The sequence below is a fragment of the Toxotes jaculatrix genome, chromosome 2 (genome assembly GCF_017976425.1).
Source record: "Toxotes jaculatrix isolate fToxJac2 chromosome 2, fToxJac2.pri, whole genome shotgun sequence".
NCBI classification, from domain to species: Eukaryota; Metazoa; Chordata; class Actinopteri; family Toxotidae; genus Toxotes; species Toxotes jaculatrix.
This window is the reverse complement of record NC_054395.1, coordinates 400,447-543,456: the sequence shown is the minus strand read 5'-3', so window position 1 is coordinate 543,456 and position 143,010 is coordinate 400,447. Positions and strand designations below refer to the sequence as shown.

At 43.3% G+C, this 143,010-nt stretch overlaps 7 protein-coding genes and 1 pseudogene across 8 annotated transcripts; 3 read left to right on the top strand and 5 right to left on the bottom strand.

Moving 5' to 3' along the window:
* The first annotated feature begins 4,200 nt into the window (after positions 1–4,200).
* Positions 4,201–5,430, top strand: LOC121193685 (doublesex- and mab-3-related transcription factor B1-like). Its single transcript, XM_041056122.1, has 5 exons — positions 4,201–4,236; positions 4,774–4,821; positions 5,003–5,029; positions 5,107–5,238; positions 5,351–5,430. Exons 1-5 carry the CDS (start codon positions 4,216–4,218, stop codon positions 5,381–5,383), a joined length of 261 nt encoding a protein of 86 aa, XP_040912056.1. The 5' UTR covers positions 4,201–4,215; the 3' UTR covers positions 5,384–5,430.
* A 2,051-nt stretch (positions 5,431–7,481) lies between these two features.
* LOC121187771 (poly(A) polymerase alpha-like) lies at positions 7,482–14,023 on the bottom strand. Its single transcript, XM_041047185.1, has 14 exons — positions 13,970–14,023; positions 13,538–13,619; positions 13,307–13,402; positions 13,075–13,193; positions 12,845–12,935; positions 12,579–12,717; positions 12,273–12,345; positions 12,023–12,147; positions 10,526–10,642; positions 10,281–10,396; positions 10,008–10,147; positions 9,303–9,548; positions 9,065–9,156; positions 7,482–7,587 (listed from the first exon to the last, which is right to left on the bottom strand). Exons 1-14 carry the CDS (start codon positions 14,021–14,023, stop codon positions 7,482–7,484), a joined length of 1,596 nt encoding a protein of 531 aa, XP_040903119.1.
* Positions 14,024–44,959: 30,936 nt separating this feature from the next.
* On the bottom strand, positions 44,960–51,501 carry LOC121187762 (poly(A) polymerase alpha-like). The gene is made up of 14 exons (XM_041047172.1): positions 51,448–51,501; positions 51,016–51,097; positions 50,785–50,880; positions 50,553–50,671; positions 50,323–50,413; positions 50,057–50,195; positions 49,751–49,823; positions 49,501–49,625; positions 48,004–48,120; positions 47,759–47,874; positions 47,486–47,625; positions 46,781–47,026; positions 46,543–46,634; positions 44,960–45,065 (listed from the first exon to the last, which is right to left on the bottom strand). The coding sequence occupies exons 1-14, from the start codon at positions 51,499–51,501 to the stop codon at positions 44,960–44,962; spliced, it is 1,596 nt and encodes a 531-aa protein (XP_040903106.1).
* A 32,078-nt stretch (positions 51,502–83,579) lies between these two features.
* Positions 83,580–90,121, top strand: LOC121187754 (poly(A) polymerase alpha-like). The gene is made up of 14 exons (XM_041047160.1): positions 83,580–83,633; positions 83,984–84,065; positions 84,201–84,296; positions 84,410–84,528; positions 84,668–84,758; positions 84,886–85,024; positions 85,258–85,330; positions 85,456–85,580; positions 86,961–87,077; positions 87,207–87,322; positions 87,456–87,595; positions 88,055–88,300; positions 88,447–88,538; positions 90,016–90,121. The coding sequence occupies exons 1-14, from the start codon at positions 83,580–83,582 to the stop codon at positions 90,119–90,121; spliced, it is 1,596 nt and encodes a 531-aa protein (XP_040903094.1).
* A 2,051-nt stretch (positions 90,122–92,172) lies between these two features.
* LOC121193676 (doublesex- and mab-3-related transcription factor B1-like) lies at positions 92,173–93,402 on the bottom strand. The gene is made up of 5 exons (XM_041056109.1): positions 93,367–93,402; positions 92,782–92,829; positions 92,574–92,600; positions 92,365–92,496; positions 92,173–92,252 (listed from the first exon to the last, which is right to left on the bottom strand). The coding sequence occupies exons 1-5, from the start codon at positions 93,385–93,387 to the stop codon at positions 92,220–92,222; spliced, it is 261 nt and encodes an 86-aa protein (XP_040912043.1). The 5' UTR covers positions 93,388–93,402; the 3' UTR covers positions 92,173–92,219.
* A 3,678-nt stretch (positions 93,403–97,080) lies between these two features.
* On the bottom strand, positions 97,081–100,340 carry LOC121193645 (retrovirus-related Pol polyprotein). Of its 2 annotated transcripts, none has more exons than XM_041056053.1 (2): positions 99,806–100,340; positions 97,081–97,531 (listed from the first exon to the last, which is right to left on the bottom strand). In XM_041056053.1, the coding sequence occupies exons 1-2, from the start codon at positions 99,999–100,001 to the stop codon at positions 97,290–97,292; spliced, it is 438 nt and encodes a 145-aa protein (XP_040911987.1). In that variant the 5' UTR covers positions 100,002–100,340; the 3' UTR covers positions 97,081–97,289. The 2 variants fall into 2 exon arrangements, with proteins under 2 accessions (XP_040911987.1, XP_040911996.1); XM_041056062.1 differs by having other exon boundaries at positions 97,081–97,517.
* Positions 100,341–104,077: 3,737 nt separating this feature from the next.
* On the bottom strand, positions 104,078–105,343 carry LOC121193610 (gap junction gamma-1 protein-like). The gene has a single exon (XM_041056007.1). The coding sequence runs from the start codon at positions 105,341–105,343 to the stop codon at positions 104,078–104,080; it is 1,266 nt and encodes a 421-aa protein (XP_040911941.1).
* A 4,731-nt stretch (positions 105,344–110,074) lies between these two features.
* Positions 110,075–110,582, top strand: LOC121193637 (annotated as a pseudogene).
* The last annotated feature ends 32,428 nt before the right edge of the window (positions 110,583–143,010 follow it).

The window sequence follows — 143,010 nt, the reverse complement described above, 5'->3', positions numbered from 1 at the left end:
ATGCTATGTTGAGATACTGTGCCAACTTGTCTACAACCTTGTCAGCATTGCATTCACAGGTGAAGAGTGCCCTGCCATCTGCAGCCACAGCAGTCCTCCACAACTTACAGCCTGGAGATTGGGTTCTCATCAAAGATCACAGACGCCGTCACTGGAAACAAAGGCCATTCCAGGGCCCGTTCCAGGTTCTGCTGACCACTGAGACAGCTGTAAAGGTTGTGGAGAAGGCCGCATGGGTACACGCCAGCCACTGTAAACGGGTTCCTGAGCCAACAGCCGACATCTAGACTCCAGAGGAGTAAAGCTAAGGAGGTGACACAAATTCACCTCTAGACCCAGAATAATGGTCTAAGAATAAAAATTGACTCATCCAGACGTTGAGGAAGACAACTGGGGTGCACGCCGTGCGCTGCCCCTAACCTGCAGCTGCGTTGGAACCATCTGCAATATAAGAGTGAGGGGTGAAAGAGCGCCTTCCTCCACCAGTAGCATGCCAAGCTCCAACGAAGTGACTACAGAGTAAAGCTCTGTGTCACCAACAAGAGCAACAGTGTAAGGTCTATTGATAGGTCAGTCACACACCAGATGGCCTCTCTGACTGGGCCTCGTGATGATGATGATATTGATGTTGATGTTTTGAGTGTTTGTATTTTCCCCAGCTTGCTATCAACCTAAGGACGTCTGTGTCCTACTAAAACAGCTAAATGCATATTTTAACATTTATCAGCTAATGATGTGTCTACTTAAACCCAAAGGAATGTAGTCACTGATGATATGATAAATTTGTATATACTTTAGTGTGGCCATTTTATGGCCAAAGGGGGAATTGTAATGTCAATTTATCATATAACCATAAACTCTTTTATCAAGCATTCGTATATTCTCATAAACTCGTATATTCAATTCTGGGTGAAGTACATACAACTTGACCTGAAGTGACCTAATGTGCTGAGTATGCTGTTCATTGTGTTTTGTGAAGACACCTGTTATGTCTCCGGTGCCTCCGAGCACAACTTACACCTTATCTGTATTTTTTGACCTTCAGATTATTTTGTCTCCCTGCCATCCTGGTATGTGAGAAACAGGCATAAGTACTCTGGCAACTTGTAACTTGGGGTCAGACCTCTGTAGCATGGCATGCTGTGTGGGCTCTGTCCTTTCTGCAGTCCTCCTCACAACAAACACAGGGTGGGCCCCCATCTCCACAGGCCACACGGGAAGCTCTACTCCCCTCACCATCTCCCTCGCTTCCACCACCACACAGGTCGACCACAGGCAAGAGAGCAGGCACAGCGTCTACAAAGTGGGACAGTGTACAACTCTGTTACAACTCCAGCTCACACAGTCCCTCTCACTCACACCCAACCTCCTCCTCCTCCAGAGAGCACCGGCCTGAGAGGAAGGACAAGGAATCATCAGGTTAGTCAGTGTGTAGCTTTGTTCTTTACAGACTGATGTATGTTCAGAGTCTGACTCTGGAAAGCTCTTTTAACCCTAACCCTAACGGGGAAGAGAGTTTGTCTGTGCTCAGCTAAATTCACTCTTTACCTGTTGTTTACATGAGATTTCTGACATCACTTCTAGTTTTGGAGCCTTACACAAGAGTGATGTGGAGCTTTCTTTGCTTTCCCTCCTCCCTTTGCTTCGTGCTGTGTCTACAGGGGGTTCCTCTCGCATCGGCGGGAAGCGTCCACACCATGACTCCACTGACACCAGCCGACATCCACCCTCCTCTAAGGCAGCTCACAGCTACAAACGTGGAAAGTCCAACATCACAACTGTCAAGTGCGGGATGAAGACTGGAACTAAGACAGCAAGTAACAAGGCGGCTGACACAGTGGCTGTTTTTCTCTTTAGTTGTGTAAAGTTTGTCACAGAATTCCACTGTTTTGGACCAAGCTCAGCCACAGCTAACTATGTCTACACACTTCTTTCAGCCTAAAACTAACCAAAGACTAATGCTGTTGCTTTGTAGTCTGCCAGGCCTCCTCCAGCCAAGAAGAAGAAGAAAACAGCCACTCCAGCCTCTCTGGGCTCGTCTGTTTCAGATGGTCTGCTTTATCTGACAGGCATTCCAAACCACGCCTCAGAGCAGGAAGTTACTGACTTGGTCGGGTCCTTTGGCAAGATCAACAACATGATCCTCATGCTGTGCTCAGAAGAAGAGAGTGAGAAGAGCCAAGGACAGAAGGTACGTCTAAGAGTATCTACATGTTCATGTGTTTTACAAGAAATTTCACTTTGAGATTTGATGTTCCAGAGCAGTTTCAAACAGATGATAGGAAAAAAAGAAAACAGAGGATGCTTATTTTCTGTTTTGTTGTATTAAAATGTGCAGAGCTAACATTTTCTCTAAGTGTGTTTTACAAGAAAGAATAGAACTGGCCTGTTCATCTGTCACTCTTCAGTCAACAAAACAGTGGCTGTGGATATTTTAGCCTGTGCAGGTTTCCTGCTTTGCACAACGTCCTCATGGTTTCTCTCTGTCCCACGTCATCACTTTGTCTCCCTCCCTTGCTGCAGGCATCTGTATGCATGGTGAAGGCTGAAGACGCTCAGGCACTGGCTAACTCCACAAATCTCTCCATCAGAGACCAGAAAATCATTGCTTCAACAGCCAAGGTACCATGTGGAAAACACACACACGTGGCACTGAAGGCATGTTCACTTTAAACCCTTTCAGTCATAGAAAACATAAAGCTTCCACAAAAATGCTGAGTGGAGTTTGTTTTCCGTCTAAATGTAGTTGTTGATTCAGAAACCATCTCATACATATAAATAAGTTTATAATAAAATTAGTTTCAATTCCTTTTTTTTATTATTATTTTGTGTTGTTTGAAGTCTCATTTCTGTTTGATTTCCTTGAGAAACCTGAAGGAGTGCAGTCTCCTGATGCCAACAACAGGTCTGCCACAGTTATCATCACCGTTCTTCCCCTTTAACCCCATATGTTGTTCACTCAACCTGCCCATTTCAAACCTGCACTCAGATATGATTATTTCTGACTTCACAGCAAACCTGCTTCAGGACAGGAGAAGGGTCCTGCCGGGGAAGACTCAGGTAGGACAATAAAAAACCGCCACTGCTAGTCTGCAGGCAGTCAGTGCTAATATATCCACATCTATGACTGTCAAGAAATACTCAGTATATCTAGTTAAAATCACAGTCTGTTAACTATACCTGATCACATGGAATAAAGTGTAGCTTAGTCACATGTAGTCTGGTTTGCGATGTCTTGCTTTTGCTGGCTTGTAGTTGTGATGTGTATGAAAACATACTGAGTGTAGCATCTTCCCTTCCTACTCCCCACTGCAGGAGCTGAGGCTGAACACAAGACGTCTGATGAGGTACAGTTTCCTTCACTTCCATCACATTTTCTTGTGTTTCAGCCTGATACTAAAATCCTTTCAGGTCATTTCCCCCCTCATCAGTCTGAAAACAGAATTTTATGTTTGGAAATGTATTAAAAAGGAACACCTACTGTAAGTTCAGCTAAATGTCTGTTAAATTCACTTGTTCTGTAATGTCTCCTACAGAAAGGCATGGTGTTGATCACAGGACTTCCTGAGAGCAGCTGCTCAGAGAGTGACATCATCAAGCTGATCCAGCCCTTTGACACGCCCTCGGACCTCATCCTGGCAAAACAAATGGGAAAGGTTGGTGTGATCACACCAGGAGGAGAGGAGAAAACACCTGGACACCAGTAATACATGTACCCATGCAAGCTGCTTCTGTCATAGCTTAAACTACTATCACAGGCTCAGTGGGACTGCTTTGTGGACAGTCTACACACTCAATCTGTCCATAGATACTAGTTTCTGGATTGTTGGCCTGTTACAAAGTTCACCTTCCTACATCATCCTTATTGTATGTTAGGTACTTGTGTCAGTGGCAGACACGGAGATTGCTCAACAGATAGTGAAAGTCCACTCCTTCATCCCCACCAAGATTAAAGACTGTGAGCTGAAGAACAGCGTATTGTTCTCAGCACACCGATAAGGCCTCTCTTCATTCACCCACATCCTTTACAGGATACTCATCATCTTTTTCTCCTCCTCTGCTCTAATCTTCCATATTAAATATCTTCCTTTTGTGTGCTTGCTTCTTTCATCTTGTGCTTAGTGCAGCATTTCTACTTGTTTGTGAACCTTGAGCAGTAACTGCTGATTAACACTAAAAAACCTCTTTACACAGGTGGCTCTCTACAATCTGCTGATGGGATCAGTGGAGCCATTAGTGAGTATTTCTACCATTAGATGTTTCTGTGCACTTCATCTTATTTATTGCTTGATGTAACAAGGACAGTGCACGTTAATAAACTTTGCTGTAAATACACCAGGGACAAGTGTAGATGATCCAAATGTACATTTACACTAAGCTCTTACACTAGTTTTTCTTAGAAAAAGTACATTAAAGTATGAAAACTGTATTTTTCATGGGTATAGTAATATTGCAGAAACCCTCATTTACTGATAATGAATATGTCTTCTGTATATCTTCTGCTTTAGTCTTCTGTGAACCTTGATCTACTAATTATCTGATCCATGGACCATGTCTGTTATTCAGTGTCTGCTGAAATGACTCCACAGGTTGGATTGGAAATGTTGGTATCGGGACCTGATACCGATACTGGATCGGATCGGCCCCATCCCTAATTTAAGATCAGGATTTATACTTTCTAACAAATGTTAGACACGTTTGTGTTGTAGCTTAGTGAGTGAATGAAAAAAATCAAAGCATCTTATTAATGATCAGCTCTGTTCTCACTGACAGATCACTATGTCAAGTGAGAGAGGTCGGGGTAGTGGGGACCACAGTCCTGTAAGTTCACCCTCACACATGTCCATGCTCTGACCTTTATCTGGCGTCTGCACATCATATGTCAGCTTGTATTTTCTTCACTTTATCCTGTTTTCCTGTGAGCCGCTAAAAAGTAAATTTCCTGCTGTGGGATCAGTAAAGTCCTATCTTATGTCATCTGATCTTATTATTGCTGTTTCAGGCTTCCACCCTCATGCTCAGCAGGACCGTGAGTAGATATGAGATGTGCCTCTCTGTTTACACTGGATGATCTTACGCCAGCTTTTTAAAAAACTTTTTTTACAGGAGAGTGACTACAGAGTGACCTCGGAGGAAGAACCCCCACCTTTTGTTCCACCTCCTCTTCACTCTCCACCTCCTCCTCCTCGCCCTTCACCTCCACCAGCTCCAAGGCCACTGCACCTTGAAGATGAGAATGTAATAATGCATAGTAACATTCTTTATTCATACTGTGATATCTGGTTCTTTATACTGATGTTTTAATGAAGTGTTGATTGTCTAATATTGAATCTTTATGTTTTCTCACCAGTACTTTGCAGATGATGAGAGCGAGGAGCCTTAAATATTTTGAACAGTTTTTGTAAATAAACTTCTTTTGTTCTAATAAACCGTTGTAGCGTTTCCATATATTTACAGTTTAGGCTTATGGTCGGAATCAGGGGTTATGTGTTAGGGACATTTGCAGACGCGAACTTTCAAAGCGAGCCCACCCTGGAGTGTGTAGGAAGTGGGTGTAACCTTGGAAGAAACTCCACAGGGTGGTGTTACAGGTAAATGATTTGGGACTCTTTGGTCTGGCCTCTCACCCAGGGGCTCTTCCAGAATGGCTGTACCCAGCCATGTGTGACTCCTGTGTGGTAAGGCAGGAGTATGCTGTGCTGGGTAAAGCCATTCTGGAGAGTCCCTAGGATCACGGAGGCACGCGAGCCCCCACGCCACGTCAAGGCAGAGTCCGTGTGGAGGATTTTTTTTTCTCTTTTTTTAAAGGACTGCCTGTGTTGTAAGTCCAGATGCCATAACATTCATAAACGTAGTCGTCGTATGTCAGTTTGTTTTGGGACGATGGGATTGTGGGTTTTAGGTTTTTTTTCTCTTTCCCAGCATCCCTCTTGCTTCTCAGAATGACAGGACCATGGGAGCACTCGTCGTCCACCACGCTGCTCACCCCTTTATCCTGCTCTCCTTTTAGAGTAAGAACTCCACCTTGATGTCTCCACACACTGGCAGTGCAATGTGGGAAGCTTCACCTTCAGCTGGTACACCACAAATTGGGATTGGTCACCAAGTGATGTCATCCTCAACGAGTTGTGACTTCCATCTGGCACATCATTTGTCAGCATGTAAATGGTTTTTCACGCTCCACCATCTTTATCAGCAGGAGTGTAAATAGAAATGAGATGCGTCTCTGTTCTTACACTGGGATGATCTTATGTCAGCTTGTTAAAATTCAATTTACAGGAGCTGGTCTGGCGTTTAGGCTTATATCCCCTCTGGTCGTTTCTGAATGGGAGTGGAGATGAGGGGGATAGGGATCTTTCCCATTGTCTATGTGTTGCACTGGTGAGGAAGGAATTGTAAAGGGAAGGAGACGGGAAGGAATCTTAGAGGATAGGTATTCTGATGGGTTGGTGAAGGGGAAGTGGAATAGGGAGCAGAGGATTGGTGGGGCCTGGTTCTTGTTGTGGCTTCTTGGTCATCTGCACTGTCATATTTCTGCAATAGGAGCAGTTTATTCTCAGAGTTCAAACAAAATAAAAGAGGAGACAGAAGACAGGAAGGATTCCAGGGCGGCGTGGCGGAGACAGCTCAGACAGGGGAAACCGGTGGAGTCTGCAGGAGATGAGAACAGGGTGGTTAGAAGAGTCAGGTAAGAAAAATCCACAAGAGAAAACAGGTAATAATTCCACAGGGGTAAATCACTAGGGGCACAGGGATCTAGTCACCAGGGAGATGACGGAACGATCTGGTGAGGGTTGACAGGAAAGCCGAGCCTCTTATACTCGAGGGGGGAAGTAGATTGCCACCAGATTGCGCACAGGTGAGTGGAATCATACTGATGAGGAGGAGGGAGTAGGGAGGAGCCGCCCAGGAATCCTCACACCCACACAGAAGACAAACACACCCACACCAACATGCACACAGACAGACAGAGAGAAAGAAAACAAAACAGAAAGCAAAACCCCAGAGACACTGCTGATCTTGACAGATCTTCAGCTGGTACACCACAAACTGGGATTGATGACCAAGTGATGTCATCCTCACTGAGCTACTGATCCAGGTTTTGGCAACGCAGATGCACTAGCTTCATCAGCGTGTGCTGGCGTCTGCCAGTCTGAGTGGTAGCGCTAGGCAGAGCGTTGGTCTGAATGGGAATAAACCTTCATTCATAAGCTCACTGCTCACCGTCTTCTAGTGCTGATGCCTGGTATCTCTTCATTCTTTCAGTGGGGTGTAAAGCCCAGGCCCCGGTCAGGCTCTCGAGCCAGGGAGGGAGTGGGTTCTGGGTAGAACCAGTAGTGTGGAAGGTGCGGTCCAGGAGTCCTCTTTTGAAGGTGAGGAAAGCTTGGCTTTGTGCCTTTCCTCACTCTTTCGGCCAAAGGTGCCATCTGTTTTTCTCTGAGAGCTTTCAACGTTTCGACTCATGTGGGTCTTCTTCAGGCCTAGGCATGCTGCAAGAAACATGTCATCTTCTTCTTGGAAGAGGAGACCAGAGTCGCAGCGTCTGTCCCATATGATAGTTCTCTCTGTGCTGATGGTTCAGCGTACCTGGCAGAGGATTTGGCAGGAAAAAAAATTCGGCCTGCTGACTGTGCGTACCCTTGGGGCCACACTGGGGACCTGCACCAGGGGTGGCAGAGTGGCAGGGGACAGTTGTCACAGCGTTCTTAGGTGAGGTTGAATTCACTGTTTTTGTGAATCTTCACTTTCAGCTGGAACACTTTTTGGAACGCATCCCTCTTGTACACTTTCTATTCTTTCGCCTCTGACACCTGACCAGACCGGGTTAACAAAGGTAGTGGCAGGTTCCCGCTACCTTTCACTCCTTACTTGTATTACAGGTATAATCCCAAACCATAGCCCACACATTTTGTTGTCTTTTATTTTTCAAATAAAGTAACTGTACCCACAATAAGTACATCAGAATCTACAGTTCATCTGCTTCTGCCAGGCCTGCTGACACTGATCTTTGGACTAGACTTTACACCATGTTTGTGCAGGTGGAGCAGAAATGCTCCAAGTGAGGACGGTTGTCCGCTCGCAGATACTGTTCTGTGAATTCTTATCACGTGCATGCACCTGGTTTTTATGTGCATGGTTTAGAGACTAATTAAAAACCACCGCAGACGATCCATGTTGGTTGATTAAATGATTTAATGATGAAACACACATTAAGCAATAAAAGATACAGAAAAAAGAAAATGATGGACAGAAATGTTTTTCCTCAGGCCCTTCAGTGTGTCAGTGGAGCTCAATCAGTTTCGCCTGCTGTAAGAGAAACAGTGAGAAACAGGACTATAAGACCAATAAGTTCATGGAACAGCATCTAACACCACCTCCCTCATTAACACAGCGAGAAAGGGACCAGCTGCAACACAGTCGTATCTAATATGCACAAAGGCTTACAAATATAAATACCAATGGCAAGTACAGACAAAAAAAAACCCTCTTCCAGCTGCTCCTTGTCCTGAATCACCAGCCAGCTGTAAACTACAAATCCCATCCCAAAACAGGAGGATCAGTCCTCCTATCAGCCGTGGCACAGCGCCGGCTACAAATGTGAGATCAGTGATGGGGAGGCTCAGCTCGGACGAGAGCCTCTGTCACTCACGGCGACACGTGGCATAAACTCATTGTCCTGTTATCAATCTGGGAACCTCAACAGCATATGGAGGATCAGCAGGAAGAACAGGGGCCGCACCCTGAACCTCACTGAATGCACAAGGTAGAGGTGCTACAACTGTAGGGGAGAGTCATACTCTAGACTGGACCTCCTGTGGATACACCACTGGAGGAGGTCCTAATGTTGTACATGATTAATTAGAGATAAATGTAAGTACGTTGTTGCTGCTTGCTTTTGATTTGGACATTTATCCGATTAGAACATTATTTGAAAGGTTCAAATGACTGTGTCCTTTATGTCAGCAATTACTTTTACATCACATCTGTCAGTGAATATGTAAAGATCTAAAAGCACAGTGAGCATAAACAAGGAGAGGTTTCTATTCATAATTCTGTGCTGTACCTGACAAGGTGTAGTTTCATGGAGCCTTTCTTCACACTGACAGGTTTGGTGGGGCCGGGAAGCTGCTCACTCAGCTCAACAGTGGGCTGATTCTGAGAGGGAGGGAACAGGCAGTGAGATGAGTCACAACATCTGAGTATCTTTACTAGTACTAAGTCTCTTAGCAAGACTTTCTTCATCTCACTGCAAGCTGAGAGCTTTAATAATGTATGTTAACAGGACACCTCCCACAACATACCAGGTCATATCTGGGTTTCTTTGTCGGCGTCTCAAGCTCAGGAGTGCCAGGTCTCTTTTTGCTTGGAGAAGGACTCTTACCAAGCGAGACACCTGACTCGTCATGGCCGGTTTGTTTTGTCTCCTGTTGTGGTTCAGTGTCAAGTTTGATCCTCTTGGATGTTGATGCTTCTGAACTCACAGAACGAGGTCTCTTTGTGGCCTGTGGAGTCATGGAGGAGGGAGTGGCTGTGGACACATTCGATTCCTGTAGAGAACAAGGAAAATGTGTTTTTTTGTGGCAACATTCTCAGAAAAAGCTCAGTTACTGCATTTAGCAACTTAACACAAGTCTTAGAAAATGTTTCAAGGATTAGTTCTGAAAAATATGCTTATTGACTTTCTTGCTAAGACATAGATAAGAAGATTGATGCCATTCTTACATCTGTACATTAAATACAAAGCTACAGCCAACATCCAGTCAGCTTAGCAGAAAGACTGGAAACATTAGGAAACAGCCAGCCTGGCTCTGACCAAGGGTTATCGCTACAAAAATGCTTTAACCTGCAAGTATTAGGAATAAGTGATTTTATCTTCAACAAAGCATGTAATGCTTCATCTTCTTAGCTGGCATCTCAGATGGAGGCCAGCCTTTTCTCTTTGTGCCTGGGTGACACGCGCCGTCAGGTGCTGTGTGATTTGCTGGCGCAGAGATCTGGTGGCTCACTGCAGGCTGTGCTTTTGGGCTGAAAACATTTTTCTGTGAGCCATCAGGCATCTGCCAGCAAAGGTTCTCCCTCTGCATGTATTTGGCCGATATTGTCGTTCCCTCTTCATACACTTCACTGGTCTTTGCCTGGGTGTAGACTGCAACAGCACAAAATAAAAATACGCTTTATCATTTTTCACAACATTGTTCCATTTTAACTAAACCTGAAAAGAATGAAAAAAAAAGATAAGATAAGATAAACCTTTAATAGTCCCACAATGGGGAAATTGCTGGCATCTGTGACATCAGTGAAAGAGAGGAGGTCAGAGGTCAGGTCTATCTTCTGGTTTTTGGACCCGTCTGTATTTAAGATGAGTCCAATAAGCCAAGATGTGCTCACTCCCTCTCTGAAACAGACAGAAACACAGGTCAGTGAGCTGACAGTACAACACCTACATACCAAAATAAGAAGCGTGCTTTAACGCTTTCTTTCTGCTGCAATGAGTTGAAATAGAACCATAAAATCACATCCTTACATGTTGTTCTTCCTGGGTCCAGGGAACAGCTGTAGATTAATGTGAGCCAGGGAAATGTTCACATTCCTCTCCAGAATTCCCACCAGGAGTCTGATTTTAGACTCCACCAGGCTCGTCCTGTCAGAGGGAACAAAGCATAATGTTCAGAAAGAGCAAAGCACTCAAGTATCTGGACAGAAAATATGAAAACTCTTTTCTCTCTCAGAGAGAAGCTCAGACATGAATAAGAAGCCGTTTCACCCAAAGATGTGAGACTGTCTAAAAAAGCTTTTACTGAAACATGGCTTCTCATTTTCTTTGTTCTCTGCACTCTCCATCTAATATGCTGCTCGTCTGTAGTGGAGACATCAACACATGTCACAGCACTGAGCCTTTGTACACAGGCTGGGATCTCACTACAGGAATAATCATTTCTGTTTTACCAACACAGAGAGCTGTGAGTTCATTTCTGATCAAGGTCAAGTCACTGTACAGCACAATGAGTAACATCACTATACAAAGATGGATCCCAGTCTTCACTGGATCCATTATCCACAAATCGGACTGTTTTTAAGGATAAAAACTGTGTTGTTTTAAAACGTGAGCGATCGGTGATTGTGTATTTAATGCCAAAACTCAACAATGCAACTTTAAAAAATTCACATCAAAAGCTGAACACAACTGCTAATAACTAATATAATCACAAGCCATATCAAGGATTTTCTGCCTGTTCTGGTCTTTCTGTCATCAAATGATTGTAAGAGATCGTGAAGAGTTTCAGTCAAACTTCCTCAAAGTAAAAAAGTGAGATCAGAACACATGTCAGATTTATTCAAAAAAGATACATTATATTAACTGCAACAGAAGAGAACAATAACACCTGGTTTGCAAATAAATCAGAACAATCAGCATTCAAGCTTCAAGACCAAGTGCACATTTAAGCCTGCAACAGCATATTAAGAGCTTAGAGACGCCATTTAACATGCCATAAATCCACAGGGAAACAAACAGAAGATCCACCGCGTCTAAAATGGCTTGAACAGAGCTCAGTCAACACTTTGAATGAATAACAGCAAAAACCTGTCAGCACATTCATTCATTCAAAACAACAACAACATATCAGTTTCATTATGTAACACTCAGTGAACCTGCCCTGAGCAGCTTACTGTGAGGAAACAAATCAAAATAAACCAATACAATGTCACACCCTAAAAAGCACAATGTGCAAACACACATTCATTTAAGACGACACAATTTAGAATAAAACATATGATACAGAACACAACACAAAAACAAACCAGAGTATAGACATTTTCTTTTTTCACTAACTATGTACTGAAATATCTTCATTAAAAAAATAACAAGAACCATCAACTATAAAGCTCTGGCTCCTTTGAAGCCACAGCTAAATGGGTCTTCCAGGTTTATCAGAAAGAAGGATAGAAGATATATATTAAAAATATCTAAATGATAAACAATGAAAAACAATGCTGGAAGAAATGTCCATATTTTGACTACATACCCCGTTTGATCTCCTCTGTTATGATTGTGAAGGTGGAGGGAGACACGTTGTAGGACGTGTTCTGCTGTGGGTATGCCGGGGTAATGATGGGCATTATGTGGCAGCGGTTGCTTGGATTCACCTGGAAATGTAGAAGGACACCGATTTTCAGCTTCCCTGAGTTTCAGATGTGATAATTCAGCAGCTGATGTGATTCTATGATTGTAGCCTGAACTCTCAGTAAAAATGCTTTAGCTGAGGCCTTACCCTGGGGTCCCAGAAAGGAAGGTTGTAGAGGCAGTCCTTTACCTCCCTCAAGCAAACTGGGACGGACCACACCCTGACACAAAACACAAGATTTTCAAATCCACTCTTCCTTGTCTACAACTTTTTGCAAAGCATTAACATGCAGCTACATTTTCACAGTGAGACAATGAAGTCATAACTGAAAAAGCACCCAATATTTTCTTTTCTAGTTGCCTTTCAAAAATTGAGAAAGTTGCATTTTAAGAGGAAAGCATTGATGTTTTTACATTTAACAAGGACACCACCAGAAACGCTGGGACAACTCACCACATTGAGCAGATCTTGAAAAATTTGATCACCAGGGTGGAAGCGATGGCATTTGGAAATAATTGACAAATCCTGGCGACCAGTATGGCCCATGATACACCGCCCAGGAATCCCAGCTTGTTAGAGTAAATGTTACGACCTGAAGGGAGATGAGAGGAGGAGAAAATGAAGGAAACGTCTAATTATCATGTAAGGGGACATGTCCACCTATTGACAGTCTCCTAAGTGACTAACAACATGAACTAGTCCTGTGTAGTTCAACTCACGTTTGGCCCACAGCTTGATGGTTCTCAAAGCCAGCCTGAAGTTATACACATTAGGCACAAGGCTGAGGATCTCCTCTGTCACTCGGTCACTCTGAGCCTATAAAAACAGAATGAAAACAAAGATTCATATAGAAACAGATGCAGTGAAAATGGGCAAATCACAAATGAACAAATTAGTACACAGTCATAAACAAAAGGAAAATGACTACAGCTGTCAGGTAATACTGCACTTTAATCTGATGCTTACCACTGAGACTCCTGACACAGAATATATCCAGGTTCTTCAAGAGCTCATTGTTGCAAACCTTGAGATTTTCTGGAACGGACCTCTGCAGCAGCCGGGCAAAAACTAAGTCCACCTAGAAAATGATGAAAACACAAAAACAATGCTCATGGCACATGCAAACAAAAATGTGATTGAGGACACAGCAGACAGAAGAGTTTTTAGTTATTTCTCTGCACAAATTATCTCAGTCCCGTCATAGCACAGCTTGATAACAGGGACAGACGCCTCTTCCACAGCCTGAGGACAAAAGAAACTGTCATCAATATCAGCACCTATCAAAGAAACACACGTGCATATGAGAGGAAAGTCTGGATTTAAACAGACCATTATCTTCAGCATACACTCTCAGAGGCAGTATCCCACCACTCAGAGAACCTGTGCTGCATGTGCCTGAATCTCTTAATTACCTTTGGAGTGAGCTCCCAGGTGAAAAGAGCCAAAAGGAAAGATCTTACCTCCAACATTGTCAGAAACAACTTCAGGTAAGTTCTAAAATCAAAAAACAAAACAATCAAAGTGTCTTGTCTGTGCAATCAAATGTTTTCAGTGTCACATTCCAAGATACTTTTGAAATAACAGCACAGAAGATTTCACCAACAATTTCTTACCATTTATTTACACATTTCTTTAAGCCAGTCTTTGTAAACGTTCTCTCTGTAAATAAAACAGAAAAAGCATTTTCAAATATTGAGCTAAAGCATGTTATGGTCCTCTTTCACATGTGCTCTACCAATGGCATTAACTTCAGTCACAGAGGAGCTTGTTGTTTAACTGATTCTTCTTTTCACAGTAAAAACTAGGGCTGGGTATCGTGAAGGCTGCCACGATACGATACGTACCTTGATACGTGGGTCACGATACGATGTGTACGCCGATACAGTGCAGTACGCCATGATTCAATACGATATTAATACAGTAACAATATATGATGCCCCGTATTGCAATAAATCAATGTCATTTAATTCTAGAAGAAGGTCACCTAATAAAAGGCAGGCTCATTTATCACTGAACTGCCAAACTGTTTTAAATAATTTGGACACTTAATACATTCCAGCTACATTCATTTATTGAACATTCAGCGCATACTTCTCAAGCTCAATAGCTTCCAGGTCATGTGACCTAATGACTCTACTGGCTGGTTGAGATACACCTCTTTTTATTACTTTTTAACACTCCTGATCATCAATGTTTGATATATACCCTCATTTTTAAAAAAAATATATATAATTACATAATGATTCAAAACCAGTACAGGATCGCACTGACACGTCTCTTTGTTGCCTTTTAATAACCTGCATTTTATTTTGAAAACCGGAAGTTGGCCCCCGCTGTAGCATCCGAGCGCTGACTTTCTCAACCGCATCCGTCTATTTACCGTAAAGTCTGTAACACGGGAGCTTGAAATGTTGGAGCGGCTGGTTTGAGCGTCTCATTCCTTCTGTTCTGAAAAAGCAAAAGACGCGCGCTGTACAAGAAGAGCTGCCCCCATTTTCTTCACTGACCTGTGAAACTACACCGCCTCTTAATGTCCGGAGGGAGTATCGATCTATTGGTCTAGGATATGGATATGAAACTGTTTTAAAATGTATCGATATAAATCGAAATATCAATTTTTTTACACACCTCCAGTAAAAACCAACCCAGAGGTCTCAATAGCAGCATAACATCCAAGATGCTGAGTCACAACAAAAGCAACGTTGTTTTGATTCTACCTCTACAAACGCTGTTAATTAAACAAAGTGAGAGTAATGACAGAAAAAGATGTGTCATACCGGTGTCGCAGCTGCAAGTCGTCCTCAAATACATCATTGGCTTTAAGACTTTCACTCAGTTTTCGGGATCAAGTCCGCCTCTTCCTGCAGATCCTCACTGATGGGACCGGTGATACCATAGGTCTTGGTCATCTCGGGGAATAATGGGTCTTGGCTATTCCTTGGTCTGAAAAGGGATATTTACACGTTGGTACACTGTTCATTAAACAGTAATGAAACAAAAAGCACACAAACCTTAGTAGGAAGGAAAAGGTGTGTTGTGTTAAATACAAGGTGACTGGAGCCTCCTACTGTGCTGAGAAATCTCAAAGAAATTGTGCCAACTACGTATATTACTCGCATCGTAAGGCAGCTCTCAACACCAACCCAAAACATTTAGAAAATCACAAGTTTAGCTGCTGCAAAATCACTAACAGGTGTGAACAGCAGATGCCCTGCGCCGCACATTTACCTGTTTACCTTCCTCAATCTTTAAATAAACAAGAATAAACAAGACAGCGGTGCTCACCCAGACACTGTTGTAACGGTGAAGTCCTTCTTTGCTCGTGTCGACTCTCAAATCTTCTGTTTTCACTTGGTAAAACAAAGCAAAATCGATGTAGCGCGCGCGTACTGTGGTTGCAGAGATGCTCACTGAAGTTCAGGGCGAACGCCGTCACTGTGACGTCAGCTCTCGAATCCCAATCAAAGGCAACGACTCGTGACAGAGAAAAAGAACACGTGAGCCCAAACTGCGTTCATATAGCCTCAGATTATTACCTGAATATTAGTTATTATGATTATAAATGATTATAAACTCAGTTGCTGTATAAATGAGCTGCCAGATGTTTTAAAGTTGAAGCTAAACTTTCTGCACACACGATGCAAAAACACGACATAACTGTACTTCCAGTTTCCAATACATTTTGAAGAACAAAGAAACTGACTCCTTACCTCAGGAAAACACATTTTCATCATTTCTTTTAGTAATTCAGTCATTATCAAATAGTAGATATCGGATAGATCATTTGTGATGTGACACCTGATGCAAAAAAAGTGATTCCAGACATTCTAATATTGTATGTAGTGAAACTGCTTCACCATTTTCTCTATGGTGAACACAGAAGTGGATTTTTAAACAAAAGGAAAATACTGGATGTCAACATCATTGTGCGGCCTTCCTCTGGATCAGCTGCACTGGGTGGATTTTAAAGATCTGCTCTGATCAATATTTGGATATGAACAACTGATCAGATGACTGTGTGTAATGTGGAAGGCATGTGAAAGGCTTGTGATGAACCTATAGAAAATGATCACCTCACTCTGTAGTTCCCCTCAGCTCTTCAAAGAGTTTCATCTTCCAGTTCATTATTTTGCTTTGACAGTGCATCTTCACTGCTTTGGTTCACTCTCACTCTTTCCTTTACCAAAGCCTTCAGGAAGCTATGAACAGGAATGCTTTGCAGATCTGACTTTTCATATTTTTAGTTCTCTGTCTCAGACTCTGTCTGGGGTACACTGTCCTGACCCCAGGATCACAAAGAAGGCCTCACAGAGACATCCACTGGGGACTGTTGTCTGTTTTATTGAATTGCTTAATAAACAAAGACAGTATCTCGTGCACCTGCATGTATCTGTGAGCGATCTGCTCAGAGGGAAAATGTTACATGTGCATCTGCAGCAGTGTTGGAAGAAATATTCAGATGTTTTTCCCAAGTAAAAGTAGTCGAATCTTAGAGCATCTGTACACATAGTCCCCTCTACAGACTGTATGTGACTTACACCTCTCTCACCCTTCTTTGGATTCTGGTGCACCTTCAGGGGTGGGGAAACTTACACCCCATCAATCTTAGTTCTTAAGTTTGGTTAAATGCAGAGTCTTTCATTTGCACAGAAACCAGTTAATAGAGTTGTTGAATGTCTGCAATGGAGGAAGAAGTACAGCATTTCAACATCACTGAATATAATCAGAACAGATTCTTTACAAATACAGATTCACTTTCATGTTGCAGCTGTGTGGTAGGAAGGTTTGTATACTTTCCCTGTACAACTTTTTCTGTCACCACTATGTGTCAGAAAAGTATGATGCTCCACGTCTCAGACGACTGCTGGAAATCAGATGGACAAGCCATTATGATGTCACAAAGTACATTGTTGAGAATAAAGATTGTCTTCTCACTATCCTGTCAGAGATCTCTGAGGATGACAGTGCCACAGTTGATTTGTCCACTGGTGCATCAGGCCTGCTGATGCAAATTAAAAAGCATCATTTCTCTGAGATCGGCAAATTCCTGGTGCATGTACTTGGTGTGTTAAAACCTGTGAATGCAATTCTACAGTCTCACACTGTGGACACGTGCACTGCTTGTGATGTTGTTGGTGCAACACTTGAGTCTTTAAAGAACATCCGTAAAGACTGTTGCTGCACAGAGCTCACACAGACACCTGCTGAGGATGAATTACATCCTCCAAAAAGAAGGAGAACACTGAGTCAGCGGCTTGGTGAAAGTGTTGTTCTCTCATTTGTGGGTCATACAGACTCAGATGAGCCCATGTTCATCACCTCTCAGTCTCTGAAACGATCCCTGATCAACATCCTTGACAGGGCAATTTCAGAGATGGACATCGAGGGGAATGTAGACCTAATGACAGCCATATCAAGTCTCATTCCCAAATCTAGTGCATTTCTAGATTTTAAATTGTTGCGTCCTCTGCATGTGCTTGCTGGCACTGTGACAGATGATTTGAGTCTGCAGAATGAAATCCTGGTGGCAAAACCAATGTTGGTCAAAAAATTTCCAAAGGAGACTTGATTGGTGTCTCTTCAGCATCCTGTGAGAGTTCCTTTGCAAAAGCGTTTGTGTTGTGGCTTTTGTATTTTTGTGGCCTTTCTCGGCCACCGTAGTTTATGTTTAGTCATGGGGACAAACTGGACTGTCCAGTTTGTAGTTCCACAGACCTTGTACGACTGGACAAACACCTTGAAACCGCTCACAACAAAATCAAGGTTAGTAAATTTTTATACTAAAACAAACTGACTGTTCCGCGATTGTTAGGCGATATATTTTATCTGATTTTGGCCGCGTTCTGTTTGCTAATTTGTCATATTAACGCAGATCAATGCCTTTGCATAGAGAGGCGATGCTTTATACTGTCCGCCAGAGGGCGTCATTATGTTTCTCAGGCTGCCCAATCGGTTTTGTTTGTACATATCTGTTTAGTTTATTTGTAAACATGTGCCACGTAATGTTGATATGTTGGTGATGTTTGTTTGTTTTATGTTTATTTTTCAGTCTTACAGTCACTAAGGTGAGAAAGGAAGTAAAGAAGAGTAAACTGAGGAAAAAGAACAAAGATCCTCAACAGAAACTTTCTTCAGCCTCCTTTTTTGTTTTATATGTTAGCGATCTGTCTAGCTGTACAAAGCTGACAACGTACTGCGAGGGCACAATACTGATGTATGAAGTGCATTGCAGATGTATCCTTGAGGTACTGTGCTGGAAAATTCTTGTCTTGAAATGTTCATGCTATTCCAGAGATGTGACACACTGACATTGTGAGAAAGGATAAGCAGAGGGCCAAATTAAAAGCCTTGAGGGAGCTTAGAAGATCCAATCCCCAACCTGCAATGGTCAGCACACTGGACCTGGAACAGCTGCCCAGCAGCAGTGAGGAGGAAGAGGATGGTGGAGGAGAACACACAACAGAAGCAGGTTGAAAGACGTGATGAGCCCAGTACTTCCTTTGTTTCCTCTCCAAGCCATCAATCTCTCGTGCAGTGTCAACAATATTCTAGATTCAAGTTCAAAATCCACCACCTGCGTGCTTCTGGGAATCCACAGACGGCATCAACACCGACGACTCCTCCTGCTCCATTCTTGCTTGGGGAATTCATTGTTTGCACCACTGGCCACAGGAAGGGAGTCCTCACTAACATGAGGGTAGAGGAGGTGACCTCTGTGGAGCTTGACAGTTCAGGGCGTCCAATAATTGGAGTAAGAAAATAGCAATATGGGCCATACGTGTTTTTAGATAATTAAGTTACTGATTAAGGCTGAGGGTACAGTGCTGTCAGTTAAACCTGACTTTCTTTATTGTTCCTCTGAAATTATACATTTTTTTCTTTTTATAAAAGATAATCTTAATATCTTTTATATAATGAAAAGCACTGGTGGTTATTCCAAATTCAAAATCATCTTACCTAATCTGCCCAATTTCTACATGCCAGTTTCCAATCCAGTGCATGTGAGAGTTCAGTTTGGTTAATGTTTATTATCAATCAATCATTAATTCCTTCCCCCTTGTTTTTATGGACAGCTCCAGACTCCGGCAGACGAGCGCCTTTTATAAGCCTTCCCCTCCCCGACCTTGGGGAGAAAAACAGGTGAAAAACTACAGTTAAAAGGATCCGGACAAACGAAAATAAGAAGACAACACAACAGGAAAACTGAAATCTTTTTAGAGAATTAAATTGATATAAATGAGGAGGGAGAGTTGGTGACTCTGTGCAGACCCCTGTTTGCCAGTGCACTGTAATCACAAGATTCAAAATTTCTAACATAACCCTTGTTTGTTTTAACCCATTTATTTCCCTTAACCCTAAACTTAAAAATAAAAAAGAAATTCATTAAAAATAAAAAATATATAAAAGTAAAAATGTTCAAATATAAAAAAATGAAAATATTTTTTTTTTACATAAAGGCTAAATTACAAAAAACAGTTTATTAACTTGTTTACAATACTTACAAAATCTAAAAAATAATTTGGTGTTAATGTAATTTGGTAGGTTGTAATTTTGGTAGGTTTTTAAAATAAATTTTAAATTAGTTTCTATAGGTTATAAACATTAGGCAAATATATTTAGTGTTTAAAGAGTTAAAAAGACAGAAGAGCATGACTTTCTTTAAATAAAATTTGGATAGGGCAGCAAACTTAAATTGGGAGGAGTCTCTGAACATATAAAGGGGAGGGAAGCACAGAGGAGCTCATTTCTATTCAGAGCTTCGAAGCGGCAGCTTCACTCTTAGAGACCAGTAGCTGTGCTTGCTTTTTGGTGTGCCTTGGCCTGAGGAAGGCACACCACTGGGGTCACCACTGGGGTACACTTTTTGCTTTTTGATTATTTAAACTAAAAACTGTCTCCTTTTTTTCTTATTTCTTCGTTATATATATATATATATATATGTATATTTAAGACAAATTAGTTCCTTTCATTAAAATAAGTGTTTAATTTAAAAGATTTTTATTTTACTTTTCTTTAAAAAAAACCCCCAATATATATTAAAAAAAAAACATCGCTTATCCATTGCTCCCCACAATGGGTATGGCAGGAAGACTGGACCCTGGTTCTCTATGACAGACACAGACAGCAAACCAAGGGTCCAGATTTTAGTAGAGTTGACTGGGGGACAGCCAGAGCACCACCCGTCTCCACTTGAAGACGTGGACTCAACCTTCAACCTAACCCCCCTAACCCTAAACCGGAGTTGCCCTAATGCCACCAACAACCGTTGTGCTTCTGCTCCTATTGAAATTTCCAGTGTTTCTTCTTACTTTGATGAAAACAAATCCCTTCTGACTGTTGAATTAAGAAAGAAAAGAAAAAACAAAGTGCAAAGAAAAATCAGAATGTAAATGAAAAACAAAACCTAAACACTAAAAAGCTTTTCATGGCTAATTTTTAAATAAATAAGATGTTTTTCATTTCACTAAACTGATTTGTTGGTCGTGTATTTTAGATGAGTGACATTTTGTGTTGATAAAAGAGCCTGAAGAATGCTCACTGTGAAAACTTTATTTGGAAAAGATGAAAAATCTTGGTGAATAGAGCAGGGTATTCAAAGGTGAAAAGAAAGACACTGAAGGTTAGTTAAGTTAGTTAGTTAACTGTCAACCAGGGTCTTTTCACCCCAGGAAGAATTAAAAACAGCCATAAGTGACTTTTACAATGAGGGATCATAGGGATAGAGCAGTGTTACAGTGAGAGCATCTGCATGTGATCTACTGCAGTTTGCTCTCTCTGACTCTTGCTCTCCAGATCTACTTAGGATTACGCTGGAACACAACATAAGTAATGTTTAAACCATATGTTTCAATAACATTTCACCTTTATATATTTTAATTTCATTTCTTAACCTTGAAATTCCATTTTTCTCTATTTAGTGCAAAGTATCAGATGAATGAACGAGCTCTTTCTTAAATCTGAGAAGAGAAAATAATCTAACCACATTAATACTAAAATCAATTTTAAAAAACTTGTCATAAAAGTACTAGAAACTAGAAAATGTGAAGACATTTATTTATTTTCTTCAATCATAAAAGCAGGTTACAAAAGCAGACATCATCATCATTTAACACTCTTCCTGTATGTGGCGAGGGACACTAAGTGGAGGATTGAAATCACCGACAACGCCACCTGGGGACTTGCACCCTAGGAAATTCCTAGCATAAATACTTAGTGAAAAGTACAAGGCACACAGGTACATTACTGAGGCCTGGTCCCGGTGCCAAAGAAGAACCACCCTGTGGCACCAAATGACTACAGGCCTATTGCACTGACCTCTCATGTTATGAAGGTCATGGAGCTTCGTGGGTGTTCATCTGGACAACAAACTGGAATGGTCCACAAACACTGATGCTGTCTACAGGAAGGCCATGAGTAGACTTTACTTCCTGAGGAGACTCAGGTCCTTCAGTGTTTGCAGCAGGATGCTCCACATGTTCTACCAGTCTGTAATGGCGAGCACCATCTTCTTTGCTGTGGTGTGCTGGGGTGCTGGCATTAAAGCAAAGGATGCCAACAGACTGGATAAACTCATTAAAAAAGCAGGGTCTGTTGTTGGCTTTAAACTTGCCAACCTGGAGGAGGTGGCGAGGGACAGAACGCTGTCAAAGCTGAGGACAATCATGGACAGTCCCTCCCATCCTCTCCATAAAACTGTTAACAATCTGTATTAGAATTGTAATAGGTGAATACAAGCTTTTAGATGGAAAAGGTGCATTTTGTGGTTCTCAGCTGGTCATTAACATAAAGGCTGCTCCTGTGTGAGGACTGTCAGTCAGTTTGGAATCAAAAGCAGGTTTTAAACCTGTTCTGAATGGTGATAGTGGGGCAGACCTTGAGTTTACATTTGAATCACAGTTTGTGATTTTGAATGTAAACAGGAAAAAAAAGGACAAGAGGAGGAAGAAGTCAAGAAACTGATCTATAAGATTAAAGCCGACATCAAGTGAAGAATTCCATCAGTGGCATCATCGTCCTGCACTATAAATCAGACTGCAGCTCTTCAGACAGACATTTCAAACCTCTGAGCAAGCGACTGAGACAAAAAGAGAAAGCTTCAACATGGAAAAGAACTCGCCACCTTTAAGGTTTGAGAAAACTAAAGAACTACAAGAAGTGGAAGGAGCCAGTATCCACCAGCAGCAGTTAAGTCACTTTACCCCCCCGCCCTCACCCACTGAAATTAAATAGATATTTTTCACAGGACACATTTGAAAATTTGGCATGGCAAGAAAAGCGCACGTGTTCACTAGATGTTCATATGTGCTTTTTTTTTTCTGCTGTGAAAAATGTTTGTTTAATGACATGATAGATAGAGCCGGTCGAGGCAGATGGCCGCCTACCCAGAGCCTGGTTCTGCTCAAGGTTTCTTCCTGTTATGAGATGAAGTGTTGTTGTGAGATGAACATGTTTGTTGTAATAAAAAAATGGCCTCAGTACTGAAAAAAACAATTGTTGTTATTAGCCACACTAAGGAATTAATAAAGAGAGCGAGACAAATGAGCTTACAGCTTCACCTCTTGTGTACGACAGTAAAAGAGCGACATCCAGTGGAGAGTTATAGACACACATAAACACATACATACTGTACACTTGCAGGTTGCTTTGCTTTCACCTTCTGTCCAGTTCATCCTAAACCAGCTCCCATGTGAAGCCCAAAATCCCTGAAAAAGGCCTGTTTCCATGACGTTTACAGGATCAGTGACTGCTCACCTAAACCGTTACCTTTTTTAAATTTGGGCAGTTTAACACTTGCCATGTGCTTCTCACCGCTACAGTGTTATAAAACCTTTGCACTATCACAGTGAAACACAGGGTGTGGGCTTTATCTTCAGCTGTCAGATGTGATGCCTTCAGTTGCTGTGGGACATACAAAGTTTCTGATGCACTTAAATGCCACAATGACTTACATTTGGAGTTAAAATTTTCACAACCATGAAGCCCCATCACAACAACAGATAAAGGAAATATAGCATTTCTACACTGTGAAGTTACACATATACTCATAACTGACATTTACTTAAAACTTACATTTCTTCCCACATCACCCAGCAGTACACTATTTTGATTTGAGAGTGTATTTTGAAAACCTATTAGCTCAATGAAAACAGTGCAGCTTTTGACCTGTATTGACATAGGGCTACATTTCTCACACCCACTTTCTACTGTTTTCACATTATTAACTCTTACATTATTAAAGTTACTTACTTTGCAGAAAACTGGCTGCTGTGACTCATATGCTATAATCATATATACTAAAATCATGACTCATGTATACTGTGTATACGTTATTTTTAAACTATCAACCACAAACCTCATGTACATATTGCAAAACGTCTACGTCTAATATTAAAATATTAAGACGTCTTATCTTTTCTATTTTTATATTAGTTTTATATATTGTTCTGTTTGATACTGGAGTTATTTTTCATTATACTATACTCTTGTTTTTCATTTATTTTTATTTTTCATTTTCACTTATTTATTCTAGAATTTTTTTTTCTTCTTTTTTCTTACCACACACTGTGCAATTTTCCTCTTTTTCTTCTTTTTCAACTGGGAGTTAAAGTAACAGAAAGAATTTCCCTACGGGGATTAATAAAGTTATTCTGATTCTGATTCTGAATAAATTACATTATTTATACAGAGGCAGAGACAAACATAAAAACAGCCCTGGAGTTTGACTGAGGGCGGCAGTAGTACTAACTTATGATACCTATGGACAATGGTCAGCCCATCAGTGAAGAAAGTGCCAAAGAGTCTTTGATGATTTTGGGGCTGCAATATTAGATGTGAAAGATGTCCATCTGTACTCTCCAGACTTTCCCTCTGTGACTTAGTCGCTCAAGGGAACACCCAACTGGAAGCAGCTGATCTCGCGCCCCACGCTGAAGCTACACAGCAGACTTTTCGCCCACTCCATCGCCTCATAGCAAAAACAATAAGTCTGTCTGTGTGACTTGTGCCTGGACAGAGACTTAGAAAATGTGCATGAAACTTATTGTTTGTTAACTGTGTTGTAGGACCACTGCGTCCTGTGTTTGTCATCTCTCGTGGGCTCATTTGTATAATTGCACTCAGCTTTTCACGGCTCGCGAGTCCTTTTATTGAGCCCCCACATTGTTCCCCTTTTGTTCCTCACTCTCTCCATTCAAACCTCACGAGGCAACGTCAATCATGTGATCTCTCTTGGATGTTGACAGCCAGTGCTCAGGTTCAGCCCTTCAGTGTTAATATGTTTTGAATGTTGACACTTTTGCATGAACGCAGCATTGAGCCTGTACTTCTAGTTTGGTTATTGGTCCCTGGCAACAGGATGGTGCCCCGCGATTAACAATGTTATTATCAAAGATAATTATTAACAATGGTAATAACCAAACACAACATTTCTGTTGCTGTCTAATACCAGTTATGCCACAATAATTATGCACAATGATCTATAACCAACCAACGACCCAAACATAAGGGAGGGGAAAACAGAGCAGCACACAAGGAAAGAAGGAATACTGACAGATCCTGACAGGATGAGTGTAAATACAGTAAGATTGTAATACATGTCAGTGGCAATGACAGGAGGTCACTAAAATGAATGTTGAGTCAGTGTGTACTCCTGCAATGACTCTGCTGGACTCCATCATTTTCTCTGGACTCCTACCCAATCTGACCAGTGATAACATAGTTTGTTGCATTCAATTCAGTTCAATTTTATATGTATAGCTCCTTCCACAATCAAAATTGTCTCAAAGCGCTTTACAGAGACCCAGAGTCTGACCCCAGATCAGCACTTAAGGAGACAGTGGAGAGAAACAGCTCCTTTTGAACAGGACCATTTAGTTGCTGGCTGTCGAGGTGGTTTTCAACAAATGATGTGGGCTTTGTAGGTAACTGGCAAACTTTGTGTGGAAAACCCAGCCTGATTAGGAGAGACGGCATTCAACCCACTGAGCAGCTCTCATATCTAGAAATGGGACTGATGTTCTTCCCAAACAAAACCATGACAACCAAGAGTTGAGACCAGGAGGCAGCGTTGCAGTCCTACATGTCTCTCTGCACTTCCATTAGAGCAGGTACCCACCCAAAATCCCATAGACGGTCTGTCCCTGACCCCCTAAATTAAGTAAGTCAAACACATTCCCTCCCTCTCTCTCCCTCCCTCCCTCCCCCTCTCTCTTTCCTTCCCTCCTTTCCGCTCTCCCTCCCTCTCTCTCCCTCCCTCCCTCCCCCTCTCTCTTTCCTTCCCTCCTTTCCGCTCTCCCTCCCTCTCTCTCTCTCCCTCCCTCCCCCTCTCTCCTTCCTTCCCTCTTTTCCGCTCTCCCTCCCTCTCTCTCTCTGCCTCCCTCCCCCTCTCTCCTTCCTTCCCTCTTTTCCGCTCTCCCTCCCTCTCTCTGCCTCCCTCCCCCTCTCTCCTTCCTTCCCTCCTTTCCGCTCTCCCTCCCTCTCTCTCTCTGCCTCCCTCCCCCTCTCTCCTTCCTTCCCTCTTTTCCGCTCTCCCTCCCTCTCTCTCTCTGCCTCCCTCCCTCTCTCTTTCCTTCCCTCTTTTCCGCTCTCCCTCCCTCTCTCTCTCTGCCTCCCTCCCTCTCTCTTTCCTTCCCTCTTTTCCGCTCTCCCTCCCTCTCTCTCTCTCTCTCTGCCTCCCTCCCCCTCTCTCCTTCCTTCCCTCTTTTCCGCTGTCCCTCCCTCTCTCTCTCTGCCTCCCTCCCCCTCTCTCTTTCCTTCCCTCCTTTCCGCTCTCCCTCCCTCTCTCTCTCTGCCTCCCTCCCTCTCTCTTTCCTTCCCTCTTTTCCGCTCTCCCTCCCTCTCTCTCTCTCTCTCTGCCTCCCTCCCCCTCTCTCCTTCCTTCCCTCTTTTCCGCTGTCCCTCCCTCTCTCTCTCTGCCTCCCTCCCTCTCTCTTTCCTTCCCTCTTTTCCGCTCTCCCTCCCTCTCTCTCTCTCTCTCTGCCTCCCTCCCCCTCTCTCCTTCCTTCCCTCTTTTCCGCTGTCCCTCCCTCTCTCTCTCTGCCTCCCTCCCCCTCTCTCTTTCCTTCCCTCCTTTCCGCTCTCCCTCCCTCTCTCTCTCTGCCTCCCTCCCCCTCTCTCCTTCCTTCCCTCTTTTCCGCTCTCCCTCCCTCCCCCTCTCTCCTTCCTTCCCTCTTTTCCGCTCTCCCTCCCTCTCTCTCTCTGCCTCCCTCCCCCTCTCTCCTTCCTTCCCTCTTTTCCGCTCTCCCTCCCTCCCCCTCTCTCCTTCCTTCCCTCTTTTCCGCTGTCCCTCCCCCTCTCTCCTTCCTTCCCTCTTTTCCGCTGTCCCTCCCTCTCTCTCTCTGCCTCCCTCCCCCTCTCTCCTTCCTTCCCTCTTTTCCGCTCTCCCTCCCTCTCTCTGCCTCCCTCCCCCTCTCTCCTTCCTTCCCTCCTTTCCGCTCTCCCTCCCTCTCTCTCTCTGCCTCCCTCCCCCTCTCTCCTTCCTTCCCTCTTTTCCGCTCTCCCTCCCTCTCTCTCTCTGCCTCCCTCCCTCTCTCTTTCCTTCCCTCTTTTCCGCTCTCCCTCCCTCTCTCTCTCTCTCTCTGCCTCCCTCCCCCTCTCTCCTTCCTTCCCTCTTTTCCGCTGTCCCTCCCTCTCTCTCTCTGCCTCCCTCCCCCTCTCTCTTTCCTTCCCTCCTTTCCGCTCTCCCTCCCTCTCTCTCTCTGCCTCCCTCCCCCTCTCTCCTTCCTTCCCTCTTTTCCGCTCTCCCTCCCTCCCCCTCTCTCCTTCCTTCCCTCTTTTCCGCTCTCCCTCCCTCTCTCTCTCTCCCTCCCTCCCCCTCTCTCTTTCCTTCCCTCCTTTCCGCTCTCCCTCCCTCTCTCTCTCTCCCTCCCTCCCCCTCTCTCCTTCCTTCCCTCTTTTCCGCTCTCCCTCCCTCTCTCTCTCTGCCTCCCTCCCCCTCTCTCCTTCCTTCCCTCTTTTCCGCTCTCCCTCCCTCTCTCTCTCTGCCTCCCTCCCCCTCTCTCCTTCCTTCCCTCTTTTCCGCTCTCCCTCCCTCTCCTTCTCCATCTTAAAGCCATTGTTTGCTCTGAGGTTTCTGCCTTCTAAAAGGAATTTTTCTTCTCCACTGTCTCCAAGTGCTTGCTCATGGGGGAATGTTGGGTTTCTCTGTATTAAAAACTAAATTAAAGAGTTGGGTCTAAACCTGCTCTATTTGGAAAGTGTCAGATAGCTTTTGTTGTGGATTGGTGCTATATAAATAAACTGACAAGGTAACAAGGTAAAGAAATTACAAAATAAGTTTACAATATAAAAAATAGAACAGATTCTAAAGTATCTGTCACTGGGGTCAGAACCAAGGCAAAAAGGAACACGAGGGAAGACAGGACCCAAAGGCAATAACCCCCAAGACAGGCTATGAATAACTAAAAGTCTTTTAATAAACCAAATCACTGGAAGGGTCCAGGGCCAGGGAACAAAACTTTAACAACTAAAAATCATCCACACAGGAGAAAAAGACTCATGAACAAAACTGTATGAAAATACAAAAGTTCTTACAGCAAATAAAGGAAACCAAGGTAAGTCCATGAGGGGGAAAACACAAGGCACAGGTACAAGAAGAAACACGGGGACTTGACGTGGTGTAGACACAGATGGCTTGGATACAGACACAGACGAACTGACAAAGACACAGGGAAACAATGAGACTTAATTACACAAGGCAATGGGCAACAGGTGAAAGCAATTAGGGCGGGGCAGACAATCACAGATGGAGGGAAACGAGACAAAGACAGGAAGTAGAACAAGACAAGATACACAAAGGCTATGATTTCAAAAATAAAATAGGAACTATAGACAAACTAAACAAGACTCTGAAAAGGTCCAAATTAAGTACAAGTACTAGAAATACTAAAACAACTATTCGGTAGGCCCACCTCTGACAATCATTCTCCTAACTTGACAGCTGTCTAAACGTAGTGTCCGTAGCGATAGATTATGCTTTCTCTGCGCCAGATTGCATCGTTTCTTCTGGTCGAGAAAAGTTAGCGCTTTTTTCAGGGTGCCGTGTTTTTTTGTTTTGTTCATATGCACCTGAACTAAAAAGCATAAAACTTTGAAAAAAAAACAACTAATAATTCTAAAATATCTACAGGACAACTGACCTAAATGTTAGCTACATAGCTACTGCTATGTAAATAAAATATCTCTGTAACTCGATCGCTGTTGTATCTCGCTCTCGCTGTCTTCCACTGTCGCTGTTAGCCGACCAGAAGTTTTGACCGGAAGTACTGGCCCACACACTCGAGTTCTAATGTCAGCGGTCGCCATATTGTGCAAGGAGTGAATTACAGTGTTTAAAATAAATTCCAGTGGAGTTTGAAAGCAAAAGACATGTGCGTGGGTGGGGGGCAGTGCACGGCCGGTTAGGCTCACAATATTTATTTATTGAAGACAATTTGTGCACAGATTATTGCACAGATTATATGTAAAAATGGCACATGCAAACAAATGTGTTAACACACATAAAAGCAGAAATGAACATGGTTAGGATTAGAATTGTATACCTGTTTGGATGGTATGCCTAGAATATAGATCCAGTACTTGGAATTTGTTTAGAGTTAATATCATATTCTCTGAATTCAGAGTCTGCTTGGAATTGGTGCAGGAATCAGGATTGTATTCTTGGAATTTGGAACAGTATTTATATTGTTTTCTTGGAACATGGGTTGCATTCTGGTATTAGATTTTAGTACATTACACTACCAAATTCTAACAAAAATAAATACTCTGCTTATTTGTTCACTTTTATTTTAGAAATGAAATGTTTACAATCAGAACGTTTTTCCTTTTCTACAACTTTTTTTTTTGCACGGTATCATATCTGGATCCTCTTAGAATCTTTCATTCTGCAAATCCTGAAGCATCATAGCTGCAATATAATGACCTCATGCAGTGACACTGAGACAAATGAGAGACTTTACAGTCAAACATGTAGATATACAGTGTGCCTGCAGCCACTTCCGTCTTAGATGTTCTGGAAGGCGGCACCACCACTTAGCTAGTGTGGCGAGCGAAGGGAGAAGGGATAAGAGGATGATAGGGGGTGGTAGCAAATAGTATCCATCACTGCAACACCCAACTATGAACAACCTATAAGCCAGACAACGCCACCTTTGGAATTTCGCCCAAGGAAATAGTTTTAGTCAACTGTACCAACTCTAAGGCACCCAGGTTCGTTTTACAACAGGACAGAGACGTCGTTCCAAACAATAATCAATGTACTTTATTCAAAATAGTTGCAATATGGCTAAAACATTATAAAACACCATTCACACACAGGGGACGTGAGGGGAAATGGGGGAGACCCTATCAGGGCTGAGGCTTACCAGGGGGCTGGCTCAGGGAGAGGGGTGAGGGATCCCTAATAATATACAAAAATTATCACCCCAGCCACACGTGACAGCCACACACACTCACGCACACGTAGTGAAAGGAACCCAGGACCAGAGGAGGCACATGACACAGAAAAACAGGGGGAAACCACCACCCGGCACCACGACCGCCACCACCTTCAGCTCTCAGCCACTGAAAAGGGGACAAGGAAGTAAAATTAGAGTCACTCCCAACACAAGAACACAAATAACCAATATACAAATAATAACAAAAGAAAACAATAAATCAATGCTTACAAATTAATCAAAGCACCAATAACTAAATATAACATGAAATTCTTGTCACAAACAAAAGAAATAAATGGTTAAGGAACAAAGAAAACAAAAAAAACCAAAATCCAACTGAATATCAGGGCTAATTAAACGACCGAATGTCAAAAATTAAACAAGAAAAGAAAGGAAAAAAAAGAGAAAAACAAGCCAGCCCAAGGCCTAGTTAAACGGGATATTTAATAAACCAAATAGCCTAACCTAACAGAAACAAAGCTATAAAGAAAACAAAATAATCAAAACAATAACCCAAAACCCAAAGGAAATGGGGACATTAAATGAAGAGCAACCCCAGCGTGCATTCAATTTTTAAAAGTCCAGGCCCAAGGCGAACGAAACTGCCCATTCAATATCTGCATAGGTAGGGGGTGATTGCGTTGTCCACCTGCGCAGCCCGGCGGCAGCAACACCGGAGCGCCCGAGCGACCGGCAGAACCGCAGCGGAGAAGCGCGACAGAAACACCCCGGTAAGGCAGAACAAAGCGAAGCAGGAAAAGCAAAGCAGCAGTATTTCTTGTTCCGTGTGAGACAAAGCAGCTGGCAAATAATTCCCTGTATTTAACAAAACAGAAATAAAGTTAACCAAGCTACATGTACATGCAGGTTAGATGCATCGAACACGCCGAAGCGTACATGCCGATCAGGCTACGTGTGATCACCTGCGGGAGAGAGAAGCGAGCGTGTGCTCACTCCGCAACAGTGGAGGCTAGCAGCAACCTGCGGCTAGTTTGCAGCACTGGGAATGACCCACGAGCCGCGCACGTCGGTGGAGGACCGGCCGTTCGGCGTCTGCACCAACGACGACAAGGCGGAAGGAAGCGGGCGACCAGGAAGTGGGCCTCGGAGCCAGGAGCAAGAGAGGGTCAAGATGGCCACAGCACTCTTTTATAGAGTGCCCTCATGTGGTGATAGGCCAGCGAGGACTGAGGTGAGCAAAACGGCGCAACTCCGCACTGGGAGATGCAAGGCGAAACATCTCATCCTGCTACACTAGGACTGCAGCTGGAGCACCTGGAGTTGCTTCTATTTCTCTTATCAGAGTTGCCAGATGGTTATAGCTGATGAAATTTACAGTGCAGACAACTAGGTGGAGCCATTACCCTAGTCCAGTCAACCTAACCCTAACCCTAACCAAAGGCTAACTTGCCAAATGTAAAAAAATAATTTTTGAAGCTAAACTAAGCACTTTTAAAGCTAAGGAAGGCTAATTTTTAATCGAGGGCCACTATAGGGTGGCGGCCGGGGCCAAGGCAGAAGGGCCGGGCACTTACTGTCCTCTTTGGAGGGCAGACTCATTTCCCCAAACCTAATCTGTGTCAACCCTAACCCTAACCCAAAGAAGTTCAAACCTGGTGACTACAGAGATGTTTCAAAGTGCACTGATGCTCACAAAGGAGAGTCCAACATGGAATAAAAGGAAAATGAGAAAGAGAGGAAAAAAGAAAACAAAAAAGGAAAAAGTGGCAGCCCGGGCCATGGTTGAAAAACCGTGCACCTCCTGGTCTCTTTGAGGATGGACTCAGTCCTCCAACCTAACCCTAACACAAATCCTAACTGACCATCTCACTGTGCACTGCCAGGGTTTTCAGCACATCAACATCTTATTACAATTTTTGTTTCTTTTTTCCTAACCCTTTTTAATACACTTACTTATTTTAATTAACTTACTATATTAAATGATAAGAAATTAATTGACATTGGCTTTTTAATGTACTACAATAAACTTATAAACTCCCTTACCCCTCCCTCCCTCCTTTTAGGGGGACAGGTTCAATCTCCCACACCTAACAGCACTGACACTGGTGCATGCAAGTTACACATCAAGGAAAGGACTTCTCCAGTTGCACCAGTGATCGCCATGCCTCAGACAAAGTCTTTAGACATGGGTTCTGCCTTCATCCAGACGCAGCAGCTCAACAATTAAGTTCAAGTTCAGCAAATATGAGTTCAGTTCCACTCACCTAACCCCCTAACCCTAACCCACTATATGAGATAATGTGAAATGACTTGATATTGGCGTTTTAATACTCTTATTTATTTGAATTATAGAGGGGGTAGGTCAAGGTCCCATGCCTCTAGCTAGCTCACATCCGGACCTGTCTCAGAAAATAGCAGATCGCCTGGGTCTCGAGCTGGGCAAGGTGATATGTCTGGCCAGGGTTCACTACACAGAGTGACACCAAACCATCTGAATTTATCATTACAACTGACATCATCAAGGAGCTCCACCCAGACTGTGGTCTAAGCAGGCTCATTCACATGATGAACCACGTATGTGAAAAGGTGAGGGTTAGGAAAAGGAGATCGCATCCGTCCCTTAAAAGGGACGGGAGGTGCACGGTCCATCCCCTGGCTGAGACCGGCACTCCAAGCCTGGTTGCGCTGGCGGGAATGTTGCGCCTCCCACCCTAGCGCACCATGGTCCACCCCTCCTCATCAAAAAACATCCTTCATTCTCCTTCTTTCTCCTCTCTCTTCTCTACGTTCTCTCTTCTACTCCTTTTTTCTGCCTGTCTGTCTCCTCTGTTTATGATTTAACCTTTGTCATTTATTAATAAAATTGTAAACTTGTCATTTATTAAAAAGAAATTGTATGTAAGTGAAAATGTTTGTTGTAAATAAAAATAAAAAATATACTAAAAATCAAATTCTTATGTGTCTAGAAAGTGTTTTTTTAAACTTGTTTAATGAAAAATGAAAAAAAAATTGAATTTGTTTTTAAATGTGTTTTAAATGAAATTGTGCGTGTGCCTAAGGGCAACGTTTGGACCCTGTCTGGGTCTTCTTCAGGCCTGTGGCACACTTAAATGAAAGACTGAAATACGGCTGCAGTCACAAAGATGTTTCTCCGTCGAGAGTCTGAACAGAAATGAGCACTCTCTCCTGTAGCTCCACCCCGTTTTTTACTTCTTGTCAAACAAAAACCAAAGTAAAACTTAAGTTTTTCGACTTTTAACCCTTTCCCTGCCAAAGACTATTTGAAATTATTGGTTTTAACCCTTATAGAAATAAAATACTGAATAAAAAATTAACTATTATAAATTTAAATTATTATAAAATTTAATCACTCCAATTGTAATATTACCATATTTAACCCTTAAACCGGAAACAACAAAATAAAATAAAATAAAAATAATTACTACTTTTAGACTTAACCCTTTACTCAATTAACCCTTCATTTCCAATAATCCTCCCTATTAATTCAAATTTTTAGGCACACCAACTAGGGGTTAAGTTTGTTCACATAGAAAATTTCCATACTGAACAAGTGAATATGTTCACTTTGCATATAACACATTGAAATACTCATCTGTCAGTCTGGTTCTGAACTTAATGGCATGTCAGAAAAGGCAGATTCACAAAGATATGTCGACCCAAATAAAGCCGCCATTTTAAGAGCAGTCTGGTGAAGATTTTTAGAATTTTCTGGCTGCACCAAACTTCAGAAATGCTGCTGGGATTTTAGCTGGACATCATTTTGGAGGTTTATGACCTCCATCTCCATAGGATCAACAGAGAAAAGTTCAGCCATCTGTCCTGACAACTCACTGATGTCAACAACTCAGTATCTGTGTACCTTACGCACTTTTTCTGCCCCTGAATGGCTTTCCAGCAGCTGAGGAGAAGTGCTGAAATCTTTTGTTTTTCATTTGCTGGATGTAAAACGTGAGTTTTACTCTGAATGCCTTTACAGCACTGATCATGTCACAGATTTTTTGTCTCTACCTTGTAACTGCTGGTTCATTTTTTCAGTCACATCTGCCAGGAAAGCCAGATCCAACAGCCACTCAGCACCACTTAGTAATGTGGTATCCTCTCCCCTGCGTTGTAGTGTCTTGCCTCTGCTGAGCCATCTGACCTCAGTGTGAAGGAGGAGGTCGCTATATTCAGCAGAACATTCCTCCAGGAAAAGCTTGAAGCTCTGGTGTTGCTTGGCCTTTGCACAAATGGAGTTGATGACTTTAACAACAGGTGTTATGACATGATCAAATCCCATGACCTTTCCACAAAGAGCCTGTTGGTGGATGATGCAATGATAGCTCAGAAATTTAGGAAAGTCTAGGTCAGCTTTGCAGTGAGCAATGAATCCTGAGTGGCGTCCTGTCATAGCTGGTGTCCCATCACTTGTTACTGACAGCAGTTTTTCAATGGGAACCTTTTTTTTTCACAAAGTACTCCTTTACAGCGTTGGAAATATCAATCCCCGACTCCAGCTTTCTGACCGCATCCGCAGACAGCTCACACACCCTCCGCCACAGTGTTTGCACCAAGCTGGACATCGGCAACAGCGGACAGAGTCTCCGTCTTATTTTTATGGTCCTGGAATAATGATCCTGCCACGGCGGTCATAGCCTCTTTAATGATCCCGCCATCAGCGAAGGGCTGTTTGTGCTCGGTCAGAATGTGTGCCACTGTAAATGATACCTCGGTTGATGCTCTGACCTTCTTCTTCATCGGGTTAGTGAACAGAGACTGTTGTTTTTGAAGTGTAGCTTTCAGCTCTTTTACCTTCTCTTTACGGAGACCGCTACCCACCGGAAAGTCCCGAGCGAAGCTGCCGTGTACTTTGGTTCCACGTCGCATCTTTTACCGACTGCCACGCTTGCTCCACAGATCACACACACACACACACACACACTTGTCGTTCACATTTGTGAAACAGAAGTCCGTTTCCCACGCTTCGTGGAAATAATCCCTTTTTTGCCTTTTACTGGCGTGATTGTACTCTGCCGCCGCCATTGTTGCTAGCCTAGCATGCTAACTGTCTAGTACTGCTCAGTCAGCTCCTCCTTACCCCGCTCCAATGACAGACCGCAGCACAGCGCAAATGTTTGATTGACAGCTAGTTGACAAATAAAAGTTTCATCTCGGGAGGGGGCGGGACACTTGCAATTTTAATTGGTTATCAATTTAGAAAAATCTAACTTGTTATTATATTATTGACACATTGGCAAGCTACTGCAAAGGGCCTGGTGAGCGATGTGGTGTAGGGGCTCCAGGGTGACGGCATTTATCCAGGGGAGACACTGGCCAGTTAGAATCAGAAATCTGAATCAGAAAAACTTAATTAATTAGCGCAGGGAAATTCTTTTGTTACGCACAAACTCCCAATTGAAAATGAAGAAAATGGAGAAAAATTGCACAGTGTGTGTACACCAAGAGAAAAAAGTTTCTAAAATATTTAAGTGGAAAGTATAATGAAAATAAACATAAACATATTGCAATACCCCCTTAAAATATACACATACTCCAATATCAAACAGAACAATACAATAAAAATAAGATTAAAAAAAAAAAAAGTTCTATAAACATGAGTATGTCATTATCTGCCGCTTATCTGGGTCCAGGCCCAGGTCACGGGGGACACTGCCGCCCAGTCCACAGTGCACCAAAGTCCTACGGCACCTCCCATGGGTAGTGGGTCCGTGGGAGGTGGTGCCAACCAAAGTAGGGCTCAAACCCACAATCCTGAGAGACTGAGTCTGGTGCTCTACCACCTGAGCTAACCTGGTGTGATAAACATGAGTATAGGTTTAATTGTTTTGTTTTTTTTTTCAAAGTTCAATACAGTTTTATTAAAACTCTCTGAATCTAATTCAAAAAGTGAGAAAATAACAGAACACTAATGTCCTAATTACTTTATTGGAGGATAGGTCAGCTGTGAAGTTGACAGTGTTTTGTCTTGATGCAGATGTAAGTAGGAATATTTACCTAGTCTGTCTGGTTTCAAATGTGGTCAAAGTTTTGGCAAGAGTTCACTATTGATTATGTATTATGTCACCCATGCACTATTAATCAAAATACCAAATCAAATGGTCCATCACACCCTCACAGATGAAAGTCTGGAAAATGTGAGAGTTGAACTTTTGAATGATGTCAGACAAAGAAACAGTGAGGTGGTGAAGCAAAACCCAGCAGCCGGAGAGTTTAAAGCCAGGTGGCCTGCATTCTTTCATACTGATGAGCTCAACACATGCTGGCCTTTTCCCCTCTTCTTATTATGCAATTCCAGTGTGCAGCTGTTAAAATGTAAAGTCTGATAAGGTAAAACAAAAGATGACCAACATTTGGAGAGAGAATCATCTCCCATTAAGGAAGCAGTTCTTTATTTTGGCCACTTGGGGGCAGAACAACTCTATGGCAAGCTACTCTTCTAACTTCTAACAGATAAATGCTGACACTTCCACTTGAGACAAAGTTTATGGTACAGTTGGACAATCTTTTACCCCAGCTGACATCTGTTTTCCAGAAGAAGGGAGGTGTTTCTGGCCAGAAAAACATCCACCTCATTGCAGCCTGCACGACGCAGCTTGGATCTGAAGTTTCCAAGCTTGTACTTCAGAATCAGAATCAGCTTTATTCGCCAAGTACGCAAAAACATACAAGGAATTTTTTGCCGGCAGTTGTTGTCTCTCTAGTGGTAGAAACCAAAACAAAAAACAAAAGTCTATATAAGATATTTCCAAATATACAAATATAAAATTATACAAATATGTAATATACATTGAAAAATGAATGCGTACCAGTCCAGTAGTGAGTGGATTGAAGGGGTTGGAAGATAAATAAAGTAAAATAAATATGAGAATAAAATAAGACAAAATAAATGAAATGATGCAATATGTAAGTTATCTGTTAACTGTAACTGTACTGTTCAGTAGAGTGACTGCTGTGGGGAAGAAGCTGTTCCGGTGTCTGCTTGTTCTGGTCTGGAGGGTCTGAGGCGCCTCCCTGATGGGAGCAGTTCAAACAGTCTGTGTGCGGGGTGAGAGGAGTCCATCATGATGTTCAAGTCCTGTACAAGTCCTGGATAGAGGGCAGAGGGACACCAATGATACGCTCAGCAGTCCTCACAGTGCGCTGCAGTCTGGTCTTGTCCTGCTTAGTGGCAGCTCCGAACCACACAGTGATGGAGGTGCACAGGACGGACTCGACGACTGCTGTGTAGAACTGCAGCAGCAGCTCTTGGGGGAGTCGGTATTTCCTCAAGAGCCGCAGGAAGTACATCCTCTGCTGGGCCTTCTTGAGGATGGAGCTGATGTTCTGCTCCCACTTCAGATCCTGTGAGATGATCGTGCCCAAGAATCTGAAGCTCTCCACAATGGACATGGGGCTGTTGAGGACTGTGAGGGGGGGCAGAGCAGGGGGATGTCTCCTAAAGTCCACTATCATCTCCACCGTCTTGAGGGTGTTCAGCTCAAGGTTGTTCTGACCGCACCAGAGCACCAGCTGATCCACTTGCCGTCGGTATGCAGACTCATCATCATTCTGGATGAGACCAATGACAGTGGTGTCGTCTGCAAACTTCAGGAGCTGCACAGAGGGGTCTGTGGAGGTGCAGTCATTTGTGTAGAGGGAGAAGAGCAGTGGAGAGAGGACACATCCTTGGGGGGCGCCGGTGTTGGTGGTCCGAGTGTCTGAGGTGAACTGTCCCAGCCTCACCTGCTGGCTTCTGTCAGTCAGGAAGCTGTAGATCCACTTACAGAGGGCAGGTGGCACAGTGAGCTGGGACAGTTTGGAGCAGAGGGTGCGGGGGATGATGGTGTTGAACGCCGAGCTAAAGTCCACAAAGAGGATCCGTGCATAAGTCCCAGGACAATCCAGGTGCTGCAGGATGTGGTGCAATCCGATGTTAACTGCATCGTCCACTGACCTGTTTGCCCGATAGGCAAACTGCAGGGGGTCCAGCAGGTCACTCGTGAGGGACTTCAGGTGGGTCAGCACCAGGCGTTCAAAGGTCTTCATAACTACAGATGTCAGTGCAACGGGTCTGTAGTCATTCAGTCCTGAGATGGAGGATTTCTTGGGGACTTGATGCTTGTCTTCCATCCCTCATAGCCTGTGATGCTACCTGGTTCCTTTAGGCATGGACACTTGGGAACCAGTGAAGAGGCAACAGATTCCAGTTCATCTCTCTCAGGGTGGCTTCTGATTTGAAAGATGGCCTGTGCAATTTTATCCCAAATTTCCATTTGAATTTCTCTGGTTACATCAAGGCCCTTCTTTGACTTGTCAGAAGTCTCGTTTCCCTTTTGCAACATTAGTTCCACATCATATGAGAACTTAGGGATAGGAAAAGGAGAGGGCCACTGTGTGACATGCCTTAAACTGGTCTGGATGGAATCAGTAAAGCTGGACCTGATATCATCAGAGTGGACACTGGCTGTATGGAGGGAGGACACTGAACCAATAGACTAGTTAAGAGGAATCACTGTCCCCAACAATAAGCAGAACTGCACACTCAGCTGGTAGTTCAGACATTGTTGTCAAACTGCATAGTGCATTTCCAGAGTCTGGATCTTCAAATTGCACTGAAAAATCACCTTGAAGTTCAAGTCTCTCTTTAATGACATCAGCAAGCTGGTCCACAGATTCTGGTACTTGAGGAAGCTGGAGTCGCCGCGCTTCTTTCAGAGAGATAACCACACCAAGTAACAATGCCTGAAAAGTGGAGAGAGAAACTAGTGAAACCCAAGTATTGGAAAGTATTGGATAATTTGATACATGACAGATATTTTCCCAGATTTACCTAATAATTGATTAGCTTATCATTTTATCTCTAAATATTAGAAGTGTCGGTCCAGGGTTATGTAATCAAAGTGTACTGTAAGGATGAAGAGCCACAGAAATAAATAGAATGATATGAACAAAAGGAAAAGACTTTTTGTCAGACTACATACCATATCTTGAGATCCTTTACTGAAGAATGAACGTCCTTGTGGTTACCACCAGCTTTGCGCCAACTGTGTAGGCTGCAAGAGGGTGATAATCCATCAGCAACTCTTGTTCCAGGACTATGAGTTCAACACAGTGGCCTTCAACAAGCTGGTATGACCTGAAATGTTCAATGTACCAAGAGGAAAGTCTTTTACATGTGAGTGTCACTTGCTCAGCATCAACAAGAAGGGCCACAATCTTGTGGAATTCTGGGAGGCCACTGCACTGCCCAGCAGATACAATCATGCCCTCAGCATACCCAGTTCCATGCAGGTGAACTGATTTAGAGAAAGACACAGTCAACATGTGGGTACTTCTTCTGAATTTCACACTGAAGTGAAGTTTCCAGTTGTGAAACCCTGACCACTTTTACAGATTCAACATAGAGTTGTAGCTTGAAAAGTTTCTGACTGTCCAAATGCAATGCCATCATTTGCTGATGTGATGAGGAAAGAGTGAGCAGCACATTTTTCCAATTCTAGGTGTCATGGATCACTTTTTTAAAGAAGCGATGCTTAGCTTCCAATCTCATTGTCCATAATTCCACCAAAGGCCTGTAACAGCATTCAAAGCCTGCTTTTGGGATTTTTTGTGGTTTGTTTACTTTGTCTGACAACTTGTAAGGAAATGATTTTATGCAGTCATTCAATGCATCAAATGTAATGTAACCTTTGGAGATGAGATGTTTCAAACACAGGGATAGTTCTACAGGGACAATCCCTTCACAAAGGTCATGCAAAGCATCTGGAGGAAATCCAGTGATTGGATGAAAGAAAAGTCCATTTTTCCTCAGCACAGTCAGTTTTTACCCCATAAATGCTTTGAACATTTCATTCTGCATAAGCTCTTCCACAAAAGTGTTGTGTTGATCAATATCCCTCAATGGAAAATCACTTAATTCAGCGGCTGCAATTTGGTCCCAGCTTATCAAACAAAACTGACAAAACTTCTCAACAATGAAACTTTCATGAAAGCCTGCAAGGCTGTGTGCTGCAAGGTTATCTGCACACACACAAAATACAGTGCCCTCGACAAACTGATCCACAACTTTAACAAACATTCCTTGTTCTCCTAGAAACCTTATATCTTTAATCAGTGGTTCAAGAAACTTTTCATAACCATATGGTTTGACATCCTCACTTTGATTCAAATGTACAATTTAGAAAGGGACATTTTACAGTTTGGCGATTCTTCAAATGATGTCCAAGATGGTGAAGAAAAGTTTTAGAACTGCAAACCTCTTTGTAATCACACAATTCACACTGAAAGGTTGAATTTTCATGAATTCTCACAGTTGTGTGACATCTAGAGAGGTGTGACCTCAGTGCACCAGGTGTTTTGAATACACAAACACAGTCTATATGAATACAAGGCCAGTGTGCACCTTTTCCGTGATGAAGACGGCAATGTTTCAGAAGAATTTCTTGACTGGAGCTTGTGAACTTGCAAACTTTGCACTGCATACGATCAAATCCTGAAACACAAGAGACATGTAACACATTCAGTTTTGTTGCGGACCCATTCATTTGCAAAATAACAAAAATCAGCTCATATTACAATTTCACAATTTTAGCAATATGATATATCTTAAAGCATTAACAACACCACACATGCTCCTGTACATGATAAGCATGGTCCAAGGTGTAATACAGGGAAAAGTCCTGGCTTAATCACAAAGTGAAATAAACACGCAGCAGTTTTAATATAAGCCAGCAAAAGAAATAAAAGATGATTTTGTGTGATAGAAAAATATATTCTGCACACCAGACCGCCCAGAACGGAATGCATCAGCAGAAAAGTGACTCAGCATATATTTTGTAATTTGCCTAAACAAATTCCAGATTTGATTTCTCCCTTATTCATTCCTAATCCTATGCTGCCATCTACTGACGAAAAGCGTGAATCCAGTACAGGACGACGTGGAGCCTCCCTTCAAGGCCAGTCAACACAAGTAAGCTAGTAGCAATGCAAGCTTCTTCCGTTTGCTAACAAACTACAATGAAACTGCCATCATCATTAAAACTCATGTAACTGACCGACAAATAGAGCGTCCATTTTGGGCACACAGTTGTGGCCATTAAATGTTATTACGGGCGGTATTTTAGAAAAACTGCCTAATTGGACTGCGCACACAGTGCAACACTGCTAGCCCACTAAGCTTCTCTCTGTCCACATTCACAGATCCGACACCGCTAGCAAAGCACCCCACCACCACCCCGCCAATTATGGCCACCTTAAACTAAACAACTCATTCTTTAATGCGAAATAATACGACGGACAGCACCGCGAAACCTTCTCTGAACGTAGTCACAGAACACACACTTACCGGTTTAAGCAGATATGGACCGTTGATAATGTTATTCCATGAGCTGACAACTTGCTTTACATGCAGCCTTGGCCACGGCAGCAGTAAATGTCCAGCAGTCGTCCACACGTTGGATGAGACAAAACTCGTGCGATTTAAAAACTGCTCGTTAAAAACTCGTTAGAGATCCTGTCACCACCGCAGACAAGGTTATTCCATACCGTACAAGCTCCGTGGGCGTCTTTCCCGCTCAGTCCGACTGAAAGGTTGGGTGTAATATGCATGCGCAAATGACGTGTGTGAGGTGAGAGAGGTGCATCAGAGAGGCGTTCTAATGCCAACTCTCATGTCTTTGTTGAGCTGACAAGAAAATACGAGTGTAGGGACAGTGGGACAGGACTTGTTGAGACAAGTTTTTCATGGTTGCATACAGCAGACGTTCACTTTTTAAACTGTATTAAGATCAACAATTGCTAGCGCTGTTGTTAAGGCAGTGTGCGCAGTCTTCATTCTTCGTATGAGGACCAAACAAACGTGAATCATTTCCTTCAGCCTTCTGGCGTATTTATTCATTACATAAAGAAGTTACAAAGAGAAAAATAATCATGCCCATCCTTTTCGTCTCTGGATGATAACCGATGCACAGAACTGGCGCGCGGTGCGTGTACAACATCACACACGGAAGTTACATCAAACTTCACAATAAGAGTCCAAAATAACACAATGAGTGAAAGGCGTTCCAATATAATACTTAACAGCTGTGATCCATATAAGTTAATGGGAGTATATATATATTCTATATATAGAAAAAATTAACATGGAAAAGAAATGCAATATATACAAGAGGAGGTCTTATACACACACATAGCAGCAGACAATTGCACACATACACACACACACACACACACACACACACATAATTAATATAATTTATGTAGACTTTTTTGTTTTCTTGTTTGTGTTTTAATGTACAATACAATGTTTAGAGTTTAATATCAACATTTCATGTTGTAGACAGTGAGCATGCCAGTCAACTGCAGTTTCTTTACTGAAGACCTGCCCCCCCTGCTGTGGCTCTGGTTGGACCAGGACATGGACACGGACGAGGATGAGACCGAGGACGAGACCCTGGTCCCTCCGGGCCCTGCCCCAGCCCTGGTCCCTCCGGGCCCTGCCCCAGCCCAGGTCCCTCCCGGCCCTGCCCCAGCCCTGCTCCCTCCGGGCCCTGCCCCAGCCCAGGTCCTTCCCGGCCCTGCCCCAGCCCTGCTCCCTCCGGGCCCTGCCCCAGCCCTGGTCCCTCCGGGCCCTGCCCCAGCCCTTTTCCCTCCCGGCCCTGCCCCAGCCCAGGTCCCTCCTGGCCCTGCCCCAGCCCTGCTCCCTCCGGGCCCTGCCCCAGCCCTTTTCCCTCCCGGCCCTGCCCCAGCTCAGGTCCCTCCCGACCCTACCCCAGCCCTGGTCACCCCTGGAGGAGGGCCGGGTCCATCAGTCGCTGGACTTTGGACGCCCTCCTCCTTCTCCTGGACTGATGAGGATAAGAAGGAGGTTGGTCCCTCTTCTGCAACCCTAGTTGCCCCTGGAGGAGGGCCAGGTCCCTCAGGTGCTGGACCTGGGACACCCTCCTCCATATACTTCTGTGCTGTGGAGGATGATGAGGAAGCTGGTCCCTCTGTCCTAGCCAGTCCCCAGTCTTTTGTGACTGAATGGGAGTCACCTGCTTGCGGGCCACCATCTTGATTTCCCTGATTCTACCATTTCCCCTCCCTCCAGTCCCAAGAGCAGCCCAAACAAATGGACAGAATAAATGTGTTCATTAAATAATGTTGAAACTTTAAAATTTTGTTAATGTTGTAACTTTCAAAATGTGTTAAATAATGTTGTAACTTTAAAAATTTGTTAAATTTGTTAAATAATGTTCTAAGTTTAAAAAGACATTAAATAATGTTCAATGTTCAAAAACTTGTTGAATAATGTTCAGTGTTTAAAAACTTTTTACAGACACGAGCCGTGCACAGCCCTCTTTGTGTTGTAGGGCCAAATACCCTGTTGGACTTTGAGCTCAAGAAAACTGGCTTTTTTGTTTTTGGCCCCACGACCAAAGTAGACACATCCTCGGAAAGGTCTCGATCCCCAAAGCAGGAATATGCTGGCCTCAGCCCTCTACTCCATTCAGGGATTTATGAGGTTTCTCAAGTTCAAATCAATTAAGGCAAATGGCCCAGGCACGTGGCAGGCGGCTGTGAAATGGTTGGAATCAGGGGTTATGTGTTAGGGACACTTGCGGACACAAGCTTTCCAAGCGAGCCCACCCTGGAGTGTGTAGGAAGTGGGTGTAACCTTGGAAGAAACTTCACAGGGTGGTGTTACAGGTGAAGGATTTAGGACTCTTTGGTCTGGCCTCTCACCCAGGGGCTCTTCCAGAATGGCTATTTCTCTCTTTTTTTAAAGGACTGCCTGTGTTGTAAGTCCAGATGCCATAACATTCATAAACGTAGTCGTCGTATGTCAGTTTGTTTTGGGACGATGGGATTGTGGGTTTTAGGTTTTTTTTCTCTTTCCCAGCATCCCTCTTGCTTCTCAGAATGACAGGACCATGGGAGCACTCGTCGTCCACCACGCTGCTCACCCCTTTATCCTGCTCTCCTTTTAGAGTAAGAACTCCACCTTGATGTCTCCACACACTGGCAGTGCAATGTGGGAAGCTTCACCTTCAGCTGGTACACCACAAATTGGGATTGGTCACCAAGTGATGTCATCCTCAACGAGTTGTGACTTCCATCTGGCACATCATTTGTCAGCATGTAAATGGTTTTTCACGCTCCACCATCTTTATCAGCAGGAGTGTAAATAGAAATGAGATGCGTCTCTGTTCTTACACTGGGATGATCTTATGTCAGCTTGTTAAAATTCAATTTACAGGAGCTGGTCTGGCGTTTAGGCTTATATCCCCTCTGGTCGTTTCTGAATGGGAGTGGAGATGAGGGGGATAGGGATCTTTCCCATTGTCTATGTGTTGCACTGGTGAGGAAGGAATTGTAAAGGGAAGGAGACGGGAAGGAATCTTAGAGGATAGGTATTCTGATGGGTTGGTGAAGGGGAAGTGGAATAGGGAGCAGAGGATTGGTGGGGCCTGGTTCTTGTTGTGGCTTCTTGGTCATCTGCACTGTCATATTTCTGCAATAGGAGCAGTTTATTCTCAGAGTTCAAACAAAATAAAAGAGGAGACAGAAGACAGGAAGGATTCCAGGGCGGCGTGGCGGAGACAGCTCAGACAGGGGAAACCGGTGGAGTCTGCAGGAGATGAGAACAGGGTGGTTAGAAGAGTCAGGTAAGAAAAATCCACAAGAGAAAACAGGTAATAATTCCACAGGGGTAAATCACTAGGGGCACAGGGATCTAGTCACCAGGGAGATGACGGAACGATCTGGTGAGGGTTGACAGGAAAGCCGAGCCTCTTATACTCGAGGGGGGAAGTAGATTGCCACCAGATTGCGCACAGGTGAGTGGAATCATACTGATGAGGAGGAGGGAGTAGGGAGGAGCCGCCCAGGAATCCTCACACCCACACAGAAGACAAACACACCCACACCAACATGCACACAGACAGACAGAGAGAAAGAAAACAAAACAGAAAGCAAAACCCCAGAGACACTGCTGATCTTGACAGATCTTCAGCTGGTACACCACAAACTGGGATTGATGACCAAGTGATGTCATCCTCACTGAGCTACTGATCCAGGTTTTGGCAACGCAGATGCACTAGCTTCATCAGCGTGTGCTGGCGTCTGCCAGTCTGAGTGGTAGCGCTAGGCAGAGCGTTGGTCTGAATGGGAATAAACCTTCATTCATAAGCTCACTGCTCACCGTCTTCTAGTGCTGATGCCTGGTATCTCTTCATTCTTTCAGTGGGGTGTAAAGCCCAGGCCCCGGTCAGGCTCTCGAGCCAGGGAGGGAGTGGGTTCTGGGTAGAACCAGTAGTGTGGAAGGTGCGGTCCAGGAGTCCTCTTTTGAAGGTGAGGAAAGCTTGGCTTTGTGCCTTTCCTCACTCTTTCGGCCAAAGGTGCCATCTGTTTTTCTCTGAGAGCTTTCAACGTTTCGACTCATGTGGGTCTTCTTCAGGCCTAGGCATGCTGCAAGAAACATGTCATCTTCTTCTTGGAAGAGGAGACCAGAGTCGCAGCGTCTGTCCCATATGATAGTTCTCTCTGTGCTGATGGTTCAGCGTACCTGGCAGAGGATTTGGCAGGAAAAAAAATTCGGCCTGCTGACTGTGCGTACCCTTGGGGCCACACTGGGGACCTGCACCAGGGGTGGCAGAGTGGCAGGGGACAGTTGTCACAGCGTTCTTAGGTGAGGTTGAATTCACTGTTTTTGTGAATCTTCACTTTCAGCTGGAACACTTTTTGGAACGCATCCCTCTTGTACACTTTCTATTCTTTCGCCTCTGACACCTGACCAGACCGGGTTAACAAAGGTAGTGGCAGGTTCCCGCTACCTTTCACTCCTTACTTGTATTACAGGTATAATCCCAAACCATAGCCCACACATTTTGTTGTCTTTTATTTTTCAAATAAAGTAACTGTACCCACAATAAGTACATCAGAATCTACAGTTCATCTGCTTCTGCCAGGCCTGCTGACACTGATCTTTGGACTAGACTTTACACCATGTTTGTGCAGGTGGAGCAGAAATGCTCCAAGTGAGGACGGTTGTCCGCTCGCAGATACTGTTCTGTGAATTCTTATCACGTGCATGCACCTGGTTTTTATGTGCATGGTTTAGAGACTAATTAAAAACCACCGCAGACGATCCATGTTGGTTGATTAAATGATTTAATGATGAAACACACATTAAGCAATAAAAGATACAGAAAAAAGAAAATGATGGACAGAAATGTTTTTCCTCAGGCCCTTCAGTGTGTCAGTGGAGCTCAATCAGTTTCGCCTGCTGTAAGAGAAACAGTGAGAAACAGGACTATAAGACCAATAAGTTCATGGAACAGCATCTAACACCACCTCCCTCATTAACACAGCGAGAAAGGGACCAGCTGCAACACAGTCGTATCTAATATGCACAAAGGCTTACAAATATAAATACCAATGGCAAGTACAGACAAAAAAAAACCCTCTTCCAGCTGCTCCTTGTCCTGAATCACCAGCCAGCTGTAAACTACAAATCCCATCCCAAAACAGGAGGATCAGTCCTCCTATCAGCCGTGGCACAGCGCCGGCTACAAATGTGAGATCAGTGATGGGGAGGCTCAGCTCGGACGAGAGCCTCTGTCACTCACGGCGACACGTGGCATAAACTCATTGTCCTGTTATCAATCTGGGAACCTCAACAGCATATGGAGGATCAGCAGGAAGAACAGGGGCCGCACCCTGAACCTCACTGAATGCACAAGGTAGAGGTGCTACAACTGTAGGGGAGAGTCATACTCTAGACTGGACCTCCTGTGGATACACCACTGGAGGAGGTCCTAATGTTGTACATGATTAATTAGAGATAAATGTAAGTACGTTGTTGCTGCTTGCTTTTGATTTGGACATTTATCCGATTAGAACATTATTTGAAAGGTTCAAATGACTGTGTCCTTTATGTCAGCAATTACTTTTACATCACATCTGTCAGTGAATATGTAAAGATCTAAAAGCACAGTGAGCATAAACAAGGAGAGGTTTCTATTCATAATTCTGTGCTGTACCTGACAAGGTGTAGTTTCATGGAGCCTTTCTTCACACTGACAGGTTTGGTGGGGCCGGGAAGCTGCTCACTCAGCTCAACAGTGGGCTGATTCTGAGAGGGAGGGAACAGGCAGTGAGATGAGTCACAACATCTGAGTATCTTTACTAGTACTAAGTCTCTTAGCAAGACTTTCTTCATCTCACTGCAAGCTGAGAGCTTTAATAATGTATGTTAACAGGACACCTCCCACAACATACCAGGTCATATCTGGGTTTCTTTGTCGGCGTCTCAAGCTCAGGAGTGCCAGGTCTCTTTTTGCTTGGAGAAGGACTCTTACCAAGCGAGACACCTGACTCGTCATGGCCGGTTTGTTTTGTCTCCTGTTGTGGTTCAGTGTCAAGTTTGATCCTCTTGGATGTTGATGCTTCTGAACTCACAGAACGAGGTCTCTTTGTGGCCTGTGGAGTCATGGAGGAGGGAGTGGCTGTGGACACATTCGATTCCTGTAGAGAACAAGGAAAATGTGTTTTTTTGTGGCAACATTCTCAGAAAAAGCTCAGTTACTGCATTTAGCAACTTAACACAAGTCTTAGAAAATGTTTCAAGGATTAGTTCTGAAAAATATGCTTATTGACTTTCTTGCTAAGACATAGATAAGAAGATTGATGCCATTCTTACATCTGTACATTAAATACAAAGCTACAGCCAACATCCAGTCAGCTTAGCAGAAAGACTGGAAACATTAGGAAACAGCCAGCCTGGCTCTGACCAAGGGTTATCGCTACAAAAATGCTTTAACCTGCAAGTATTAGGAATAAGTGATTTTATCTTCAACAAAGCATGTAATGCTTCATCTTCTTAGCTGGCATCTCAGATGGAGGCCAGCCTTTTCTCTTTGTGCCTGGGTGACACGCGCCGTCAGGTGCTGTGTGATTTGCTGGCGCAGAGATCTGGTGGCTCACTGCAGGCTGTGCTTTTGGGCTGAAAACATTTTTCTGTGAGCCATCAGGCATCTGCCAGCAAAGGTTCTCCCTCTGCATGTATTTGGCCGATATTGTCGTTCCCTCTTCATACACTTCACTGGTCTTTGCCTGGGTGTAGACTGCAACAGCACAAAATAAAAATACGCTTTATCATTTTTCACAACATTGTTCCATTTTAACTAAACCTGAAAAGAATGAAAAAAAAAGATAAGATAAGATAAACCTTTAATAGTCCCACAATGGGGAAATTGCTGGCATCTGTGACATCAGTGAAAGAGAGGAGGTCAGAGGTCAGGTCTATCTTCTGGTTTTTGGACCCGTCTGTATTTAAGATGAGTCCAATAAGCCAAGATGTGCTCACTCCCTCTCTGAAACAGACAGAAACACAGGTCAGTGAGCTGACAGTACAACACCTACATACCAAAATAAGAAGCGTGCTTTAACGCTTTCTTTCTGCTGCAATGAGTTGAAATAGAACCATAAAATCACATCCTTACATGTTGTTCTTCCTGGGTCCAGGGAACAGCTGTAGATTAATGTGAGCCAGGGAAATGTTCACATTCCTCTCCAGAATTCCCACCAGGAGTCTGATTTTAGACTCCACCAGGCTCGTCCTGTCAGAGGGAACAAAGCATAATGTTCAGAAAGAGCAAAGCACTCAAGTATCTGGACAGAAAATATGAAAACTCTTTTCTCTCTCAGAGAGAAGCTCAGACATGAATAAGAAGCCGTTTCACCCAAAGATGTGAGACTGTCTAAAAAAGCTTTTACTGAAACATGGCTTCTCATTTTCTTTGTTCTCTGCACTCTCCATCTAATATGCTGCTCGTCTGTAGTGGAGACATCAACACATGTCACAGCACTGAGCCTTTGTACACAGGCTGGGATCTCACTACAGGAATAATCATTTCTGTTTTACCAACACAGAGAGCTGTGAGTTCATTTCTGATCAAGGTCAAGTCACTGTACAGCACAATGAGTAACATCACTATACAAAGATGGATCCCAGTCTTCACTGGATCCATTATCCACAAATCGGACTGTTTTTAAGGATAAAAACTGTGTTGTTTTAAAACGTGAGCGATCGGTGATTGTGTATTTAATGCCAAAACTCAACAATGCAACTTTAAAAAATTCACATCAAAAGCTGAACACAACTGCTAATAACTAATATAATCACAAGCCATATCAAGGATTTTCTGCCTGTTCTGGTCTTTCTGTCATCAAATGATTGTAAGAGATCGTGAAGAGTTTCAGTCAAACTTCCTCAAAGTAAAAAAGTGAGATCAGAACACATGTCAGATTTATTCAAAAAAGATACATTATATTAACTGCAACAGAAGAGAACAATAACACCTGGTTTGCAAATAAATCAGAACAATCAGCATTCAAGCTTCAAGACCAAGTGCACATTTAAGCCTGCAACAGCATATTAAGAGCTTAGAGACGCCATTTAACATGCCATAAATCCACAGGGAAACAAACAGAAGATCCACCGCGTCTAAAATGGCTTGAACAGAGCTCAGTCAACACTTTGAATGAATAACAGCAAAAACCTGTCAGCACATTCATTCATTCAAAACAACAACAACATATCAGTTTCATTATGTAACACTCAGTGAACCTGCCCTGAGCAGCTTACTGTGAGGAAACAAATCAAAATAAACCAATACAATGTCACACCCTAAAAAGCACAATGTGCAAACACACATTCATTTAAGACGACACAATTTAGAATAAAACATATGATACAGAACACAACACAAAAACAAACCAGAGTATAGACATTTTCTTTTTTCACTAACTATGTACTGAAATATCTTCATTAAAAAAATAACAAGAACCATCAACTATAAAGCTCTGGCTCCTTTGAAGCCACAGCTAAATGGGTCTTCCAGGTTTATCAGAAAGAAGGATAGAAGATATATATTAAAAATATCTAAATGATAAACAATGAAAAACAATGCTGGAAGAAATGTCCATATTTTGACTACATACCCCGTTTGATCTCCTCTGTTATGATTGTGAAGGTGGAGGGAGACACGTTGTAGGACGTGTTCTGCTGTGGGTATGCCGGGGTAATGATGGGCATTATGTGGCAGCGGTTGCTTGGATTCACCTGGAAATGTAGAAGGACACCGATTTTCAGCTTCCCTGAGTTTCAGATGTGATAATTCAGCAGCTGATGTGATTCTATGATTGTAGCCTGAACTCTCAGTAAAAATGCTTTAGCTGAGGCCTTACCCTGGGGTCCCAGAAAGGAAGGTTGTAGAGGCAGTCCTTTACCTCCCTCAAGCAAACTGGGACGGACCACACCCTGACACAAAACACAAGATTTTCAAATCCACTCTTCCTTGTCTACAACTTTTTGCAAAGCATTAACATGCAGCTACATTTTCACAGTGAGACAATGAAGTCATAACTGAAAAAGCACCCAATATTTTCTTTTCTAGTTGCCTTTCAAAAATTGAGAAAGTTGCATTTTAAGAGGAAAGCATTGATGTTTTTACATTTAACAAGGACACCACCAGAAACGCTGGGACAACTCACCACATTGAGCAGATCTTGAAAAATTTGATCACCAGGGTGGAAGCGATGGCATTTGGAAATAATTGACAAATCCTGGCGACCAGTATGGCCCATGATACACCGCCCAGGAATCCCAGCTTGTTAGAGTAAATGTTACGACCTGAAGGGAGATGAGAGGAGGAGAAAATGAAGGAAACGTCTAATTATCATGTAAGGGGACATGTCCACCTATTGACAGTCTCCTAAGTGACTAACAACATGAACTAGTCCTGTGTAGTTCAACTCACGTTTGGCCCACAGCTTGATGGTTCTCAAAGCCAGCCTGAAGTTATACACATTAGGCACAAGGCTGAGGATCTCCTCTGTCACTCGGTCACTCTGAGCCTATAAAAACAGAATGAAAACAAAGATTCATATAGAAACAGATGCAGTGAAAATGGGCAAATCACAAATGAACAAATTAGTACACAGTCATAAACAAAAGGAAAATGACTACAGCTGTCAGGTAATACTGCACTTTAATCTGATGCTTACCACTGAGACTCCTGACACAGAATATATCCAGGTTCTTCAAGAGCTCATTGTTGCAAACCTTGAGATTTTCTGGAACGGACCTCTGCAGCAGCCGGGCAAAAACTAAGTCCACCTAGAAAATGATGAAAACACAAAAACAATGCTCATGGCACATGCAAACAAAAATGTGATTGAGGACACAGCAGACAGAAGAGTTTTTAGTTATTTCTCTGCACAAATTATCTCAGTCCCGTCATAGCACAGCTTGATAACAGGGACAGACGCCTCTTCCACAGCCTGAGGACAAAAGAAACTGTCATCAATATCAGCACCTATCAAAGAAACACACGTGCATATGAGAGGAAAGTCTGGATTTAAACAGACCATTATCTTCAGCATACACTCTCAGAGGCAGTATCCCACCACTCAGAGAACCTGTGCTGCATGTGCCTGAATCTCTTAATTACCTTTGGAGTGAGCTCCCAGGTGAAAAGAGCCAAAAGGAAAGATCTTACCTCCAACATTGTCAGAAACAACTTCAGGTAAGTTCTAAAATCAAAAAACAAAACAATCAAAGTGTCTTGTCTGTGCAATCAAATGTTTTCAGTGTCACATTCCAAGATACTTTTGAAATAACAGCACAGAAGATTTCACCAACAATTTCTTACCATTTATTTACACATTTCTTTAAGCCAGTCTTTGTAAACGTTCTCTCTGTAAATAAAACAGAAAAAGCATTTTCAAATATTGAGCTAAAGCATGTTATGGTCCTCTTTCACATGTGCTCTACCAATGGCATTAACTTCAGTCACAGAGGAGCTTGTTGTTTAACTGATTCTTCTTTTCACAGTAAAAACTAGGGCTGGGTATCGTGAAGGCTGCCACGATACGATACGTACCTTGATACGTGGGTCACGATACGATGTGTACGCCGATACAGTGCAGTACGCCATGATTCAATACGATATTAATACAGTAACAATATATGATGCCCCGTATTGCAATAAATCAATGTCATTTAATTCTAGAAGAAGGTCACCTAATAAAAGGCAGGCTCATTTATCACTGAACTGCCAAACTGTTTTAAATAATTTGGACACTTAATACATTCCAGCTACATTCATTTATTGAACATTCAGCGCATACTTCTCAAGCTCAATAGCTTCCAGGTCATGTGACCTAATGACTCCACTGGCTGGTTGAGATACACCTCTTTTTATTACTTTTTAACACTCCTGATCATCAATGTTTGATATATACCCTCATTTTTAAAAAAAAAAAATATAATTACATAATGATTCAAAACCAGTACAGGATCGCACTGACACGTCTCTTTGTTGCCTTTTAATAACCTGCATTTTATTTTGAAAACCGGAAGTTGGCCCCCGCTGTAGCATCCGAGCGCTGACTTTCTCAACCGCATCCGTCTATTTACCGTAAAGTCTGTAACACGGGAGCTTGAAATGTTGGAGCGGCTGGTTTGAGCGTCTCATTCCTTCTGTTCTGAAAAAGCAAAAGACGCGCGCTGTACAAGAAGAGCTGCCCCCATTTTCTTCACTGACCTGTGAAACTACACCGCCTCTTAATGTCCGGAGGGAGTATCGATCTATTGGTCTAGGATATGGATATGAAACTGTTTTAAAATGTATCGATATAAATCGAAATATCAATTTTTTTACACACCTCCAGTAAAAACCAACCCAGAGGTCTCAATAGCAGCATAACATCCAAGATGCTGAGTCACAACAAAAGCAACGTTGTTTTGATTCTACCTCTACAAACGCTGTTAATTAAACAAAGTGAGAGTAATGACAGAAAAAGATGTGTCATACCGGTGTCGCAGCTGCAAGTCGTCCTCAAATACATCATTGGCTTTAAGACTTTCACTCAGTTTTCGGGATCAAGTCCGCCTCTTCCTGCAGATCCTCACTGATGGGACCGGTGATACCATAGGTCTTGGTCATCTCGGGGAATAATGGGTCTTGGCTATTCCTTGGTCTGAAAAGGGATATTTACACGTTGGTACACTGTTCATTAAACAGTAATGAAACAAAAAGCACACAAACCTTAGTAGGAAGGAAAAGGTGTGTTGTGTTAAATACAAGGTGACTGGAGCCTCCTACTGTGCTGAGAAATCTCAAAGAAATTGTGCCAACTACGTATATTACTCGCATCGTAAGGCAGCTCTCAACACCAACCCAAAACATTTAGAAAATCACAAGTTTAGCTGCTGCAAAATCACTAACAGGTGTGAACAGCAGATGCCCTGCGCCGCACATTTACCTGTTTACCTTCCTCAATCTTTAAATAAACAAGAATAAACAAGACAGCGGTGCTCACCCAGACACTGTTGTAACGGTGAAGTCCTTCTTTGCTCGTGTCGACTCTCAAATCTTCTGTTTTCACTTGGTAAAACAAAGCAAAATCGATGTAGCGCGCGCGTACTGTGGTTGCAGAGATGCTCACTGAAGTTCAGGGCGAACGCCGTCACTGTGACGTCAGCTCTCGAATCCCAATCAAAGGCAACGACTCGTGACAGAGAAAAAGAACACGTGAGCCCAAACTGCGTTCATATAGCCTCAGATTATTACCTGAATATTAGTTATTATGATTATAAATGATTATAAACTCAGTTGCTGTATAAATGAGCTGCCAGATGTTTTAAAGTTGAAGCTAAACTTTCTGCACACACGATGCAAAAACACGACATAACTGTACTTCCAGTTTCCAATACATTTTGAAGAACAAAGAAACTGACTCCTTACCTCAGGAAAACACATTTTCATCATTTCTTTTAGTAATTCAGTCATTATCAAATAGTAGATATCGGATAGATCATTTGTGATGTGACACCTGATGCAAAAAAAGTGATTCCAGACATTCTAATATTGTATGTAGTGAAACTGCTTCACCATTTTCTCTATGGTGAACACAGAAGTGGATTTTTAAACAAAAGGAAAATACTGGATGTCAACATCATTGTGCGGCCTTCCTCTGGATCAGCTGCACTGGGTGGATTTTAAAGATCTGCTCTGATCAATATTTGGATATGAACAACTGATCAGATGACTGTGTGTAATGTGGAAGGCATGTGAAAGGCTTGTGATGAACCTATAGAAAATGATCACCTCACTCTGTAGTTCCCCTCAGCTCTTCAAAGAGTTTCATCTTCCAGTTCATTATTTTGCTTTGACAGTGCATCTTCACTGCTTTGGTTCACTCTCACTCTTTCCTTTACCAAAGCCTTCAGGAAGCTATGAACAGGAATGCTTTGCAGATCTGACTTTTCATATTTTTAGTTCTCTGTCTCAGACTCTGTCTGGGGTACACTGTCCTGACCCCAGGATCACAAAGAAGGCCTCACAGAGACATCCACTGGGGACTGTTGTCTGTTTTATTGAATTGCTTAATAAACAAAGACAGTATCTCGTGCACCTGCATGTATCTGTGAGCGATCTGCTCAGAGGGAAAATGTTACATGTGCATCTGCAGCAGTGTTGGAAGAAATATTCAGATGTTTTTCCCAAGTAAAAGTAGTCGAATCTTAGAGCATCTGTACACATAGTCCCCTCTACAGACTGTATGTGACTTACACCTCTCTCACCCTTCTTTGGATTCTGGTGCACCTTCAGGGGTGGGGAAACTTACACCCCATCAATCTTAGTTCTTAAGTTTGGTTAAATGCAGAGTCTTTCATTTGCACAGAAACCAGTTAATAGAGTTGTTGAATGTCTGCAATGGAGGAAGAAGTACAGCATTTCAACATCACTGAATATAATCAGAACAGATTCTTTACAAATACAGATTCACTTTCATGTTGCAGCTGTGTGGTAGGAAGGTTTGTATACTTTCCCTGTACAACTTTTTCTGTCACCACTATGTGTCAGAAAAGTATGATGCTCCACGTCTCAGACGACTGCTGGAAATCAGATGGACAAGCCATTATGATGTCACAAAGTACATCGTTGAGAATAAAGATTGTCTTCTCACTATCCTGTCAGAGATCTCTGAGGATGACAGTGCCACAGTTGATTTGTCCACTGGTGCATCAGGCCTGCTGATGCAAATTAAAAAGCATCATTTCTCTGAGATCGGCAAATTCCTGGTGCATGTACTTGGTGTGTTAAAACCTGTGAATGCAATTCTACAGTCTCACACTGTGGACACGTGCACTGCTTGTGATGTTGTTGGTGCAACACTTGAGTCTTTAAAGAACATCCGTAAAGACTGTTGCTGCACAGAGCTCACACAGACACCTGCTGAGGATGAATTACATCCTCCAAAAAGAAGGAGAACACTGAGTCAGCGGCTTGGTGAAAGTGTTGTTCTCTCATTTGTGGGTCATACAGACTCAGATGAGCCCATGTTCATCACCTCTCAGTCTCTGAAACGATCCCTGATCAACATCCTTGACAGGGCAATTTCAGAGATGGACATCGAGGGGAATGTAGACCTAATGACAGCCATATCAAGTCTCATTCCCAAATCTAGTGCATTTCTAGATTTTAAATTGTTGCGTCCTCTGCATGTGCTTGCTGGCACTGTGACAGATGATTTGAGTCTGCAGAATGAAATCCTGGTGGCAAAACCAATGTTGGTCAAAAAATTTCCAAAGGAGACTTGATTGGTGTCTCTTCAGCATCCTGTGAGAGTTCCTTCGCAAAAGCGTTTGTGTTGTGGCTTTTGTATTTTTGTGGCCTTTCTCGGCCACCGTAGTTTATGTTTAGTCATGGGGACAAACTGGACTGTCCAGTTTGTAGTTCCACAGACCTTGTACGACTGGACAAACACCTTGAAACCGCTCACAACAAAATCAAGGTTAGTAAATTTTTATACTAAAACAAACTGACTGTTCCGCGATTGTTAGGCGATATATTTTATCTGGTTTTGGCCGCGTTCTGTTTGCTAATTTGTCATATTAACGCAGATCAATGCCTTTGCATAGAGAGGCGATGCTTTATACTGTCCGCCAGAGGGCGTCATTATGTTTCTCAGGCTGCCCAATCGGTTTTGTTTGTACATATCTGTTTAGTTTATTTGTAAACATGTGCCACGTAATGTTGATATGTTGGTGATGTTTGTTTGTTTTATGTTTATTTTTCAGTCTTACAGTCACTAAGGTGAGAAAGGAAGTAAAGAAGAGTAAACTGAGGAAAAAGAACAAAGATCCTCAACAGAAACTTTCTTCAGCCTCCTTTTTTGTTTTATATGTTAGCGATCTGTCTAGCTGTACAAAGCTGACAACGTACTGCGAGGGCACAATACTGATGTATGAAGTGCATTGCAGATGTATCCTTGAGGTACTGTGCTGGAAAATTCTTGTCTTGAAATGTTCATGCTATTCCAGAGATGTGACACACTGACATTGTGAGAAAGGATAAGCAGAGGGCCAAATTAAAAGCCTTGAGGGAGCTTAGAAGATCCAATCCCCAACCTGCAATGGTCAGCACACTGGACCTGGAACAGCTGCCCAGCAGCAGTGAGGAGGAAGGGGATGGTGGAGGAGAACACACAACAGAAGCAGGTTGAAAGACGTGATGAGCCCAGTACTTCCTTTGTTTCCTCTCCAAGCCATCAATCTCTCATGCAGTGTCAACAATATTCTAGATTCAAGTTCAAAATCCACCACCTGCGTGCTTCTGGGAATCCACAGACGGCATCAACACCGACGACTCCTCCTGCTCCATTCTTGCTTGGGGAATTCATTGTTTGCACCACTGGCCACAGGAAGGGAGTCCTCACTAACATGAGGGTAGAGGAGGTGACCTCTGTGGAGCCTGACAGTTCAGGGCGTCCAATAATTGGAGTAAGAAAATAGCAATATGGGCCATACGTGTTTTTAGATAATTAAGTTACTGATTAAGGCTGAGGGTACAGTGCTGTCAGTTAAACCTGACTTTCTTTATTGTTCCTCTGAAATTATACATTTTTTTCTTTTTATAAAAGATAATCTTAATATCTTTTATATAATGAAAAGCACTGGTGGTTATTCCAAATTCAAAATCATCTTACCTAATCTGCCCAATTTCTACATGCCAGTTTCCAATCCAGTGCATGTGAGAGTTCAGTTTGGTTAATGTTTATTATCAATCAATCATTAATTCCTTCCCCCTTGTTTTTATGGACAGCTCCAGACTCCGGCAGACGAGCGCCTTTTATAAGCCTTCCCCTCCCCGACCTTGGGGAGAAAAACAGGTGAAAAACTACAGTTAAAAGGATCCGGACAAACGAAAATAAGAAGACAACACAACAGGAAAACTGAAATCTTTTTAGAGAATTAAATTGATATAAATGAGGAGGGAGAGTTGGTGACTCTGTGCAGACCCCTGTTTGCCAGTGCACTGTAATCACAAAAGTGATTATTTAAGATTCAAAATTTCTAACCTAACCCTAACGTTTGTTTGAACCCATTTATTTCCCTTAAAAAAAAAAACAATATATAAAAACAACAACAAAACTCACTGCTTTTAGACGCACACTGCGGAGCAGGGCTGGACTGGGACAAAAAAACGGCCCTGGCATTTTTGGCTTAAACCGGCCCCTCATAATTAGCGGTGCACAACGGACTAATTTATGTACGTGTTCCCCGAAACATATTTACTATTGTTACGTCTTGGCCTAGGGGAAACCATGGCGCAACATTTAGAGGAAAAATCCCAGCTCCCAAAAACCACCAGCAAACTCGCAGTAACTACACATTCAATGGTTTATTTTAAATACATCTTGCACACAAGGTCAGGAGCACGTTGGCTGGCAGTCCACCTGGAAGTGGAGAGAGCAGGGGGGGAGTTGTAGGTTTCAGCAGTGAGGATCACTTCCGCGTTCAAAAAGCTGCAGTTCCTCGGCTGCCGCTGGGGGCTGGATCCAGAAGTGAGCAATTCTCCATTGACCCCCATGTTAAAATAGCCAACTTTACAGGCTAAAAAAACATATTTACAGCCTGGTAAATTTTTTGTTTTTGGTCTCTATTGATAGTTTCAACCTCCGTGAACACTGTGAGGGGGGTGAATTTTTTTGTACCACAACCATTTTAGTGTTATTTAGGCTTAATAAATTGAGGCGTGGTTACGTTGAGTGACAGTCCGTAGACAGGAACTGACAGTTAGCTCTTTGCTAAAGTATCGGCTGGGCTAGGCGGCTACATCCAGAGGCCTCCAGCTTCCTCCAGCGGTTGACAGGGGCTGCAGTGTCCGTGTTTGTTTGCCAATGTTCGGATAGGTTTTTGTGACAGTATGGCTTGTTGTAGTGTAGACTGTACTAACCGACCGTCTAAGGAGTCTGTGTTGCAGTTTTTTCGGTAAGTAAATTTCTCACTATTTTACCTGGATGTTTGCGCTAATTAGCATGTATTAGCATTTTTGCCGCTGGCTTATGACTTAATTGCCGATTTATGGTCGCTGCTGATACAGATAGAGAACCGGAGCAGCTAATGTTAGGAACGCTGCTGCGGTGTGTTCCGTGCTCTCAGAGTCCGTTTATTGTGGCAATACAAGGCTACAATTTTATTTGGTCTCATTTTTCTGTTTAAAAAGTCCGACATTGCATGGACAGAGCAGCTCCGTCAGTGAGCGGCTGCTGTTGTTTGTGTGCTGCTGTAACTGTAAATGGATAGTGGATGAAGGCAGCGGTGAAAGCCGGTAAATATTAAATATTAAACACGTTAATTATGTTAATTATTATTATTATCATCATTATTTTTTATCGTTCACTCATTATATATCATTAATAATAATGGCAACAATAACAATAATAATAATAATAATAATAATAATAATAATGATTGTTTCACAGTTAAATAACAGGCTAGAAATAAATTTACCCCCACAGCTCCACCAAACCCTGCAGCTCCATCTAAAACCTCTCTATCTGAAACAGTCATGTTTAAAACACAGCAGCAACATTATGAGCTCTGTTGTATGCTGTGTGTCGCGGTTACACGTGGTCGAGCTAGTCGGGTTGGACTCGGGGACTGTCGTGTGGTGGATGTAGCTGCGTGTAGCTGCTGCTTAGCTTGTTAGCCTAACTGATTAGCTGTAGAGTAACCGCCTCTTCGCCAAATATGGAAAGTACACTCCCACTAAAATTCAAGATGGCGCAGCTCAAATGCCCATGGTTTGGTCACAAAAACGACTCCCCGAAACCAGTGGGTGACGTCACGGGTGCTATGTTCATGTCTTATACAGTCTATGGGAGAGAGTTAGAGCCCCCAGTAAATGACAGCTTCAAATATTTGGAATAGATTTCAGAAATTTTATAACACTCTCTCCTCTCTCTCCTCAACAGCCTGGCTTGACTAGACAGGAAAGAGACAGATTATTACAATTTATTAAGTGATAAATAGAAAACCTAAAAAAATAAAAATAAAAATATTTGGAACTACCTGGAAAAACTGTGCAACTATCTCAACCACCAAAACATTTAGTATCTTTAGGTTACATTTTTATTTTACATTCATACATTATACATTCTGAAAAATCTCATACTAACTGCAGTGATACTGTAGAAAAAAAACTCGCACGGAACAAGAACAAAACAATTTAAGGCAACTGCTGCGACAGGAAATAACATTATTCACTGCTCACCATTCTCATGTAATTCTACACGATTCACGTAGGTCACCTGTTTTGGCCTCAAAACGGCGAATTTCGCCGAAAGGTGAGTGATTTTCATGCCTGTCCATCACCTAAAAGTCCCGGTATTATCCTAACATTACTACCTGCTTACCTGCTGTGCCTGTGCTACACTTCCCCGGTCACTCTGTCCCTCGGGTTCCCTGTCAACAGTCTCTGGCTGCTCCTCTCCCTGGAGGCTACAGCAGCCCCTCCAGAGAATATGTCTGTTATTTTAGCACATTTTGCAGCTTCTATAGTGAGATTATTCAATCTTTTAGCCCGCAAGCTCTCCGCACCTCCTTTCGTCCGCTTCTCCATGTTTCCATGCTCAACACTATGAAAGTGGCGGGTATCAGCGCAGAGAAAGGGGTGGGGCCGCTCGCGTAAGCTACTATATCCTGATTGGTTTAGTCCACTGTCTGTATTGAAAATGGACCAATGGGCCACCCCTCTAAATTGTGGGCCGGTCTCTAAGTTCAAAACAAAACAAAACAACAGCATCGGCCCCTAGGACTGTCGGCCCACCGGGAAAATGCCCGGTATGCCCGATTACCAGTCCAGGCCTGCTGCGGAGTCAATCAGCTGTTTTCTCATGATCGATCGACACGTCTGCGGTGCATTCAAGGACCGTGGCAGTGTGGGAATTCACATCTGCGGTAATTAACAGCACTCTTAAGGGAACAGTACTCAAAGAGACGACCTTTTTTTACAATCTGGCTCTTGAATTCATCAGGAAGACGTCTCCAGTGGACACTTTGACCACTTATCTGGTGGAGAATCAAAATCCATTTATTGACAACTTATTAACATTTATAGCTCTAGACGTAGATGCTCAGCAGCTGTAAGGACAGTGGGAAATAGAATACAGTATAAACTTGCTAATATGGCTTAGTCATTCACGTCTATGAACAATACAATACAACAAATCACTCACACAGACACACAATATAACACACAATAGCAGAATAACGCACAGAGATGATAGCACAATGCACCACTCTCATGATTTCCCACAGGGGAATTGTCTAGTTACTTTTCTTCTTGAACACAGCTATATATGCCATAGACATATTGTCAGACTTAAACTGTCATTTATATTTATGCAGATCTGTGCGGAGAATCACAAACATCAACCTGAAGAACCACTTCGATGCCATGTTGGATTGACATGACCTTTGTCTTCAGAGCTTGTTCTGGAAGAAAGCTGCAGGAAAAGTGTCTGAAGTTCTGGGCCAGCTCTTCAGGATTTATGACCCGCAGGTCAGTTGGTTACACTTTTTTTACAGACAGTTTGCAGACAACGTACGTCCTGTCGACATGAGTGAGGGTTTAAGTTCCGGGCTGACACCTGGTGGTAAATTTTGACACTAATGGACAAAGCTGTCAGACCCTGACTTTTTCATGCTTCTAAGTTTAGCCTCAAAAATATTCTAACATTCCAATAACCCAGCTGAGAGCACGGTGAGAGCAGGTGAGGAGGGGGACACGCCTACCGGGGCGTACAGGATAGGTTGAGGCAACAGCGGGTGTACGCCAAGGTGCAGGTGACATACTCCAGCAGAAGGTTGCAGAACTGCCCTGCCATTTTATGAGACAGCACCACAGGTGAGGCTTGTGTCCCCAGATTTGAGAGGCTGACTACAAATCATGACGTTTGTCCTAAACATGTTTGTAAAAGTGTGTGTTTATGGAAGTAATGAGTCATTCTCACAAGTCTTTAAGTACAGCCAGTTTGCTCTCTTTTCCCTCTAGTTCTAGATTTTTTTTTTTTACTTGTTTTATGTGTGTCTCCTCAGTTCGGCAGTGTGGGCCCCATGGCGATCACACTGTGTCAGAGTCTCTGTCAGAACATCGGCATGCTGAGGAACAAGGAGCGACCAGCTGCAGGTGAGAGCAAAGAAAACTGCAGGCAATGACTTAAACATTGCACAAGGACCCATTGGAGATTGATAGACGACGCCAGTCACCCTTGTCATGAGTCAGAGACAGAGCTGAAGATGAGAAGACAATTTGTAACTTGAAACTTTTCAGTAATACACACATGCTCCTACTATTCTTTGATGACTTACCACTAAGATTTGGTCATTTCAGCAAAGCATCTTCCATTTGTCTCAGATAAAATTCTAAAATTTACTGTCCTGTATCTAAAATCTGTCTTTAAAGGGCTTTAACAAACTAAAGTAGTGTAAACCTGTTGTGCAATTTTTCACTGCGAAAGCGCTGATTGCATTAAATTTGTGACTGTGAAAAGAAAACTCTCCACCTCTGCTGTGACTGTGAAACATTTCCATATTTAACTCTGAAAGGTTTTTAGCCATTTTTCATAAGTAATTTCTGTTTTGGGGTTTTCTTCAATCAGCTACTACCTGCCTCAGAAGTTCTCTTGCTGCAGTATAGACGAGTACCTGCGCTTTCTCCAGCAGGGAGGAGGCAGCTGCCTCTTCAGCAAGCCCAGCAAGGTGAGAGATGGCAGGGGGGCAGTTTTAGTACTGTATGCGTTAATAAGAGGGACAGTACCGGTAACTTTTGTTTTTCACATGCTAATTGTAACATATGTACTGTATGTTGTTCAATACTATAGAAGATGAATCCATTTGTCCCACATTCACATCTTTTTAAGATGAAATATTATATTGATTAAACGTGGCGCATTGTTGATTTTAATGGGACTTGAGCTTTGTGTCTTCAGCATCCTCCAAAAATAGCTTCAACATCTAGACAGAGGTTGAGATCATCAGTGATTCTGGTGTCTATTTCTGGATCAGACAACTTTCATGGAAAAGTTGAAGCAAGAACTTCCTTTTGTCTCATGTGAGTCTAAGACGTACGTGTTCAATGTGATCTTCATGACAAAGAACAAAAGTGCAAGAACGGGTCAGTTGTAAATGTAATGATTTTAGATTTATGCTGTCTGCCTTCTTGCCTCCTACTTTGATAAAAAAAAAAAAATGAGGAAACATGGGAAGAAAGAGAGGGATGACATACCAAAATCTAAATATGCTAAACAAAAAAAGGATAAAATTTAAAAGAAAAACATTAACTTTAATTTACTTTATGTAGCATTCAGAAGCAGTGAACAAACATTTAATAAATGGTTAATAACATACTAGGATGTAGTTGTACACAAATTTAAGGGTATTTTTAAAACATTTACTAATAAAAAGTGTTTGTTAATAATTCTAACTTATCCGATGAAGACATATTTTATATTATAGCTGTATTTTACTATAATAATCCTCCACTGATGGGAACAACAATACAAAATAACCACAACATGATTCACAATAACCACAAAAAGAAATTTAAAATGAGACCACTAAGAGATGTTGCATCTGTTTTTCTGTGAGAGCTTTGAATGTTTCGACCCATGTGGGTCTTCTTCAGGCCTCGGCACACTACAAGAAACATGTCATGTTCTTCTTGGAAGAGTCCCATATGATAGTTCTCTCTGTGCTGATGGTTCAGCGTACCTGGCAGAGGATTTGGCAGGAAAAAAAATTCGGCCTGCTGACTGTGCGTACCCTTGGGGCCACACTGGGGACCTGCACCAGGGGTGGCAGAGTGGCAGGGGACAGTTGTCACAGCGTTCTTACGTGAGGTTGAATTGTCTGTTTTTTGTGAATCTTCACTTTCAGCTGGAACACCACAAACCGGGACTGATGACCAAGTGATGTCATCCTCACTAAGAGCCAAAAGTAAATGCACAAAGCAAGGCCTGTTAAAAATGGTAATGGATGCTGCTGGGAAATAATTTTATCTCCAGTACAAGTCGGCTGGTTTATACTTTCATTTTGACAACATACCCACCTTCAAGTGAAGCACGAGCTTCTCCCTGTTTTATTTTTTTCTTCTTCTTAGATGCTCCGGACTCATCCTGTCTTTTGGATGCCATCAGCAGCCTCTGACTGCTGATTGGTCCGATGTTGATTGTTGCCAATCGTCATGACGGCGTACGCGCGCGGTGTCACATTACAGCTGCCGTTCTCGGCTCAAAACGGGGCGCTCATCATGTTGATCACAGTCTCGATGTCACCGCAGCAACCCCGGTTCGAATCCTGGGCACGGCAGCGCTGATTTCACTCCTCCAGCCTTTGCTTCATTTTCTGGTAAATTTCTAATATAACTCAGAGAGGTGTTGCAGCACTGTTCGAGGTTTTCTTTAGCATTTGTTTATGTAATGTTTGGTTGCCAAAAGCTATGGCTTGTAAACGATTGTAGCAGGATGAGATGTTTCGCCTTGCATCTCCCAGTGCGGAGTTGCGCCGTTTTGCTCACCTCAGTCCTCGCTGGCCTATCACCACATGAGGGCACTCTATAAAAGAGTGCTGTGGCCATCTTGACCCTCTCTTGCTCCTGGCTCCGAGGCCCACTTCCTGGTCGCCCGCTTCCTTCCGCCTTGTCGTCGTTGGTGCAGACGCCGAACGGCCGGTCCTCCACCGACGTGCGCGGCTCGTGGGTCATTCCCAGTGCTGCAAACTAGCCGCAGGTTGCTGCTAGCCTCCACTGTTGCGGAGTGAGCACACGCTCGCTTCTCTCTCCCGCAGGTGATCACACGTAGCCTGATCGGCATGTACGCTTCGGCGTGTTCGATGCATCTAACCTGCATGTACATGTAGCTTGGTTAACTTTATTTCTGTTTTGTTAAATACAGGGAATTATTTGCCAGCTGCTTTGTCTCACACGGAACAAGAAATACTGCTGCTTTGCTTTTCCTGCTTCGCTTTGTTCTGCCTTACCGGGGTGTTTCTGTCGCGCTTCTCCGCTGCGGTTCTGCCGGTCGCTCGGGCGCTCCGGTGTTGCTGCCGCCGGGCTGCGCAGGTGGACAACGCAATCACCCCCTACCTATGCAGATATTGAATGGGCAGTTTCGTTCGCCTTGGGCCTGGACTTTTAAAAATTGAATGCACGCTGGGGTTGCTCTTCATTTAATGTCCCCATTTCCTTTGGGTTTTGGGTTATTGTTTTGATTATTTTGTTTTCTTTATAGCTTTGTTTCTGTTAGGTTAGGCTATTTGGTTTATTAAATATCCCGTTTAACTAGGCCTTGGGCTGGCTTGTTTTTCTCTTTTTTTTCCTTTCTTTTCTTGTTTAATTTTTGACATTCGGTCGTTTAATTAGCCCTGATATTCAGTTGGATTTTGGTTTTTTTTGTTTTCTTTGTTCCTTAACCATTTATTTCTTTTGTTTGTGACAAGAATTTCATGTTATATTTAGTTATTGGTGCTTTGATTAATTTGTAAGCATTGATTTATTGTTTTCTTTTGTTATTATTTGTATATTGGTTATTTGTGTTCTTGTGTTGGGAGTGACTCTAATTTTACTTCCTTGTCCCCTTTTCAGTGGCTGAGAGCTGAAGGTGGTGGCGGTCGTGGTGCCGGGTGGTGGTTTCCCCCTGTTTTTCTGTGTCATGTGCCTCCTCTGGTCCTGGGTTCCTTTCACTACGTGTGCGTGAGTGTGTGTGGCTGTCACGTGTGGCTGGGGTGATAATTTTTGTATATTATTAGGGATCCCTCACCCCTCTCCCTGAGCCGGCCCCCTGGTAAGCCTCAGCCCTGATAGGGTCTCCCCCATTTCCCCTCACGTCCCCTGTGTGTGAATGGTGTTTTATAATGTTTTAGCCATATTGCAACTATTTTGAATAAAGTACATTGATTATTGTTTGGAACGACGTCTCTGTCCTGTTGTAAAACGAACCTGGGTGCCTTAGAGTTGGTACAGTTGACTAAAACTATTTCCTTGGGCGAAATTCCAAAGGTGGCGTTGTCTGGCTTATAGGTTGTTCATAGTTGGGTGTTGCAGTGATGGATACTATTTGCTACCACCCCCTATCATCCTCTTATCCCTTCTCCCTTCGCTCGCCACACTAGCTAAGTGGTGGTGCCGCCTTCCAGAACATCTAAGACGGAAGTGGCTGCAGGCACACTGTATATCTACATGTTTGACTGTAAAGTCTCTCATTTGTCTCAGTGTCACTGCATGAGGTCATTATATTGCAGCTATGATGCTTCAGGATTTGCAGAATGAAAGATTCTAAGAGGATCCAGATATGATACCGTGCAAAAAAAAAAGTTGTAGAAAAGGAAAAACGTTCTGATTGTAAACATTTCATTTCTAAAATAAAAGTGAACAAATAAGCAGAGTATTTATTTTTGTTAGAATTTGGTAGTGTAATGTACTAAAATCTAATACCAGAATGCAACCCATGTTCCAAGAAAACAATATAAATACTGTTCCAAATTCCAAGAATACAATCCTGATTCCTGCACCAATTCCAAGCAGACTCTGAATTCAGAGAATATGATATTAACTCTAAACAAATTCCAAGTACTGGATCTATATTCTAGGCATACCATCCAAACAGGTATACAATTCTAATCCTAACCATGTTCATTTCTGCTTTTATGTGTGTTAACACATTTGTTTGCATGTGCCATTTTTACATATAATCTGTGCAATAATCTGTGCACAAATTGTCTTCAATAAATAAATATTGTGAGCCTAACCGGCCGTGCACTGCCCCCCACCCACGCACATGTCTTTTGCTTTCAAACTCCACTGGAATTTATTTTAAACACTGTAATTCACTCCTTGCACAATATGGCGACCGCTGACATTAGAACTCGAGTGTGTGGGCCAGTACTTCCGGTCAAAACTTCTGGTCGGCTAACAGCGACAGTGGAAGACAGCGAGAGCGAGATACAACAGCGATATTTTATTTACATAGCAGTAGCTATGTAGCTAACATTTAGGTCAGTTGTCCTGTAGATATTTTAGAATTATTAGTTGTTTTTTTTTCAAAGTTTTATGCTTTTTAGTTCAGGTGCATATGAACAAAACAAAAAAACACGGCACCCTGAAAAAAGCGCTAACTTTTCTCGACCAGAAGAAACGATGCAATCTGGCGCAGAGAAAGCATAATCTATCGCTACGGACACTACGTTTAGACAGCTGTCAAGTTAGGAGAATGATTGTCAGAGGTGGGCCTACCGAATAGTTGTTTTAGTATTTCTAGTACTTGTACTTAATTTGGACCTTTTCAGAGTCTTGTTTAGTTTGTCTATAGTTCCTATTTTATTTTTGAAATCATAGCCTTTGTGTATCTTGTCTTGTTCTACTTCCTGTCTTTGTCTCGTTTCCCTCCATCTGTGATTGTCTGCCCCGCCCTAATTGCTTTCACCTGTTGCCCATTGCCTTGTGTAATTAAGTCTCATTGTTTCCCTGTGTCTTTGTCAGTTCGTCTGTGTCTGTATCCAAGCCATCTGTGTCTACACCACGTCAAGTCCCCGTGTTTCTTCTTGTACCTGTGCCTTGTGTTTTCCCCCTCATGGACTTACCTTGGTTTCCTTTATTTGCTGTAAGAACTTTTGTATTTTCATACAGTTTTGTTCATGAGTCTTTTTCTCCTGTGTGGATGATTTTTAGTTGTTAAAGTTTTGTTCCCTGGCCCTGGACCCTTCCAGTGATTTGGTTTATTAAAAGACTTTTAGTTATTCATAGCCTGTCTTGGGGGTTATTGCCTTTGGGTCCTGTCTTCCCTCGTGTTCCTTTTTGCCTTGGTTCTGACCCCAGTGACAGATACTTTAGAATCTGTTCTATTTTTTATATTGTAAACTTATTTTGTAATTTCTTTACCTTGTTACCTTGTCAGTTTATTTATATAGCACCAATCCACAACAAAAGCTATCTGACACTTTCCAAATAGAGCAGGTTTAGACCCAACTCTTTAATTTAGTTTTTAATACAGAGAAACCCAACATTCCCCCATGAGCAAGCACTTGGAGACAGTGGAGAAGAAAAATTCCTTTTAGAAGGCAGAAACCTCAGAGCAAACAATGGCTTTAAGATGGAGAAGGAGAGGGAGGGAGAGCGGAAAAGAGGGAAGGAAGGAGAGAGGGGGAGGGAGGCAGAGAGAGAGAGGGAGGGAGAGCGGAAAAGAGGGAAGGAAGGAGAGAGGGGGAGGGAGGCAGAGAGAGAGAGGGAGGGAGAGCGGAAAAGAGGGAAGGAAGGAGAGAGGGGGAGGGAGGCAGAGAGAGAGAGGGAGGGAGAGCGGAAAAGAGGGAAGGAAGGAGAGAGGGGGAGGGAGGGAGAGAGAGAGAGGGAGGGAGAGCGGAAAGGAGGGAAGGAAAGAGAGAGGGGGAGGGAGGGAGAGAGAGAGAGGGAGGGAGAGCGGAAAAGAGGGAAGGAAGGAGAGAGGGGGAGGGAGGGAGAGCGGAAAAGAGGGAAGGAAGGAGAGAGGGGGAGGGAGGCAGAGAGAGAGAGGGAGGGAGAGCGGAAAGGAGGGAAGGAAAGAGAGAGGGGGAGGGAGGCAGAGAGAGAGAGGGAGGGACAGCGGAAAAGAGGGAAGGAAGGAGAGAGGGGGAGGGAGGCAGAGAGAGAGAGAGAGAGGGAGGGAGAGCGGAAAAGAGGGAAGGAAAGAGAGAGGGAGGGAGGCAGAGAGAGAGAGGGAGGGAGAGCGGAAAAGAGGGAAGGAAGGAGAGAGGGGGAGGGAGGCAGAGAGAGAGAGGGAGGGAGAGCGGAAAGGAGGGAAGGAAGGAGAGAGGGGGAGGGAGGCAGAGAGAGGGAGGGAGAGCGGAAAAGAGGGAAGGAAGGAGAGAGGGGGAGGGAGGCAGAGAGAGAGAGGGAGGGACAGCGGAAAAGAGGGAAGGAAGGAGAGAGGGGGAGGGACAGCGGAAAAGAGGGAAGGAAGGAGAGAGGGGGAGGGAGGGAGAGCGGAAAAGAGGGAAGGAAGGAGAGAGGGGGAGGGAGGCAGAGAGAGAGAGGGAGGGAGAGCGGAAAAGAGGGAAGGAAGGAGAGAGGGGGAGGGAGGGAGAGAGAGAGAGGGAGGGAGAGCGGAAAAGAGGGAAGGAAGGAGAGAGGGGGAGGGAGGGAGAGCGGAAAAGAGGGAAGGAAGGAGAGAGGGGGAGGGAGGCAGAGAGAGAGAGGGAGGGAGAGCGGAAAAGAGGGAAGGAAGGAGAGAGGGGGAGGGAGGGAGAGAGAGAGAGGGAGGGAGAGCGGAAAAGAGGGAAGGAAGGAGAGAGGGGGAGGGAGGGAGAGCGGAAAAGAGGGAAGGAAGGAGAGAGGGGGAGGGAGGCAGAGAGAGAGAGGGAGGGAGAGCGGAAAGGAGGGAAGGAAAGAGAGAGGGGGAGGGAGGCAGAGAGAGAGAGGGAGGGACAGCGGAAAAGAGGGAAGGAAGGAGAGAGGGGGAGGGAGGCAGAGAGAGAGAGAGAGAGGGAGGGAGAGCGGAAAAGAGGGAAGGAAAGAGAGAGGGAGGGAGGCAGAGAGAGAGAGGGAGGGAGAGCGGAAAAGAGGGAAGGAAGGAGAGAGGGGGAGGGAGGCAGAGAGAGAGAGGGAGGGAGAGCGGAAAGGAGGGAAGGAAGGAGAGAGGGGGAGGGAGGCAGAGAGAGGGAGGGAGAGCGGAAAAGAGGGAAGGAAGGAGAGAGGGGGAGGGACAGCGGAAAAGAGGGAAGGAAGGAGAGAGGGGGAGGGAGGGAGAGCGGAAAAGAGGGAAGGAAGGAGAGAGGGGGAGGGAGGCAGAGAGAGAGAGGGAGAGAGAGCGGAAAAGAGGGAAGGAAGGAGAGAGGGGGAGGGAGGGAGAGCGGAAAAGAGGGAAGGAAGGAGAGAGGGGGAGGGAGGCAGAGAGAGAGAGGGAGGGAGAGCGGAAAGGAGGGAAGGAAAGAGAGAGGGGGAGGGAGGCAGAGAGAGAGAGGGAGGGACAGCGGAAAAGAGGGAAGGAAGGAGAGAGGGGGAGGGAGGCAGAGAGAGAGAGAGAGAGGGAGGGAGAGCGGAAAAGAGGGAAGGAAAGAGAGAGGGAGGGAGGCAGAGAGAGAGAGGGAGGGACAGCGGAAAAGAGGAAGGAAGAGAGAGGAAGGAGCGAGAGAGAGAGGGGAGGGAGGAGAGAAGAGAAGAGAGAGAGGGGAGGGCAGAGAGAAAGAAGAGGGAAGCGAAAGGAGAAGAGGGAGGAGGAGGCAGAGAGAGAGAGGAGGAGAGCGGAAGAGGAGAAGAGGAGGGAAGGGAGAAGCAGAGAGGGAGGAGAGAGCGAGGGAGGCCAGAGAGAGAGGGAGGGAGAGCGGAAAGAGAAGGAGGAGAGAGGGGAGGAGGGAGCGCGAGAGAGAGAGAGAGGGAGGGAGAGCGGAAAAGAGGGGAAGGAAGGAGAGAGAGGGGAGGGAGGGAGAGAGAGAGAGGAGGGAGGAGAGGGAAAGGAGGGAAGGAAGAGAGAGGGGGAGAGGAGAGAGGGGGAGGGAGGCAGAGAGAGAGAGGGAGGGAGAGCGGAAAGGAGGGAAGGAAGGAGAGAGGGGGAGGGAGGCAGAGAGAGGGAGGGAGAGCGGAAAAGAGGGAAGGAAGGAGAGAGGGGGAGGGAGGCAGAGAGAGAGAGGGAGGGAGAGCGGAAAAGAGGGAAGGAAGGAGAGAGGGGGAGGGAGGCAGAGAGAGAGAGGGAGGGAGAGCGGAAAAGAGGGAAGGAAGGAGAGAGGGGGAGGGAGGGAGAGAGAGAGAGGGAGGGAGAGCGGAAAGGAGGGAAGGAAAGAGAGGGGGAGGGACGCAGAGAGAGAGAGGGAGTGAGAGCGGAAAAGAGGGAAGGAAGGAGAGAGGGGGAGGGAGGGAGAGCGGAAAAGAGGGAAGGAAGGAGAGAGGGGGAGGGAGGCAGAGAGAGAGAGGGAGGGAGAGCGGAAAAGAGGGAAGGAAGGAGAGAGGGGGAGGGAGGGAGAGAGAGAGAGGGAGGGAGAGCGGAAAAGAGGGAAGGAAGGAGAGAGGGGGAGGGACAGCGGAAAAGAGGGAAGGAAGGAGAGAGGGGGAGGGAGGGAGAGCGGAAAAGAGGGAAGGAAGGAGAGAGGGGGAGGGAGGCAGAGAGAGAGAGGGAGGGAGAGCGGAAAAGAGGGAAGGAAGGAGAGAGGGGGAGGGAGGGAGAGCGGAAAAGAGGGAAGGAAGGAGAGAGGGGGAGGGAGGCAGAGAGAGAGAGGGAGGGAGAGCGGAAAGGAGGGAAGGAAAGAGAGAGGGGGAGGGAGGCAGAGAGAGAGAGGGAGGGACAGCGGAAAAGAGGGAAGGAAGGAGAGAGGGGGAGGGAGGCAGAGAGAGAGAGAGAGAGGGAGGGAGAGCGGAAAAGAGGGAAGGAAAGAGAGAGGGAGGGAGGCAGAGAGAGAGAGGGAGGGACAGCGGAAAAGAGGGAAGGAAGGAGAGAGGGGGAGGGAGGCAGAGAGAGAGAGAGAGAGGGAGGGAGAGCGGAAAAGAGGGAAGGAAAGAGAGAGGGAGGGAGGCAGAGAGAGAGAGGGAGGGAGAGCGGAAAGGAGGGAAGGAAAGAGAGAGGGGGAGGGAGGCAGAGAGAGAGAGGGAGGGACAGCGGAAAAGAGGGAAGGAAGGAGAGAGGGGGAGGGAGGCAGAGAGAGAGAGAGAGAGGGAGGGAGAGCGGAAAAGAGGGAAGGAAAGAGAGAGGGAGGGAGGCAGAGAGAGAGAGGGAGGGAGAGCGGAAAAGAGGGAAGGAAAGAGAGAGGGAGGGAGGCAGAGAGAGAGAGGGAGGGAGAGCGGAAAAGAGGGAAGGAAGGAGAGAGGGGGAGGGAGGCAGAGAGAGGGAGGGAGAGCGGAAAAGAGGGAAGGAAGGAGAGAGGGGGAGGGAGGCAGAGAGAGAGAGAGAGAGGGAGGGAGAGCGGAAAAGAGGGAAGGAAAGAGAGAGGGAGGGAGGCAGAGAGAGAGAGGGAGGGAGAGCGGAAAAGAGGGAAGGAAAGAGAGGGGGAGGGAGGCAGAGAGAGAGAGGGAGGGAGAGCGGAAAGGAGGGAAGGAAGGAGAGAGGGGGAGGGAGGCAGAGAGAGGGAGGGAGAGCGGAAAAGAGGGAAGGAAGGAGAGAGGGGGAGGGAGGCAGAGAGAGAGAGGGAGGGAGAGCGGAAAAGAGGGAAGGAAGGAGAGAGGGGGAGGGAGGCAGAGAGAGAGAGGGAGGGAGAGCGGAAAAGAGGGAAGGAAGGAGAGAGGGGGAGGGAGGGAGAGAGAGAGAGGGAGGGAGAGCGGAAAGGAGGGAAGGAAAGAGAGGGGGAGGGACGCAGAGAGAGAGAGGGAGTGAGAGCGGAAAAGAGGGAAGGAAGGAGAGAGGGGGAGGGAGGGAGAGAGAGAGAGGGAGGGAGAGCGGAAAGGAGGGAAGGAAAGAGAGGGGGAGGGACGCAGAGAGAGAGAGGGAGTGAGAGCGGAAAAGAGGGAAGGAAGGAGAGAGGGGGAGGGAGGGAGAGCGGAAAAGAGGGAAGGAAGGAGAGAGGGGGAGGGAGGCAGAGAGAGAGAGGGAGGGAGAGCGGAAAAGAGGGAAGGAAGGAGAGAGGGGGAGGGAGGGAGAGAGAGAGAGGGAGGGAGAGCGGAAAAGAGGGAAGGAAGGAGAGAGGGGGAGGGACAGCGGAAAAGAGGGAAGGAAGGAGAGAGGGGGAGGGAGGGAGAGCGGAAAAGAGGGAAGGAAGGAGAGAGGGGGAGGGAGGCAGAGAGAGAGAGGGAGGGAGAGCGGAAAAGAGGGAAGGAAGGAGAGAGGGGGAGGGAGGGAGAGCGGAAAAGAGGGAAGGAAGGAGAGAGGGGGAGGGAGGCAGAGAGAGAGAGGGAGGGAGAGCGGAAAGGAGGGAAGGAAAGAGAGAGGGGGAGGGAGGCAGAGAGAGAGAGGGAGGGACAGCGGAAAAGAGGGAAGGAAGGAGAGAGGGGGAGGGAGGCAGAGAGAGAGAGAGAGAGGGAGGGAGAGCGGAAAAGAGGGAAGGAAAGAGAGAGGGAGGGAGGCAGAGAGAGAGAGGGAGGGACAGCGGAAAAGAGGGAAGGAAGGAGAGAGGGGGAGGGAGGCAGAGAGAGAGAGAGAGAGGGAGGGAGAGCGGAAAAGAGGGAAGGAAAGAGAGAGGGAGGGAGGCAGAGAGAGAGAGGGAGGGAGAGCGGAAAGGAGGGAAGGAAAGAGAGAGGGGGAGGGAGGCAGAGAGAGAGAGGGAGGGACAGCGGAAAAGAGGGAAGGAAGGAGAGAGGGGGAGGGAGGCAGAGAGAGAGAGAGAGAGGGAGGGAGAGCGGAAAAGAGGGAAGGAAAGAGAGAGGGAGGGAGGCAGAGAGAGAGAGGGAGGGAGAGCGGAAAAGAGGGAAGGAAAGAGAGAGGGAGGGAGGCAGAGAGAGAGAGGGAGGGAGAGCGGAAAAGAGGGAAGGAAGGAGAGAGGGGGAGGGAGGCAGAGAGAGAGAGGGAGGGAGAGCGGAAAGGAGGGAAGGAAGGAGAGAGGGGGAGGGAGGCAGAGAGAGGGAGGGAGAGCGGAAAAGAGGGAAGGAAGGAGAGAGGGGGAGGGAGGCAGAGAGAGAGAGGGAGGGAGAGCGGAAAAGAGGGAAGGAAGGAGAGAGGGGGAGGGAGGGAGAGAGAGAGAGGGAGGGAGAGCGGAAAGGAGGGAAGGAAAGAGAGAGGGGGAGGGAGGGAGGGAGAGAGAGGGAGGGAGAGCGGAAAGGAGGGAAGGAAAGAGAGAGGGGGAGGGAGGGAGGGAGAGAGAGGGAGGGAATGTGTTTGACTTACTTAATTTAGGGGGTCAGGGACAGACCGTCTATGGGATTTTGGGTGGGTACCTGCTCTAATGGAAGTGCAGAGAGACATGTAGGACTGCAACGCTGCCTCCTGGTCTCAACTCTTGGTTGTCATGGTTTTGTTTGGGAAGAACATCAGTCCCATTTCTAGATATGAGAGCTGCTCAGTGGGTTGAATGCCGTCTCTCCTAATCAGGCTGGGTTTTCCACACAAAGTTTGCCAGTTACCTACAAAGCCCACATCATTTGTTGAAAACCACCTCGACAGCCAGCAACTAAATGGTCCTGTTCAAAAGGAGCTGTTTCTCTCCACTGTCTCCTTAAGTGCTGATCTGGGGTCAGACTCTGGGTCTCTGTAAAGCGCTTTGAGACAATTTTGATTGTGGAAGGAGCTATACATATAAAATTGAACTGAATTGAATGCAACAAACTATGTTATCACTGGTCAGATTGGGTAGGAGTCCAGAGAAAATGATGGAGTCCAGCAGAGTCATTGCAGGAGTACACACTGACTCAACATTCATTTTAGTGACCTCCTGTCATTGCCACTGACATGTATTACAATCTTACTGTATTTACACTCATCCTGTCAGGATCTGTCAGTATTCCTTCTTTCCTTGTGTGCTGCTCTGTTTTCCCCTCCCTTATGTTTGGGTCGTTGGTTGGTTATAGATCATTGTGCATAATTATTGTGGCATAACTGGTATTAGACAGCAACAGAAATGTTGTGTTTGGTTATTACCATTGTTAATAATTATCTTTGATAATAACATTGTTAATCGCGGGGCACCATCCTGTTGCCAGGGACCAATAACCAAACTAGAAGTACAGGCTCAATGCTGCGTTCATGCAAAAGTGTCAACATTCAAAACATATTAACACTGAAGGGCTGAACCTGAGCACTGGCTGTCAACATCCAAGAGAGATCACATGATTGACGTTGCCTCGTGAGGTTTGAATGGAGAGAGTGAGGAACAAAAGGGGAACAATGTGGGGGCTCAATAAAAGGACTCGCGAGCCGTGAAAAGCTGAGTGCAATTATACAAATGAGCCCACGAGAGATGACAAACACAGGACGCAGTGGTCCTACAACACAGTTAACAAACAATAAGTTTCATGCACATTTTCTAAGTCTCTGTCCAGGCACAAGTCACACAGACAGACTTATTGTTTTTGCTATGAGGCGATGGAGTGGGCGAAAAGTCTGCTGTGTAGCTTCAGCGTGGGGCGCGAGATCAGCTGCTTCCAGTTGGGTGTTCCCTTGAGCGACTAAGTCACAGAGGGAAAGTCTGGAGAGTACAGATGGACATCTTTCACATCTAATATTGCAGCCCCAAAATCATCAAAGACTCTTTGGCACTTTCTTCACTGATGGGCTGACCATTGTCCATAGGTATCATAAGTTAGTACTACTGCCGCCCTCAGTCAAACTCCAGGGCTGTTTTTATGTTTGTCTCTGCCTCTGTATAAATAATGTAATTTATTCAGAATCAGAATCAGAATAACTTTATTAATCCCCGTAGGGAAATTCTTTCTGTTACTTTAACTCCCAGTTGAAAAAGAAGAAAAAGAGGAAAATTGCACAGTGTGTGGTAAGAAAAAAGAAGAAAAAAAAATTCTAGAATAAATAAGTGAAAATGAAAAATAAAAATAAATGAAAAACAAGAGTATAGTATAATGAAAAATAACTCCAGTATCAAACAGAACAATATATAAAACTAATATAAAAATAGAAAAGATAAGACGTCTTAATATTTTAATATTAGACGTAGACGTTTTGCAATATGTACATGAGGTTTGTGGTTGATAGTTTAAAAATAACGTATACACAGTATACATGAGTCATGATTTTAGTATATATGATTATAGCATATGAGTCACAGCAGCCAGTTTTCTGCAAAGTAAGTAACTTTAATAATGTAAGAGTTAATAATGTGAAAACAGTAGAAAGTGGGTGTGAGAAATGTAGCCCTATGTCAATACAGGTCAAAAGCTGCACTGTTTTCATTGAGCTAATAGGTTTTCAAAATACACTCTCAAATCAAAATAGTGTACTGCTGGGTGATGTGGGAAGAAATGTAAGTTTTAAGTAAATGTCAGTTATGAGTATATGTGTAACTTCACAGTGTAGAAATGCTATATTTCCTTTATCTGTTGTTGTGATGGGGCTTCATGGTTGTGAAAATTTTAACTCCAAATGTAAGTCATTGTGGCATTTAAGTGCATCAGAAACTTTGTATGTCCCACAGCAACTGAAGGCATCACATCTGACAGCTGAAGATAAAGCCCACACCCTGTGTTTCACTGTGATAGTGCAAAGGTTTTATAACACTGTAGCGGTGAGAAGCACATGGCAAGTGTTAAACTGCCCAAATTTAAAAAAGGTAACGGTTTAGGTGAGCAGTCACTGATCCTGTAAACGTCATGGAAACAGGCCTTTTTCAGGGATTTTGGGCTTCACATGGGAGCTGGTTTAGGATGAACTGGACAGAAGGTGAAAGCAAAGCAACCTGCAAGTGTACAGTATGTATGTGTTTATGTGTGTCTATAACTCTCCACTGGATGTCGCTCTTTTACTGTCGTACACAAGAGGTGAAGCTGTAAGCTCATTTGTCTCGCTCTCTTTATTAATTCCTTAGTGTGGCTAATAACAACAATTGTTTTTTTCAGTACTGAGGCCATTTTTTTATTACAACAAACATGTTCATCTCACAACAACACTTCATCTCATAACAGGAAGAAACCTTGAGCAGAACCAGGCTCTGGGTAGGCGGCCATCTGCCTCGACCGGCTCTATCTATCATGTCATTAAACAAACATTTTTCACAGCAGAAAAAAAAAAGCACATATGAACATCTAGTGAACACGTGCGCTTTTCTTGCCATGCCAAATTTTCAAATGTGTCCTGTGAAAAATATCTATTTAATTTCAGTGGGTGAGGGCGGGGGGGTAAAGTGACTTAACTGCTGCTGGTGGATACTGGCTCCTTCCACTTCTTGTAGTTCTTTAGTTTTCTCAAACCTTAAAGGTGGCGAGTTCTTTTCCATGTTGAAGCTTTCTCTTTTTGTCTCAGTCGCTTGCTCAGAGGTTTGAAATGTCTGTCTGAAGAGCTGCAGTCTGATTTATAGTGCAGGACGATGATGCCACTGATGGAATTCTTCACTTGATGTCGGCTTTAATCTTATAGATCAGTTTCTTGACTTCTTCCTCCTCTTGTCCTTTTTTTTCCTGTTTACATTCAAAATCACAAACTGTGATTCAAATGTAAACTCAAGGTCTGCCCCACTATCACCATTCAGAACAGGTTTAAAACCTGCTTTTGATTCCAAACTGACTGACAGTCCTCACACAGGAGCAGCCTTTATGTTAATGACCAGCTGAGAACCACAAAATGCACCTTTTCCATCTAAAAGCTTGTATTCACCTATTACAATTCTAATACAGATTGTTAACAGTTTTATGGAGAGGATGGGAGGGACTGTCCATGATTGTCCTCAGCTTTGACAGCGTTCTGTCCCTCGCCACCTCCTCCAGGTTGGCAAGTTTAAAGCCAACAACAGACCCTGCTTTTTTAATGAGTTTATCCAGTCTGTTGGCATCCTTTGCTTTAATGCCAGCACCCCAGCACACCACAGCAAAGAAGATGGTGCTCGCCATTACAGACTGGTAGAACATGTGGAGCATCCTGCTGCAAACACTGAAGGACCTGAGTCTCCTCAGGAAGTAAAGTCTACTCATGGCCTTCCTGTAGACAGCATCAGTGTTTGTGGACCATTCCAGTTTGTTGTCCAGATGAACACCCACGAAGCTCCATGACCTTCATAACATGAGAGGTCAGTGCAATAGGCCTGTAGTCATTTGGTGCCACAGGGTGGTTCTTCTTGGCACCGACCAGTGGCCGTCTGTACGGTGATTTCAATCCTCCACTTAGTCGCCACATACAGGAAGAGTGTTAAATGATGATGATGTCTGCTTTTGTAACCTGCTTTTATGATTGAAGAAAATAAATAAATGTCTTCACATTTTCTAGTTTCTAGTACTTTTATGACAAGTTTTTTAAAATTGATTTTAGTATTAATGTGGTTAGATTATTTTCTCTTCTCAGATTTAAGAAAGAGCTCGTTCATTCATCTGATACTTTGCACTAAATAGAGAAAAATGGAATTTCAAGGTTAAGAAATGAAATTAAAATATATAAAGGTGAAATGTTATTGAAACATATGGTTTAAACATTACTTATGTTGTGTTCCAGCGTAATCCTAAGTAGATCTGGAGAGCAAGAGTCAGAGAGAGCAAACTGCAGTAGATCACATGCAGATGCTCTCACTGTAACACTGCTCTATCCCTATGATCCCTCATTGTAAAAGTCACTTATGGCTGTTTTTAATTCTTCCTGGGGTGAAAAGACCCTGGTTGACAGTTAACTAACTAACTTAACTAACCTTCAGTGTCTTTCTTTTCACCTTTGAATACCCTGCTCTATTCACCAAGATTTTTCATCTTTTCCAAATAAAGTTTTCACAGTGAGCATTCTTCAGGCTCTTTTATCAACACAAAATGTCACTCATCTAAAATACACGACCAACAAATCAGTTTAGTGAAATGAAAAACATCTTATTTATTTAAAAATTAGCCATGAAAAGCTTTTTAGTGTTTAGGTTTTGTTTTTCATTTACATTCTGATTTTTCTTTGCACTTTGTTTTTTCTTTTCTTTCTTCATTCAACAGTCAGAAGGGATTTGTTTTCATCAAAGTAAGAAGAAACACTGGAAATTTCAATAGGAGCAGAAGCACAACGGTTGTTGGTGGCATTAGGGCAACTCCGGTTTAGGGTTAGGGGGGTTAGGTTGAAGGTTGAGTCCACGTCTTCAAGTGGAGACGGGTGGTGCTCTGGCTGTCCCCCAGTCAACTCTACTAAAATCTGGACCCTTGGTTTGCTGTCTGTGTCTGTCATAGAGAACCAGGGTCCAGTCTTCCTGCCATACCCATTGTGGGGAGCAATGGATAAGCGATGTTTTTTTTTTAATATATATTGGGGATTTTTTTTAAAGAAAAGTAAAATAAAAATCTTTTAAATTAAACACTTATTTTAATGAAAGGAACTAATTTGTCTTAAATATATACATATATATATATATATATATATATATATATATATATATATATATATATATATATATAACGAAGAAATAAGAAAAAAAGGAGACAGTTTTTAGTTTAAATAATCAAAAAGCAAAAAGTGTACCCCAGTGGTGTGCCTTCCTCAGGCCAAGGCACACCAAAAAGCAAGCACAGCTACTGGTCTCTAAGAGTGAAGCTGCCGCTTCGAAGCTCTGAATAGAAATGAGCTCCTCTGTGCTTCCCTCCCCTTTATATGTTCAGAGACTCCTCCCAATTTAAGTTTGCTGCCCTATCCAAATTTTATTTAAAGAAAGTCATGCTCTTCTGTCTTTTTAACTCTTTAAACACTAAATATATTTGCCTAATGTTTATAACCTATAGAAACTAATTTAAAATTTATTTTAAAAACCTACCAAAATTACAACCTACCAAATTACATTAACACCAAATTATTTTTTAGATTTTGTAAGTATTGTAAACAAGTTAATAAACTGTTTTTTGTAATTTAGCCTTTATGTAAAAAAAAAAATATTTTCATTTTTTTATATTTGAACATTTTTACTTTTATATATTTTTTATTTTTAATGAATTTCTTTTTTATTTTTAAGTTTAGGGTTAAGGGAAATAAATGGGTTAAAACAAACAAGGGTTATGTTAGAAATTTTGAATCTTGTGATTACAGTGCACTGGCAAACAGGGGTCTGCACAGAGTCACCAACTCTCCCTCCTCATTTATATCAATTTAATTCTCTAAAAAGATTTCAGTTTTCCTGTTGTGTTGTCTTCTTATTTTCGTTTGTCCGGATCCTTTTAACTGTAGTTTTTCACCTGTTTTTCTCCCCAAGGTCGGGGAGGGGAAGGCTTATAAAAGGCGCTCGTCTGCCGGAGTCTGGAGCTGTCCATAAAAACAAGGGGGAAGGAATTAATGATTGATTGATAATAAACATTAACCAAACTGAACTCTCACATGCACTGGATTGGAAACTGGCATGTAGAAATTGGGCAGATTAGGTAAGATGATTTTGAATTTGGAATAACCACCAGTGCTTTTCATTATATAAAAGATATTAAGATTATCTTTTATAAAAAGAAAAAAATGTATAATTTCAGAGGAACAATAAAGAAAGTCAGGTTTAACTGACAGCACTGTACCCTCAGCCTTAATCAGTAACTTAATTATCTAAAAACATGTATGGCCCATATTGCTATTTTCTTACTCCAATTATTGGACGCCCTGAACTGTCAGGCTCCACAGAGGTCACCTCCTCTACCCTCATGTTAGTGAGGACTCCCTTCCTGTGGCCAGTGGTGCAAACAATGAATTCCCCAAGCAAGAATGGAGCAGGAGGAGTCGTCGGTGTTGATGCCGTCTGTGGATTCCCAGAAGCACGCAGGTGGTGGATTTTGAACTTGAATCTAGAATATTGTTGACACTGCACGAGAGATTGATGGCTTGGAGAGGAAACAAAGGAAGTACTGGGCTCATCACGTCTTTCAACCTGCTTCTGTTGTGTGTTCTCCTCCACCATCCTCTTCCTCCTCACTGCTGCTGGGCAGCTGTTCCAGGTCCAGTGTGCTGACCATTGCAGGTTGGGGATTGGATCTTCTAAGCTCCCTCAAGGCTTTTAATTTGGCCCTCTGCTTATCCTTTCTCACAATGTCAGTGTGTCACATCTCTGGAATAGCATGAACATTTCAAGACAAGAATTTTCCAGCACAGTACCTCAAGGATACATCTGCAATGCACTTCATACATCAGTATTGTGCCCTCGCAGTACGTTGTCAGCTTTGTACAGCTAGACAGATCGCTAACATATAAAACAAAAAAGGAGGCTGAAGAAAGTTTCTGTTGAGGATCTTTGTTCTTTTTCCTCAGTTTACTCTTCTTTACTTCCTTTCTCACCTTAGTGACTGTAAGACTGAAAAATAAACATAAAACAAACAAACATCACCAACATATCAACATTACGTGGCACATGTTTACAAATAAACTAAACAGATATGTACAAACAAAACCGATTGGGCAGCCTGAGAAACATAATGACGCCCTCTGGCGGACAGTATAAAGCATCGCCTCTCTATGCAAAGGCATTGATCTGCGTTAATATGACAAATTAGCAAACAGAACGCGGCCAAAACCAGATAAAATATATCGCCTAACAATCGCGGAACAGTCAGTTTGTTTTAGTATAAAAATTTACTAACCTTGATTTTGTTGTGAGCGGTTTCAAGGTGTTTGTCCAGTCGTACAAGGTCTGTGGAACTACAAACTGGACAGTCCAGTTTGTCCCCATGACTAAACATAAACTACGGTGGCCGAGAAAGGCCACAAAAATACAAAAGCCACAACACAAACGCTTTTGCGAAGGAACTCTCACAGGATGCTGAAGAGACACCAATCAAGTCTCCTTTGGAAATTTTTTGACCAACATTGGTTTTGCCACCAGGATTTCATTCTGCAGACTCAAATCATCTGTCACAGTGCCAGCAAGCACATGCAGAGGACGCAACAATTTAAAATCTAGAAATGCACTAGATTTGGGAATGAGACTTGATATGGCTGTCATTAGGTCTACATTCCCCTCGATGTCCATCTCTGAAATTGCCCTGTCAAGGATGTTGATCAGGGATCGTTTCAGAGACTGAGAGGTGATGAACATGGGCTCATCTGAGTCTGTATGACCCACAAATGAGAGAACAACACTTTCACCAAGCCGCTGACTCAGTGTTCTCCTTCTTTTTGGAGGATGTAATTCATCCTCAGCAGGTGTCTGTGTGAGCTCTGTGCAGCAACAGTCTTTACGGATGTTCTTTAAAGACTCAAGTGTTGCACCAACAACATCACAAGCAGTGCACGTGTCCACAGTGTGAGACTGTAGAATTGCATTCACAGGTTTTAACACACCAAGTACATGCACCAGGAATTTGCCGATCTCAGAGAAATGATGCTTTTTAATTTGCATCAGCAGGCCTGATGCACCAGTGGACAAATCAACTGTGGCACTGTCATCCTCAGAGATCTCTGACAGGATAGTGAGAAGACAATCTTTATTCTCAACAATGTACTTTGTGACATCATAATGGCTTGTCCATCTGATTTCCAGCAGTCGTCTGAGACGTGGAGCATCATACTTTTCTGACACATAGTGGTGACAGAAAAAGTTGTACAGGGAAAGTATACAAACCTTCCTACCACACAGCTGCAACATGAAAGTGAATCTGTATTTGTAAAGAATCTGTTCTGATTATATTCAGTGATGTTGAAATGCTGTACTTCTTCCTCCATTGCAGACATTCAACAACTCTATTAACTCACAGATGTTGTTATCACAGATACATGCAGGTGCACGAGATACTGTCTTTGTTTATTAAGCAATTCAATAAAACAGACAACAGTCCCCAGTGGATGTCTCTGTGAGGCCTTCTTTGTGATCCTGGGGTCAGGACAGTGTACCCCAGACAGAGTCTGAGACAGAGAACTAAAAATATGAAAAGTCAGATCTGCAAAGCATTCCTGTTCATAGCTTCCTGAAGGCTTTGGTAAAGGAAAGAGTGAGAGTGAACCAAAGCAGTGAAGATGCACTGTCAAAGCAAAATAATGAACTGGAAGATGAAACTCTTTGAAGAGCTGAGGGGAACTACAGAGTGAGGTGATCATTTTCTATAGGTTCATCACAAGCCTTTCACATGCCTTCCACATTACACACAGTCATCTGATCAGTTGTTCATATCCAAATATTGATCAGAGCAGATCTTTAAAATCCACCCAGTGCAGCTGATCCAGAGGAAGGCCGCACAATGATGTTGACATCCAGTATTTTCCTTTTGTTTAAAAATCCACTTCTGTGTTCACCATAGAGAAAATGGTGAAGCAGTTTCACTACATACAATATTAGAATGTCTGGAATCACTTTTTTTGCATCAGGTGTCACATCACAAATGATCTATCCGATATCTACTATTTGATAATGACTGAATTACTAAAAGAAATGATGAAAATGTGTTTTCCTGAGGTAAGGAGTCAGTTTCTTTGTTCTTCAAAATGTATTGGAAACTGGAAGTACAGTTATGTCGTGTTTTTGCATCGTGTGTGCAGAAAGTTTAGCTTCAACTTTAAAACATCTGGCAGCTCATTTATACAGCAACTGAGTTTATAATCATTTATAATCATAATAACTAATATTCAGGTAATAATCTGAGGCTATATGAACGCAGTTTGGGCTCACGTGTTCTTTTTCTCTGTCACGAGTCGTTGCCTTTGATTGGGATTCGAGAGCTGACGTCACAGTGACGGCGTTCGCCCTGAACTTCAGTGAGCATCTCTGCAACCACAGTACGCGCGCGCTACATCGATTTTGCTTTGTTTTACCAAGTGAAAACAGAAGATTTGAGAGTCGACACGAGCAAAGAAGGACTTCACCGTTACAACAGTGTCTGGGTGAGCACCGCTGTCTTGTTTATTCTTGTTTATTTAAAGATTGAGGAAGGTAAACAGGTAAATGTGCGGCGCAGGGCATCTGCTGTTCACACCTGTTAGTGATTTTGCAGCAGCTAAACTTGTGATTTTCTAAATGTTTTGGGTTGGTGTTGAGAGCTGCCTTACGATGCGAGTAATATACGTAGTTGGCACAATTTCTTTGAGATTTCTCAGCACAGTAGGAGGCTCCAGTCACCTTGTATTTAACACAACACACCTTTTCCTTCCTACTAAGGTTTGTGTGCTTTTTGTTTCATTACTGTTTAATGAACAGTGTACCAACGTGTAAATATCCCTTTTCAGACCAAGGAATAGCCAAGACCCATTATTCCCCGAGATGACCAAGACCTATGGTATCACCGGTCCCATCAGTGAGGATCTGCAGGAAGAGGCGGACTTGATCCCGAAAACTGAGTGAAAGTCTTAAAGCCAATGATGTATTTGAGGACGACTTGCAGCTGCGACACCGGTATGACACATCTTTTTCTGTCATTACTCTCACTTTGTTTAATTAACAGCGTTTGTAGAGGTAGAATCAAAACAACGTTGCTTTTGTTGTGACTCAGCATCTTGGATGTTATGCTGCTATTGAGACCTCTGGGTTGGTTTTTACTGGAGGTGTGTAAAAAAATTGATATTTCGATTTATATCGATACATTTTAAAACAGTTTCATATCCATATCCTAGACCAATAGATCGATACTCCCTCCGGACATTAAGAGGCGGTGTAGTTTCACAGGTCAGTGAAGAAAATGGGGGCAGCTCTTCTTGTACAGCGCGCGTCTTTTGCTTTTTCAGAACAGAAGGAATGAGACGCTCAAACCAGCCGCTCCAACATTTCAAGCTCCCGTGTTACAGACTTTACGGTAAATAGACGGATGCGGTTGAGAAAGTCAGCGCTCGGATGCTACAGCGGGGGCCAACTTCCGGTTTTCAAAATAAAATGCAGGTTATTAAAAGGCAACAAAGAGACGTGTCAGTGCGATCCTGTACTGGTTTTGAATCATTATGTAATTATATATTTTTTTTTTAAAAATGAGGGTATATATCAAACATTGATGATCAGGAGTGTTAAAAAGTAATAAAAAGAGGTGTATCTCAACCAGCCAGTAGAGTCATTAGGTCACATGACCTGGAAGCTATTGAGCTTGAGAAGTATGCGCTGAATGTTCAATAAATGAATGTAGCTGGAATGTATTAAGTGTCCAAATTATTTAAAACAGTTTGGCAGTTCAGTGATAAATGAGCCTGCCTTTTATTAGGTGACCTTCTTCTAGAATTAAATGACATTGATTTATTGCAATACGGGGCATCATATATTGTTACTGTATTAATATCGTATTGAATCATGGCGTACTGCACTGTATCGGCGTACACATCGTATCGTGACCCACGTATCAAGGTACGTATCGTATCGTGGCAGCCTTCACGATACCCAGCCCTAGTTTTTACTGTGAAAAGAAGAATCAGTTAAACAACAAGCTCCTCTGTGACTGAAGTTAATGCCATTGGTAGAGCACATGTGAAAGAGGACCATAACATGCTTTAGCTCAATATTTGAAAATGCTTTTTCTGTTTTATTTACGGAGAGAACGTTTACAAAGACTGGCTTAAAGAAATGTGTAAATAAATGGTAAGAAATTGTTGGTGAAATCTTCTGTGCTGTTATTTCAAAAGTATCTTGGAATGTGACACTGAAAACATTTGATTGCACAGACAAGACACTTTGATTGTTTTGTTTTTTGATTTTAGAACTTACCTGAAGTTGTTTCTGACAATGTTGGAGGTAAGATCTTTCCTTTTGGCTCTTTTCACCTGGGAGCTCACTCCAAAGGTAATTAAGAGATTCAGGCACATGCAGCACAGGTTCTCTGAGTGGTGGGATACTGCCTCTGAGAGTGTATGCTGAAGATAATGGTCTGTTTAAATCCAGACTTTCCTCTCATATGCACGTGTGTTTCTTTGATAGGTGCTGATATTGATGACAGTTTCTTTTGTCCTCAGGCTGTGGAAGAGGCGTCTGTCCCTGTTATCAAGCTGTGCTATGACGGGACTGAGATAATTTGTGCAGAGAAATAACTAAAAACTCTTCTGTCTGCTGTGTCCTCAATCACATTTTTGTTTGCATGTGCCATGAGCATTGTTTTTGTGTTTTCATCATTTTCTAGGTGGACTTAGTTTTTGCCCGGCTGCTGCAGAGGTCCGTTCCAGAAAATCTCAAGGTTTGCAACAATGAGCTCTTGAAGAACCTGGATATATTCTGTGTCAGGAGTCTCAGTGGTAAGCATCAGATTAAAGTGCAGTATTACCTGACAGCTGTAGTCATTTTCCTTTTGTTTATGACTGTGTACTAATTTGTTCATTTGTGATTTGCCCATTTTCACTGCATCTGTTTCTATATGAATCTTTGTTTTCATTCTGTTTTTATAGGCTCAGAGTGACCGAGTGACAGAGGAGATCCTCAGCCTTGTGCCTAATGTGTATAACTTCAGGCTGGCTTTGAGAACCATCAAGCTGTGGGCCAAACGTGAGTTGAACTACACAGGACTAGTTCATGTTGTTAGTCACTTAGGAGACTGTCAATAGGTGGACATGTCCCCTTACATGATAATTAGACGTTTCCTTCATTTTCTCCTCCTCTCATCTCCCTTCAGGTCGTAACATTTACTCTAACAAGCTGGGATTCCTGGGCGGTGTATCATGGGCCATACTGGTCGCCAGGATTTGTCAATTATTTCCAAATGCCATCGCTTCCACCCTGGTGATCAAATTTTTCAAGATCTGCTCAATGTGGTGAGTTGTCCCAGCGTTTCTGGTGGTGTCCTTGTTAAATGTAAAAACATCAATGCTTTCCTCTTAAAATGCAACTTTCTCAATTTTTGAAAGGCAACTAGAAAAGAAAATATTGGGTGCTTTTTCAGTTATGACTTCATTGTCTCACTGTGAAAATGTAGCTGCATGTTAATGCTTTGCAAAAAGTTGTAGACAAGGAAGAGTGGATTTGAAAATCTTGTGTTTTGTGTCAGGGTGTGGTCCGTCCCAGTTTGCTTGAGGGAGGTAAAGGACTGCCTCTACAACCTTCCTTTCTGGGACCCCAGGGTAAGGCCTCAGCTAAAGCATTTTTACTGAGAGTTCAGGCTACAATCATAGAATCACATCAGCTGCTGAATTATCACATCTGAAACTCAGGGAAGCTGAAAATCGGTGTCCTTCTACATTTCCAGGTGAATCCAAGCAACCGCTGCCACATAATGCCCATCATTACCCCGGCATACCCACAGCAGAACACGTCCTACAACGTGTCTCCCTCCACCTTCACAATCATAACAGAGGAGATCAAACGGGGTATGTAGTCAAAATATGGACATTTCTTCCAGCATTGTTTTTCATTGTTTATCATTTAGATATTTTTAATATATATCTTCTATCCTTCTTTCTGATAAACCTGGAAGACCCATTTAGCTGTGGCTTCAAAGGAGCCAGAGCTTTATAGTTGATGGTTCTTGTTATTTTTTTAATGAAGATATTTCAGTACATAGTTAGTGAAAAAAGAAAATGTCTATACTCTGGTTTGTTTTTGTGTTGTGTTCTGTATCATATGTTTTATTCTAAATTGTGTCGTCTTAAATGAATGTGTGTTTGCACATTGTGCTTTTTAGGGTGTGACATTGTATTGGTTTATTTTGATTTGTTTCCTCACAGTAAGCTGCTCAGGGCAGGTTCACTGAGTGTTACATAATGAAACTGATATGTTGTTGTTGTTTTGAATGAATGAATGTGCTGACAGGTTTTTGCTGTTATTCATTCAAAGTGTTGACTGAGCTCTGTTCAAGCCATTTTAGACGCGGTGGATCTTCTGTTTGTTTCCCTGTGGATTTATGGCATGTTAAATGGCGTCTCTAAGCTCTTAATATGCTGTTGCAGGCTTAAATGTGCACTTGGTCTTGAAGCTTGAATGCTGATTGTTCTGATTTATTTGCAAACCAGGTGTTATTGTTCTCTTCTGTTGCAGTTAATATAATGTATCTTTTTTGAATAAATCTGACATGTGTTCTGATCTCACTTTTTTACTTTGAGGAAGTTTGACTGAAACTCTTCACGATCTCTTACAATCATTTGATGACAGAAAGACCAGAACAGGCAGAAAATCCTTGATATGGCTTGTGATTATATTAGTTATTAGCAGTTGTGTTCAGCTTTTGATGTGAATTTTTTAAAGTTGCATTGTTGAGTTTTGGCATTAAATACACAATCACCGATCGCTCACGTTTTAAAACAACACAGTTTTTATCCTTAAAAACAGTCCGATTTGTGGATAATGGATCCAGTGAAGACTGGGATCCATCTTTGTATAGTGATGTTACTCATTGTGCTGTACAGTGACTTGACCTTGATCAGAAATGAACTCACAGCTCTCTGTGTTGGTAAAACAGAAATGATTATTCCTGTAGTGAGATCCCAGCCTGTGTACAAAGGCTCAGTGCTGTGACATGTGTTGATGTCTCCACTACAGACGAGCAGCATATTAGATGGAGAGTGCAGAGAACAAAGAAAATGAGAAGCCATGTTTCAGTAAAAGCTTTTTTAGACAGTCTCACATCTTTGGGTGAAACGGCTTCTTATTCATGTCTGAGCTTCTCTCTGAGAGAGAAAAGAGTTTTCATATTTTCTGTCCAGATACTTGAGTGCTTTGCTCTTTCTGAACATTATGCTTTGTTCCCTCTGACAGGACGAGCCTGGTGGAGTCTAAAATCAGACTCCTGGTGGGAATTCTGGAGAGGAATGTGAACATTTCCCTGGCTCACATTAATCTACAGCTGTTCCCTGGACCCAGGAAGAACAACATGTAAGGATGTGATTTTATGGTTCTATTTCAACTCATTGCAGCAGAAAGAAAGCGTTAAAGCACGCTTCTTATTTTGGTATGTAGGTGTTGTACTGTCAGCTCACTGACCTGTGTTTCTGTCTGTTTCAGAGAGGGAGTGAGCACATCTTGGCTTATTGGACTCATCTTAAATACAGACGGGTCCAAAAACCAGAAGATAGACCTGACCTCTGACCTCCTCTCTTTCACTGATGTCACAGATGCCAGCAATTTCCCCATTGTGGGACTATTAAAGGTTTATCTTATCTTATCTTTTTTTTTCATTCTTTTCAGGTTTAGTTAAAATGGAACAATGTTGTGAAAAATGATAAAGCGTATTTTTATTTTGTGCTGTTGCAGTCTACACCCAGGCAAAGACCAGTGAAGTGTATGAAGAGGGAACGACAATATCGGCCAAATACATGCAGAGGGAGAACCTTTGCTGGCAGATGCCTGATGGCTCACAGAAAAATGTTTTCAGCCCAAAAGCACAGCCTGCAGTGAGCCACCAGATCTCTGCGCCAGCAAATCACACAGCACCTGACGGCGCGTGTCACCCAGGCACAAAGAGAAAAGGCTGGCCTCCATCTGAGATGCCAGCTAAGAAGATGAAGCATTACATGCTTTGTTGAAGATAAAATCACTTATTCCTAATACTTGCAGGTTAAAGCATTTTTGTAGCGATAACCCTTGGTCAGAGCCAGGCTGGCTGTTTCCTAATGTTTCCAGTCTTTCTGCTAAGCTGACTGGATGTTGGCTGTAGCTTTGTATTTAATGTACAGATGTAAGAATGGCATCAATCTTCTTATCTATGTCTTAGCAAGAAAGTCAATAAGCATATTTTTCAGAACTAATCCTTGAAACATTTTCTAAGACTTGTGTTAAGTTGCTAAATGCAGTAACTGAGCTTTTTCTGAGAATGTTGCCACAAAAAAACACATTTTCCTTGTTCTCTACAGGAATCGAATGTGTCCACAGCCACTCCCTCCTCCATGACTCCACAGGCCACAAAGAGACCTCGTTCTGTGAGTTCAGAAGCATCAACATCCAAGAGGATCAAACTTGACACTGAACCACAACAGGAGACAAAACAAACCGGCCATGACGAGTCAGGTGTCTCGCTTGGTAAGAGTCCTTCTCCAAGCAAAAAGAGACCTGGCACTCCTGAGCTTGAGACGCCGACAAAGAAACCCAGATATGACCTGGTATGTTGTGGGAGGTGTCCTGTTAACATACATTATTAAAGCTCTCAGCTTGCAGTGAGATGAAGAAAGTCTTGCTAAGAGACTTAGTACTAGTAAAGATACTCAGATGTTGTGACTCATCTCACTGCCTGTTCCCTCCCTCTCAGAATCAGCCCACTGTTGAGCTGAGTGAGCAGCTTCCCGGCCCCACCAAACCTGTCAGTGTGAAGAAAGGCTCCATGAAACTACACCTTGTCAGGTACAGCACAGAATTATGAATAGAAACCTCTCCTTGTTTATGCTCACTGTGCTTTTAGATCTTTACATATTCACTGACAGATGTGATGTAAAAGTAATTGCTGACATAAAGGACACAGTCATTTGAACCTTTCAAATAATGTTCTAATCGGATAAATGTCCAAATCAAAAGCAAGCAGCAACAACGTACTTACATTTATCTCTAATTAATCATGTACAACATTAGGACCTCCTCCAGTGGTGTATCCACAGGAGGTCCAGTCTAGAGTATGACTCTCCCCTACAGTTGTAGCACCTCTACCTTGTGCATTCAGTGAGGTTCAGGGTGCGGCCCCTGTTCTTCCTGCTGATCCTCCATATGCTGTTGAGGTTCCCAGATTGATAACAGGACAATGAGTTTATGCCACGTGTCGCCGTGAGTGACAGAGGCTCTCGTCCGAGCTGAGCCTCCCCATCACTGATCTCACATTTGTAGCCGGCGCTGTGCCACGGCTGATAGGAGGACTGATCCTCCTGTTTTGGGATGGGATTTGTAGTTTACAGCTGGCTGGTGATTCAGGACAAGGAGCAGCTGGAAGAGGGTTTTTTTTTGTCTGTACTTGCCATTGGTATTTATATTTGTAAGCCTTTGTGCATATTAGATACGACTGTGTTGCAGCTGGTCCCTTTCTCGCTGTGTTAATGAGGGAGGTGGTGTTAGATGCTGTTCCATGAACTTATTGGTCTTATAGTCCTGTTTCTCACTGTTTCTCTTACAGCAGGCGAAACTGATTGAGCTCCACTGACACACTGAAGGGCCTGAGGAAAAACATTTCTGTCCATCATTTTCTTTTTTCTGTATCTTTTATTGCTTAATGTGTGTTTCATCATTAAATCATTTAATCAACCAACATGGATCGTCTGCGGTGGTTTTTAATTAGTCTCTAAACCATGCACATAAAAACCAGGTGCATGCACGTGATAAGAATTCACAGAACAGTATCTGCGAGCGGACAACCGTCCTCACTTGGAGCATTTCTGCTCCACCTGCACAAACATGGTGTAAAGTCTAGTCCAAAGATCAGTGTCAGCAGGCCTGGCAGAAGCAGATGAACTGTAGATTCTGATGTACTTATTGTGGGTACAGTTACTTTATTTGAAAAATAAAAGACAACAAAATGTGTGGGCTATGGTTTGGGATTATACCTGTAATACAAGTAAGGAGTGAAAGGTAGCGGGAACCTGCCACTACCTTTGTTAACCCGGTCTGGTCAGGTGTCAGAGGCGAAAGAATAGAAAGTGTACAAGAGGGATGCGTTCCAAAAAGTGTTCCAGCTGAAAGTGAAGATTCACAAAAACAGTGAATTCAACCTCACCTAAGAACGCTGTGACAACTGTCCCCTGCCACTCTGCCACCCCTGGTGCAGGTCCCCAGTGTGGCCCCAAGGGTACGCACAGTCAGCAGGCCGAATTTTTTTTCCTGCCAAATCCTCTGCCAGGTACGCTGAACCATCAGCACAGAGAGAACTATCATATGGGACAGACGCTGCGACTCTGGTCTCCTCTTCCAAGAAGAAGATGACATGTTTCTTGCAGCATGCCTAGGCCTGAAGAAGACCCACATGAGTCGAAACGTTGAAAGCTCTCAGAGAAAAACAGATGGCACCTTTGGCCGAAAGAGTGAGGAAAGGCACAAAGCCAAGCTTTCCTCACCTTCAAAAGAGGACTCCTGGACCGCACCTTCCACACTACTGGTTCTACCCAGAACCCACTCCCTCCCTGGCTCGAGAGCCTGACCGGGGCCTGGGCTTTACACCCCACTGAAAGAATGAAGAGATACCAGGCATCAGCACTAGAAGACGGTGAGCAGTGAGCTTATGAATGAAGGTTTATTCCCATTCAGACCAACGCTCTGCCTAGCGCTACCACTCAGACTGGCAGACGCCAGCACACGCTGATGAAGCTAGTGCATCTGCGTTGCCAAAACCTGGATCAGTAGCTCAGTGAGGATGACATCACTTGGTCATCAATCCCAGTTTGTGGTGTACCAGCTGAAGATCTGTCAAGATCAGCAGTGTCTCTGGGGTTTTGCTTTCTGTTTTGTTTTCTTTCTCTCTGTCTGTCTGTGTGCATGTTGGTGTGGGTGTGTTTGTCTTCTGTGTGGGTGTGAGGATTCCTGGGCGGCTCCTCCCTACTCCCTCCTCCTCATCAGTATGATTCCACTCACCTGTGCGCAATCTGGTGGCAATCTACTTCCCCCCTCGAGTATAAGAGGCTCGGCTTTCCTGTCAACCCTCACCAGATCGTTCCGTCATCTCCCTGGTGACTAGATCCCTGTGCCCCTAGTGATTTACCCCTGTGGAATTATTACCTGTTTTCTCTTGTGGATTTTTCTTACCTGACTCTTCTAACCACCCTGTTCTCATCTCCTGCAGACTCCACCGGTTTCCCCTGTCTGAGCTGTCTCCGCCACGCCGCCCTGGAATCCTTCCTGTCTTCTGTCTCCTCTTTTATTTTGTTTGAACTCTGAGAATAAACTGCTCCTATTGCAGAAATATGACAGTGCAGATGACCAAGAAGCCACAACAAGAACCAGGCCCCACCAATCCTCTGCTCCCTATTCCACTTCCCCTTCACCAACCCATCAGAATACCTATCCTCTAAGATTCCTTCCCGTCTCCTTCCCTTTACAATTCCTTCCTCACCAGTGCAACACATAGACAATGGGAAAGATCCCTATCCCCCTCATCTCCACTCCCATTCAGAAACGACCAGAGGGGATATAAGCCTAAACGCCAGACCAGCTCCTGTAAATTGAATTTTAACAAGCTGACATAAGATCATCCCAGTGTAAGAACAGAGACGCATCTCATTTCTATTTACACTCCTGCTGATAAAGATGGTGGAGCGTGAAAAACCATTTACATGCTGACAAATGATGTGCCAGATGGAAGTCACAACTCGTTGAGGATGACATCACTTGGTGACCAATCCCAATTTGTGGTGTACCAGCTGAAGGTGAAGCTTCCCACATTGCACTGCCAGTGTGTGGAGACATCAAGGTGGAGTTCTTACTCTAAAAGGAGAGCAGGATAAAGGGGTGAGCAGCGTGGTGGACGACGAGTGCTCCCATGGTCCTGTCATTCTGAGAAGCAAGAGGGATGCTGGGAAAGAGAAAAAAAACCTAAAACCCACAATCCCATCGTCCCAAAACAAACTGACATACGACGACTACGTTTATGAATGTTATGGCATCTGGACTTACAACACAGGCAGTCCTTTAAAAAAAGAGAAAAAAAAATCCTCCACACGGACTCTGCCTTGACGTGGCGTGGGGGCTCGCGTGCCTCCGTGATCCTAGGGACTCTCCAGAATGGCTTTACCCAGCACAGCATACTCCTGCCTTACCACACAGGAGTCACACATGGCTGGGTACAGCCATTCTGGAAGAGCCCCTGGGTGAGAGGCCAGACCAAAGAGTCCCAAATCATTTACCTGTAACACCACCCTGTGGAGTTTCTTCCAAGGTTACACCCACTTCCTACACACTCCAGGGTGGGCTCGCTTTGAAAGTTCGCGTCTGCAAATGTCCCTAACACATAACCCCTGATTCCGACCATAAGCCTAAACTGTAAATATATGGAAACGCTACAACGGTTTATTAGAACAAAAGAAGTTTATTTACAAAAACTGTTCAAAATATTTAAGGCTCCTCGCTCTCATCATCTGCAAAGTACTGGTGAGAAAACATAAAGATTCAATATTAGACAATCAACACTTCATTAAAACATCAGTATAAAGAACCAGATATCACAGTATGAATAAAGAATGTTACTATGCATTATTACATTCTCATCTTCAAGGTGCAGTGGCCTTGGAGCTGGTGGAGGTGAAGGGCGAGGAGGAGGAGGTGGAGAGTGAAGAGGAGGTGGAACAAAAGGTGGGGGTTCTTCCTCCGAGGTCACTCTGTAGTCACTCTCCTGTAAAAAAAGTTTTTTAAAAAGCTGGCGTAAGATCATCCAGTGTAAACAGAGAGGCACATCTCATATCTACTCACGGTCCTGCTGAGCATGAGGGTGGAAGCCTGAAACAGCAATAATAAGATCAGATGACATAAGATAGGACTTTACTGATCCCACAGCAGGAAATTTACTTTTTAGCGGCTCACAGGAAAACAGGATAAAGTGAAGAAAATACAAGCTGACATATGATGTGCAGACGCCAGATAAAGGTCAGAGCATGGACATGTGTGAGGGTGAACTTACAGGACTGTGGTCCCCACTACCCCGACCTCTCTCACTTGACATAGTGATCTGTCAGTGAGAACAGAGCTGATCATTAATAAGATGCTTTGATTTTTTTCATTCACTCACTAAGCTACAACACAAACGTGTCTAACATTTGTTAGAAAGTATAAATCCTGATCTTAAATTAGGGATGGGGCCGATCCGATCCAGTATCGGTATCAGGTCCCGATACCAACATTTCCAATCCAACCTGTGGAGTCATTTCAGCAGACACTGAATAACAGACATGGTCCATGGATCAGATAATTAGTAGATCAAGGTTCACAGAAGACTAAAGCAGAAGATATACAGAAGACATATTCATTATCAGTAAATGAGGGTTTCTGCAATATTACTATACCCATGAAAAATACAGTTTTCATACTTTAATGTACTTTTTCTAAGAAAAACTAGTGTAAGAGCTTAGTGTAAATGTACATTTGGATCATCTACACTTGTCCCTGGTGTATTTACAGCAAAGTTTATTAACGTGCACTGTCCTTGTTACATCAAGCAATAAATAAGATGAAGTGCACAGAAACATCTAATGGTAGAAATACTCACTAATGGCTCCACTGATCCCATCAGCAGATTGTAGAGAGCCACCTGTGTAAAGAGGTTTTTTAGTGTTAATCAGCAGTTACTGCTCAAGGTTCACAAACAAGTAGAAATGCTGCACTAAGCACAAGATGAAAGAAGCAAGCACACAAAAGGAAGATATTTAATATGGAAGATTAGAGCAGAGGAGGAGAAAAAGATGATGAGTATCCTGTAAAGGATGTGGGTGAATGAAGAGAGGCCTTATCGGTGTGCTGAGAACAATACGCTGTTCTTCAGCTCACAGTCTTTAATCTTGGTGGGGATGAAGGAGTGGACTTTCACTATCTGTTGAGCAATCTCCGTGTCTGCCACTGACACAAGTACCTAACATACAATAAGGATGATGTAGGAAGGTGAACTTTGTAACAGGCCAACAATCCAGAAACTAGTATCTATGGACAGATTGAGTGTGTAGACTGTCCACAAAGCAGTCCCACTGAGCCTGTGATAGTAGTTTAAGCTATGACAGAAGCAGCTTGCATGGGTACATGTATTACTGGTGTCCAGGTGTTTTCTCCTCTCCTCCTGGTGTGATCACACCAACCTTTCCCATTTGTTTTGCCAGGATGAGGTCCGAGGGCGTGTCAAAGGGCTGGATCAGCTTGATGATGTCACTCTCTGAGCAGCTGCTCTCAGGAAGTCCTGTGATCAACACCATGCCTTTCTGTAGGAGACATTACAGAACAAGTGAATTTAACAGACATTTAGCTGAACATTTCCAAACATAAAATTCTGTTTTCAGACTGATGAGGGGGGAAATGACCTGAAAGGATTTTAGTATCAGGCTGAAACACAAGAAAATGTGATGGAAGTGAAGGAAACTGTACCTCATCAGACGTCTTGTGTTCAGCCTCAGCTCCTGCAGTGGGGAGTAGGAAGGGAAGATGCTACACTCAGTATGTTTTCATACACATCACAACTACAAGCCAGCAAAAGCAAGACATCGCAAACCAGACTACATGTGACTAAGCTACACTTTATTCCATGTGATCAGGTATAGTTAACAGACTGTGATTTTAACTAGATATACTGAGTATTTCTTGACAGTCATAGATGTGGATATATTAGCACTGACTGCCTGCAGACTAGCAGTGGCGGTTTTTTATTGTCCTACCTGAGTCTTCCCCGGCAGGACCCTTCTCCTGTCCTGAAGCAGGTTTGCTGTGAAGTCAGAAATAATCATATCTGAGTGCAGGTTTGAAATGGGCAGGTTGAGTGAACAACATATGGGGTTAAAGGGGAAGAACGGTGATGATAACTGTGGCAGACCTGTTGTTGGCATCAGGAGACTGCACTCCTTCAGGTTTCTCAAGGAAATCAAACAGAAATGAGACTTCAAACAACACAAAATAATAATAAAAAAAAGGAATTGAAACTAATTTTATTATAAACTTATTTATATGTATGAGATGGTTTCTGAATCAACAACTACATTTAGACGGAAAACAAACTCCACTCAGCATTTTTGTGGAAGCTTTATGTTTTCTATGACTGAAAGGGTTTAAAGTGAACATGCCTTCAGTGCCACGTGTGTGTGTTTTCCACATGGTACCTTGGCTGTTGAAGCAATGATTTTCTGGTCTCTGATGGAGAGATTTGTGGAGTTAGCCAGTGCCTGAGCGTCTTCAGCCTTCACCATGCATACAGATGCCTGCAGCAAGGGAGGGAGACAAAGTGATGACGTGGGACAGAGAGAAACCATGAGGACGTTGTGCAAAGCAGGAAACCTGCACAGGCTAAAATATCCACAGCCACTGTTTTGTTGACTGAAGAGTGACAGATGAACAGGCCAGTTCTATTCTTTCTTGTAAAACACACTTAGAGAAAATGTTAGCTCTGCACATTTTAATACAACAAAACAGAAAATAAGCATCCTCTGTTTTCTTTTTTTCCTATCATCTGTTTGAAACTGCTCTGGAACATCAAATCTCAAAGTGAAATTTCTTGTAAAACACATGAACATGTAGATACTCTTAGACGTACCTTCTGTCCTTGGCTCTTCTCACTCTCTTCTTCTGAGCACAGCATGAGGATCATGTTGTTGATCTTGCCAAAGGACCCGACCAAGTCAGTAACTTCCTGCTCTGAGGCGTGGTTTGGAATGCCTGTCAGATAAAGCAGACCATCTGAAACAGACGAGCCCAGAGAGGCTGGAGTGGCTGTTTTCTTCTTCTTCTTGGCTGGAGGAGGCCTGGCAGACTACAAAGCAACAGCATTAGTCTTTGGTTAGTTTTAGGCTGAAAGAAGTGTGTAGACATAGTTAGCTGTGGCTGAGCTTGGTCCAAAACAGTGGAATTCTGTGACAAACTTTACACAACTAAAGAGAAAAACAGCCACTGTGTCAGCCGCCTTGTTACTTGCTGTCTTAGTTCCAGTCTTCATCCCGCACTTGACAGTTGTGATGTTGGACTTTCCACGTTTGTAGCTGTGAGCTGCCTTAGAGGAGGGTGGATGTCGGCTGGTGTCAGTGGAGTCATGGTGTGGACGCTTCCCGCCGATGCGAGAGGAACCCCCTGTAGACACAGCACGAAGCAAAGGGAGGAGGGAAAGCAAAGAAAGCTCCACATCACTCTTGTGTAAGGCTCCAAAACTAGAAGTGATGTCAGAAATCTCATGTAAACAACAGGTAAAGAGTGAATTTAGCTGAGCACAGACAAACTCTCTTCCCCGTTAGGGTTAGGGTTAAAAGAGCTTTCCAGAGTCAGACTCTGAACATACATCAGTCTGTAAAGAACAAAGCTACACACTGACTAACCTGATGATTCCTTGTCCTTCCTCTCAGGCCGGTGCTCTCTGGAGGAGGAGGAGGTTGGGTGTGAGTGAGAGGGACTGTGTGAGCTGGAGTTGTAACAGAGTTGTACACTGTCCCACTTTGTAGACGCTGTGCCTGCTCTCTTGCCTGTGGTCGACCTGTGTGGTGGTGGAAGCGAGGGAGATGGTGAGGGGAGTAGAGCTTCCCGTGTGGCCTGTGGAGATGGGGGCCCACCCTGTGTTTGTTGTGAGGAGGACTGCAGAAAGGACAGAGCCCACACAGCATGCCATGCTACAGAGGTCTGACCCCAAGTTACAAGTTGCCAGAGTACTTATGCCTGTTTCTCACATACCAGGATGGCAGGGAGACAAAATAATCTGAAGGTCAAAAAATACAGATAAGGTGTAAGTTGTGCTCGGAGGCACCGGAGACATAACAGGTGTCTTCACAAAACACAATGAACAGCATACTCAGCACATTAGGTCACTTCAGGTCAAGTTGTATGTACTTCACCCAGAATTGAATATACGAGTTTATGAGAATATACGAATGCTTGATAAAAGAGTTTATGGTTATATGATAAATTGACATTACAATTCCCCCTTTGGCCATAAAATGGCCACACTAAAGTATATACAAATTTATCATATCATCAGTGACTACATTCCTTTGGGTTTAAGTAGACACATCATTAGCTGATAAATGTTAAAATATGCATTTAGCTGTTTTAGTAGGACACAGACGTCCTTAGGTTGATAGCAAGCTGGGGAAAATACAAACACTCAAAACATCAACATCAATATCATCATCATCACGAGGCCCAGTCAGAGAGGCCATCTGGTGTGTGACTGACCTATCAATAGACCTTACACTGTTGCTCTTGTTGGTGACACAGAGCTTTACTCTGTAGTCACTTCGTTGGAGCTTGGCATGCTACTGGTGGAGGAAGGCGCTCTTTCACCCCTCACTCTTATATTGCAGATGGTTCCAACGCAGCTGCAGGTTAGGGGCAGCGCACGGCGTGCACCCCAGTTGTCTTCCTCAACGTCTGGATGAGTCAATTTTTATTCTTAGACCATTATTCTGGGTCTAGAGGTGAATTTGTGTCACCTCCTTAGCTTTACTCCTCTGGAGTCTAGATGTCGGCTGTTGGCTCAGGAACCCGTTTACAGTGGCTGGCGTGTACCCATGCGGCCTTCTCCACAACCTTTACAGCTGTCTCAGTGGTCAGCAGAACCTGGAACGGGCCCTGGAATGGCCTTTGTTTCCAGTGACGGCGTCTGTGATCTTTGATGAGAACCCAATCTCCAGGCTGTAAGTTGTGGAGGACTGCTGTGGCTGCAGATGGCAGGGCACTCTTCACCTGTGAATGCAATGCTGACAAGGTTGTAGACAAATTGGCACAGTATCTCAACATAGCATCATCACATGCACCTGTGGTAAGGGGAGGGTGCCTAACTGGACCTACACCTGTCTGAGGGGGTCTACCAAACAATATTTCAAATGGACTCAAACCATGTTTGTTTCTTATTCGCGTGTGCATGTGGACAAGCACCAGTGGCAGGGCTTTAACCCACGAAAGACTGAAACTGGTCTTTGGTGCATTTAGCAAGTTTTGCTTTAATGGTGCCATTTTCTCTTTCAACAGCACCTGCACTCTGTGGATGATATGAACAATGATGACGTATGTCAAACCCAAGATAGTCTGACACTTCTTTCAGGGCCTGGTTGACAAATCCTGGTCCATTGTCACTGCTGATGACTGAAGGAATTCCCCACCTAGGAATAATTTCAGTTAGTAGTGCTTTAGCCACAGCTCCAGCATCCTGTTTGGAAGAGGGGAAAACTTCAACCCATTTGCTGAACATGTCAACAATTACAAGACAGTATCTTTTCCCTTCACTTGGTGTTAGTTCAATGAAATCCATCATTAAATGTTCAAAGGGTTTGTCAGGAGGTGGATGACCGGCAGGTGGCATATGAATAGCCCCTGATGCGTTGTTGGCTGCACAAATGATGTATTTCCTGCAAAAGTCCTGTGCAGAAGTTGAAAAACCACGTGTGTACCACGATGATGTAACAGCAGCACACATTCCCCCTTTGCCCACGTGGTCTCTCCCATGGGACAGTTTTGCGTAACAGTGGAAGAGAGGACGAGGCAAACAAGGTTTGTTATCTGGACCAGTCCACACTGAGTCTTTAAATGTGGCACCTGATTTTGACCAAATGGTGCGTTCTTGAGGAAAGAGACTGCAGAACAGAAACATCAGCAGGTGAGCAGGTGTCAAGAGTGTTAGACAACATCAAACAGTTAACCATGAAAGGTGAAACAGACAATGCAGCAGCTTTAGCCGCTGCGTCTGCTGCAGCATTTCCTGTAGAAATAGAGTCAGAACTGTTAGTGTGAGCTTCACATTTAATCACAGAGATGATTGCTGGAAGGAGGATGGCATCTAGCAATGCAGACACAAGTTTGTGGTGTGAGATGGGCTTGCCAGAAGATGTAAGAAATCCTCTATGTCGCCAGAGGGCCCCAAAATCATGCACCACTCCAAACGCATAACGCGAGTCTGTGTAAATATTCACAGTTTTACCTGAAGCCAGTTTACAGGCTTCAGTAAGAGCTACAAGTTCTGCAGCTTGTGCTGAAAAGTGTGATGGCAGTTTGCCACTGAGCAAAATGTCATGTGGTGTCACTACTGCAAAACCCACTCGAGCAGCACCTGTGTCCACGTTGCGGGATGCTGAACCATCCACAAACAGCTCCATGTCTGCATTTGGTATGGGCTGAGTGGAAAGATCTGGTCTGGGTGTGCAAACCTCATCAAGAATATGAAGACAGTCATGTGGTTCTCCACTTGGCAGGAGAGTTGCTGGATTAAGTACACTGCATCTTTAAACAGTAATGTTAGGCATATCAAGCAAAGTAGTGTGATATCTTAACCAGCGCTGTGCAGAGAGATGAGAGGTCTTCTGTGTGTGCAGAATATGAGCAACAGCATGAGGAACCATAAGAGTCAAATCTCCATAACCTACAATATCACGTGATGCAACCACAGCCTTCTCTGCTGCAGCTACAGCACGCAGACAAAGAGGGAGACCAGCGGCAACAGCATCAAGCTTGGTGGAAAAATAAGCTACAGGTCTCAGTCTACCCCCATGCTCCTGTGTCAAAACAGAGGTCATGTATCCGTCCTTCTGGTCAACAAACTGAGTAAAAGGAAGGTCAGGGTTTGGCAGTCCCAGTGTGGGAGCAGCCTGCAAAGAAGCCTTTAAGTCAGTGAAGGCTCTGTCAGTTTGGTCAGTTCAAGTCAGTTTGTCATGTGCACAAAGCTTGTTATCATGAATCATGGAAGAGAGAGGTGCCTCTCTCTCTGAACAATTTGGGATCCACTGTCTGCAATATGACATCATGCCTAAGAAACTCATCATTTGCTTTTTGGTGATTGGTTTTGGGACAGATTGAACTGCTTCAGTGCGTTTGGGAGAGAGAGATTTGCCCCCTGCTGTGATCACATGTCCCAAATATGTAACACAAGTCTGGACAAACTGCAGTTTTGATAAGCTAGCTTTATGGCCATTGTTTGCTAGGTGTTGTCAGTGTTGCTATGGTCAGATCGCTCCTCTCCTCCCGCCCCGTCCCACACTCACTTTGCAGCAGCTGTAGCCTGCACAGAGCCATTCTTCTGTGGACAGTCTTTAGCCCAGTGTCCTTGCTGATGACAGTCAAAACAGATGTTGGGGTCATATTGCCAGTGTTCATCTCCACCGTATTCCCATTCTCGTCACCGACCTCCATGTGGCCACGTCCTTGTCCGCCAACCACAGGTTGAACACCCCTGTACATGGTCAAGGCTGCCGTGTGTAGGTCCTCGTCGACTTTGTCTGTCTTTCTCCTCTGTTGACAGTGGCCTCAGCATGTACAGCGCGTCATATGCCTCGCTGTTTTAGTCAAGGTGTAGCGGGTAGCCCTGGCCAACAACGAAAGTGAAAGCTTGGAGTTGGTCCCCAAAAAGAACTCCACTTCAGTGGTATGGACAGTGTTGGGGAGTAACGGAGTTCATGTAACGGCGTTACGTATTTAGAATACGTAACGTAACGCCGTTCCTGTCCTGGCTCTGTTTTGCCGGCTGTGGCTCAAGCTCTGGCTCCTGCTGCTCCTCGCCCGACTCCATTCTGACCGACTGATCAGGCGAACTGCTCGTTTATTTCCGTTTGTTTTCGTGGAGCTGGGGCTTCTGGGAAACGCATCGGGTTGCCTTCGTTCATTTAGAGAATAAATATAAACTCGTGAAACAGAGAAGTATCGTCACGTAATCCACTGATTTCAACACTGTAACTGTATTCTGAATACTATCTATTTAAACTGTAACTGTAATGGAATACAGTTACTCATAATTCTGAATACGTAACGCCGTTACATGTATTCCGTTACTCCCCAACACTGCGTATGGAACTGGTTTGGATTTTCTCCAAACGACAAAGCGCAAACACAACGAACCTCTTTAACCACCTGAAGAGGCAGCATCCGGAACAATTAGCTGAGAGCCAAGCAGCGAGGCCGACCACACATCAGCCAGTGGTAACGGCTAAAGACATTACACAGAAACAACCAACTATAACACAAGCCTTTGATAAAAGCAGGACATATGAGAGAAGTAGCAAACGGTGGAAAGAGGTGACTTTTTTTGCCTTTATAACTAAGTTTTTACAAAGAAAATCGTTTGGTTCTAAATTAACTTTACTGTAAAAATGAACTGTGATAAAATCGTGATTTTACCATTAAAAAATCGGGATGTGATATTTTTGCAAACAGTTTCAGACTTCTATTCCTGTCATTTAATCCCATCTGTTTTTGTGGAGGCTGAAAACATTTCATTCTTTTTGAATTGAAGCTGATTTCTGCAAATATTTAGAAACAAAAAAGGCTGAGATAACAACAGTCCAAGCTGCGGTGTCTTTGTATTTCTTTTCTAAAATATGCACCATAAAAAAATATGTTCTTTATAATCCAAGTATCCCACCTGAGAATATACCAAAGGTACAGGAGATGGCTTCACATGTATTACTTTTTTACATTTTATTAGAATATGCTATCTGTAACATGAAATCATTCTAAAATATTTTGCAATAAATTGGAAATTGTTGCTTCTGCTTGGACTGTTGTTATCTCAGCCTGTTTTGTTTCTAAATATTTGCAGAAATCAGCTTCAGTTCAAAAAGAATGAAATGTTTTCAGCCTCCACAAAAACAGATGGGATTAAATGACAGGAATAGAAGTCTGAAACTGTTTGTGGAAATGTGCCAGTTCACCAGACCTCAGCACCTGCAGCAGGCTGTTTTCATTTCAGCCAAACTGAAGGAGGTTTGTGTGTGATTTTAAATCTCTGTGTGAACTCTCCACCACCATGGAAGCCTGGACAGTAATAACCTCCAACATCTTCAGCCTGAACACCACTAATAGTTGAAGTGTATCGAGAACCAGATCTACGGCCACTGAATCCAGACGGAGTTCCTGAGAACTGATTTGATGCTTTGTATGTTAGAAGTTTGGGAGCCTGTCCAGGTTTCTGAAGGTACCAACTGAGAGAGCTCCCAATATTAAAGCTCCCTGTGGCGCTGATGATCACTGTGCTGCCCTCACCAAGCGAACCCTTGCGAGGCCAGACAGCCAGATAACATCACATGACGAATGCGAGGCAACTTTTCATGCTTCACTCGGTCACAGACACACACTGTCATTTATTTTGTAAAACTGACATACGACAGAAAAAACAACACAATCACTATCCGCACAAAAACCTAAACAACAGCACACATTGTGCAAAGTAACATGGAGCTAGCAAGCAAGCTAAACCAAACAACACGCAAGTTAGCCGCTAACAGAAAATGCTAAAAACACAACACGCTAAACACAGCACTTAAAAGTACACACATACAATACTCACAGAGTAGCGTGTGGAAACACATTCACCGACTTTAACAACGCGACTCTCCGTTACCGTCTTTACTCGTTCACTCAGATAACGTGTCTGAGCGGAGCGGCAAAGATCCCAGTTACTATATTGACAAAAAGAGCGCTCACTCTGTCGCCGCTTTCAAAACCCAAGAAAGCAACCGAACACTCACTCTGACACAATTTTCATGAACTAAAGAAAAATATATTTTTTACTTTTTTTTTTTTTTAACACTTTTAACACAATTTTAATGTTATTTTTAATCTAAAGACAGCACATAACTCATATTGACTGACCTAAAACTGAGCCAATAAGCCTGTGATAACTATTATTCACACTCTGAAAATCAATTAAGTTTGAGTCAGACATGAGCATATGAAAATACGTATGACATAATCAGCCTACCGCATATAGATACGTTTTCGCTCCAGCTCCAAACTGTTATCTAACATTAACTTATTGAGCTTACCTTGGACAGGTGTACGTAATGGAGCGGCAGGTATCTGCTGTGACTGAGCCGCCGGAGCCGGAGGAGTTCTGCTCAGAGCTTCCTCAGTCAAACGCGCTGCTTCTCTCAGAAGCTCCAGCAAGTTTTTGACATTTTGTCCTGCACCTCACACGTTGTATCAACACTGGCGCTAGCAGCACCGAGTCTCACGCTTGTTTGTTTTTTTTTTTTTTTTTAGCAGTTGCTAAATAAAGTTTTACTAAATAAAGTATCCAAACCAACGTAGAGATGAATAGCGCCACCCAGTGTATCGGAATGTGTTCACTAGCTCTGCATCGATCCATTATCTGGAATCGATTTGCCTTGACGGGCAGGGCAACCAATCAGGTGTTAGGATCCACCCATCCAACTTTGATGGGCGAGTTTGACAGATAAAATAAATTCATGAAACACAGGACCATGAAATAATTATTTTAATTGTGAAATAATTATATGTTTTCAACATAAAACGAAATGGTATTTTAATTAATTAATTCCACATTTAACAACATTTATTTAATTCCAGTTTTAATTAGTTCATGACATTCATTCATTCATTTTCTACCGCTTAATCCGTCAGAGTTGCGGGAGAGCTGGAGCCTATCCCAGCTCACTATGGGCGAATGAGTACACCCTGGACTGGTCGCCAGTCAATCGCAGGGCTGACACACAAAGACAGACAACCAAACACGCACACACTCACACCTACGGGCAACTTAGAGTAGCCAGTTAACCTAACCCATGCGTGTTTTTGGGATTGTGGGAGGAAGCCAGAGTACCCAGAGAGAACCCATGCAGGCCCAGGGAGAACATGAAAACTCCACACAGAAGAGCCCAGGCCGGGGTTCGAATCTAGAACCCTCTTGCTGTGAGGCGACAGTGCTAACCACTGACTAAATTAATTACTGTGATCCATATGTTTACATGGACTAAATGTATTCATTATTAGTTAAACATGCAATGTTACACCCATACCATGATGCAAACCTACATTAATATGATGTTGTGCAATAGAATTCAGGACACAGCAGAAAACAAAAAACAAACTCGTGAATTTTTTATTCATAAAAATGTTTTTCAACAAAAGACACTGGCACAATGCCAAGGACAAGCCTTAATGGCATTCCAATCTGAAAATGAAAATATGTACCAATCACAAGAAATTCTTCATACCAGGACTAGAAAAAAAAAAACATGCCAGAAACACAAATTAATGGACAAGACACTGACAACAATCAGGTCATTAAACTTTACCAAATATCCACTGACACATTTCAAAATCATTAAAGCACCAAAGAGAACTTGCACTTTCCCTTGGACTGGAATCCCCTTCTTCTGCTTCTGAAAAAACAAACAAAAGTATTCTGGGGATATACACACATTAATAGAAAAGAAACTAAAACATAATATAAAATAAACACCCAAAATAATGGGTCTCCATATCACAGTGTGTACTTCAGATCCACCCAGAGCCCTTTCTCACTCCCTGTTTGCTGCTACTACTGGTGCAGCTGCTGCCTCTGTCTGCATCTTCAAGGCCTGCCGGTATTTGCGGTATTCTTGGGTTGGCTTGCTGTGGTTATGACTGTGGCTCTGAAGCTGGCTGTAGGCCTGACTGTGCATTTCCAGCATCTTCTGAGGCTGATGGACGTCCCTCTGAACAACTTTGGGGGCGTCTCCCATCCTCACTCTGCCCAAGCTGTCATGATTATTGGTGTCCTGCTGACGCTGCTTTTGTGCAATGTTCACACGGTTCTGCCAGCGTGCCACCTTAGCATTAGCGAGATCAGTAACGGGCAGTGGTTTGTTATGGTTACCTGTAGACACCAGAGGAGGCTTGATGGCAATGTTGTACGCAGGTGAGCCTGATGGTGTCAGTTCGTACAAGTCTTCGTCAGGGAGCTGCACCCGGCGGGAATGTACGATGTCACAGATGGTACCTATGCCCAAGTCAAGCATCTCCCATATACTGAGTGCCAGACAGAGCAGGGAGACTGCGTACATGATGTGGAGAAAGATTGTTTTCTCAGTGGGTCGTGACACAAAGCAGTCCACGCTGTTAGGGCAGGGCAGGACTTTGCACACGTAAGTGGGAGGCACTGCAAGTCCATAAAGGACATACTGTCCACACAAGAAAGCCACCTCCAGCGAGGAGCGAGCCAAGAGCTGAAGCACATAAATGCGCATCAGTCCATCTTCTTTGATCCGCTGGCGCCCATCATGCCGCGCGTTGACTTTGACTTGTCCATCACCACTTGCCCCTTTTGCTGCTCCACCTCCATCGCGCTCCACCTCACCCTTTCCATAGATCACTGGATCTTCCTCATGGTCATCCTCAGCCTCTTCAATGCCCCTGTGCTGCTTTCTGGCTGCAAGACAGCGCTTCTTGGATTTCCTCTGTGAAAATTCGCTCGCTCCCCCACCGTCTGCCCGCTCCACTGTCCGAGCAATCTTGTTGACAGCGTAGCCCAGGTACATGAGAGAAGGTGTGGCCACCAGAATGATTTGGAAGACCCAGAAGCGGACGTGTGACAGTGGAGCAAAGGCGTTGTAGCAGACATTCTCACAACCTGGCTGAGCTGTGTTGCAGACAAAATTGCTCTGCTCATCTTGGTAGATGGACTCTCCTCCTACCACTGTCAGCACAATGCGGAAAACGATGAGGACGGTGAGCCAGACTTTGCCCACAAACGTGGAGTGGTTGTGGATTTCTTCCAGCAGGCTAGTCAGGAAACTCCAACTCATGGTGGCGGCATGGAAACTACAGCGAGTTACTCACCTGTGGAGAGCAGAAATGGTTTTCATCTGTACATGTACCCACATTAATATACACATTTCATTTAGACCTTATAGTAAAATATTTCTACCATTTAAAGCCATGGAGAGAAAAATAAAAAAGATTACTGATTAATCTGTGAGGCATTCTCGTCTCTCTCCTACACACACAGAATAAATAAACCAGATTTACAAATTAAGACACCACACAGTGTTCTACTGTATTCACTTAGTTTTCTTTATCCCCCTTTGTTTGCAATGAAGAGTATGAGCTCAGCTGAATGTCCCTGAGTTTTACATTAGGTCATAACTACATCTGACTGTCCAGATGTTCCAAAAATAAGGACATTTTCTCATTTCATACCAAATAAAGTATTACTACAGATATTATGTACTGACTGTATCAATCAATTCACTGTTCTAGCTAATCATTCATTTGCTTTTTATTCAATTTTGCAAAGTTATACTGGTAATATTTTTAAATATTAAAGCTTGGCAGAGGAAGTAGTGGTAATATGCAGCATGTGAGGAGGCTAATGTGGTGCAGAATTCTCATCCTCAGAAGTGTGAGCCCTTTATTTATTCTTTTCATCCCTGTGGAATATACACTAACCTCAAATGAATCTGCCATTTGTCCCAAATGAATGTGACATGAATATATAACAAGAAAGCCAATTCCTGTTTCACATGAAAATAAGCTGCAATCCTTTCACATATGAACAAGGTTTTCGAATGTGAAAGGATTGCAGCTTATTGTGATTTACATATTGCAAACAAGATGGAGCCCACAGGGTATTTTGGGGCCACTATGTGAGACCTCCACTCTAACATGTCAAACCACACACAGATGATGTGGTATGTACAACATAACTTGATCTTGATACAAGCCTCTGCAAAGACAGCGACTTTGTCCATGTACAGAAAGTCAATACAAGTACAGTATCACTGGAAAACCATTAATTATCCAGCTACAAAGCTGGGAACTACCCAGTATGACTACAGAAGCAAATGAAGAACTGCTGCCTTGTATACAGGTAATTCAATTGTAGTTATTATTTTGCCCAGTGTCAGATCAAGAATTTAAAAGAGTCTTATTATTTTACTGTGGAATTAAACACAATCCATAGACTACTTAGTACAATCAGGAAAATCTGTTTATGATGTAACATATATACAGGGTGTTAACTGTGTGAACTACAAATAAGCAATGTTTGAACATACTTACTTCTAACTTCTATTTTACAATAACCCCCGCTGATCCTCCTCCTCCTCCTCTTCTTTCTCCACGACTACTTCTGCTATTTACAAAAAAAAAATAATAATAATAAAATGCTCTAAATTTTAATGTCCTTGCAGCACTGGCTCTAATGAATTAATGTCATCATTCTTATTATTATTTACTCATCTCCCTTACAGTTTTTAAGTATATTTGTTAATTAGCAGTTGAACTGTGTTTTCAATGAGCAAATGTAAATGTTTTTGTTCTTGTTTAAACTCATCAAGCTTTAGTGTCATTTCTTTCTCACTTACGGCTGCATAGTATTGCAAATAAAAGAGTTGTACAGCTTTTTCAAATCAAAAACCTCAAAAAGAAAAGCATGTAAACCCACAGTTCCACCTTAAATTAGAGCCCCAACAGTGAAGCATCCACAGACCCTCAGTTCAAATACAGATCAATAAAAAAAATTCAAACTGATTTATGCTGCAATGTGTTGCTGATTCGAGAATATGTTTCATTGAAAACTAATTGTTGGCAATATTGATTATAGATTTAGATAATTTAAGTAGTTGATTCTAAACAAAATTAAAAAAGAGACAAGAATTTGCTGTTTTCCTCTGATTTTTATTAACCAATAGATTTTGATCATTAGAAATATCTGTTGGTCGTTCAACAACTTTGAGTTGGGCTCCAGGAATTTGTGATGGCTCTATTTATCTTTTTTCTGACATGTTACAGACTAATAATTCATTTTAAAAAAAAAACAAATAAAGACAGATTAACTTAAATAGCAAATAACAGTTACACACCTCAATTCTCTAAACCTTCAAGCCTAGAACTGGAAATCTGAGCTAACATTAAAGTAACTAAGAAAATGGCGTCAGAAAGTTTTAACTTTAGCCAAATTGTTGTATAATGCCCAGTAATATCTATCCGTTATTATCAGTTGCATATGTCATGTTACAATAACTATGCAGGTAAGATTAGGTAGTTGAACCTGCCAGTCCACAGTTAGCTTTAGCTAACTAGCTAACTCAGCTAACATAGCATGAAGTAAAAATTCATCCCAGCTGACCAGGAAATAGACTAATCCCACTGTATTTCTTAGTTTTTCTCTACAGTCTTCTAATGTTTTTTCTTCCTCGGACACGTTTACTCCAGTGACGGGAGACGTTTATTCACCTACCTCACCACAGCGGCATCCTCACCTATTCACAGGCACATTTGGAGCCACTCCCATCCGCCAGAGAGCTGGATATGCGTTAGGACCTCACCGATCAACCGACAAAGTATGGTACCAGTGTGCAGGGGAAAGAAAATCTACATCGCCGAATTACAGCAAAAAAAGTTCAGTATTCTCGTTCACTCATAAAAATATCCCCAAAGTTTCAGATGAGTTAAATCCTCACTAATTAACGCGTTAAATTCACTTTAAGTCATGGAGACTGGACTGGAGAGGGAGATGTATGTGATGTGTTTTTTCCCCTTGTGCTTCATGAGCATAGTCAGGGTCAGGACAGGTCCTACAAACCTACAAACAATGTCACATCTTCATTTCTTTCTCACTGTGTCACTGCCTAACATATATCACCTATCACATTTTATTTTGAAAACCGGAAGTTGGATCACGCTGTAGCATCCTAGCGCTGACGGACCACTTGAAATGTTGGAGCGGCTGGTTTGACCGCAGTGCAGTGTTGCAGTGTGTGCGCAGTCCAATTAGGCAGTTTTTCTAAAATACCGCCCGTAATAACATTTAATGGCCACAACTGTGTGCCCAAAATGGACGCTCTATTTGTCGGTCAGTTACATGAGTTTTAATGATGATGGCAGTTTCATTGTAGTTTGTTAGCAAACGGAAGAAGCTTGCATTGCTACTAGCTTACTTGTGTTGACTGGCCTTGAAGGGAGGCTCCACGTCGTCCTGTACTGGATTCACGCTTTTCGTCAGTAGATGGCAGCATAGGATTAGGAATGAATAAGGGAGAAATCAAATCTGGAATTTGTTTAGGCAAATTACAAAATATATGCTGAGTCACTTTTCTGCTGATGCATTCCGTTCTGGGCGGTCTGGTGTGCAGAATATATTTTTCTATCACACAAAATCATCTTTTATTTCTTTTGCTGGCTTATATTAAAACTGCTGCATAGGCATGGAAACATGCTCAGTTTATTGAAATGGCACCAAAACAGACATGGAAGTGCAAGTGTGTCAGGTGTGACTGGATAAAAGTCTACAGTAACTGAAGGAACTTTCAGCACCATGAGTGAGGAGGACTTTGCTGTCCTTCAAGACAGCATTGAGGGCAAAATAGCTCCTCTGGAAGTCAAAAGATGTCATAATCATCACAATGATATCATTGAAATATTAAGGATATAGATGAAAAGAGACTTAGACTTGACTTTATTGATCTCTTTAGGATGACTCCCCTGGAAATTGAATTTCCAGCAGCTTACAAAGTAAAGAAGCAGCACACAGGGCAGTTTGCAAACAACAACTACTTCCTGCAAACAGGTCTATCAAAAGATATGTAAATAAAAATAAAAGAAAAAAGAAACAATAAACTCTTAGCTAAAAATGAACAATAAACAATAAATTCTTGGTTAAAAATAGAAAATAGAGATAATAAAATCAAAATAAATATAGAGGACCGTACATGGCATTGTGTTATTGTACAGTGGATAAATACAAGATACAGTTCAGTCACCAAACACGCTTCATTTTGTGGATTGTTACTCTTCATCTTGTGCCCTGATCAGGTGAATTAATAAGAAAGACAGATGATAAAGCTAAGATTCAACTAGAATCCTCCTTGAGCATTAACATTTCAGCTCCGTCCTAATGTGTATTTGTTAATTGATAGTATGAAGCATCAGGTAATACTGTACATACTTTGCAGCAGATCCTAAAGATTTTCTTTGTATATGATTACAGTTAAGATTCCTGCATTGAAGGATTCTACAAGAGACCACAGGAGGAGTCTACAATATGGCTCAACCCAGGGACAGTCTAAGAACTTCTATGATATAATATATATTAGATATACCTACATGTAATATTAGCCACTTCAGGTTTTATTATTTATTATTCATATTCTCTTTGTATAGCAGCCACACTGAAGGAGAAACTAATAACCAGCAATAAATGAGTGGCATGTCAGAGAGTGTGCTTCATTTGACAGTGTTCATGCTGTTCTTAGCGGACAACCTGTGGAGAGTTGAGTAAATCAGCCGTCAAAAATTGATTCACACCCTTCCTGAGGTTACACGTTTGGGGATTCAGTAACCCAGCACCTCTTTTACAAAGTCAGCTGTGATGAAGAAATTAAAGCCGTTAAGTGATAAAAGCACTGAGCAGATTTAATGTTTGTGGAAGAAGGAGTCAGACGCCATTAATAAAAACACGTGTGTCTGTGTATGTCTGTGTCTCTATCTGTGTCTCTGTTGCAGCTCAGACTCGAGGGTGTGCTTGTTTTGTCCCCATGTCGGTGCAGGTGTGGCGTCTGTCGTTCCAGCAGCCGTATGCAGGTCTCGTGTTGGACGGAGTGAAGATGGTGGAGAGCTGCTGGAGGCCCCTGCTGGCGGCCCCTGCTGGCCCCGCTGCAGAATCGGACACTGGCAGTACACATCGCTAGGTGGGACTGGGAGGGGGAGGAGTGGAGGGCGGTGCTGAGCGGCCCACTGGGAATGGACCAGGTTCAGATCCGGGAACTCCTGGAGTCTGGAGAGAGGTTTGGCCACGGTGTGGTGACAGGTGAGAGATGATGTCACTGTCCTCAGGTGTTCCTAACAGCTCATAAAGTACCTGAGGGCATCACCTGTCCTGTGCACCACCACCCTGCAGGAGGAGGAGCTTGAGCACCTGGAGCGCTCAGCTGTCCTGATTGGTCTGCAGGACAAACACCTTACTCGCCTGTCAAGGATCCACTGATCACCTGAGGGGGTCGCGACCTCTGGACTGTGGAGATCCCCAGTGAACTTTTACCATGACAACCGCTTCGGTCCAGACTGTAAAGATGGTCGACAGGTGCTGCCACGTCGCCAAGGTGACGTGATTCAGAGGGAGACTGTCAGTAATAATCAGGGCGGAGCTGTGGTATGGAGGTCCCGCCCACACACCCACCTGAGCGCGAGCAGTTGCCAATCATGACATGAAACCCAAAAGTCATGAAAATACATGTATGGAGGGAGCGGGGCTTATGACAGATTAAAAACTCCACAATACCACCTTAAGGAGTGTTGACTGTTGGTGTCAGAGTTTTAAGGTGGTTTTGTTTGTTTGACATGAAGGAGCTCCACATTCACTCTGCTGTAAACGCCTTAAATCTGGTTTTGTTAATAAAGTTTTTAAACAAATCTCATTTTGTTTCCTCTGTGTGGTCATGTGTCCCAGGGTCCTGCTCCCAATCGGGGTTTCACAGGATCCTGGTCCCAGTACAAATAAACAGTGAGTCATCGTTTGCTGCTGAAACAAACTTTATTAACAGAAACACAAATGAAAAAGGATCCCTCATCAATAACAGGGACTGAACAGCCTTAAAAAGAAAAAGAACATTTTTTAATCTTTTTTTACATTTTCATTTTATTTTGGGGGTGGGGGTGACGTAGGGCTCATGGAGGAGGAGCTGCCTTTCTGAGAGGGGGCGGGGCCTGAAGATGGAGGAGGAGACAAAACATGACATAAAACGACTGGCAGCTGTGAGTAAGAACCTTCAGTGAGGAGGAGCGTGGTCAGCCTTCATCGTGAGAAAGAGCTCGACCACGCCCTGTTTACAGGTGTGTGTGTGAGAGCCCCCTGCTGCTACAACACACAACTACTGTCAGAGGAAGAGCTGCAACATGGGTAATGTAGGTATGACTCCCCCTCTCACTCACTCCACTCTGACTCACTCATCCTCTCATTAACTCATCCTCTCACAAGGTACTAACCGCTGCCGTCTGCGCCTCCTGCCCTGCTGGACTGGGTAAGAGGACGGGGGCTGATGGGAGTCTCGGCTTGTCTCAGGGTATGAAGGAGGGCCAGCTGGGGACAGAAGACCAGAACCAGATCAGACAGGTTCTACTTCAGAATCAGAATCAGATGCCTTTATTCTCATTGTACCAGAATACAACAAAATTATAGCAGCCTGGAAGTGGTGTTACTCCAAATCTAAATAAATAATAAAAAAGTATGTACAAATAGTCTAAATAAAAGCAAAATAAAAATAGAAACAGAATAATACTTATAAAAATAGAATAGGATAGAATACAAAGGTGTTGCAGTGGAAAAAAAATAGTGCAAGAAAGACAGAGCTAACATAAATATTGATTGTTGTTATTGCACACAGTATTACACACGGAGACAGTTATTACACACAGAGACAGTGGAGTTCAGCTGCATAGTGCAGTATATTGAGGTGTGTATGTGTCTAGTTAGAAGTGGGGTGTGATTAGTGTGTGTTCAGGATGGTGATGGCTTGAGGAAAGAAGCTGTTCCTGAGTCTGTTTGTCCTGGTTCTCATAGACCTGCCAGACGGCAGCAGGTCAAACAGGGTGAAGGCAGGGTGGGTGCAGTCACCGGTGATACCAGCCACTCTGTTGAGGTAGCGAGACAGGTAAATGTCCTTCAGGGAGGGGAGAGGGCAGCCGAAGATCCTCTGTGCCGTCTTTACCACTCTCTGGAGCCTCTGCCGCTCTGCTTCAGTGCAGTGGGAAAACCACACTGTGATGCAGTAAGACAGGATGCTCTCGATGGTTGAGCGGTAGAAGGTTACCAGCAGTTCCTGACTCACATTGTTCTTCCTGAGCCCTCTCAGGAAGTACAGGCGCTGCTGTGCCTTCTTAATGACGGTCTTGGTGGTTTTTTTTCTACTTCATGTTAGGTCTGCAGGTGTGTTCAGCAGTTACCTCACTCACCCTCTCACTGATTCCCCCTCATTCACTCATCCTCTCACTCACTCCCCTCTATGTGTGTCTGTGCGCACGTACCTGAGGAGACAGAGGAAGAAGAGGTGAGATGTCCTCACTCTGTCCACTGTCTCCGTCCTCTACCTGCTGGGTAAAGCTGTAGTTCATCTCAGGTGGAGAGTCAGCAGTTCCTCCTTCCTGCTCGTCCTTTCACAATAAGAAAAAACAAAAGACAGAAAAGAACCACAGGGATCGGGTTAAGACCAGACCACCATCGGAACGACTGTAACATCAGCAGGGTCAGAGGTCAGCTGAGTACCTGGGTGGAGGAGGGCCCAGCGGCAGTGTAAACTCCTGAGGTCTGGCAGCTCTGATCTGAAACACATTCAGACTCCAGTCACTCTGTTTTCTGTCAACAGTCTGTGAAGTCTCTTATTCTGTTGAGTACAGAAGTAAACGTCCTGTGGGATCAGGTTACTCACCCTCAATGACGTCGCTGTACTCGTCTCTGTACTCATCGCTGTACTCGTCGCTGTACTCGTCGCTGTACTCGTCTCTGTACTCGTCTCTGTACTCGTCTCTGTACTCGTCTCTGTACTCGTCTCTGTACTCGTCGCTGTACTCGTCTCTGTACTCGTCTCTGTACTCGTCGCTGTACTCGTCGCTGTATTCGTCGCTGTACTCGTCGCTGTATTCGTCGCTGTACTCGGCTGACAGAAACACACATGAGTCATGGTCATCAGAGATACTGTAAAAACTCAGCAGTAAAAGCCCTCACTTCCTGCACAATGTTACACAATAAAAGCCCAGCAGGTGTAACAGAACCTTTGTTCTGACCACAGTCAGAAGTTTGATGAGACTTTGTGGGAGTCAGAGTGAGACATTTTTTACACTGATTCACTTTAATGTGTCTGTCCCCCTCACCCTGGTCCTCCACAGTGCTCGTGTCCTCCTGGTCCTCCTCGGATGAACACACAGGGGTGTTTCCAGGTGGAGGTGGGGGGGAGCCCGAACCTCTCTGCCCCCTATAGGACAAGCCAGTATGAGGAGGCGGGGCCTCCATTGTGGGAGGTGGTGCCAATGCTGGGCCCTGAGGGAGGAGACAGATCATTATACAGATGTAGTAAATGTATGTAGCATCTGAAAAGGATGTTTGGGTTTTTTTAATGTAACACATGCCTGATTCTTGTTAATGTGTATTCAGCTCGGCATTTCGGTCAGTTCTATTGTTTGAGCATGTATAACAATTTTCACCGGTAGGGGTCAGGGTAACATGGGCAGAAAATTTCTGCCAGGAAAGTGCAAGGGGATTTGGCGGTATTGGAGTAGCATGAGAAGAGAAGGCGAGTGTGCCTGGCGGGACCGACATCTTGGGTGTATGTTTGTGTTTCTGGTCCTGCCGGTGGATAATAAAAAAATGTTTTTTTCCTACACCATACTGTTGTGGGCTGAGTGGTGTAACATGTACACCAACATGACCCCATCAGTGTCTCTGCATCCTGTCACTCCCTTACCAGATGTTTAGATGTCCAGAATCATGTGTTTAGACTCTCTAAAGCCTGAGTCAAAAGTCTCCAGTCTAAAGTCAGAGTTTAAAGTTAGAGTCTGAAATCAAGAGTCTAAAGTCTAAAGTCTGTTCCTGAGTCTGTTTGTCCTGGTTCTCATAGACCTGCCAGACGGCAGCAGGTCAAACAGGGTGAAGGCAGGGTGGGTGCAGTCACCGGTGATACCAGCCACTCTGTTGAGGTAGCGAGACAGGTAAATGTCCTTCAGGGAGGGGAGAGGGCAGCCGAAGATCCTCTGTGCCGTCTTTACCACTCTCTGGAGCCTCTGCCGCTCTGCTTCAGTGCAGTGGGAAAACCACACTGTGATGCAGTAAGACAGGATGCTCTCGATGGTTGAGCGGTAGAAGGTTACCAGCAGTTCCTGACTCACATTGTTCTTCCTGAGCCCTCTCAGGAAGTACAGGCGCTGCTGTGCCTTCTTAATGACGGTCTTGGTGGTTTTTTTTCTACTTCATGTTAGGTCTGCAGGTGTGTTCAGCAGTTACCTCACTCACCCTCTCACTGATTCCCCCTCATTCACTCATCCTCTCACTCACTCCCCTCTATGTGTGTCTGTGCGCACGTACCTGAGGAGACAGAGGAAGAAGAGGTGAGATGTCCTCACTCTGTCCACTGTCTCCGTCCTCTACCTGCTGGGTAAAGCTGTAGTTCATCTCAGGTGGAGAGTCAGCAGTTCCTCCTTCCTGCTCGTCCTTTCACAATAAGAAAAAACAAAAGACAGAAAAGAACCACAGGGATCGGGTTAAGACCAGACCACCATCGGAACGACTGTAACATCAGCAGGGTCAGAGGTCAGCTGAGTACCTGGGTGGAGGAGGGCCCAGCGGCAGTGTAAACTCCTGAGGTCTGGCAGCTCTGATCTGAAACACATTCAGACTCCAGTCACTCTGTTTTCTGTCAACAGTCTGTGAAGTCTCTTATTCTGTTGAGTACAGAAGTAAACGTCCTGTGGGATCAGGTTACTCACCCTCAATGACGTCGCTGTACTCGTCTCTGTACTCATCGCTGTACTCGTCGCTGTACTCGTCGCTGTACTCGTCTCTGTACTCGTCTCTGTACTCGTCTCTGTACTCGTCGCTGTACTCGTCGCTGTATTCGTTGCTGTACTCGTCGCTGTATTCGTCGCTGTACTCGGCTGACAGAAACACACATGAGTCATGGTCATCAGAGATACTGTAAAAACTCAGCAGTAAAAGCCCTCACTTCCTGCACAATGTTACACAATAAAAGCCCAGCAGGTGTAACAGAACCTTTGTTCTGACCACAGTCAGAAGTTTGATGAGACTTTGTGGGAGTCAGAGTGAGACATTTTTTACACTGATTCACTTTAATGTGTCTGTCCCCCTCACCCTGGTCCTCCACAGTGCTCGTGTCCTCCTGGTCCTCCTCGGATGAACACACAGGGGTGTTTCCAGGTGGAGGTGGGGGGGAGCCCGAACCTCTCTGCCCCCTATAGGACAAGCCAGTATGAGGAGGCGGGGCCTCCATTGTGGGAGGTGGTGCCAATGCTGGGCCCTGAGGGAGGAGACAGATCATTATACAGATGTAGTAAATGTATGTAGCATCTGAAAAGGATGTTTGGGTTTTTTTAATGTAACACATGCCTGATTCTTGTTAATGTGTATTCAGCTCGGCATTTCGGTCAGTTCTATTGTTTGAGCATGTATAACAATTTTCACCGGTAGGGGTCAGGGTAACATGGGCAGAAAATTTCTGCCAGGAAAGTGCAAGGGGATTTGGCGGTATTGGAGTAGCATGAGAAGAGAAGGCGAGTGTGCCTGGCGGGACCGACATCTTGGGTGTATGTTTGTGTTTCTGGTCCTGCCGGTGGATAATAAAAAAATGTTTTTTTCCTACACCATACTGTTGTGGGCTGAGTGGTGTAACATGTACACCAACATGACCCCATCAGTGTCTCTGCATCCTGTCACTCCCTTACCAGATGTTTAGATCCAGAATCATGTGTTTAGACTCTCTAAAGCCTGAGTCAAAAGTCTCCAGTCTAAAGTCAGAGTTTAAAGTTAGAGCCTGAAATCAAGAGTCTAAAGTCTAAAGTCAGGGTTAGTTTTAGTTTTCTCACCGGCAGTGGAGGGAACACGGCGTCTCCGGCCATAGTCTCACATCAGTGAGTCACTGAAAGAAGCTGAAACCCGAACCCTGAACCTGCCTGAGACCCTGGCCTTTATGACGTCATCCCAAGTCCTCGTGTTTACTCTAAACTGGCTTAAATGTAGTATCCGTTTCCATGACAACCTGCTCAATCAAGATCGCAGAGTGATAACTCTAGAAACCAGGGGTCTTCACCTGGTGGCAACTGACCCCCACACCCCCGCCGTTAGTCGTGACTGTTAGCCCGGCTCACCTGTTCGGATGCGTCCTGGGCCACTGTCTTCCTGTAGAGGCCCCGACTGCACAGGTACTGGTCCATGTTGACGAACTTCTTCTTGCGGGCTTTCTCCACCCTGCATCTTTTCTTCATCCTGCCGTAAACACACACGGTAACGTCGGGATGGTTATATTATATTTCTGTCTCTAAACCAATAAATACTCTGTAATTGAAAGATGTAAGCAATGCTTGTTACTGATTGGAAAAAGGAAGGAAAAGGCGAGGAAATGTTAGTAGTCCCTTTCTTCTTTTCCTAAAAGACAAGAAAGGATGGTTAAAACCTTACTGGAGAGATTTTAAGGTCTCTTACTCCAAACAGAGAAGAAGATGGTTCCGGGATTTCTTTGTTCAGTTTCTCATAGAGTCTCACGTTAAAAGCGGATAAAAAGCCGTCCGATGTTAATCCCGTGAGTTAAAAACCATAAAGCAATTAAAATTTCTTAAAAATTAAAACAAGGGAGGGGGGGAGAAAAATAAAAGAGAGGAGGTTAAGATCTTTAGAAAAAAACAAGCATAAAATTGGAGTAAAAGAGATCTCGACATTTTGCCTGTTTTTGGTGACCAAATGCACATAGAGCCGCTTTTCACGTTACCAGTCTGCCTCTCAAAGATCGCTGGCATAAACAGTTTGGGCCTGGAAAGTAATAGGAACTGGACCACAGCCAATCAACAGACAGCTAATTTTTTAAACTGGCCAGCAAGGAGTCCTGACCTGAATCCCATTAAAACCTTTAGAGCTGAAATCCGCCACTCTTCCAAGCACAGCAATGGAAGAGTGGCAGAAACTACCCGCAGACAGGTGCAAGAAGCTTCAAGGAGGAAGACAAGTAACATTTAGGAGGCCAGCACTGCTGTCAAAGGTTCTGCAACCAAATATTAGAGAAGGATGCCAGTAAGTGTGTCCAGGCGTCTGAGTTTACTCTTAATAAGCTCTTTAAGTACAGAAAATAATGAGTATTTTAGTTAAGAGCACAGCAACAACTGAGACACACACAAAATCCAAACTGCTGCAATTAGATTTTGTGCGTGCAGCATTAAATGTTCCCTGACCACAGTGTGCTTAATACCTGCCAAACTAAGCTGTAAGAAAAAAACACCATATAGAAGAGATAAATGATATTATTGACCTGTTAATGGCTTGAAAGAATCATACTTCATTTGTTAAATAGCCTCGCTCTTATCGCTCTTATGGTGGCTACATGTGTGAAGAAAAAAAAACAACAAAAATAGTGTTACTGTAGGCAGGTCATTGTGTCTTTATCTCCTCAACCTGAAGACCACTCAGGTGTTTTAAAGAGGGCTGACAAAGGGGAGTGAGAAAATACAAAGAACAAGATAAGAAAGGTAAGGGGAAGACAGACAGGGACTAAAAAGTCCTGCCATCAAAAGACAGATCCTTGCTGTGTTTCTCTCTTATTTAAACACTGTTTCTGCTGAAATACAAGTGCACCTACATCAGGTGCATATAACAGCCTCTTTAAGCAAGAGGTCAAAGTAACAGAGGTAACACATACAACAGAGCTGTGTATAAAGTGTTTTCATGACCCAACAGGAAGCAAAAGAAAAGCCTTTTTCCCTTTCATTCAAATCTATTTTCAGGCCTTGAGCGCAGCCCTCATCTATTTGTGTGTTCATCCATCACATGCAACATCTCAGATCCAATTTCTACTAAATCTGGTGAGCCCGTTCATTCTAGGACATTTCCAGAATCACAAAATCCAAGCTTCATTCTAGTGGCTGATTTTGTTAAGGTGCAAACCATACTCGGTACCCCTGTTGTCCTGGGTCTACTTAAAATTCCCCGTCCTGTCTTTTCTGACTCCCCAACAAAGCAAAAAAGCCAAAATATACCTTCATAATGAGATAGTTGTTATGGAGCTGCCCACAGAAGAACAGCATAATTTGTTGGGGGTGACAGGTTTACTGCAGCCTAGCTCACCTTACTCCATCACTGCCCACCTCTGGGGCTTTTCAGCCACAGCCTCTTTCACTTTCTTTCTACTAAATTCTTTCTCTTTCTGGCCTCTGCTCATTATAAATTCATTTCTCCTCTCATGATTTACGAACCAGCCAAAATGTCTTACCTGGGTTTGCAGCCCCTCTGTTTTGGCGCTGAGGGGACTGTGGTCTTGCGGTTGGCCCGGACATGGCTCTTGGCCTGGGTGCCTTGGACCTGCCCCGGGACGTCAGAGTGGAGTCCTGAGGCAGGAGGAGGTGCTGTTGGAGGAGAGAGGAATGGAAAATGAAGAGGACATGAACATGAGGAGAGGCAGCAACAGGTGACAACATGTGTCCTGGAGACAGATTGTGTCAGTCTTAACTCTCCCAAAGCCAATAGTGGGGTTTGTCCATAATACACAAATAGACAAAGAGTTATTTGTCTTACTGGTTGTGCAACTGTCCAATAAAGCACTGTACGGCCATGGGACTGTCCAAATATTAATATGTAAATATTCTAGAGCAGAATTACGAAGCCTTTCACACTAGATCCTGCACTGCTTCATACTGTTGAGCAGGTCACAGCCACAAAGCTTAAGGTGCAAAACAAAAACCATCAGAGATAGACAAGGTGGCATCAGAACCACCAGTGTGATGGAAAAAATATGCTTTCACTGCCTTTAAGGTGGATTTCTCAGATGTACTGTGGAGCTGTATGCACATAAGTGTCTCTGTTGAAAATATTTAAAAAGAATTTACTCAAAATAGAGCAGCAAGCCCAGAACAAAGGCTATAAAATCTCAGTGAGTATGGAAACCTGATGATTTTCCCATTTTTATTCTGTCCTCTGACCTTTTCACACTTTGAACCTCTTAATTACCACTTAATACATGTTTTAAAGACATTCAGCATCCTCATGGTTCATGACGAGGAGTGGCATCGTCAGACATGCATTTATGCAATTCTTGCCTCCACCTCCTCCATCCTCCTCCTCACTCAGGGAGGAAGAAGGTTGTGGGGCTCCTCCGGAGTGCTCAGTGGCGTGGGCCCCAGCGGTCGTGCAGTCATTGGACGTCACCGTGCTGCCCACGGGGGTGAGGAGGCGGAGCTGGCCCTTGAGGCACACGACCTGGTGTCCCCGTGAGACTATGAGAACTGTAGTTAGTGCGTTGCTGTTTTGGTCCGAGGCAGAGGAGGAGGCTGCTGCAGCGGAGCCCAAAGGTGGTGCGTGCTTCAGGAGACCAGTGAACATCTGAAACAGAAAAATGAGTCAGAAATGAAGCTGATCAGCATAATTCTGCTCTCATTCACTAGTTAGTCACTACTTCTGCTTTCTACTGTTTCAATGAACACTTCACAACTGAAAACAGAAATGAGACACTGCAACTGTCTCCCCACAACACCTGTTGGATCACCACCCTCAGGGTTACAGAAAATAGAACAACCTGCCACCAGACAAATGTTTGGTATTTGCCAGGAGAGCATCTTATCAACATCAGCATCTTCTCTAAACATTTCCAAACAGGCATCAGTTCCACTACACATCCGTCTGCCATGATGACGTTATCACTCTGTTGTTCCAACACAGGCCAGATTATTTATGGATGAAGCCACAGTGTCTTTTCTGTTCCTTTTATACTGATTCTGCTTTGTTATAACTTCATGTGAAACATCAGGTTTCAATGTGAAACTGTGACATATAACTTTATTAATCATGGCTGTAACCAAACTTTACCCTGATCATCAATGATGATCAGTACAACCAGTATTATAGTGCAGGCTCACATGAACTCACTTTACTTGACATGTTACTGATTGAGGAGTTTGTCCTTTTCAAGCTGCTTTACAAATTATTATATAAAGTGCAACCACGCACAGCAACAACATCTAACCAAAGAGTCAATGTGAACGCTGTGTCTTTTGACAGTATTTCTTGGTATTAAAGTTTTTCTCACAGTCTCCTGTCGCTGCCAACACTTGCAGCTGAACACGGAACCTGCGAGCGTCTAATGACAGGATGGTGTCTACACAGGAAAGCCTGAGGCCGCAATGTCTGCCATTATTAGAAGTCCGAAAATACTGAAAAACAGATCTGTCTGTGGCAAGGAAAAGCACAGAGTTAAGGCTCAGTTACAGCATCTTATTTGTTCTTACACATCATAAAAAAAACTAAGTCTGCTTTAAGATTGATTGATTGGTCCTTCACTGTGCAGACAGAGCCTGCTTAAGAAACCTGTCACCCAAATGTAATTATTATTAAGTTGTATTAAATTAGACAAAAAGCTGCTGCTGTTATGATTAGTCAGAACATAGTAAAGCAAACAGTTTTCTACAACTAAAAGCAGTAAGATGGTAAATAAGCAGAAAATGGTATGCAGTGTATAGTATATCACTATATGGTGGGTGGGCTTTATTGCATTGAATCATTTGCAATATGTGTATTGCTCCCACATATACTGCAATGCAAATGCTGCCAAAAAACCCTATATATAAATATAACTCATAACATAAAGCCACCACTTTGTTACTGAAGCAGGTAGTTTTCATTTCACTGCAGCACCAGAAATATGTACCTGTGCTGGTGGTGCACAGGTACATATGTGCTGGTGACATGGTTTATTATTTAACACAACACTGATTCCAAATAGTGCCATCCCTTAAGAAGATGAGCACAAGCCATTTCAATTCAAATGCAGAAAACATGAAACTTCTGTTATCACAGAATACACTCAAACACCTTTGTTTGTGCATTTTTTTCTCCAACAGGTGGATTCTTGAAAGTTTCCCCTCTAAGAAGCTGAGTGTCACACAGTTGCCTCAAGTGTTTCTTTAATTTAATGATATATAGTATATATACTCTGTTCTGTCAACTTACAAAAAGGAGCATTCTGCACCCTTTAATGATCACAAAGTGTTTTTAGAAATGACCTTTGCACCTTATCTGTTTAAAACTAAGTATTAATTGTCAAATATAAACAAAAATGAACAAATATTTCTACTAAAAACACACAGTAAAGGGGCAGGGTAAAGATGTGCTGTTAAAAAAAAAGGTCACATGTTCTGTGCCAACACTAGCTGGTTTCCAACTCTGAGCTGTCTCTATGATCTCAATGTTTTCTATACAAACAGCAGCTGAAAACATCTGCCAACGTGTATTTCTTTTAGATCAGTATGAGCACAGTACTGCAGATCATTCTTTTACTTATTTTTTAATGAATGTAATCAAGTAGAACTAACTTAGTGCACTACACCACACACAAATGTCTCAACTCCTGTTTCAACAGTCAGCTGTCTCAACAACTGAGAAGGAGGCACATGTTGTCCCCAACAAATTCCCAACTGCAGATTTTATACTGAACACAAAGTACTTGATGAAGAATCTGTGAACAGGGTTTCTGCATGATTAACTAAGTTAAACGTAAGACTTTTCAAGACATTTTTAACATCACACAGAATGCCAAAACGGATGGATGGATGGATGAATCCGTTAAAAAACTCTTCTTTTTAAGGTCCACATAAGAATTTTATATAAGGTGAAAGATCTGGAACAATAGCACCAGAAACGTTTTGGACAGTTTCTGCTGAAAGTCAGATACAAAAACGTTTTATATGCAATGTTACTGCCAATGGAAAGGAAAACCAAAAAGACTTATCCAAATGAGATTTAAGGTTGTTTAAGACCTTCTAAAGGTGTAATTAGTGTATTTTAAGCCTTTTCAAGACATGCAGATGCCCTGTGTGGAGGACAGTTTCCAGCCCAGCACCATGCCAGAGCCATGATGGCTCTATGATCTGTCTGACACAAAAGTCTAAATATAAAGGGAAACCTATTTACCTTTAATGGCTTTAAGTCATTTTGCATAATCACATTTGATGCAATTATCATTGCGTCATACCACTGTGATATGGGCTAGCTTTTGGCACCTTTAGCCTGTAGCCCAGGGGTGTTACACCTGGCCAGGTGAAAGTCTGTCGATGGACGGACAACACTATCACTTCATGATTCACTGTGCCCTCGCGCGCACACACACACACCTGGCAGCTACAAATGTTTCAAGGGGCTAACAGGCTAGCAACCTAGCTTACGCCTCCTTGAGGTTTTGGCTAGCACACGCAGGAGCTAACACACAGCTAGCTTCAATGTTGTCAGCCATTAGATTGCCACAAGTTGGGAGAGCTAGCTAGGAGGGAAAAAAATAGTTCCCGGCGAGCAAAACGGCGACTTGGGATGAAAAACACAAAACACACTGCACACACCGACAGAGAAAAGGAGGCACTGTGTCCTATTTCATGTTAGCACCCGTAGCTACAGCGCTAGCTTTCTCCGCTAGCTCTGTAATGTCACTGCATCGCTGTTGTAAATACATTATAACAGCCCTCTCCTTACACGTGTGGACAGCGTCTAAAACTCCTTCTCGGGGACATCTCCCCACCGAAAAACCCTCCCCGGCGGACTGCTCACCTGCTCCGGATACCGGACACACGCTCTCACCCGAGACATCCCCCCGGTTAGCGCGGAAAAACGGTCACACCCAAACGTGTCTTCCAGAAAGTGGTCTAGGGCGCGTTTCAGAGCGGTCTGACTTGATTGGACGTGGCATTTTTGGTAGGTAGATGGGTGAGTGGGTTTGGACAGGAGAGGTGAGGTGGGTGGGACAGTGGGTTGGGTTAGGTATGAAATGCAGGACACTTGTTTGACTGCTACTGGCACGCGGGACATGTGGATTTAAAATCTTTAAAAAGCTGTTCTTATTTAAAATTCTATAAAAAGATTAGAATTCCCTTAAACAAAGAAAATATTTAAAGTAAAAGAAATATATGTTAATACATATTAAAAGGGGACCTGCAGACATATACCAGGCGGAATAATAAAGTTTATTGTTAAATCTCCTGTTAACAAGTGTGTCCTGTACGTCTATATCATAAATTATAATTAATTTTTTATGTTAAAAATTGATAAAATGCTAAAACGAGTTCATTGTACTTGACATGCTCATATCTACCTGCCTGTAAAAAAAATATAGGTGCTTTTTAAGTTAAAAGTAGTGCTAAAATCCACGTAATAGAAAACCATTCAATATATATGTATATGAAAAGAGAAAAATAACTAAAATTTAATTATGAGCATGTGTCCATGGATTCTAAAAATGTTTAAAATCTGTGTTTTCCACATTTTAAGATAAGTTATGATAAGACATATACAGTTACACCCTGGCAGCTCTGTCCTAGGCAGTACTCCAAACCTGTTCTTCCGTATCCCTGGCTTCTGCTTACGGTGGTGAACTATACAAGGTTCAGACCACTTCAATGTTAAAAATAAAGAAATAAATAAAATAAACTAAATAAATAATACTCAATTAAAAAAATGTGCATTTTGTACTGAAATAAAAAATGCATATTAGTTATTGTTTATTTTTATGTAATTTATATATTTTTTTAATTATATAAAATATATAAAATTACATAAAGACAACAGAAATGTCATCCTCACAGGATAACATGTCTGCGAATGAGGGAGAAAGTTGGTGTCCCCCAGGAGGTGAAGTGTCACATCTAGCCTAATGTATGCTTTCCCCCCCAAAATAGAACCTGTATTCCAGCAGTCCTTAGTGATTTCTATTTGATATTATAATTTAGATTCTAAATTTGGAAGAGTTAAAGGTTAGTCTTTACAATAGGTAATGATAAATATGCTGCATGCTGCGCATTGTTTTTCCCACAGTGCCTCAATTCCAGCAGTCCTTCTTGTAGAAATCTGAGAGGTTTACACAGCTTCCTGAGTCTTCCACAAAGGTTTCCTAAAGTGAGATAAAGCTCTCACCTAAACCTTTCTAATCTAAAGATGAACAAAACTCAGAAGTCTAAAAACTAAACTTAACTCAATAAATAATGTCTTCCTTTTTTTTTTCTTTTCCTCCTCTCCTCTCTTCTCTCATGGCAGTGAGAGAGTAGGGGGAGGCAGAGTGTACATGCCCGATCCAGCAGGGGAGAGTTCAGTCCGAACAGACTCCTCTCCCTTGCTCTGTCTCCTCCATCCTAACTCTATCTTCTCTGTCGACCCTTTCATAATAAAACCTTATCTAAATCTCAAAAGGACAGTCTTGACTTTATAATATATATCAGATCTCTAAAATATAATCCAATCCAGTTAGCCACTTGGACTTAATGCCTAAACCTAACCATCTAGCCCCAAACCAGATTTTCAAACCTAACCTTAGCCATCAGGACCTGGACGCCTAACTCAAACCACTTTCAACCCTAAATAAACTAACCCTAAACAACTTAACTTCAGTGCCTAAACTTTACCAGGCCCACTTCTTAATGCCTAATCTTAACCATTTAATCTCAAAACCCGATCTTCAGCCATTTTTAGCTCAGACACTGAAACCTAATCCTAACCCTAATTCTGGGGGGCGTGGCTATGAAACAGGAAGAGGAAGTTACACATCTCAGGGTGGAAAAAAGCAGAGGTGCATCATGGGAACAGAGCAATTTCTGAGAATGAGGGAAACTCACGTGACCAAGAATCAGGTAGAAGATATTAATGTTTAATATCACAGTTCTAACACATCTGTAAGTGAGGAAAAGCAGAAACGCATCACTGGAACAGAACATGTTTTGAAACCATGAGGGAAACAGACATGAAGACGACTGACTCTGAGAAACCTCACTCCCAGGAAGTAAAGGAACTTACTGTGAATTTATCTTCATAGTGAGCATTTGGTTCAGTTGTTCTTCACAATTAAAGGAGCAATCTGGTTTTTTGTCTTTATTTGTTTAATTTTTTTGAAATTAAAGGAGCAATTCCAACAAAAAAAACTACAACATTTTCTCTTTTTGGTAATTATTTTTAAAACTAAACCAATACCAGCATATCCTGCGGTTGTACAGTGTATGGAACACAGCATAATGCTTTAACTCAGGGGCTAGTTAATGCTAGTAAGAGGGTTTTAGGATTCCCTTCTTTCTTCTTTTTTTCTCTCTCATGTTTGTGAAGAACCAGGAGACCTCAGGTGTTAACAACTGCTATGGACCAAGCCATGGAGGCACCAGGACAAAGGCACTCAACTCTTCATCATCCATTCAACTATCCGACTATTCAATTTTATTTATATAGCGCCTTCCACAATCAAAATTGTCTCAAAGCGCTTTACAGAGACCCAGAGCCTGACCCCAGATCTGCACTTAAGGCGACAGTGGCAAGGGAAAACTCCCCTTTAACAGGAAGAAACCTTGAGCAGAACCTGGCTCAGATGGGGGACCCTCCTGCTGAGGGCCGTGGCTGGGTGAAAGGAGGAAGATAGGACAGCTAGGAATGGAGGAGAGGGGGAGAAGGACATGCAGCATAATACAGACAATGTGGGTCAGTATTTACATTACAGTTAGTGAACAGTTATTGGATAATGTGTGCTCAGCAGATTAGAATTATGAAACAGAGCACAGAGGCAAAAAGCTGTCATGACTGGTAATTATTTACAGTCTGCAAAGAATATTAATCCAACATTTATCTGTAGCAGAACGGAACATTAAACATGTGTTAGAAATGGATCATTGTGAACAATAAACAGCAGCAGGTGGGTGGAGCCAGGACCACAGAACATGCAGCTCCGGAGCCAGAAATACCTGCAGTAAGGTACAGAGAAAGAGAGACCAGAGAGAGACAAACACAGGACTACGGCACAGAGAGGACACAGAGTTAATGACATGTAATAAAGGCTAATAAATTTGAGAGTGGGTCTGAGGAGAGAAAGAGAGAGAAGAAGAAGTGTGCAGTAGATCACGGGATGTCCCCCAGCAGCCTAGGCCTATAGCAGCATAACTAGGGGATGATTCAGTTGCCTGAGCCAGCCCTACTAAGGGCTATATCCTTAACTGTAACAGTGTCTATAGAGATAATTGTGACTAACTATAAGTTTAATAAATAACTAGGACTGTAACTACAACTAATTATAAGCTTTATCAAACAAGAAGGTTTTAAGCTTCGTTTTAAAATTAGAGAGGGTGTCTGCTTCCCGAACCCAAACTGGCAGTTGGTTCCATAGGAGAGGGGCCTGATAGCTAAACGCTCGGCCTCCCATTCTACTTTTACAGATTCTGGGAAACATAAGCAAACCTGCATTCTGGGAACGAAGCAATCTGTTGGGATGATATGGTACTATCAGCTCTTTAAGATATGAAGGAGCCTGGCCATTGAGGGCCTTATATGTAAGGAGAAGGATTTTAAAATCAATTCTGGATTTTACAGGAAGCCAATGAAGAGAAGTTAGTACAGGAGTAATATGATCTCTCTTGCTAATTCCAGTCAGTACTCTCGCTGCAGCATTTTGGATCAGCTGGAGGCTTTTTAGAGAGTTAATTGGACATCCTGATAATAGGGAATTACAGTAGTCCAGTCTAGAAGTAACAAAAGCATGGACTAATTTTTCAGCATCACTCTGCGACAGAATGTTCCTAATCTTACTGATTTTGCGCAGGTGAAAGAAGGCGGTCCTAGAGACTTGTTTTATGTGTGAGTTAAAGGACAAATCCTGATCAAAAATAACTCCAAGGTTTCTCACAGTCGTACTGGAGGCTAAATTAATGCCATCCAGAGTAACTATATGATTAGATAAACTTTTTCTGAGGTGTTTGGGACCAAACAAAATAACCTGTTTTGTCTGAATTCAGAAGAAGAAAGTTACAGGTCATCCAGGCCTTTATGTCTTTAAGACATGCCTGAAGTATGGCTAACTGATCTGTTTCGTCTGGTTTCATAGATAAATATAGCTGGGTATCATCCGCATAGCAATGGAAATTTATTCCATGCTTCCTGATAATATTGCCTAGGGGAAGCATGTATAAGGTGAACAGTATCGGTCCAAGCACAGAACCCTGTGGAACTCCATGACTTACTCTGGTATATATGGAGGGATCATCATTAACATGAACAAACTGGTATCTATCTGATAGATATGATTTAAACCAGCCTAGTGCTGTTCCTTTAATCCCAATAACATGTTCCAATCTATCCAATAGGATATTATGATCAATGGTGTCAAATGCAGCACTAAGATCTAGCAGGACAAGTATAGAGACGAGTCCATTATCTGATGCTATAAGAAGGTCGTTGGTAACTTTCACCAGTGCTCTCTCTGTGCTATGGTGAACTCTAAATCCTGACTGAAAAACTTCAAACAAACCGTTCCTATGTAGATGGTCACACAACTGAGTTGCATCAGCCTTTTCAAGAATTTTAGAATTAAAGGGGAGATTGGATATAGGTCTATAGTTTGCCAAAATGTCAGAGTCCAGAGAAGGCTTTTTAAGTAAAGGTTTGATAACTGCAACCTTAAAAGCCTGTGGAACATATCCTGTTACCAAAGAGAGATTTATCTGATCTAATATGTTAGTGCCAATCAAAGACAAAACATCTTTAAGAAGTCTGGTCGGGATAGGATCCAAAAGACATGTTGATGATTTAGATTTAGAAACTATTGAAGTCAATTCAGCGAGATCTATGGGAGAGAAACAGTCTAACGACAAATCAGGACTGGCAGACATTTCTAAAGATGCTGTTCTAGACATAACTACATCATTAACAGTTGTAGGCAGGATAAGATGGATTCTGTCTCTAATGTCTACTATTTTGTTGTTAAAGAAGCTCATAAAGTCATTACTAGTAAGAGCTAGGGGGATGCATGGTTCAACAGAGCTATGGCTCTTTGTCAGCCTGGCTACAGTGCTGAAAAGAAACCTAGGGTTGTTCTTGTTTTCCTCTATTAATGATGAGTTATAGGCAGTTCTTGCCTTACGAAGGGCTTTTTTATACGTTATGAAGCTGTGTTTCCAGGCTAGGCGGAATTCCTCTAAATTAGTGGATAACCATTTCCTTTCCAGCTTTCGTGATATCTGCTTTAAAGTACGTATTTGTGAATTGTACCATGGAGCTAGCTTTCTCTGATTAATGACCTTCTTTTTCAAAGGGGCAACAGAGTCAAAGGTTGAGCATAATGGAGCAGCAGGACTATGAAGTAGATAGTCTCTATCTGCTGGAGTAAGGTTTAGGCCGTTGCCCTCTGTAAAACTGGGATATGGCAATGGAGATAATAAAGATGGAATAACTTCCTTATATTTGATACCAGAATTATCAGACAAATATCTACAGTAGTTAATTTTATTCCCAGATGCTGTGCAGTTCATTATTGTAAATTCAAATGGTATTAAAGAATGATGGGATAAAACAGGGTCCTGAGAGCAAACTGTCAAATGTTCAGCTTCTATGCCATAAGTCAGTACAAGATCAAGGGTGTGATTTAAACAGTGAGTTGGTTTGTTAATATTTTGCAAGAAGCCAATTGAGTCTAATACTGAATAAAAAGCAGTTTTAAGGCTGTCATTGTGGGAATCAACATGAATATTAAAGTCACCCACTATAACTACTTTATCTGTACTAAGCACTAAATCAGATAAAAATTCAGTGAATTCAGACAAAAACTCAAAAGGAAGCAGCAGGTGGACGATACACCACAGCAAATAGTACTGGTTTTTCTGTCTTCCAATTTGGATGTGAGAGGCTGAGGATAAGGCTTTCAAATGTGCTATAACTCGGCTTAGGTCTAGGATTAATTAACAAACTTGAGTGGTAGATTGCTGCCACTCCTCCTCCTCGGCCTGTGCCTCGAAGAATGTGGTAATATGACTAGCAGGCGTTGACTCATTTAGACTGACATACTCTTCCTCCTGCAGCCAGGTCTCAGTCAGACAGAATAAGTCAAACTGCTGATCCATTATCAAATCATTTACTAACAGAGATTTAGACAAGAGAGATCTAAATTTTAATAGCCCACATCTAATTGTGGTGTCTTTAGGTTCTGATACTTTTGTAGTAGTAATTTTTTTTAGGTTTTTATGAATATGCATTTTTTAATTTATTCACTTTTTGTTGACGGGGAGCAGACACAGTCTCTATAGGGTAAAGGGAATCGTTAGAATGGTAGGAATAATAAGAATCATGAGAATCATGGGTGGGTGACAGCTCTAGAGAAACTGCAGAGAAGCCTATAGGACTGCAACTCTGCCTCCTGGTCTCAACTCTGGGTTGTCATGACTTTGGTTTTCTAATGAAATCTGTCATATTTCTAGATATGAGAGCTGCACCATCCAAAGTTGGATGGATGCCGTCTCTCTTAATCAGACCAGGTTTTCCCCAAAAAGTTTTCCAGTTATCAATGAAGGCCACGTCGTTTGCTGGACACCACCTAGACAGCCAGCGACGGAATGATGACATGCGGCTAAACGTGTCATCACTGGTCAAATGGGGCAGGGGTCCAGAGAACACTACAGAGTCCGACATTGTTTTGGCGTAGTTACACACCGATTCCGCATTAATTTTAGTGACCTCCGATTGGCGTAATCGGGTGTCATTACCGCCGACGTGAATAACGATCTTACCAAATCTACGTTTATCCTTAGCCAGCAGGTTTAAATACGATTCAACGTCGCCCGCTTTCGCTGGAGTCTCTAACTTCACATTTCACAAAATGGAGCTGCCAATAACCAGAGTTTTTTCCTCAGCGGGTGTATCGCTGATTGGGGAAAATCTGTTTGAAACATGAAGCGGTTGATGGTGAACCACGGGCCGTTGTTTCATGCTATGCTTCCTTCGGACTGCCACCCAGCCTCCCTGGCTTCCCGGCTGCTCGGGAGCTGCCGGGGAACGGCTGACAGGAGCTAACGTAGGACGGCTAGCTGTAGCTAATCTAGGCTGGTCCGCATCAGCTACTAGACCTTGGATTAATCAGGACCTGACATTCTTCATCAGGTATCTCTCCATCACTTAACCCGATTTAGAGAACCGAGCTGGAAACTAAAACTTATCCCAAATAGGGGACTTCTTGAATCCTGAAACCAGAAAAAGCAGACAAGTTAAAACCTATCCCAAATAGTGGACTTCCTAAATCCTTAAAACATAAACATAAAAAACAATGAAAAAACAAAAGATTTAAACTCTGGAATCAGCTTAAAACAGACCTTAATGGCTCTAATTAGCCATAATTTCAGGATAATTAAAGAGCATAATACTGTGTCAAACCTGATCTGGACCATAATCTCATCTTAAAGCCATTTTAAGACACAGCTGTGATCTGAGAAACCAGAATATCTTCATATGAGGTATGGGGAATATAGGATGGAGAGCTACTGATAACGTGCGTCGGCCAGTGCATTCCCTTTGGCTCCCTATCAACTGTCCAGTCGTTGGATGAGGCAGGGGGAGTCACCGAGATAGCCCTTACTTCCCAACCATTTTTTTTTTTTAACCCTATCTAAGCCCCAGCCTGGTAATTTGTCCTAACCTTAATTACTGTTCTTAACCCTAATTAATTTTATTTTCCTAACCCTAATTATTTTACTAATTTCTAATCCCAATTATTTTACTAGTTTCCAACCCTTATTTTGATTATATTCTTTGACTGAATTGAAAAATAAATATTTAATTTAAAAATGTAATAAATTACAAAAGAATAAAAAAATACATCAGTGGGGGTTTTTTTTTATAAAAAAATTTAATTTTACAACTAATTTCAATTGGACATGAATCGAATTCTTACAGGGTAAAAGAACACCATTTATTTAATAGTATTTTATATTGAAAGGGTTATAAACAGTTTTAAATATTGGCTTGGGTTTTAATTTGGTAGGGCAGTAAATTATACATGGGAGGAGTTTTTACTGGTATAAAACGGGAGGAAATCACTGAGGAGTTCATTTGCACTCTGTGCTTGGCAGCAGCAACATCTCTGGAGAAGTACCCGTGCTTCTTTTACACATTAATTTAGTGTGCCTTGGCCTGAAGAAGACCCTTTACGGTTGAAACATCGCCACTGGGGCACACTTTTTTGATCATTTAAATTAACACAGCTTTTGTTTGATTTCTTTTTTATTTAAATTTCTTTTATTTGAAAACAAATTAGTTCTTTTTATTAAAACAACTGTTTTATTTAAAACAAATTAGTTTCATTTAAAAACATCAACCACCATCCATTACACCCCACAATGGGGGTATGGACAGATGACTGAACCCTGGTTCGCTAATGCAGACGCCAAAAGCGAACAAAGGGTCCAGTTTTTTCAAGAGCTGAATCCACCCGCTTCCACTTGGAGATGGGGACTCAACCCACTTCCTAACCCTCCTTGGAGGATGGGCTCTGATCCTCACACCTAACCCTAACACTTGGAGATGGGGACTCAACCCACATCCTAACCCTAAGAAGAAGAAGAAGAAGAAGAAGAAGAAGAAGAAGAAGAAAACGCTACGGTGGAGCCTATGGGTGGAAGGCCTATGCATCTCCCTTTTCCTTTGGGAGAATGAATCAGGTCCCCTGCCCTAACCCTAAGGTACGGGTCCAGCCAACATGGAGAGGAAAGTTTTGGTGCTCCAGGCAAGGAAGAAGAGGACAAAAGCAAAGAAAATCAGCGAAAAGCAGCCAGCCAATCCCAGACCTCGACAGCAGTACCCCTGTACTCAGGGTCACTACAGAGGCTCAGCCTGCAGTGAAGACAGACACCCAGTCGCCTGTTTTAAAACGAAAGTGAAAAATGAAAGCAAAGAAGAGGCTGTAGATCTGAGCATGAGGAACCACACCGTCCCTGCTTCTCTCTCAAATGCACAAGATATTATACTGGTCCTGAAGCCCATAATGTCTCCACCTGCCAGTAAGAAGGAACTCTATGTACACTGTATAAGAGGCAAGCATGCCCTTGGTGAGCTTGTTCTTTAAAAAAGCCAGGGGATGGACCATGCACCTCCTGTCCCTTTTAGGGAACTGGCACAATCTCATTTTCCCAACCCTAAGCCTTTTTTGAGAGCTGACTTGGGGACGGCCAGAGCACCACCCGCCTCCACTTGGAGACAAGAACTCAACCAACGTCCTAACCCCTAACCCTAACCCTGAATTAATGAGGGATTCATTATTGACATGTAGTAGTAGACTATAGTGTAGATTTCCACTGGGGATCAGGAGAAAAAAAAGAAAAGACAACCTGGAGCCCCTACTCTAAGCTTGGAGTGAGGATCATCACTTTTCAAAGTGGGTCATCACCCCCTTACCCCTCCTTCTCCTCCTCTAACAATTTATAATTCATTTTCATTTCATTACTTTTAACTTTCATTTCATTACTTCAAGTTCTCCTTTAACTCACTGATTTTCAACCACTGTGCCGTGGCATACCAGTGCGCCGTGAGAAATCATCAGGTGTGCCGTGGGAAGTTGTCCAATTTCACTTAATTGGTCAAATGATTTGGCATTGTTGAGCATCTGTGCAAAAGTGTTGGCTGACTAAACAATTTAAATACCCATCCTTGCCAGCAGGGGGCAGTAGGTAGCACAATAATTAAAGACAATAGAATAAGTGATGCGCAGTAAGGATGCCAGATGCCGTGAAACTAAAAGAAGAAGTGATACATGGGAGAGGTTGCAGTGACAAGACGTACAATAGCAATGGACAAATATTTGAAGAGGAAAATTTCAGACTGTGAACTGGGCCCTGGACAAAATTCTAACCCAGCGAAAGAGCCTACTACGAGTTGTGGTCAAAAGAAAGAAAAAACAGAGAGCTCGAGGCAATACAACGAAAGTTATCTTTTGTTTTTATTTACTTTCACCGGGAATCCAACAGCACTGATTCCGTTATGCTTGGTGTGTGGGGAAAAGCTATCCAACCATGCCATGGTCCCAAGCAAGCTTAAACAACATCTCCAAACGAAACACCCTTACCTTCAAAACAAGAACACGGACTGTTTTGTTCACCTGCACGAACACACAGAGAAACAGGTAACTTTTATGAGAACAACCACAAAGGTGTCTGAGAGAGCTCTCAAAGCTAGCTACTTAGTAGCTGAACTTGTAGCCGAATAAAAAAAGCCACACACTGTGGCAGAGTCATTAATACTACCTGCCTGCAAAGCTATCGTGAATGAGATGCTCAGCCCTGATGCAGTTAAAGAAGTAGCTAAAGTCCTTCTCTCAGATAATACAATTGCCAGACGTATTGATGACATGTCTGCAGACATTGAAAATGGTGTTTTGGAAAAGGTAGGCATCAGCGGGAAATTTGCAATTTGCAACTTGATGAGTCTACAGACATTAATGGCCATGCTCAACTCTTGGCCAATGTGCGTTTTGTGGATGGAGACGCCATCAGAAAAAACTTACTATTTTGCAAAGCACTCCCAGAAAAAACAACAGGAGAGGAAATTTTTTGGGTCACATCAGAATACCTTGAACAAAGAGGACTTCAGTGGGAAAACTGCACGAGTGTCTGCACTTACTTAGCAGCAGCCATGGTCGGGTGCACCAAAGGCTTCGTAAGCAGACTTAAAGAGAAACACCCAGATATTATTGTTACGCACTGTTTTTCGCACCGCGAGGCGCTTGTTGCAAAGACTTTACCAGCAGACCTAGCTCCTGTGTTGGATGATGTCATGCGGATGGTAAACTTTGTAAAGTCAAGACCCCTGAAAAGCTGCATATTTGCATCTTTATGTGAGGAAATGGGAGCGGAGCATACAACCTTATTGCTCCACACACAAGTCCGATGGCTGTAGCGCCGCAAAGTGCTGGTCCGTGTGTATGAGCTGCAGGAGGAACTTAAAATGTTTCTGACTGATGAGAGGTGCCATGATGCAAAGCTGCTTGCAAGTGATGAGTGGTGTGCAAGGCTGGCATACCTGGCAGATATATTTCGGCATTTGAATGAACTGAACACACGAATGCAAGGCCGAAATGAAAACCTGCTCACAAGCACAGACAAAATAAATAGATTCTGTTCAAAGGTGCACCTCTGGCAACATCTTGAAAGTGCAAACCTTGGCATGTTCCCCCTCACCCAAAAATGGCAAGAAAATGTCAACACTGCCGCACTGTGTGAGATAATAGGAAAACATTTGAAAACTCTTGAAGAGAAGTTGTCATTTTATTTCCCCTCAACCTTCACTGAATCCCTTGACTGGGTTAGGGACCCATACAGCTCAGCAGCAGTATTTGGAAAGGACATGCCTTTGCAGGAGCAGGAGGAACTAACTGAACTGAGGCAAGACCGTGGTTTAAAGCTAAGCTTTGCTGATCTACCTTTGGACAGTTTTTGGTTGACTGCTGCCAAAGAGTTCCCCATTCTGGCAAACAGAGCTATTTCGACATTGCTCCCATTTTCCACAACATATCTATGTGAGCTGAGCTTTTCAAGCATGACTGCTATAAAAACTAAATACAGAGAGAGACTGAGAGCTGTTGAGGAAGAGCTTCGTGTGTGCCTTTCTTCAATTCCTGCCAGGATATCAGCTCTGTGTTCATCTAGACAGGCCCAGGTTTAACACTAGAGACAAAACTCCCTGCAGTTTGTGATGTGATGTCTCAAAATCGGTTTCTGAAAATGCTGACAGTGATTCACTTTCAGGACAACCTAAGCGTGTCTGATGATGCAAAGAAAGATAAACTGTGGAAGCTCAGGCCATGGTTACAAAAACTGCGAGAACAGTTTATCTGCATACCTCCTGTAGAACGCCATGCAGTTGATGAAATTATGGTGTGAGAAGGGATGGCATTGATCATTTTCCAACATGGGAAACCCAACAGATGCAAGCACTGCACTGGCAATCACTTCTCACGTCTACTGTAATAAGTGTGAGGTGTATCTTTGCCTAAACAAGGACAGAAACTGTTTTTCTGCCCACCACAAAAAAAAAAAAAAAAAGGCTGCAGAAAGTTATATAGAATTAAAAAAACATAAGTTGCCATGATCACCCAATGTATCATACAAAAAAAATCTCAGAAACAAAATGATATGGCAAAAAAAGTTTTGATTTTATTGAAAGGTTTAATAAACATCTCAGTTCCAAAAAATACGAATTTTCTGGCTATTTTTTGATGTGTCAGGCTTTACAGGGTTAAGATGAGATTATGGTCCAGATCCGGTTTGATACAATATTATGCTCTTTAATTATCCTGAAATTATGAGTTATGATTTGAGTTCGGTAAATTATTAGTAAACTAAGAAGCATAGATCATAGATGGTTTGGTTTCCAGTAGGTTTAAAATTGTTGTGGTTATCTTCAGTTAAGGATTGGGTTAAATTTCTTCATCATTCTGATATTATATCATTCCTAAAGGTTCATTCTTTTAAGCTGTTTGATCTAAGTTTAGGTTTATGTTTGTTCTTTTATAGGGCAGTCCAGGACTAGTATCTGATTCAGGTAAGTTGTTTTAATTTTTATTTTTCAGTCAAACTTTTAGGACACATCATCAGTAGTGGACCCCAGGATCGTAGGGTGTTTCGGCCATTATCACTAGACACTCTCACCCGAGGAAGACCCTCACTAGGTTGAGCAAGCCCTGGAGTGTGTCCCATAGCCAGTTAGAGTCATTAAGGTCAGTTTTAAGTTGATTCAAGAGTTTAAATCTTTTGTTTTTTTCCTTGTTTTTTATGTTTCTGTCTTAAGGATTTAGGAAGTCCCCTATTTGGGATAGGTTTTAGTTTTCTGTGAATTAACAGCTCGGTTCTCTAAATTGGATTAAGTGTTAGAGCGATACCTGATGAAGAATGTCAGGTCCTGATGAATCCAAGGTCTGGTCGGATAGCTGAATGGATGATGAAGAAGAGTTGAGTGTCTAGTTCCTGGTGCCTCCATGGCCTGGTCCATAGCAGTTGTTAACACCTGAGGTTTCCCGGTTCTTCACAAAACACGAGAAAGAAAAAAAAGAAGAGAAAGAAGGGGCTTCCTAAAACCCTCTTACTAGCATTAACTAGCCCCTGGGTTAAAGCATTACCCTGTGTTCCATACACCGTACAACCCCAGGATATGTTTTTCCAGTGCAGAGCCTGTGAAGAAAATTCTCTTTTTCTTGTTCAGGATCTCCTTCTTTGGTGATCCAGGGTTTATTGTTGGGATAGATGGTGACTGTTTTAGATGGGATGATGATGATGTTGACACAGAAGGAGATGTATGATGTGGAGGAGGAAAGAAGGCTGTCCCAGTCTGTGGATCAAAGCATCCTTGTAGGGTTTGGATACTTTCCACTGTCCACTCTTTGATGTTTTTAATAACCTTCTTAGCCCTCCTGATGACTGGTGTGTACGCTGGAGCAAGCAGGATGGTGTGGTGATCAGCAGAGCCGGGAGGGGGGAGGGGGAACAGGTGTGTTTAACAGGTCTATTTAGGTAATGCATTGTATACAATGTTAAAAAATGGGTAAGCATTTCAGGGTTTCTGTTGCTCCTTGAATAGAGTAATAAAAATTGAATCCTTAGCCTAATTGATTAGCAAAAATGTAATGTAATATAAATGTGCTTATAATGTGAAGCATTGGCTATGAAATCATACAGTCAATTTTGAATTACCTTAATTTGTATGAGTCAGTTTCTGACTGTTAAGAATACTTACTGAACACTCCAGGAAAAACTGGGACATGTCATCTCGGACAAAGATGGGGAGTCCTCTCAGAGCTGTTGTTTTTCTATGAGCCAGAATGTCTGAGGTCTCAAGAGAAAAACACAAGCATCAATCAATTAGTACAGTGCCATCTTTATTACAAAAGTCAAACATTTCAGGTCAGATCCTGCTTTAGACGAACACATTTCATTCGTTTACTGGTCAATTTGTCTACATTCTGGATTTCTAAATCAGAAATCTAAGCAAATTAGCATAGGCTGAGACTAATTTGCAAATTTAAACAAAAAGTCAGGCCTTGTACTTAGGATTTTATTTTAAGTAATCAATTATGACGTCTACTAACCTGCTGTGCTTTATCTATAATTCAAATAGTTATTAAATGTCAACAATGAACCCTTTGCATTAGCTGACATATTCTCATGACTCTCCACTGTTTTCCTGAAAAACTCAGCAGTCCGATGGTCTACATGTGAATGAAATGGGTTTTTTTTTAATTTATACATGCATTAGCTTCAGACTTTTACAGTAAATTACCTTTTCATCAAGTGCATCAAGGCCCCTTCCTAGCCTGGTACAGTCTCAGCAGGCGAGGCACATAAATGTCAAGGGATGCTCTGAAATACTCCAGGGGGTCTTTGCTTGTGATCCGACGAAATTCTTGAGAAATCTGAATAATACAGTTAAAATGATGTATTTTTTTGTAGCCACAATGTTAAATGTAAAGACAACTGAAAATTACACCAATCTCAGCCTTACCTGCTCACACGAAAACAGCGCAGGTCATCTCTCTTGGACCTCTGATACCTTGGGCTGTCCCTCAACCATCTCTTTACGTCTAAGGGAAAATGTCAGCTCCATCTTGTGCTGTATCAGTGTTCTGTCCCTTGTGTTTCTTCTTCATTTCTTCAACTAGGTGAAGTCTTTCTTCTTCAAGAGTGAAATCATTGTGGTGTTGTGGATAATCTGGAACATGATTAACCTCCCCACGTTTGGGCCTTTTCAGGGTGAATGGACTGTTGTCCTCAGCACCCCGTTTTCTGTGACTGTTTATATCCACCTCATTGCAGCCTGCACGACGCAGCTTGGATCTGAAGTTTCCAAGCTTGTACTTGATGCTTGTCTTCCATCCCTCATAGCCTGTGATGCTACCTGGTTCCTTTAGGCATGGACACTTGGGAACCAGTGAAGAGGCAACAGATTCCAGTTCATCTCTCTCAGGGTGGCTTCTGATTTGAAAGATGGCCTGTGCAATTTTATCCCAAATTTCCATTTGAATTTCTCTGGTTACATCAAGGCCCTTCTTTGACTTGTCAGAAGTCTCGTTTCCCTTTTGCAACATTAGTTCCACATCATATGAGAACTTAGGGATAGGAAAAGGAGAGGGCCACTGTGTGACATGCCTTAAACTGGTCTGGATGGAATCAGTAAAGCTGGACCTGATATCATCAGAGTGGACACTGGCTGTATGGAGGGAGGACACTGAACCAATAGACTAGTTAAGAGGAATCACTGTCCCCAACAATAAGCAGAACTGCACACTCAGCTGGTAGTTCAGACATTGTTGTCAAACTGCATAGTGCATTTCCAGAGTCTGGATCTTCAAATTGCACTGAAAAATCACCTTGAAGTTCAAGTCTCTCTTTAATGACATCAGCAAGCTGGTCCACAGATTCTGGTACTTGAGGAAGCTGGAGTCGCCGCGCTTCTTTCAGAGAGATAACCACACCAAGTAACAATGCCTGAAAAGTGGAGAGAGAAACTAGTGAAACCCAAGTATTGGAAAGTATTGGATAATTTGATACATGACAGATATTTTCCCAGATTTACCTAATAATTGATTAGCTTATCATTTTATCTCTAAATATTAGAAGTGTCGGTCCAGGGTTATGTAATCAAAGTGTACTGTAAGGATGAAGAGCCACAGAAATAAATAGAATGATATGAACAAAAGGAAAAGACTTTTTGTCAGACTACATACCATATCTTGAGATCCTTTACTGAAGAATGAACGTCCTTGTGGTTACCACCAGCTTTGCGCCAACTGTGTAGGCTGCAAGAGGGTGATAATCCATCAGCAACTCTTGTTCCAGGACTATGAGTTCAACACAGTGGCCTTCAACAAGCTGGTATGACCTGAAATGTTCAATGTACCAAGAGGAAAGTCTTTTACATGTGAGTGTCACTTGCTCAGCATCAACAAGAAGGGCCACAATCTTGTGGAATTCTGGGAGGCCACTGCACTGCCCAGCAGATACAATCATGCCCTCAGCATACCCAGTTCCATGCAGGTGAACTGATTTAGAGAAAGACACAGTCAACATGTGGGTACTTCTTCTGAATTTCACACTGAAGTGAAGTTTCCAGTTGTGAAACCCTGACCACTTTTACAGATTCAACATAGAGTTGTAGCTTGAAAAGTTTCTGACTGTCCAAATGCAATGCCATCATTTGCTGATGTGATGAGGAAAGAGTGAGCAGCACATTTTTCCAATTCTAGGTGTCATGGATCACTTTTTTAAAGAAGCGATGCTTAGCTTCCAATCTCATTGTCCATAATTCCACCAAAGGCCTGTAACAGCATTCAAAGCCTGCTTTTGGGATTTTTTGTGGTTTGTTTACTTTGTCTGACAACTTGTAAGGAAATGATTTTATGCAGTCATTCAATGCATCAAATGTAATGTAACCTTTGGAGATGAGATGTTTCAAACACAGGGATAGTTCTACAGGGACAATCCCTTCACAAAGGTCATGCAAAGCATCTGGAGGAAATCCAGTGATTGGATGAAAGAAAAGTCCATTTTTCCTCAGCACAGTCAGTTTTTACCCCATAAATGCTTTGAACATTATCATTCTGCATAAGCTCTTCCACAAAAGTGTTGTGTTGATCAATATCCCTCAATGGAAAATCACTTAATTCAGCGGCTGCAATTTGGTCCCAGCTTATCAAACAAAACTGACAAAACTTCTCAACAATGAAACTTTCATGAAAGCCTGCAAGGCTGTGTGCTGCAAGGTTATCTGCACACACACAAAATACAGTGCCCTCGACAAACTGATCCACAACTTTAACAAACATTCCTTGTTCTCCTAGAAACCTTATATCTTTAATCAGTGGTTCAAGAAACTTTTCATAACCATATGGTTTGACATCCTCACTTTGATTCAAATGTACAATTTAGAAAGGGACATTTTACAGTTTGGCGATTCTTCAAATGATGTCCAAGATGGTGAAGAACAGTTTTAGAACTGCAAACCTCTTTGTAATCACACAATTCACACTGAAAGGTTGAATTTTCATGAATTCTCACAGTTGTGTGACATCTAGAGAGGTGTGACCTCAGTGCACCAGGTGTTTTGAATACACAAACACAGTCTATATGAATACAAGGCCAGTGTGCACCTTTTCCGTGATGAAGACGGCAATGTTTCAGAAGAATTTCTTGACTGGAGCTTGTGAACTTGCAAACTTTGCACTGCATACGATCAAATCCTGAAACACAAGAGACATGTAACACATTCAGTTTTGTTGCGGACCCATTCATTTGCAAAATAACAAAAATCAGCTCATATTACAATTTCACAATTTTAGCAATATGATATATCTTGAAGCATTAACAACACCACACATGCTCCTGTACATGATAAGCATGGTCCAAGGTGTAATACAGGGAAAAGTCCTGGCTTAATCACAAAGTGAAATAAACACGCAGCAGTTTTAATATAAGCCAGCAAAAGAAATAAAAGATGATTTTGTGTGATAGAAAAATATATTCTGCACACCAGACCGCCCAGAACGGAATGCATCAGCAGAAAAGTGACTCAGCATATATTTTGTAATTTGCCTAAACAAATTCCAGATTTGATTTCTCCCTTATTCATTCCTAATCCTATGCTGCCATCTACTGACGAAAAGCGTGAATCCAGTACAGGACGACGTGGAGCCTCCCTTCAAGGCCAGTCAACACAAGTAAGCTAGTAGCAATGCAAGCTTCTTCCGTTTGCTAACAAACTACAATGAAACTGCCATCATCATTAAAACTCATGTAACTGACCGACAAATAGAGCGTCCATTTTGGGCACACAGTTGTGGCCATTAAATGTTATTACGGGCGGTATTTTAGAAAAACTGCCTAATTGGACTGCGCACACAGTGCAACACTGCTAGCCCACTAAGCTTCTCTCTGTCCACATTCACAGATCCGACACCGCTAGCAAAGCACCCCACCACCACCCCGCCAATTATGGCCACCTTAAACTAAACAACTCATTCTTTAATGCGAAATAATACGACGGACAGCACCGCGAAACCTTCTCTGAACGTAGTCACAGAACACACACTTACCGGTTTAAGCAGATATGGACCGTTGATAATGTTATTCCATGAGCTGACAACTTGCTTTACATGCAGCCTTGGCCACGGCAGCAGTAAATGTCCAGCAGTCGTCCACACGTTGGATGAGACAAAACTCGTGCGATTTAAAAACTGCTCGTTAAAAACTCGTTAGAGATCCTGTCACCACCGCAGACAAGGTTATTCCATACCGTACAAGCTCCGTGGGCGTCTTTCCCGCTCAGTCCGACTGAAAGGTTGGGTGTAATATGCATGCGCAAATGACGTGTGTGAGGTGAGAGAGGTGCATCAGAGAGGCGTTCTAATGCCAACTCTCATGTCTTTGTTGAGCTGACAAGAAAATACGAGTGTAGGGACAGTGGGACAGGACTTGTTGAGACAAGTTTTTCATGGTTGCATACAGCAGACGTTCACTTTTTAAACTGTATTAAGATCAACAATTGCTAGCGCTGTTGTTAAGGCAGTGTGCGCAGTCTTCATTCTTCGTATGAGGACCAAACAAACGTGAATCATTTCCTTCAGCCTTCTGGCGTATTTATTCATTACATAAAGAAGTTACAAAGAGAAAAATAATCATGCCCATCCTTTTCGTCTCTGGATGATAACCGATGCACAGAACTGGCGCGCGGTGCGTGTACAACATCACACACGGAAGTTACATCAAACTTCACAATAAGAGTCCAAAATAACACAATGAGTGAAAGGCGTTCCAATATAATACTTAACAGCTGTGATCCATATAAGTTAATGGGAGTATATATATATTCTATATATAGAAAAAATTAACATGGAAAAGAAATGCAATATATACAAGAGGAGGTCTTATACACACACATAGCAGCAGACAATTGCACACATACACACACACACACACACACACACACACACATAATTAATATAATTTATGTAGACTTTTTTGTTTTCTTGTTTGTGTTTTAATGTACAATACAATGTTTAGAGTTTAATATCAACATTTCATGTTGTAGACAGTGAGCATGCCAGTCAACTGCAGTTTCTTTACTGAAGACCTGCCCCCCCTGCTGTGGCTCTGGTTGGACCAGGACATGGACACGGACGAGGATGAGACCGAGGACGAGACCCTGGTCCCTCCGGGCCCTGCCCCAGCCCTGGTCCCTCCGGGCCCTGCCCCAGCCCAGGTCCCTCCCGGCCCTGCCCCAGCCCTGCTCCCTCCGGGCCCTGCCCCAGCCCAGGTCCTTCCCGGCCCTGCCCCAGCCCTGCTCCCTCCGGGCCCTGCCCCAGCCCTGGTCCCTCCGGGCCCTGCCCCAGCCCTTTTCCCTCCCGGCCCTGCCCCAGCCCAGGTCCCTCCTGGCCCTGCCCCAGCCCTGCTCCCTCCGGGCCCTGCCCCAGCCCTTTTCCCTCCCGGCCCTGCCCCAGCTCAGGTCCCTCCCGACCCTACCCCAGCCCTGGTCACCCCTGGAGGAGGGCCGGGTCCATCAGTCGCTGGACTTTGGACGCCCTCCTCCTTCTCCTGGACTGATGAGGATAAGAAGGAGGTTGGTCCCTCTTCTGCAACCCTAGTTGCCCCTGGAGGAGGGCCAGGTCCCTCAGGTGCTGGACCTGGGACACCCTCCTCCATATACTTCTGTGCTGTGGAGGATGATGAGGAAGCTGGTCCCTCTGTCCTAGCCAGTCCCCAGTCTTTTGTGACTGAATGGGAGTCACCTGCTTGCGGGCCACCATCTTGATTTCCCTGATTCTACCATTTCCCCTCCCTCCAGTCCCAAGAGCAGCCCAAACAAATGGACAGAATAAATGTGTTCATTAAATAATGTTGAAACTTTAAAATTTTGTTAATGTTGTAACTTTCAAAATGTGTTAAATAATGTTGTAACTTTAAAAATTTGTTA

Coding starts and splice junctions, on each gene's coding strand:
- LOC121193610 (XM_041056007.1), bottom strand. CDS start 105,343: ATGAGTTGGAGTTTCCTGACTAGCCTGCTGGAAGAAATCCACAACCAC.
- LOC121193685 (XM_041056122.1), top strand. CDS start 4,216: ATGGGATCAGTGGAGCCATTA. Junction 5,030..5,106: donor CCCTCATGCTCAGCAGGACC/GTGAGTAGATAT, acceptor CTTTTTTTACAG/GAGAGTGACTACAGAGTGAC. Junction 5,239..5,350: donor TGCACCTTGAAGATGAGAAT/GTAATAATGCAT, acceptor TTTTCTCACCAG/TACTTTGCAGATGATGAGAG.
- LOC121187771 (XM_041047185.1), bottom strand. CDS start 14,023: ATGGCGTACTGCACTGTATCGGCGTACACATCGTATCGTGACCCACGT. Junction 12,718..12,844: donor CATCAAGCTGTGGGCCAAAC/GTGAGTTGAACT, acceptor ATCTCCCTTCAG/GTCGTAACATTTACTCTAAC. Junction 12,346..12,578: donor TTCAAGATCTGCTCAATGTG/GTGAGTTGTCCC, acceptor GTTTTGTGTCAG/GGTGTGGTCCGTCCCAGTTT.
- LOC121187762 (XM_041047172.1), bottom strand. CDS start 51,501: ATGGCGTACTGCACTGTATCGGCGTACACATCGTATCGTGACCCACGT. Junction 50,414..50,552: donor GTGGTAAGCATCAGATTAAA/GTGCAGTATTAC, acceptor TTATAGGCTCAG/AGTGACCGAGTGACAGAGGA. Junction 47,875..48,003: donor GGACCCAGGAAGAACAACAT/GTAAGGATGTGA, acceptor TGTCTGTTTCAG/AGAGGGAGTGAGCACATCTT.
- LOC121187754 (XM_041047160.1), top strand. CDS start 83,580: ATGGCGTACTGCACTGTATCGGCGTACACATCGTATCGTGACCCACGT. Junction 85,025..85,257: donor TTCAAGATCTGCTCAATGTG/GTGAGTTGTCCC, acceptor GTTTTGTGTCAG/GGTGTGGTCCGTCCCAGTTT. Junction 85,581..86,960: donor GAGGAGATCAAACGGGGTAT/GTAGTCAAAATA, acceptor TCCCTCTGACAG/GACGAGCCTGGTGGAGTCTA.
- LOC121193676 (XM_041056109.1), bottom strand. CDS start 93,387: ATGGGATCAGTGGAGCCATTA. Junction 92,601..92,781: donor GTAGTGGGGACCACAGTCCT/GTAAGTTCACCC, acceptor TTGCTGTTTCAG/GCTTCCACCCTCATGCTCAG. Junction 92,253..92,364: donor TGCACCTTGAAGATGAGAAT/GTAATAATGCAT, acceptor TTTTCTCACCAG/TACTTTGCAGATGATGAGAG.
- LOC121193645 (XM_041056053.1), bottom strand. CDS start 100,001: ATGTACAGGGGTGTTCAACCTGTGGTTGGCGGACAAGGACGTGGCCAC. Junction 97,532..99,805: donor CAGGCTACAGCTGCTGCAAA/GTGAGTGTGGGA, acceptor CAACCTTGTCAG/CATTGCATTCACAGGTGAAG.